At 49.6% G+C, this 143,065-nt stretch overlaps 4 protein-coding genes across 14 annotated transcripts; 1 reads left to right on the forward strand and 3 right to left on the reverse strand.

The window, feature by feature from the left end:
• Positions 1-10,253: 10,253 nt before the first annotated feature.
• AP5Z1 (adaptor related protein complex 5 subunit zeta 1) lies at positions 10,254-24,214 on the forward strand. 10 transcript variants are annotated; one of them, XM_064295984.1, is made up of 18 exons: positions 10,254-10,361; positions 11,559-11,693; positions 12,284-12,470; positions 14,135-14,279; positions 15,095-15,207; positions 15,602-15,770; positions 16,318-16,461; positions 16,804-16,841; positions 17,246-17,408; positions 18,108-18,286; positions 19,009-19,151; positions 19,494-19,637; positions 20,513-20,624; positions 20,735-20,851; positions 21,211-21,308; positions 22,078-22,210; positions 22,285-22,499; positions 22,728-24,214. In XM_064295984.1, exons 1-18 carry the CDS (start codon positions 10,321-10,323, stop codon positions 22,996-22,998), a joined length of 2,547 nt encoding a protein of 848 aa, XP_064152054.1. In that variant the 5' UTR covers positions 10,254-10,320; the 3' UTR covers positions 22,999-24,214. The 10 variants fall into 10 exon arrangements, with proteins under 10 accessions (XP_064152054.1, XP_064152055.1, XP_064152056.1 ...); XM_064295985.1 differs by having other exon boundaries at positions 19,497-19,637; XM_064295990.1 differs by lacking the exon at positions 10,254-10,361 and adding an exon at positions 10,387-10,559.
• Positions 24,215-24,272: 58 nt separating this feature from the next.
• RADIL (Rap associating with DIL domain) lies at positions 24,273-94,027 on the reverse strand. The gene is made up of 14 exons (XM_003416601.3): positions 93,430-94,027; positions 48,957-49,246; positions 47,458-48,084; positions 45,397-45,434; positions 34,700-34,860; positions 30,343-30,455; positions 29,870-30,107; positions 29,206-29,378; positions 28,651-28,801; positions 27,383-27,573; positions 26,103-26,427; positions 25,450-25,592; positions 24,977-25,116; positions 24,273-24,496 (listed from the first exon to the last, which is right to left on the reverse strand). Exons 1-14 carry the CDS (start codon positions 93,962-93,964, stop codon positions 24,391-24,393), a joined length of 3,231 nt encoding a protein of 1,076 aa, XP_003416649.1. The 5' UTR covers positions 93,965-94,027; the 3' UTR covers positions 24,273-24,390.
• PAPOLB (poly(A) polymerase beta) lies at positions 81,657-87,051 on the reverse strand. The gene is given in 2 exon segments (XM_023555942.2): positions 81,657-85,021; positions 85,023-87,051. Coding segments are annotated over 2 exon segments (1,920 nt in total). The 5' UTR covers positions 86,898-87,051; the 3' UTR covers positions 81,657-84,976.
• A 14,006-nt stretch (positions 94,028-108,033) lies between the features above and the next one.
• Positions 108,034-139,007, reverse strand: MMD2 (monocyte to macrophage differentiation associated 2). Of its 2 annotated transcripts, XM_023555944.2 has the most exons (7): positions 138,707-139,007; positions 128,567-128,648; positions 126,221-126,381; positions 124,191-124,265; positions 121,661-121,762; positions 120,190-120,259; positions 108,034-118,268 (listed from the first exon to the last, which is right to left on the reverse strand). In XM_023555944.2, exons 2-7 carry the CDS (start codon positions 128,642-128,644, stop codon positions 118,065-118,067), a joined length of 690 nt encoding a protein of 229 aa, XP_023411712.1. In that variant the 5' UTR covers positions 128,645-128,648; positions 138,707-139,007; the 3' UTR covers positions 108,034-118,064. The 2 variants fall into 2 exon arrangements, with proteins under 2 accessions (XP_023411712.1, XP_023411713.1); XM_023555945.2 differs by lacking the exon at positions 124,191-124,265.
• Between the last annotated feature and the right edge of the window lie 4,058 nt (positions 139,008-143,065).

The following is a 143,065-nucleotide window of genomic DNA, read 5'->3' on the forward strand; positions in this document are numbered from 1 at the left end:
GACGGGCTGGTGTCAGTGTGTGTGAGTGTGTCATTGAGGTCGAGGCCACCATTGAATGGGGGTGTGCTCTGCGCCTCCTATGCATCTGTGTTCTGTGTGAACGTCCGCCCTGCAGCGACATTTCCTGATCCGTGGCCTCACAGCCCAGGGCCTGGACGGTGCTTCTGGTTCCCCTGCTGTGCTTCTGTGCCTCCTGGTGCCCTCCTGATGCTGCCTGTGGCACCTGCAGGGGTGGCATGTGCTTCTAGGCTGGGTGACTGCCTGGGCGCGCCACCTGTGAGAGCTGGTACAGTCTGCAGGGGACACCTGGAGTGGCCACAGACAGCTCAAGGAGTTTTGGCCTCTGCCCAATCTGACCGTTTGCTTTCCTGACATTGGCAAGTTTGGTTTCTGTCCATTAGGAGTGCCAGCTCCATACACCAGCTATGGTTCAGGAGGAGAGAGTGACAGGACAGGGGTCACAGAGGCCAAGGGCCCGTGGGAGGCTGCCCTGCGCAGGGTCTGCAGTCTTAGCTTTGCTGGGCCCAAGAGGAGCAAAGGGTTAGGGGATGGGTCCTGTGGAGTCAGTTCAGACCTAGAGTGGGGCCAGGGGGTGAGGCCTCGGTGGTTCGTAAATAAGGAGCTTCTTGACAGGGGCTTGGTCACTGGCCAGGTTGCCTGCCCGGCTGGTTCCACAACCTGACCTGGAACCAAGAGCCAGAAGGCCCTGGAAGGGCCAGTGCCCAGAGGAGAGGCAGCCCCAGCCAAAGAGGCTGCCCAGCACCCCAGAGCTGAGCATGTGATGGCCTCCAGGAGCCCTGAGCAAAGGGGCCAGGAGAACCCCCACGTCAGGGGTGGCCATTCATTCCACAGTGTGTGCAGCGCTGGAGCATTGTTCTTCCTGGACTGCAGGGGTGGGTGACCCAGCTAGTGCCTTCCCTCTGCCCCCATGGTCCTGCTGGGGACTCACACTTGCTTTACTCTCAGGCACTGTGGCCCCTGGGGAGCTGACTCCAGAGCACACAGGTCAGCCACCCTCCTGATGGCCTGGTTGTGCCTAATGGGGGGCTTGCTGTTTGCATTTTCTTTCTTTTCGATATAACAGCAAAGCCAAATCTGACAGGTGAAGATGAATTCCTGAGTTACGTGTGACGCTTAGATGGACACACTGTTTCTGGATCCGGGGGAAAGCGACCAGGTGGTGCCTCGCTTCCTGTGGACAGATGGCTCTCACAGCCCCTGGGCCCCTGTCTGCACCTCAGTGGGCTGTGAGGCAGGCTCAAGGGCACGGGCCATGTCCCGTTCACTCTCATTTCTGCTGAAATGAAAAGGACAGCCCGGGAATATCTTGGGGCTGAGACGGGACTCTCCATGCGGGCTGTGATGTAACAACTCTGTACCTTTGTTGGGCAGCTCAGAAGGAGGAGGACGGTCTTCTGGCTTTGGTGTTTTCCTGGCACATGGTTAGCTTCTGTCTTTATAGACACAAAGAACAGACCTTGTTTAAAAAAGGACTGGTATCGAATATGAGAAAGCGTCAGAAAAGAAGAAAGGGCTCCCTGTAGCTTTTAGAAGTAAGTCCAGTGGGAGCAGTGAGGATTTGTTTCTCCTTTGAAGTTGCTGATTCTTTTTTGCACTTACCGTCTCCATCCACCCTGGATGCCCAGGGTTGTCCTCTGTGCTCCGGGCCCTCCTGAGGGGAGGCAGGAGAAAGAAGTTGGCCCCTGAGGAGGCTGTGCACTTCTGGGTGGCTGAGAGGGAGACAGTCCGTGTGCAGGGACACGGCTGGCTCTGGCTCATTCCAGTGCTGAATGGCGCACTGCTTGTTCTAGAATAAGCTACAAGATGGCTGTGAGACTCTCTGCAGACAGGAAGAGCCCCGGAGCATTGAGGGCAGCCTGGTCCATGGGGTGGGAGGAAGCTGCCGGAAGCCCAGACTGGGCCATCCTCCTGGTTTTGGCTCAGAGTGGAATGTGTTTGCCCAAAGCCTGGTTGTGAGCCCCTCCCAACCCGTGATACCTCTGCCCAGACGCAATATCATGGCTTAAGAATAACGTAATGTTCCCCTGGGAGCTGCTATGAAGACAGGACCAGGCTTCCGGGACCAGTTGGTGGGGGGAGGGGGCCCCCACGTCTTGGTTCTTTGAGGGAGCAGATAGGTGCAGTGGTGGCCCTCGACCACTGTCCGTGTCCCCGTACTTTATACTTGCCTTTAGTTCCTAGACCCTGGCTCCAGCCCTGACTTTCCATGTTAAGGTTTTTCAATGCTCAGGACACGGTTCTCTCGTCCAGCACTTATGTTCTCGCAGGGGTCTGCTGCAGGACGTTTTCTTGGAGGACCAGAAGCTGCTGCTGCAGTGGGGTGTGGGGGAGAAGTGAGGATGGTACTCTGGGAGGGGGGGACAGGGTGGGGGGGAGGTGAATGGGGGAGAGGGGCACACAGTGCGCAGGGGAGAGGTGGTGTGGACGGTGCGCAGGCCAGGGGATGGTGTGTGGGGTGAGGAGATGGTGGTGCTCCATGAGGCAGAGGTGGGGATGGCACTCTGGGGGGGGAGGGGGATGGTATGTGGGAGTGAGGTAGGGACAGGGGACAGTGTACAGGGGAGAAGTTGTAGGGACTGTGTGCGGGGCCGGGGGGAGGCACCGTCCCTCCTGCGGTGGTGGGGTGGCCATGCACCTGGAGGGTACCTGCTCTCCCTGGCCTTGTGAGGCCGGAGTCCTGCCTGCGAGTGGGTGTAGTCAGGTCTCGGTGGTCATGCCTGCTCCATCCTAAAGCCCCGGATGAGAGCAGCTTAGAAGGATGGGGTTCTGGGGTACAGCCCTGGGCATCACCTCTGAACAGGTAGAACGTGGGCACATTTCACTGACTGAAAAAAAAAAAACTCCCTGTTAACTTTCACCCTCAGCCATCTCTGCCGTGGGCTCTTCCTGGCCCAGTAAACCCCCTTCTCGGAAGGGCTGCGGCCCCCTGGACTGCTGTTGGTGGGACTTTCCTTGACATGCCTTCCAAGCCCCCGCCCCAGGGAGTGCGGAGGTGCCGGTCCAGTCGAGGTCCTGCTCGGTAGCACTTGCCCTTCCAAGCTGTTCTCTGTAGTCAGGGGAGCTTTGGGAACCCTCTCACGAGCTTCTGAGCCCGTTGACCGGACCCTGGGGTGGACCGTCTCCAGCACGAGGTCAGCTGGCCTGGGTGATATCAGAGCTGTGCCCACGGCCTCCTAAGCCCCAGCCTCTTGACTTTTGGTCTGACTGGTCCAGATTTTTCTTTTAACGCTAAACTTTTTAAAATTTAAAATCAGATATTTTAGGTTTGACGCCTTCCTCCTTCCCTCCCTTCCTTCCTCACTTCCTTTCAGGAAAGGCTTTGAATACCTAGTGTACCTTAATTTATGTGGCTTGATTGCAGTTTCAGGAGGAAGGGTGGGGAGGAACAAGAAGAGACTGTCCCCTTAGATTTCGCCACGTGCAGGCTCGCGAGCTAAACGTGTCGGAAGACCATGGGGCCACCACTGTGTCCCCAGCCTGAGGAGGGGCTAAAGCTGGTTCTGAGATTTCCTGCTTCTGATCTGAATGAGAATTCTCCTGTAAAAACAATTTGGGGGGGGGGTATTGTTAGGGGTGTGTGTGTGTATGCGCGTGCGTGTGCGCTTCTTTTTTGTGGCTGTCTAAAGTATTTCTCACAATCTGTTTAATAATCAGTGCTTTAAGAAGCTGCGGTATCCTATAAAGTGGAAATTTAGGCTCTCTCGCATGTCAGGTGGCATCACAACGTCGGTGGGTGACCGCTGTGTGCAGGAGAGTGTAGTTGGGGACTAGGAGGAGTTGACCAGGTGGCCAAGGGGAAGCCAGCACGGGTCACACAGTGGAGACTGGGCCAGCTGGTTTTCATTTCAAATGGGATACAGTATTTTTTTAATAAGGAGCCATACTTTTTTTAAAAGTTCAAGATCGAATGTGATTTCTAATTGTCAGACATTAACGTTTTAAAGCTATAACAAAGTTCAAAATTTCTACTTTTTTTTCCATTTATTTTAACTGTTCTGTTATTATCTATTAAATTGTTGTACTTGGACGGGGAACTTTTGTTTCTCCTCTTAGCATTTGTTTCTATAACCAGAAATAAAATTATATATTAAAGACACGACAGCCCCAGGCTCTGTGTAGTCCTTGGCGGGCTGCTGAGAGGGGTGGCTGGGACTTCCAGCCTGTCCTGCTACTGCCTGGGGTGAGCACGGGCCCACGAACAGGCAGCTACTGGGGGTCTCCCTTCTCTCATTGCTTCTCGGAAGAAGCAAACTGGCAAAGAGGGTGAGGTCCGTGGGTCCCTGCATTTCCTGGGACCCCCTGGCCCCTGGGGAGCGAGCATCAGTAGCCCAGCCCGAGTCTGCCCCTCGGAGGAGACAGTGGGGCCGTTGTCTGGCTGTGCGGCACTTGGAGCCTGGGAGAGGACAGCCACAGGTGCCCAGCACTGCCTCCGCCGAGCCTCTTGCCCACCAGCTGAGAATGATGCCTCCCCGTGTCTGTTTCAAGCAGGTGGGGCTCACACTGGGTGCTGGGGGCAGAGGGCACCCAGCCAAGGAACTTGGGCTGGATCTGGGGGTCGGCAGCCCAGGTTCCAGGGCCTGCTCTGCTGTTGAGCTGCACGACCTGAAACTGCAGCAGGGATCACCCACCACAGAGCACGTCCCGGGACGAGGGAGGAAGGACCTGCCAAGCCCCCTGCTCCGCGGGAAGACATCGGGCACGGGCTGCTGGCCACCCTGACCCGGGGCTCCATAGCATGTGTCACGGACATATCCGTCAGGTTCTGTGTTGTTGGCCACTTCGACCCGGGGCTCCATAGCATGTGTCACGGACATATCCGTCAGGTTCTGTGTTGTTGGTACCTGTGGTTCACAGTCTCATGTAAGTAAATCGCATAACATGCCTGTTGTCAGACGTACAGGGGTCTTCAGCTGCTCCTTCGGGTGACCCCATTCCTACATAAAATTCGAAGCCTTGGCATCACATTGGCAGAGTCATATTTTAAGCAGGGCTTCAAACCTATTCATTTCTAATGCTCATGCAGCTGGTTAGGGACCGATTCTGGGAACCGCTAGTAAAGTTGTGGTTCTTAAAATTTATCATACATAAGAGCCACCTGGGGATCTTGTTAAACTGTAGATTCCAATTCGGTTTATCCGGTGGAAATGCAAATTCTCAGCTGGGGTTCGAACTTGAATGAACGGGTTTGAAGCCCTAATTTTAAGATTCAAGCCAAATAGCAAGCAAGAATGAAAGTTTCCTCCAGGGAGCTACATGGGCTAATTAGCGTTTTTTTTTTTTTTTTTCCAATTTTTTTAAGATTTTGTAATTAAGACAACCATTTTTCTCTAGTAAGATGTTAAAATCGCATTTTACACAAATGTAGATTTTTTTGGGAAACAGGTCAGGTATTCCCCTTGGTAATTTTTTTTTTTTTTTAATATAACCTGGTGTGTGCGTGCGTGCACGCGTGTGTGGGTGCATGCATAGGGGTGGGGATGATTCCTAGGACGTACGTATGTGTCCCATCCATTAGCTCCCCTGTGAATCAGGAGAATAAAGAGAAATGGTTCCACCAAAAGACATATAAGAATGTACTTTGCAGCTTTATTCACAATTGCCAAAACTTGGAACCAACGCAGATATTCATCAATAGAGTGGATAACGTGTCGTAAGTTGATATCATCACGTAAGTACACGGTGATTTAAAAAAAAAAAAAAAAACTGGCTACAATACAGCAATGTGGATGACTCACCAGCCTTCAGAGTGAAAGAAAGATCAGAAGATGAACACTGTGTGGCTCCAGATACAGGACAGGTACAAAGAAGCAAAGCCGACCTCTGGTGAAGGTGACGGAGACGGAGTGAGGATGGTGGTGGCCAGGGTGGTGGCAGGGGGGAGCCTCCTGGGGAGCTGGGAATGTTCTTTGTCTTGATCTGGGCGGCACCGGATGGGTTTATCACAGGGATGTTCTGGAGTCAGCCTACAACAGCGGATTGTTAAATTTTCAGGAACTTTGTGAGCTGGCTGGTAACATGGCCATTATTAAAACGTAAATTATGTAAACTTAGTTAAATAAGTTACGTTAAAAATAAAGGTAACAAATACTCGAGATCCATCACCTAATTATTTGATGACTCTGGGTGCCGTCGGGGTCCTTCACAGCTGTGTGGGAGACAGGCTATACAGTGGGGTCCCACCGCGCTCCTCGGTTCTGCCGTCAGTGGATCAGCCATGGCGGGAGCTAAAGCATTCAGCGGAGCACCACTGATTCAGAAATGTAGAAGGTAATTCATTTAAGGTTTGTGCACTTTACTGTGTATGTTTTATTTTCATAAACATTTTTAAGTTACGAAACTAAATAATATTTGAAGTCCTATGCAGCTCTCAAATTTTGTGGGTTTAAGTGTAAAATAAGGAGCCTTGGTGGTGCAATGGTTAAGCTCTCGGCTGCTGAACAAAAAGGCTGGCAGTTTGAAGCTGCCTAGCGGCTCTGCCGGAGAAAGACCTGGCGATCTGCTCCCATAAAGGTCACAGCCTAGGAAGCCCTATGGGGCAGTTCTGCTTTGTTACATGGAGTCACTACGGGTCAGAATTGACTCAGTGGCACACAACAAATGTAAGATGGCGCAGGACCAGGCGACATTTTGTTCTGTTATACGTAAGGTTGCCAGGAGCTGGAGCCGACTCAACAGCAGCTAACAGCAGCAAGAACAAATGTAGTTACCGTTGAATTTGGTCTGTATGCCATGGCTCAGGTAAACCAGCACGCTCCCACCACAAATGTGTGTGTCCATGGTGAAGCTGCTGTCTGATGGCTTCACACCCGTGTTCCCATCCTCTGACTTTGGGCTGGGACTCTGCAGTCCGAATTTCTGCTCTGACAGCTCCTCCATCAGGCCCTGCCAGCAGGGTGGCCAAGGGGGATGGGAGGCAGGAGGACACGTCTATGCCTGGCAGCAGCAGCTGGTGGCAGTCACCATGTGTCTGGCACTGGCAGGGGCAGCCACGCTGTGGCCCTCAGAGGTCCAAGTTTCAGCTCCGGGGACCCCTCCTCTTAGCTTCTCCGTTTTAATTCTACCCTTATCTGCTTGTTCCCCACTACCAGAGTGGTCAGCACCTTGTGTCCTCGTTTTGCCTTTTTGATTCTCCAGGACCTAGCTACCAAGTCCAGACTCCTGGGCTCTGACTGGCGAGGCAGCGGCCCCCTGCCAGTGGTCCCTGTTCTCAGTTCCTCGGTGCTCACCTCCCCCAGAGGCACTGAGATTCAACTGCTGCTCTTGGGCTTCCGAAGCACTGTGTTCTTCTCCATCTCTGTCCATCTTTCTAGCTGTCCCTCCACAGGCAGCGAGCAGAGCAGCTGTCAGCATTCACAGGAAGGCAGACTGCAGGTTTCAAGTCCCTGTGCCGCTCACAGGCGTGAGACCTTGGGCACCCTAACCAGTCTTTTCATTTCATCCTTACAGTGGTGGTCGTAGAAGCATCTGCTGAGTCATCCCAAAGGTGAGAGGAGGTCGCTAGGTACAGTACTTTGCGCAGTGGCCAGCAGGCCTGCCCTCCCCACCCCCCATTCAGGCACCTTACCGCGTTTCCCTCTGAGGCCGCTCTCCACCAGCCTCCAAGGAACACCCACCATCCTTCTCCCCCTCAGCTGTCTCCTGCCTTAGCGTGTGTGCGTGTCTGTATGTGTGAGCAGATTGCTGTCATTCTGTGATAGCACAGACTCGGCCTCTCCCTCACACTATCCCCCAGGTAGTCCTAACACTGTGCATAGCAGAGAAGGGACGCCATCATTTCTTGTTCCTGAATGAATTACTCCCCAAACTTCCCGGTCCTCTCCCCTGACGCCAAGTGAGTGCACCACCCACAGCCTGAACCGGAAACCTGCTGGTCACCCTTGATTTCTCCCTCCCCTCCCCCCACCTGTCAATCATCAAGTCCTACAAATCCCACCCCATGAATGGTGACTGTTATGGATTGAACAGTGTCCCTCAAAAATACGTGCTGAAATCCTAACCCCTATGCCCAAACCGTGGTATTTTCAATCTCATCATATGCGTGTGAAAGCTGGACGATGAATAAGGAAGACCGAAGAATTGACGCCTTTGAATTGTGATGCTGGCGAAGAATACTGAATATACCATGGACTGCCAAAAGAACAAACAAATCTGTCTTGGAAGAAGTGCGGCCAGAGTGCTCCTTAGAGGCAAGGATGGTGAGACTGCGTCTTACATACTTTGGACGTGTTGTCAGGAGGGATCAGTCCCTGGAGAAGGACATCATGCTTGGCAGAGTACACGGTCAGCGGAAAAGAGGAAGACCCTCAAAGAGGTGGACTGACACAGCGGCTGCAACAATGAGCTCAAGCATAACAACAATTGTAAGGATGGCGCAGGACTGGGCAGTGTTTCATTCTGTTGTGCATAGGGTCGCTATGAGTCAGAACCGACTGGAGGGCACCTAACAACATGCCTGGGGTTATAACCTCATTTGGGAATGGGTTGTTTAGGAGCCCTGATGCTGCAGTAGTTAAGCATTCAGCTGCTAACCAGAAGGTCAGCAGTTTGAATCCATCAGCCACTCCTTGGAAACCCTATAGGGCAGTTCTACTCTGCCCTATAGGGCTGCTGAGAGTCGGTATAGACTTGGCAATGGGTTTGTCTTAGTTATGCTAACGAGGCCACAGCAGTGTAGGGTGTGTCCTAAGCCAATCACCTTTGAGATATAAACCCAGCTGACTGGACAAAGACGCAAGCAGAGCTGGGGAAGATAGATGCCACACCACATGGAGATCCGCCAAGGAACCAGGAAGCAGAAGCTGAAGAGACAAGGACCTACCCCCGGAGCCAACAGAGAAACCCTTCCCCTAGAGCTGGATTCCGAACTTCTAGCCTCCAAACCGACAAAGTAAATTTGTTTGTTAAAGCCACCCACTTGTGTTGTTTCTGTCATAGCAGCACTCAATAACTAAGAAAGTGAACAAATCTGCCTGGTTCTCTACTCTCAGGGCCTTTGCCTAGCTGGGCAATCTCCCTGTCTCCTGGACCACTGGCCGCACCAAGCCCCTGTGCTTAGGCAGCATGAGGCTGGGCCTGTCCAGGCCTCCCAGAGCAGCGGCCCCTGTGCCTTCCACCCTTGCTCTAACCCATTGCCATCAAGTCAATTCCGACTTATAGTGACCCTACAGGACAGAGTAGAACTGCCCCACAGATTCCAAAGAGCACCTGGTAGATTCGAACTGCCGACCTTTTGGTTAGCAGCCATACTGGAGCCAAGGAGGAGCCCAGCAGGAGTAGAGGGTGTTCAAACCCCTTGCCCTTCCCTTCCCAAAGCCTTCCCTCTCCTGCACTGTGGGCTGCACCGGCCTTCCTCGGCTGGAGTGGAACCGTCCTGAGCATCTCCGTCTCGCCATGCAGTCTGGAGGACAGAAGCACTGACCGCTAGGCCGAGCCCATCCTGGACACTTGGTAATCTTTGAGAATGAAGAGACGCTGAGCCTGTGGCTTCATCTCTAAAAGAGGTGCCGCTCTCCTATGGTTCGTGGGGACTGAATCTGAGACGTTTAAAAGAAGCAGGTTCTGCCCATGGTAGGTGCGCATGAATGGGACTTGCAAGCCTTGCTGAGCACGGGTGGACCTGCAAGTCGCCAAGTTCATGGGGCACGTTCCCGCAGTCCTAGCACAGGGAGGGACTGCGGGAGGGACTGCGCGTGGGTCTGCAGAGACGACATCGAACCCAGAAGAGGCAAGGGCCCTGAGCCGGGGACTGCCTTCTCCACCCGGAGCCAAAGACACCGAAGCCCCTGAGCGCCCGATTACAACCGGGGACTGCGGATCGGCAGAAGTTTACAAGTTCCCTGTCGCGAGGCGCGGGTTCTGGGGTCTCGGGGTGCTGGTGCCCAGTGTAAGGGCTCCCGAGCTCCCAGGTCCCGGGGCTCCGTGCTGCCGGGCCGCAGTGCCGGGGTCTTCTCGGGGTGCTGGGGTTCTGTGGCTCCGCTGCGCCGGGGCAGCGGGGTGAGGGCTCCGCAGCAGACCCGACCCCCAGCAAGAGCACCAGCCGAGCCTCCCGCCGGTCTGCGGCCAGAGGGGGCGGCCGGCCCCCGGCCCGAGATGTTCCACGCCAGGCCTCCCTCATTCATTGGTCGGCGGCGCGTCCGCCCCGCCCCGCCCCGCCCCGCCCCGCCCCGCGGAGCCGCCGCGCTCACGTGACGCGTCACGTGGCCCCACCCCGGAAGCCCGCGAGCGGCGGCCCGGTTCCGGGAGGTGCGGGCGGGCGGCGCGAGGTGGCTGGTCTCCGCCGGCCGCGGCGGCGTAGGCGGCATGTTCACGCCCGCGGCGGAGAGTCTGCTCCGCCAGGCCAGGTGCCCCGGCCCGGGGTTTCTCCCGCCCCTTTCCCTTGCAGCGCCTGGGGTGGGGCCTCAGAGACCGGCCCGCGGGCGCTGGGGCCTCAGAGACCGGCCCGCGGGCGCTGGGGCCTCAGAGACCGGCCCGCGGGCGCTGGGACCTGAGGGAGCCGGACTGGCACCGCTCTGCAGGCTTGGGGGGGACGGGGAAGCAAGGTGCGGGCCAGGCCTGAGGTGAGGCGGACCGGGGAGGGCCAAGGGGGGGCCCCGAAGAGGCGACACCTGCGCAGCGTTTTAAAGGATGAAGTGGGGCGGGATCCGCTTAACTCCTTGATCAAAGACTTACGTGGCGGCGAGAACCCCCTGTCTGGCAGGAAACAGGGTGGGCAGAGCTGTCAGTTGCTTCAGGGTCAAGAGCATAAAATCACAGAAAGGCTGGAGCGGTTTGTGGGAATGAAGGCAAGCTAAGATTAATAGGGGAGGTCAAGTCCGCTTATAGGTGCCTCGGAAGAAGGGCCCGGCGAACTGCTTTTGAAAGGTCATAGCGTTAAGAACCCAATGGAACACAGTTCTACTCTGACACACATGGGGTCACCATGAGCCGAAATCCACTGGTTGAGTTTGATAACCCACCGAGGGCTTTTTGACACCACGGGAGGTTTTGTAATTTATAGAGATCGCTGATACATTGGATGAGTTGAGAAATTACCCACCACCTCCTGGTCTTTGGCTGGCTCTGGACTCCCACTAACTACAAAGTGCCATATTTGCTCTTTAAAACCTAAGATTTAACCTTTTTCCCAGAAGTTAAAGGCACACTGAAGGAATCTCTTACAAAGCAACATATTTTAGACCAAATTTCCCTTATTTTTGAATGAGACTCTTAAAAACACTTTGCTTTAGCTCTGCTCATGGAATGACAAATCTGAACACATCCAGCTGTATCAGTGAGTTTGGAAGTGATGATGTCCCCCACTAGCCCTGTCTGCTGGGAGTGCCTGTTTAATCCCCAGGGGAAGGACACATTGGGATAGCCAGTCAGCAGGTGCATCGCACGAGGGTTGTGGGTGGAAGCGCTCTCCTACCCCAGCACCAGAGTTTATGTTAAGTACGGATTGTCCCCCGTCAGAGAGCCACTCGGCCATCACTTGGAGCAGCATTTTGGAGCCCTGAATGCACTCTAGGGTGCTGATGTCTGTCCTCTTTTTTGTTTAGGGAGATTCAGGACGAGGAGCTGAGCAGGTTCTGCTCCCGGGTGGTGAAGCTGCTGCAGAAGGATCCTGGGGCCGAGGCTGTCGATGCCCTCCGGAGGCTTTTTCTCATCGTCTCAGCCACAAAATATGGCAGGAAGTGAGTTGAGGGCCCTGTGGTGTTACAGGGCATACCAGGGCTGTGCTCCTGACACAGCAGCCATGGTCAGCACCCTGCAGCTCTGGGGGCTGCAGGTGTTCCTTTGGCATGAGTCTTGTTCAATGGCCATGGAGTTACCCCTGACTCATGACGACCCAGTGCACAATGGAACAAAATACTGCCCGATCCCCATGATTGGTTAGGGATTGGACCATTGTGACCCGTAGGGTTTTCACTGGCTGGTTTTCAGCAGTAGATCGCGGGCCTTTCTTCTTAGTTCCTCAATAGTATGAGGCTGCACTGAAACCTGGTCAGCATCATAGCAACATGAAAGTCTCTGCTGACGGATGGTGGCTGAGCACGAGGTGTATTGGCTGGGAATCAAACCGGGTCTTCTGCATGGAAGAGAATCCTACCACTGAACCACCACTGCCCCCTCCCAAACCAGGGCTGCTGGGTCCCCGAGAACATGGGATGCTCCACCATCCTGCCGGAGGGACCTAGTGGCTTCTCTGCAGTGTGTGGGTGCCGTGGGTGCCCGGTGCCCTCACGGGGGCGTGAGTGCACCCACCCATGCGCTCTCGTTCCAGGCTAGAGAAGCCCTGCGTGGACCTGTTGCAGGCCACCATCTGCTCACCCGCGTGCCCTGAGCAGCTCCAGCTCCTCTGTGCCGCCATCTTGCGGGAGATGGCCCCATCCGAGGGCCTCAACCTGTCCTGTGACCACATTCAGAAGAGCCGCACACTGAGCCTGGCGGCCTCTGTGCTTCTGGCCCAGGTAACCCCATTCCTCCCCCTCAGAGTGGCCCTCGGGGCCATGCGGTTGTCACCTTCTGCAGCTGGTGCCTTACCCAGGCTTACCTCCTCCCGCCCCTGCCGGTGGGGCCCTCCAGCCCCTGTGAGGACCCGTGTCATGAGCTTGCTCCTGACTGTGTGACAAGACAGTCAGGCGGTTCTGTTTCCTTCCTGCCCCAATCTGGAAGCAGCCCTTTTTTTCAAGATCCTCGTTTCTTGAGTGGGAAGCAGTATTTCAGAGCCATGATCTCAGCTCCAGTGCTACTTGTGGCTAAATGGTTTGCCATTGTTTTTCGGGCCTGTTCAGTGGTTCAAGCTTGTTGTTGTTGGGTGCCGTGAAGTCAGTTCTGACTCATAGTGACCCTGTGTGACAGAATAGAATGGCCCCGTAGTGTTTTCTAGGCTGTAATCTTTAAGCAGATCACCAGGTGTTCTCCTGTGGAGCCACTGGTGAGTTCAAACCACCAGCCTTTCAGTTAGCAGCCAAGCCCTTAACTGTTACACCACCAGGGCTCCTTCTGGACTAAGTTAGGAGCGTATACGTGTGTGTATGTGTACGTATAGGTACGTACATGTGTGTACGTATGTGTATGCGTGTGTGTGTATGCGTGTGTATAAGTATGTACGTACATATGTTAAGGTGTGGTACGTTCTGAATTTGTGCTGGTGCTTCAGGTTTGAGCTCAGGACCCTCAGGTGTCTCCCTGATCCGTTCCCTTGAATCCATACCTGTTTCCTGCACCGAGTCCTGGTCCGCCAGCATACCTACCCCAGTTGCCAGGCATCTGCTGGGATGAAGGTGACAGTGGCCAGGCCCCCTCGGGGGCCGAGCTCCTCTGTCAAGGCTCCTCAGTGCTGCTAGAGAGACCTTAAGTGAGTGGCTTTGTAGAGTCACCTACAGCGGTTTAGAAGGCTGACCTTCTGCCCTGCCAGGTGATTTCAGTTTACCTGCTCAGCTTTAAGAACAAACCACTATGTTGTTGTTAGTTACCTTCCAGTCAGTTCCACCTCATGGTGACCCCTTGTGTTAGAGAACTCCCCCATAGGGTTTTCTTGGTAGTAATCTTAACACAGCAGGTTGCCAGGCCTTTCTTCTGCAGTTCTGCTGGGTGGGTTCAGACCGCTAACATTTAGGTTAGCAGCTGAGCGCAAACCGTTTGCACCACCACTCAACTTGAAAGGACAAACCTGATACATAAAACCTCAATCCTGCGAGCTGGCTGGCACTGGCGGCACCCGTGTGATCGCTGACATTAGGTCGCGTGGGACTGCCTGGTGGGGAAGGCACATGTCTGGTGACAAGGAGGAGCTGTCCGCTCTTGTCCGAGCAGGCACCATGGAGCAGCAGTGCCTGGGAGGAGGAGGGAAGACTCTCGCAGTTTTCATTGTCAGGCCAATCGTGTTCCCACTGGGGCCCCTCCTGCCCCTGACCCCCAGGGGTGCGGATGGAGCTGCCTCCTTAACCATGCACCAGGGCTTTGCCCCATGGCACATGGTGGCCCTCACTGCCTGCCTTCTTGAGTGCGTGAGCCTCCTGCCCCATCGAGGGCCTTGAGAACTGGAGGTTCCTCGCAGGGCTATGAGCAGAGGCAGGTTCACCCAGCCCGTGGGCAGGGCGCATCACCGTGCCCCATGTCTGCATTAAAGGGCGACAGGCAAGACGAGGTCCGCAGCGTGGGGCAGCGAGCCCTGCACCTCCTGGAGGCTCGGCAGACCGAGGGACCCGGTCCGCGGGCCCTCCTCCCCGTGGTGTCGAAAGTGGTCAGCCTTGCACCGGGCACCCTGCCCGAAGGTATGTGGTCACCGCCCAGGAATCTGAGGGGACTCACCCCTGCTCTGCTCCCTTTACAGCTAACCCGCTCAGAGCGGAGAGGAACACCCAAGCGGGACAGGGAGGGGGCAGCGTGGGCCTGGCTGGTGGGGTCCCTGCTGGTGACATCCACCTCACAGGCAGCTCCTGCGTTGGTGTCACTGGGACAGCACGAGGCCCCTCAGGAGCAACTGCGTGCTTGTTTTAGTTGTCAGGTGGTGACATGTATACACCACAGAATTTCCTATCTGACCCATTTCTGAGTGCACAGTGCAGGGGCAACAAGGACGGTCACCACACTGCACCACCACCATCTGTTCCCACCCCCAGACACAGTGGGATTTCAGAAGGTTTGGCCACACGGCATTTGGCCTAGATGTCGCTCAGCGTTGCTTTAACTTGCCCACATCATCCGTCCCCTACGCCACCCTTTCCCCATTCCCCATGTCACACCCTCCCCCCAGTGTCACCACTCCTCCACGTCACGCCTCTCTCTGCATCACTCCTCCCCATCACCCTGTCCCCACATCACCCTTCCCCCATGTCACCCCTCCGTGTCACCCCTCCTCATGTCACCCCTTGATGTTACCTCTCCCGAGTCACCTTTCCCCAAATCATCCCCTCTGTCACCCTGCCCACATCACCCCCTCCCTGTCACTCCTCCCCGTCACCCCCTCCTTGTGTCACCCCTCCCCCACATCACTCCCTCCCTGTGTCACCCCTCCCCCACATCACCTGCTCCCTGTCACCCCATCCCCACATCACCCCCTCTGTGTCATCCCCTCCACCTCCCTCAGCCCAGGCCGACATGCTGCACAGGAGGCTGGTGGACTGGCTGCGCTACGCCAGCGTCCAGCAGGGGGTGGCACAGCCCTCCAGGGGCTTCTTCTCTGCTCCTCGAACAAGGCAGGTATGAGCTATTCCAGGGCACCAGGTAACTGAGGTCCCGAGCCTCCCTCTCTCCTCAGGGAACCCCATGCCCCCGTGGCACCTGACCCTTTAGAGTTGCACCGATTCCTTCTGTCCATCTGCTGGCCTTGGGCTCCAGGGGGCCCCTCCTTTCCAGTCTTCCTGGCTGCTTTGGGCCAAATGGGGTCACACTGCACCTCCTACAAGCCAGTGACACTCTGGGCCTGTGACTGCTGATGCCCCAGCCTGTGAACATGGGCAGTCTCAATTCTCCCAGTGCCGGGCAGGCATTGGGGCTGCGGAGCCCTGTGCAGGGCGTGTTGCTCCGACCCCCTCTGCACCCCGATCTGGCCCAGCCCCCTGCAGCCCCAACCCCATCTCCCCTTGCCCCTCAGCCCGGGCCTGTCACCGAGGTAGACGGAGCGGTGGCCACCGACTTCTTCACAGTGCTCTCCACGGGCCAGCACTTCACAGAGGACCAGCGGCTGAACGTGCACGCCTTCTCCATGCTGCGCACCTGGCTGCTGTTCAGTGGCCCTGCCAGCAGAGATGCTAGCGATGCAGGTACACTGCAGGCTGGAGACGGGTACCCCACAGGTGGGCCTGGGTATTCCTGGGGTCAGGCATGAGTTGGGCACAGGTCAGCGCAGGCACACCGTTGGTTGACATAAGTCCTCCATACCCACCAGCCAGGGCAGCAGAGGCATCCTTCATGGAGCTGGCCAAGAACCCTGGCCAGCGTACTGCCTCCTGCTGGAGTCCTGGCCAGCACCAGGCTCTTCTGGAGACACACTGGCCCCTCTGGCCGCAGGAAGTGACTGTCTTTTAAGCAGAAGTTGATAGACCTGTTTAAGAGCCTCACTGAGCCCCTTTACTGGCCAACTAGCAGCTCAGATGCTCTGGGATTGGTGGGGTCTGAGCTGCAGCCACAGTGGATCCTAGGGACAGTGACACACCAGCAAGTCGACACTTGGGCATGCAGAACCTGGGCCCCCGTGTGCCCACCCTTTCTCTGCCCTTTGTTAGAGAGCCAAGTGCCCCTGCCCAGCAGCAGGTGGCCACACCCCGCCCCCCATCCTCTGCATCCAGCTGAGGGGCTCTGTTTCCACAGATGACAGGTCAGAGCTGGAAGGCTCTACCCTGTCTGTGCTCTCGGCCACCAGCGCCACCGCCAGCCACCTGCTTCCCCCCCAGCAGCAGCTGCGGGCCGGGGCCTTCGAGTACTGCCAGCGCCTCCTGGAGCAGAGCACTCGGCGTGAGTGGGGGTTGGCGCTGGGGTGGCCCTGCCTGAGCCGGCACCCCTGTGGGGGTCCTCCTCCATGGGCCCACCTGGGGGACTGCTTGTCTCCTGTCTCTCCAGCTGCCCCGAGGGGGCGGGCTCCCTGGCAGCCACTTCTTCCTAGAGGGGCTGTGTCCATGGGTTGGTCTCAGGGAGGGTGGTGTCCCAGGGCCTTGGGGCCATTCTGTCCCCCCGGGAAGTGTTGTCCAGCAGGAGCTTGCTCTGTCACGAACCTGCCCTGTCCTTCCTGCCCCTGACCTGGAGTTTCAGGACACGGCTGCCGTCTTACCCACCTCCTCCCTCCCTCCCTTCCCCTAGGAGCCCTGCGGAAAGGGGACTCAGACCTGCAAAAGGCTGTGAGTGCCCCTGCCCACCCTGAGCAAGCCCCTCTTATCCCTGCCCCAGGCCTCGCTCTTCACCCTAAGCCCCACATCCCCACTCTGCACCCAGCTTCAAGTCCTGTGTCCCTGCCCTCTACCTGCCCCAAGCCTCATGTCCCCTCCCAGAGCCCCGTGCCCCTGCCCTAAGCCCTCTACACCCTGCCCTGAGCCCCCATGTCCCCACCCAGAGCCCTGTGTCCCTGCCCTAAGCCCTCTGCACCCTGCCCTGAGTCCCCATGCCCCTGCCCTGAGCCCTCTGTACCCTGTCCTAAGTCCCCATGTCCCTGCTGCAGCCCTGTGTCCCCACCCACCCCGAGCCCCTCTTATCCCTGCCCCTAGCCCCATGTCCCCACCCACCCCGAGCGTGATGTCTCCCCCAGTGCCTGGTGGAGGCCGTGCTGTTGCTGGACGTGTTGTGCAGGCAGGAGCCATCCTTCCTGTACCGTGCCCTGTCCTGCCTCAAGGCCCTGCTTGGGCGTCTGTGCGGGGACCCGGCCCAAGCCCGCACCTTGCTGCCCATAGCCCGCTTCCTGCTGAGCCACGGTGAGCCTGCCTCAGCACTGGGCACTGGAGTGTGGGCCCCAGGCTGGGCGAAGGGGACACAGCATGGGGCTGTTCAGGAAGTCACCTGCATTTAAGGGTTGGGTCTTCCGCTGTTGCTGTCCCTTATGTCTAGAATATTCTTTCTTGGATTCACGTGGGTGCTAGATGGTAGCGGTCTTTACATGGACTTAGTCAGCAAAACGGAAACCCTGGTGGCGTAGTGGTTAAGTGCTATAGCTGCTAACCAAAAGGTCAGCAGTTCGAATCCACCAGGTGCTCCTTGGAAACTCTGTGGGGCAGTTCTACTGTGTTCTATAGGGTCGCCAAGAGTCGGAATCAACTTGACGGCAGTGGGTTTGGTTTGATGGGTTACTCAGCGAATAAAACATCATCAGCTTTGATTATGTCAGGTTTCTTGGCTGTCAGCATGTCCCTGGCCCGTGATGCCCAAAGGCTAAGGAACCAGCGCCCTCCAGAGTGTGTGGCACATAACTCGTGCCACTCGGGGAGACTATTCTGTGGCAGACCCCTGGGAGGGGGCAGCTTTGACATGGCCTCCCCAGTGTTCCTTGCTGGGACCCCTCACAGGGCCTCCAGCACCATGAAGACCTGCAGAGGCGCCGTGGCTCCACTTGCCCCCAGAGTGGTGTCTTTACAGCGCTCACAGGGCCTCACGCCCTGACGGGTCTGTCCATACAGGAGAGGCGGCCGCGGTGGACTCGGAGGCTGTCTGCCAGCACCTGTTCACCAGCGTCCTGGCTGATCTCTTCCCCAACCCCATGCTGGCCTTCGAGTTTGCCCAGTTCTGCAGGGACAGCCTTCACCTCTTCAACCCAGACCAGGGCACCTTCAAGCTCAGCTTCCCGAACCTCTTCAAGGTGTGTGAAGCTGCCTGGGTGGGAGCCCCAGTGAGTCCTGGCTGTGCCTGGGGTAGAAGGCCAGGCAGGGGGAGCCGTGGAGCCAGCTTGTCACGTACAACCAGCACAGCCATTGAAGGCCTCGCTGGTTCCCGTGGGGGACGGATCTTCACCTGACAGTCCTCAGAGTCACACGAGCAGTAAGGCTTCCTCCGGCCAAAGCACTGCCCAGTGTGCCCGGCCTCAGAACCAGAGGCTTGCGACATGTCCTGTGACCAGCCCATCGCTGCGCTGCCTTCTTAAATCTAATATGGGAGACCGTCTTTTTAACAGGGGACAAACAATGATGACAAGTGGCAAGGGGTGGCTGCTGATACAATTGGCTTTGTTGTTGATGCAAAAGCAGAAAGAATGTTGGGAGAAAACAAACTTGAGGAAGTGCTTCTAGCTTCCTGGGTCACAGTGAGGGGTCCCTGGGTGGGGAACACACTGAGTCACTAACTGAAAGGTTGATAGTTCGAGTCCACCCAGAGGCAACTTGGAAGAAAGGCCTGGTGATCTAGTTCCAAAAAACCAGCCACTGAAAACCCTCTGGAGCACAGTTCTACTCTGACATACATGGGGTCATAGCACATTCTGGGTCAGTGATGATGGGACTGTGGTCAGCAGTTGCCCTCGCACCCACCCTGGGGCCTCTGGGCACAGACCTGACACCTCCTGCCTCTGGTGCTTTTGCCCCACAGCTCCTGGCCTGGCACAGCCCGGCCCTCACCTCAGAGTTCGTGGTGTTGCTCCCGGCGCTGGTTGACGCCAGCACCGCCGTGGAGATGCTCCACACCCTGCTGGACCTACCATGTCTGACTGCCGCTCTGGGTCTGCAGCTCAGGTGAGCCAGGGCTGCCCCCCACCGCCCCCATGGCTCCTGGCCCCCAGCATGGCAGGTCTCCTCAGCTTCTGGCACCCTGTCCCGGCCCCTCTTTTGATGGAGGTGGCAGCACTATGGCCATGTCGCCCACTGAAGGCGTGTGTTGTCGTACAGTAGGGCCTTCTGTAGCTTCCAGCCCCACACTCTCCTGGTGGGCTCAGGGTGCCCCCCCATATCCCACCGTGCAGCCGTCGGTCATCTTCACTGCTTCAGTCCCTCTTGCAGAGTGGGCAGTAGGGCGGGGACTGAACCCAAGCCTAGAGCATCCGTACCAACCTGTCTTCTAAACCACTTCTTCTCTAGCAGGTCATCGCCAACAGCATCAGAGCGACCGCTCTGGGATGTCTCCCTCCGGCCCACCAGCTGCCTGGAGGGCTTCCGGGACCCTGAGTTCCAGGGTCTCTTCCAGTACCTGCTGCGCAGCAAGGCGGGGGGCGCCACAAAGAGGTGCGGGGCAGTGGGCCAGGGGACGTGAGCCCTGGGTGTGTGTGTGTGTGCGCGCGCGCGCATCCCTGAGTGGCGGTGTGTGAGTGGGTGGCTGAGCATGTGTGTGTGAGCCTCTGTGTGTCTGTGGGTATGAGTCTTTGTGTCTGTGTGTGTGTGAGCCTGTGTCCCTGAGTGTGTGTCTGTGGGTGAGCCTCTGTGTGTGTCTCTTTGGGTGAGTGTATATCTCTGGGTGTGAGTCTGTGTATTTGCGTGAGTGTGAGTGTGTGTGTGCGGTTGTGCCTGCTAGGGGGCAGCAGGCTTGTGTCCCTCATGCATTCTGAGTCGGGGAGGCGGCTTTCGTCACCATCATCATCCTCAGCACCACGTGACTGTGTTTGTTTGCCGGGCCACCTGTGCTCTGCCCCTTCTGTCTCTTCCTAGCAGACCCGGGAGGGGCCGTAGACAGACAGGGTTGCTGGGACAGGCACATTCCTGGGGAAGGGCAGGGACACAGACCCTTGAGCCCAGACCCTCACAGTGAGCCCACCACCTGCATCCCCAGAGTGTGGGTGTGGAGTCCCTCCCAAGCCCTGGCCCTGCTGCCAACTTCACTGTCCCAGATGCATCCCGTGTCCCTGACCCCCCCTCAGTTGAGAGCAGGGCATGTGGTCACCCAGGAGCGGGGTCACCCAGGGAAGAGAGAGCAGGGTGTGAGCAGGCTCTTAGGACCAGAAGGTGCCAGGCGGATGCACACTGGGAACACGCAAAGGGGGTCTCAGGACACAGTTCTTGCCACGGCCCTGTCCCTCCCCTTCCTCCTGCAGCGCCAGTCTCAGGGTGAGGTGTGGGCGCCAGGCGGGTGGGCAGGTGCTCAGTGGCTGTGGTGCATCCCCCAGGCTGGCTCCACTTCACCACCTGCTGCAGCCCATGGCTAGCTGTGCCCGTGTGGTCCAGTGCGCTCAGGCCGTGCCTACCCTTCTTCAGGTGTTCTTTGCCGCAGTGACCCAGGTAAGCCCGCACCAGGCCCTGCGGCCCCTGCCACCGCCATGCACCAGCACACACCTGAGGTGGAGGGGCCAGCCAGGGGAGGGACATGGCTGTGCTTGACCCTCTGCCAGGCTCTAGCATCCTCCCTCTCGAGTAGGGAACACCTGCCACAATCCTGGCCCCCGCCTGCTCTGAGGATCAGACGAGATTCACCACAGAAGGGGCTACAGACCCCCAGCCCATGCCAGGTCCTCCTTTCCTGCCACCCCGCCCCTCCCTTGAGCAGGGTCATCCCCCTGGGCCTCCTGGTACCCATTGCCCACTCCATTTGTGGCCAAAGTGGTGGCCCTTATCTAAGCTGCACAGGAGTCACCTTGGAGTATGCATACCCCAGTGCTCGGGCTTGGGCAGGCAGCCGGGCTCCCACCACCTCAACCCTCACAGTAGGGCAGAAGTAGGGCCCCTTGGAAGAGCAAGTACCACGCCCATCTGCTGAGACCACCTTATCTCCCAGCCAGCCCCCAGCTTCTCCCTTCTTGCAGATGGATCTGCACAGCTGAGCGTGGTGGGCCAGGGGCTCTGACAGGCTCCCGCCCTCCGTCTGCAGGTGGCCAGCGGGGACCTAAGCGCCCAGTTAGCACTGGTGCTTCTGGAGAGGAGCAACTCCCTGTTCCAGGTGCCGCAGTACGAGGCCCAGGTGCACAGGTGGGTCCTGTCTGCGCTCGGCGCCCGTCCCATCCATATACGCCTCCCCCTACGCACGCGTGGACACCTCAACAGGCACCCCACCATACACAGGCTTCCAGCTTCCTCCACGGGTCTCTGCAGCCCGTCTCCCGGGTGGAACCCCCAGTGTCACCCCATAAAGTCTGCTTCCCCCTCCAGGCTGCCCTTGAGACTCCAGATTGTGCCACCCCCACCGTCATCCCCAGGCTGCCTCCTGGGTCACTGCAGGACCTTCTCCATTCCCATTCCAGAATGTTCTGCCATCCTCTTCTCTCTCAAGCCTACCCCCCTTCAGCGCTAAGCTCAGGCTCTTTCTCCACAGAACCTTCCAGGACGTCCTATACTAGAGGCCGTTTGTTTGTTGAAGGCCTGATACACTTAGCTTGTCTCTGCCATTCTTGAGCCCGGGACCAAGTATGGCTGGAGCCAGCCCCCACATCCCTTGAGGCTCCCAACGAGATGGCTGATCAGGGTCCAGACTGTCTTGTAGTTCCAGCTGGAGAGACACGTTTTCCATTTAGTATCTGACTGCCAGCAGAGTGACGAGCTCGCTGTGCTGTCTGGGTGTGCTGAGCCCACGCCGGCTCTCTGCTGGTTGACAAGCTCACTGTGGGCGCACTGAGCCCGTGCTGGCTCCCAGCAGGGTGACAAGCTTACTGTGCCGTCTGTGGGTGTGCTGAGCCCACGCCGGCTCTCGGCAGGGTGACAAGCTCGCTGTGGGCGTGCTGAGCCCGTGCCGACTCTGCAGGGTGATGAGCTCGCAGCTCCTGGCGCTGTGCAGGCTGCGCCCAGCCCTGGTGGTGGAGCTGGCCAGAGACCTGCTGGAGTTCGTGGGGACTGTGAGTGGCATCCGCAGCCGGGAGAGCATGTTCACAGCCGTGGTAAGATGCTGCCTGGTCCCTGTCCCAGCCCTTCCAGCTGAGCAGGACACGGCTGAGGCTCTGTCCCCATCTAGGTGTGGGCAATCGGCGAGTACCTGGCAGTGTCATATGACAGGCGCTGCACCGTGGAGCAGGTCAACAGGTTCTTTGAGGCCCTGGAGGCTCTTCTCTTTGAGGTCACCCAGTCCCGCCGCTCTGCCACCCTTCCCCCATATCCACCGCAAGTCGTCACCGTCCTCATGACCACACTGACCAAACTGGCATCTCGTAGCCAAGACTTGATCCCCAGGTACCTGGGAGGAAGCAGGGCAGGGGGAGGGAATGATGGCTTCAGAGGCTGTTGCTGTCTGAGGGGCCTGACATCAGCAGGTCCAGCAGGGGGGCTGTGGCTGGACACAGGCCTCGGGTGAGGGGCACCACCCAAGCCCACGTTGTCGAGCATAGAGACAACTAGCTGGGAGCTCTGGGGGGTGTCCTCTCCACATCGGGGCATCTCCTGACTGGCTGTGGCCCACAGGGTCTCTCTGCTCCTGTCCAAGCTGAGGGCCCTGCCCCAGGGTCCGGCCATGGGCTCTGTGCCCCGGGACGAGGACACAGATGCCATCCGCATGAGGGCCACAGAGCTGACCAACCTGCTCAAGATGCCCAGCGTGGCCCAGTTCGTGTTCACACCAGGCATGGAGGCCTCTACCCCACGTTTTCACCGTGATGCCAACACTGCCCTGCCCCTCGCCCTGCACACAGTCAGCCGGCTGGTGGACAGGGAGGCCGGCCTCCTGCCGGCGTGAGGGCCAGGCTGCAAATAGGAGCTTGGCGGGCCAGTCAGCAGTCAGGGGAAACTTGGGAGTAGGCTGGGCCCACAATGCTGGCCAAGACATGGTTACCTCCTCTGGAGGGGTCTCCTTCTAGACCTTTTTTCTGGGATTTGTGCTGAGCAGTGCAATCAGAAAGGTGAAACTACGCTGACAGGCCTCAGCCCTTGTACCGGACGGGATGGGCTCTTGGTGTGTCCTTGTTTCTGGGCAGGAGAGGACACATTGGATATAAAGCTCCCATAAGTGTGTGTCAGCAACTTGGCTGTCCCTTCCCCAGCCAGGGAGCCGGAGGGGCCAGGCCACAGCCCTGAACCCAGGGCAGCACTCTGGGTGGGAGGCATGGGCACAGGTGAGAGCCCACCAGGCAGACATGCTGACTGCTCACAGCATCCTAGTCCAGTCCACCTTTGTTTCTTGCCAATAACTTGGGACTGTAGGGGCGCTGGGCCACGCTTACCTGGAGGTTCAAGGCAAGGCCCTGCAGCTTCTGAGCAGCACGGGAGCAGGGACGGGGTGGCTCCCCCCACCCAGGACCTGTCACCTGCCACCAGAAGCCGTGTTTAGAGCAAATTCTGGTTCACTCTGGCGCTGTGTGAAGAGGGGGAGATTCCTGAGTAGGTAAGACATGGACTTGCCACCCTGCGTGGCCCCACCCACCGTTTCCCGCAGGTCAGGGAGCAAGCAGGAGGGTCTGGCTCCTAAACCAGCAGCCTGCATCCAGCTCTGCGTGGGGACAATGAGTAGCCGAGCTACCAAAGGGTCCCATGGCTCCATGGACCATGCGCTCTGGCTCCTAGGGCCCCAGCACAGCTGTCCCTGCTGTGGTCACCCTACCTCACACTTTGCTCCACCAACACCCTAAAGGAGGCTGAGGGTGTCCAGGCACTGCCAAGTGACCTGCTGCCTCTCGGGCTGGGGAATTCACTGCCTGCCCACTCCCTCCCTGGGAGGTTCTGAGGACCCAGTTGGGTATAGCAAGTGAACGGCGGAGGGGCAGAGTTAGAATCAAAGTAACTGCCTGTGAAAGTCAGCCTTGCGCCCCCCTGGGTGTCGCCCTGCAGCCCTCTCACAGGTGTGGTTGGCCACCGCCCACACCACCTGCAAGCACCACACTCTGAGAATAGGAAAGATAGTTTATTGAATCTGCACTCCATAAACTCTGTAAACATAAAGGCTCTAACAAACCTCACAGCTCAGTGGTGTCTGTCGTATAAATAAAACACGCTAAGGTGCACGTTTGCGACCGGAGGAAAAACGCAGCCCCTCCAAGGTGATTGCACCTACACAAGAACTTGACCTGATCAATTAGGAACCAGCGGCTTACGGACCAGCAGGGCAGACCGCTGGACAGGACCCGGTGCCACACTAGGAGGGGAGCGCGCGGAAGTGGACCTTCCTCGCCGTCTCCACGTCAGACTTGGCAACCAGAAACCGCATCTTCTTGCCCCCATGCCGGATCAGGTCCACGGCTCTGAAACACACAGGCGAGGAGGATGGCTGGGACGCGCCACTGAGGCACCTGAACCCTGTCTCTGCCCCCCTAGCCCCCGACGGAGCAGCTGCCACACATGGGTGCAGCTCAGCAGGCCCAGAGCTTGGGTGGGACAGGTGTCCATGTGTCCCTCCTACAGTTGTGTCAACGTGTCTGCCAGTCTCTAGTGAATGGGCTTAAATCCAGCAAACCAACACCCCATGCTGTGAAGGGGTTTGAGGGAACAAGGCAGAGCCGCTCTTGGCTGGCCCAGCACACCAAGAGCAGGGTGTCGGCAGAGGACACTGCAGGGAGCCAAGGGTGGGGGTGTGGGCACCGGCGTTGGACTCATCTGTACTCGGGCTGGCCTGCTCCAAGGTGTGTGGGGATGAAGATGTGTGGGGCAGTACCCAGCCTGAGGATTGTACCTGGACCCACCATAATCACCAGGTGTGGGGGTCAGGGAGCATTGGCAGGTACCTCAGGTAGCTGATGCCCACCAGGCTGGTGCCATCCACATCCAGGATGCGGTCCCCCAGGGAGAGCCGCCCGTCGCAGGCCGCGGGGCTGCCTGGGAGCAGAGTCTGGATGTAGAGACCGGGAGTGCCCAGAGGTGTATGCTGGGGACAGCAGAGGCCCTGGCTGCAGATGTCCGAAGGACACGCAGATCCCTGTGAGGACCCAGCCCCCTCAGCCCTCATTGATTCCCAATGTCTCTGCAAAGTGCTGGTGGTTCCTGAGACCCAACAGCAGACAGGGCCCAAGCCCATGAGAGCAGGGGCAGATAGAAGCAACTGCAGGAGGGTGTTTCCCAACAACTCCGGTCCTGCAGAGACGCTCCCAGGCCCTTTCTAGCACACCCCTCATTCTCTCCCCCCAGTCTTGCCCATGAACTCAGAGCTGTGAGCTCAGCTTCTGTGACCAGGGCCCCTCTTTGCCAGACGGGCACTCACCATGCCATCCACCAGGCCCATGCCCAACCCGGAGGGGCCCCTCTCCAGCTCCACAACCACCACTGAGGGGCAGAGGGAGGAACAAGGGGCATCAGGGCTGGAGCTGCAGCTGGAGGGCGCGTCCGCGGGAGCCTCGAGGTCTCCTGTGCAGCGAGAGTAAGGCAGTGGGGGCATGGAAGCCATGCGGGCCTTGGTGGGGACCAGCCTGTCCCCATGTCAGGGAGCAGGACACGGCAGCCACAGGGGAAGGCTAGGCAGTCGGGGTCTGCATAGGCTTGCCCAAGAGCCCCTCCTCTTCCCCCCATCCACGCTACCCTCACCCCCCAATCTGATCCAGTGCAGCCCTGCCCCAGTCCACCCAGCCACCTGACCCCCAGCACTCGAGGTTCCTGTACTTCCCCTGTGGGGAGAGACTTCTGGGAAGGCCACAGACTCTCACTGCCCCAGGCTCAGCTGCCACCCCTTTCTGTCTAGACCCTGAGCACCTGTAGTGGCCAGCACTGAAACCAAGGCTGGCTGGGGGCACGCATCTCTGCTGAATTGACTGGGGGTGGGGGACCCAAAAGCCACAGAGGTGTCTGAGGGCCTCCATGGGCCTGGGGCACACGACCACATTCAGGGTTGGGGTGCGGTGTGCCCGCAGGCAGCCTCACCTTCCAGGGCCACGTCTTGGGGTCCATGGAGGCCAGTCCTCTTCCCCTCCAGGGGTGCCTTCCCACAGGGCCCACCAGACTCAGGCCAGTCCTGGGTGGGGAGCTCGAGGCTGAGTGGGGTGCTGGGCGGCGTCAGCAGGCACGAGGCATCTGCAGGTGGTGGGCCCCCACGGCTGGGCTGCCTGCCCAGGGCACTCCGAGCCTCCCGGATACCCCTGCTCCTACCGCCACACAGTCTAGAGTCCAGGAGGGCCCCGGAGTCCCTGGAGGCTGGGGGACTGTGCTGACCCTCTGGAGGGCCTTCAGGGATGGTATGGTATGGGCCCTGGGGGAGAAAGAGCAACAGGCTGAAGCACAATGCCCAAGTGACAGGCACCTGCTGGATGGATGGACTAGCGGACAGACCCACAGAGAAGGCACCGTGGCCACCAGCCCACACGGCCAGAAGGGAGGAGCTGCTGGACAGTGACCAGGACACTGGGCAGTCGGGGCCCAGTGACCTCACCAGCAGCAAGGGGCTGAGGCCCAAAGACAAATAACTGGAGACCTGCGAGCCTCTGCACAGTGCCAAAGGGTGAGGGCCCCGCAGGCCCGCGGCCATCACAGGTCTCAAATCCATCTGCCAGCTCCCTGCAGCCGCCTGGCTATGCAAACTGCCCCTACTCTGCATCAGCAGACAGCTCAGCTCTGGGTCTCCGACGGGTAAGGACAGAAGACAGCTGTTCACCTTTGTAACAGGGAACCGCCCACCTCCTCTGGCAGCTGATTGGTCCAAGGAGCTAACGCCTGACCCACGCCACCCAATTAGAATTTTTCCTGGGACTTCAGCCATTTCTCCTTTCTAAATAATGAAGCTGCCATGGGTAGGCCCTTCCTCCTCTCTGGTCCACCTCTGAGCAGCAGGGGTGAAGGTCTGGCAGCTGGGGCACAGTTCTAGCCCCAGGACAGTGGGCTCAGAAGGAGGAGGGTAGGGCTGAGAAGCACAGACCAGAGGGAGACTGGCCTCGAGGTGCCTCCCCCGACTCTGCCCTGCCTTGCTCTCCTGGCTTGTTAAGGGGTCAGCACAGACACCCCTCTTGTTTTCACTTAATGCCCTTGTGAGCGGGGGGTCTGCCTTTTGCAGATACAAGGTCTCCAGACCTCTCTTGAGAAGTGCAGCCACGTCCACTCATATCAGTCCTGACCCACAGCTTGGATTCGAAGGACCCACTCCCCAGGGACCTCTCCCCAGAGCCGAGCGGGCCACCAAGGCTTCCTGCCCATTGCTCCCTCCCCCATACCTCCAGACACTCTGGGGGCAGGGGCCCACTGTTGGGGCCAGCTCTGCTCTGCAGGCCCCACAGGAAGTGGCGGACGTAGAGAAGGTGCTGGTAGATGCCGTCATCCAGCCGGTCCACCTCCAGGTCCACCTGGAAGCCGTCACTGGGCAGAACGATGGGTGGGGGGTTCTCGTACGACTCCAGGACATCCTCTGTCGGGGAGCAGGAGCTGTGCTGACCTGGGTGGGGGCTACCCTCCCTTGCCTGGGTCCCCGCACCCCACTCCTACACCAAGACCCTGGGGTGCTGTGGCAGGGAATGGGCAAGGTGAGCAGCCCAGCTTCAGGCTCTCTGACTCTCAAGGTGCCACAGGAGGATGGATCCAGGCCGGTGACCAGCCCATGCCAGGCTTGCACCACTTGAGCCCTGACAACCACCCAGGACATCACCTCCCCACCCTCTCAAACCCTGCCCCTCTGACAAGGATGCTCCTGTCCAAGATCTACACCTGACTGAGCTGGGGTGGGAGCTGCCCGTCTGCCCACAGCCCTGTGCCACCCGCCCCACAGAGCTTGTCACTGGGACTGTCACTGCCTGTCTGCGTTTGCTCTCTGCCCACTGAACATGAACCCTTCCAGGCTAGGGACAGTCGTCCTGACCACCGCTGCTGGCTCCAGCCTTGAGCTGGCCAGGTAGCAGCCCTGGGATGGATCTTCCAAGGTGTTGAGTGGAACACCCATTCATGGACAATCTGTGTGTGAGAAATCCACTGGGCCCTAGGAACCAGGGCGTGGGTTGAAGGTACTAGAAGTCCTATTAGTATCTGTATCTTCCTCTAGCCCTTATTTCTATTTCTTGTTTACGTGTTACAAGGCACATAATGCTAGTGAAGTAGAACACATGTCTAATTTATACACATGTATATGTATGTACACAGGCACATGTGTGTGCCGGCCCAGTGTGGAGACCCCATTCTCCTTGGCCCCTGGGAAGAGGCCGGGGAGGCGTGTCCCCAGGCTCTGTGAGAGGGAAGGAGACCTCTGACCTGAGCCTGGACTTTGGAACTTGGCCACAGGTGAGTATACCCTCAGGACACGGAGTCGTCCGGTCCCCACCGACAGGGAGGATGGGCTCCAGGAGGAGGACGGCCCAGTGGGCCAGGCCTACTGCTCTACAGCTCCTGGGGACATCCTACAGGAGGCGCTCCTTCACCCCCACTTCCAGGGGTGGGTGGAGGGCTGGCTTGGTGGCTCACTCCCCAAGCTCTACCCCGCCTGATGTAGGCTCACCAGACTTGCAGGCATCAGGGCCATCCGGGGCGCCCGGCTCCCAGGCGCTCGTGGGGCCCATAGCTGAGGCCAGCTGGTACTGGGTCAGCAGCCGGTGGAGCTGCGCAGGGCGCAGAGCGGGAAAGGTGGCCCTCAGTGTGGCCCAGGTCATCTGGGAGACAAGAAAGAGCATGGTCAGAGCTCCAGGTGGCCCCTTTAAGGACTCATGTGATTAGGGTGGGCCACCTCAACCATCCAGGATCATCTCCCCATCACAAGGTCCCCAACCTTAATCATATCCACAGGGTTCCCTGTGCCCCATGAGGTCCCATATTCACAGGTCCCTCTCTGGGGCCATTTTTCTGGCCACTGCAGGTAGGGGTCACCATGGAAGCCACTTTGCAAGTCATTCCAGGAACCGACGATTTCCTGGCCCTGAAGTCAGCTAACCCCACCCCAGCTCCAATGACCAGGCCCCTCCATCCCCATTCCCTGCCCCTTCTACCTGGATGACCACCCCCCCCACCGCCCTTCCTACCTGGATGACTCCCCCCATCACTCCCTGCTATCTCCTACCTGGACAAGCTGGGCGCTGGGCGTGGCCAGCAGGTTGAGTGTGCAGGAAAGCTTCCGGAAGAACTGTTCGCCCGCGGCCCCGAGGCCAGCACCCCTCACCCACTCCAGGAGCTGCTGCAGGCGTGCGAAGGCCTGCACGGCCTTGGGCCAGTGGAAGCAGCTCAACGAAGGACCTGGGGGACATGTCCACCGCCCTTCTCCAGGGAGCACAGGCCTCCCCTCCCCGGCCCAAGCATTCTGGGAGACATGTCCACCGGCCTTCTCCAGGGAGCATGGGGCTCCCTCCCCGGCCCAAGCATTCTGGGGACATGTCCACCTTCCTTCTCCTGGGAGCACGGGCCTCCCTTCCTCCACCCGAACATTCTCCCCGCTGCACCCCCGCGGCCCCGTGTCTGTACACAGTCCTCTTCTGTCCCTTGCTCAGCTGGGCACTCCCCAAGGCCAGGACTTGCTGGGCAGGAACAGGTAGGGTGGGGTCAAAGGTCAGGGATGCAGTGAGGGGACAAGGTGGGGTCAAGGGTCAGGGCCCAGCCGACTTGGGCTCACGGTAACCCTGCAACAACCAGGCACCTCTCCAAGCCTGTCCCTCTTTATCAAGTGGGGGTGGGCCGGCCCTGAGGCACCAATGTCCCCACACATACGCACACGCTCCAGCCACTCTCACCCTTATCCAGAAGTTGGTTGAAGAGCAGCGTGCTGGAGAAGAAGAGGAGGTAGGCAAGCATCTGGGCGGCGATCTCGGGGTGCACCTGGAACTGCCGCAGGAGATCCAGGGTGACCTGGTAGATGGACACGACACGGCGCAGCTCCTCGGGGAGACGCGGACCAGGGCTCCAGCTCCCCCGGCGCTCCACTGGGAATGGGGGGCACTCCAGGAGGGCCGGCAGGCATGTGTACAGGCACTGAGGACAGGGCCACAAACCAGCTTCTCGTCACTCCAGGGCCAGACAGGCAAGGGCACTGCCCCGCATCCCTGCCCCATGCACCCCTGCCCCCCTGCCGAGCCTGTCCCTGGACATGCACAGTGGGGACGCATGCAGCGGGGAGGCGCGAGCGGGGAAGGGCGCAGCCCGGACGCCTACAGTGGGGAGGTGCACAGCGGGGAGGCGCACAGTGGGGGTGTGCACAGCGGCGTACTTTGGAGATGTAGTACACGCACTGCTGGAAGGCATACAGAATCACCTCCTCCAGCACCGCCATAGCCTCCTCGCTGGCTGTCAGGGCACACGAAAGCAGGGACTCCTTGGAGCCTGCAGGAGACAGCAACACACAGTGACCCCTCGATGCCGAATGACCCCAGGGCATCAAGTGACCCCAGGGTGCCCAGTGACCACGACGGCCCCAGAACAGCCTCGTCACCTCGTAGGTGCTGCGCCCAACACACTCATTTGGGTTTGGAAAATGGGGTGAGCTAGTCCCGGAAGGCAGAGCAGAACAGAGCCCACCCCTGCGGCCACACCACACGCAGATCAGTTGGGGGCTCCAGACGCTGCATGACCTCAGGTTTCCACACAAGCCCGAGGACACCTGCGTGAGGAGCTCTCTGACCATTGTCACCACACACATTTCTATTAGAACCAACCGCCCAGTGAGCGTGGCCTCTATCCCAACCCCATAGTCACATCCAACCCTGTACGCTCTGCACAGGCACACCACATAGGGGCCTGAGGAGACCGTCAACCCCAATCACATTTCTCTAAGAACAACACCCAAACCAGCTACATGCCCCCCAGCACCCCAGGGGCCGCAGGGAAGATGCTGCAGCTGCTCACAAAGCAGGGAGGGCACCGTGCAGGGATGGCTCAGGGCAGAGGAGACAGCACAGGGCAGAGAAGGCGCCGGGCACCAAAGTCCAACAGCCCCACCCAGAGCTGGCTGCCAAGACCAGCAGGCCTGGGGGTGTGGGCCTCCCCTAGCTAGGCAGGGGCAGAAAGGAGGAACAAAGGGCATCACTGCTGTGGCAGGGCCGCAGGCCAGCAGTGGGGCAGCCGGGCTGATCCCCATCCTCAGGGAGTCACGTTTGACAGCAGGCTCCCAGTACCTGAGGCCCAACAGGTGGCGCCCTCCCCGGGGTTCTCGGTGATGGGGTCCCGCAGCACCGGGGATGGCAGCCTGTGTTTCTCCCTAGTTTGCCCAATAGGAGGAGCAGGAGGCAAGCCAGCATGGCATTCAGCTTCCCAGTGGACAGCAGTCATTGCACTGCGGGCTGTTGTTCTCTACTGAGAAGGCCTCGCCTTCTCTCCCCCTCACATCTGGCTGTGGCCTTACACTGATTTCCCTACCAGGCCTGAGGGAGGCGCCGGTCAGGGTGGGGCCTCCCGCAGCAGTGGACGGCCAGAGGTGTGACTCCAGGAAAAGAAGAGCAGGCAGGCAGCCAGACACGGTGCCGTCACCTTCACTCAGTGAAGGCCCACAGAGCCTGGTGCAAGGGCGCCCCAGTGTTCACTGCAGCAGGAAGCCAGGGCCTGTTGGGCCCCTCACCATCCCTGCCCTCCAGGGTCACAGGCCATGGCCCTCCAGCCCACCCCCAGGTCTCCCAGTGCCTGGGCTGAAGGACCAGTCTGGGTCTCAGTGGGAGTCAAGCTGCCACGTGTCCTCCGCAGTCTCACTGGGCATATGGGAGCAGTGTGCGGGCAGCCAAGGTAAGCCAGGGTCTCAAGGGCACTAGGCTCTCAACTGGCTGGCACTGCTCCCCAGCCAACTCCACCAATCCTTTCTTCCAGAACCCTCCAGGCCCACGGATTACTGCCCAGACAAGTGCAGACCAATGTTCTCAACCTAGAGGCCTGGGCCAGGAAACACCTCTAAGCCCTGGCGCCTCTCATAAAGCTGGGCCTGTCACAGGTGGTGGGTACAGCGACCTATAGGCTTCTACGCTGCAAGGTCTAAGAAATTGGACAAACCCCTGTGGGTGTGTGGTCAGAGCCCAGGTGGGGGGCAGGGAGCAGCAGGAACAGGAGGAGGGAAGGGAGGAGTCGACAGAAGGAACCATCGACAGAAGGAACCACCGTCAGAAGTATCTCTATCATCTCCCTTGCGACAACTTCACTTTAAAAGCCACGTGCAGACAGCATCTCCATCTGGCTGCGGGGCAAACTCTCCTGGGGGTTTCTGACTGTCCTTTATTTAGGAGGACATGGGCCTATGGCTGCTCCACGCCTCCAGCACTTGCTTCCAGGCTAGGGACTGAGGCCACCCCGTGGGCGCTGGGAGACCCTCCCCGACGAGCTCCAGCTCCCGGAGACACTCAGAGTCCACAATGGAGATAATGTCCTCGCAGGAGAGAGACAGCCTGCTGAGCCCCGTATTTGATGGTGCACGGTCTCCTGGGTGAAGCGGCGCTCAGGCCATGGCTCTGCATTTAGAGTCTGTCTCCCCACAGCGTTTCTTGCAGGAGGTCGGGGCCAGGAGGACGCTGTGCTCCCTCCGCTCTCCAGCCTACAGTGGGGGTGCTCCTCCTGTCGTGCCTCCTCGGAGCCTCCCAAGGCCTTTGGGGAGAACAGAAAGCCAGATGCCCTCCCACGTTCTGGGGCTGAACAACGTTCAGGCCACAGGCCAAATGTAACTCCCCCGAGACCAGAGGACCGCCGGGGAGGCCGCCACTCTGCATTGGCAGGCCCTCGTCACCCCCTCGTCACCCTGAAGCAAAGTTTCCACGGAGAACAGACTGTCCCAGGGCCGCGTGAACATGGCCGACGGCTGCCGGGCCTAGAGCCTGGACAGGCCTCTGGACACAGGTGTCTGAAGGGCGTGAAGATGACGGCTCCGGCAGAGCAGCGAGTCCCTCTGACCCGCAGTTGTGGGGGTGCCCTCCTCCCCTCAGGTGAGCTGCAGAGGCGGATTCTGGGTGCTGGCCGGCCCCACCCAGCTATGGAAGGGTCTCTCAGAGTCGAGCCCGCTGAGCCTCCATGATGCCAGGGTGGCTAGAGGACATAGGACGACCCGCCGAGGTGCCAAGGTTCCGGAGAAGAGCGCAGGTCCCCGAAGGCCCCAGGGAAGGGAAGGGAAGAGCCAACAGCAGACCCCTCAGACGCAGGCCACAGAGCGTGGATGGAGCGCCTGTCCTGAATGAAGCGCTGGCTCGCCCTCCCCTCCCCGCAGCGCCCACGGTGGAGGGTGACCGCCACTAGGACACGGAGGGTCTGCCCTGGGCCCAGTGCTGCCTCCTCCTGTCCACAAGTCCACATGGACACCCTAAGGCGTCCTGAGGAGAGGCCCGGAGGAGGAAGGCTGCAAGGTCCCGCTTACCCCCATCTTCCCTCAAGGAAAGAATGTTAGGAGCCCCCACAGGCTTGGCTCCACCCTGCGGGTGTGAGGACGTGGGCCCCCTGAGGACAAGAGCCTGTCCTGAGGGCCCTGTGTCTTGCACGCAGTGGCTTCGGCCTGCAGAGAGCAGATGCCTTGGCGCCTTTACTCCCTGCCCCAGGTGCCCTCTTGTCTCAGGAAATCCACCTGCCAGGCATCGGGATCCCAGCAAGGCCTGCACCCAGACCAAAGCTGAGGCACCACCTGGCCAGGACCTCGCACACCATTGCCATCTTGGGGTTCACCCAGGTGACACACAGGACACCAGAGGCTCTGCACAGTCTACAGATGGGGCCCAAGAGCGCCCCACAGATACTGCCTGTGCCTGTCCCAGGCCCCCTCCCTAGTCCCCACCAAGCCACCCCCAAGAACCCCTACAGCACCAGCACAGCATACTGGACGGCCAAAGGCTCCCCAGATGAGACAGGATGGCTTTGGCTGCAGTAGAGCAAAGGTGTGGGGTGAAACTAGGGTCGGTCCTGCCCAGCCCCCTAGGACCCACCTGTCACCTCCTGTCTCTTCGTGGTGTCTTGGCAGCTTCCACTTTGCTCCTGCCATCCCAGCAACCAGCCCTCAACCATGGAGACGCTGCCCACATCAGCCCCCATGCCACAGGGACCCCACCCCCCTCAGCCTCCACACCACAGGGACCCTGCCTGCCTCGGTCCCAGCCCATAGGCCAGCCACTACCTCTGTGAAGCCCTCCCAGACTGCCCCGTCAAGCTCTTTGTACTCTAAATCCTTAGATACACATTTTCTCAGTTGGTGATGGGGCCTGGGTCTCCCCTCCTGAGCAGGGTCTTCCCGTACAAGAGTGGTCTGAGTGACCTAGGCCCCTCCCAGGCATCCCTGTGAGCAGCAGGTCGGCCAACCCCACCACGCTGACCTTGGAGGCGGCTCCCAGACAAATAGCACACACAGGGCACAGACACAGTGCCACTCCTCTGAGGAGCCCCCACACAATGCACCCCGCTCTAGCAGCCAGTGCTGCCCTGGCTGACAGAGGGCCCCACCCGGCCTCCTGGGGCCAGCGCAGCGCTCAGGCAGCCAGCCTCACCTGTGGCGCCCAGGGCCGGCGGCGCTCAGGGGGGCCAGCCTCACCTGTGACGCCCAGGGCCGGCGGCGCTCAGGGGGGCCAGCCTCACCTGTGACGCCCAGGGCCGGCGGCACTCAGGGCGGCCAGCCTCACCTGCGACGTCCAGGGCCTCCTCCATGCTCTGCACGTAGAGCGGGCACTGCTGCTGCAGGAAGTACAGCAGCTCCACAGCGTTGGCCATCCAGAACAGGATGTGCTGCAAGTCTGGGACCAGGTCGGTGACGCTGAGGTTGGACAGGGAGGCCGGCTCCTGGCTGCAGGGGTGCGGAGACCAGGCGTTAGGGCTGTATACTGCACTCACCATGCCGCCTGCCCCCAGGCATCTGCCCCATGGGCACCACTGCCAACCTGCAGGGCCAGGCTGCCAAGTTTAAGTATACACATATTATCATATCTATAGATGGATGTGTTACAGATAGGAGCCCTGGTAGCACAGTGGCTAAGCGCTTGGCTGCTCACTGAAAGACTGGCAGGCAGTTCAAACCTGTCAGCAGCACCATGAAAAAAAGGCCTGTTGATCTGCGCCTGTAAAGATTACAGCCTGGAGAACCCAATGGGGCAGCTCTACTCCACCACGTGGGATGGCTAGGAATCAGAATCAGCTCGATGACACCCCAACAACAACAACGTTATGTATGTGGTGACCAGCCAAAGGCAGGCCACTACAAACCTGAGCAGGAAGGACCACGACCTGCCACAGCTACTGGAAAGAATGCTGGCAAATAAGCTATGTTCATATCTCCACTTTTAAAATTGGATAATAAAGGGGCTGTGGGTGTTAACACAGAGTGTGTGTGTAAGTGAGTGTGCAGGGGGGCATCCCCACAGTTGCTAGAGCAAGAAATGGGAGCTAGAGAGTGTTGTTTAAGAAACACAGGCTCCAGGGTGTTGTTAAGTTAAAAAGCTAGTTAACAGGAAATAAGCAGTACTATAACTAAGCTAAACGCCACTTTACTAGAGCAGGAAGTCAGAGGATAATGTCTGAGGTCAATAAACCCAGAGGTAATCATCAGAGGAAGGTCCTGGATGGAGCCAACAGTGAATGTGTTCAGCTGCTGACTGAAAGGCTGGAGGTTCGAGTCCACCCAGGGGTACCTTGGAAGAAAGGCCTGGCAATCTCCTTCCCAAAAAATCTGTCATTAAAAACTATGGAGCACAGGTCTACGCTGACACACATAGGGTCGCCATGAGTCTGGGTTGACTCAGTGGCAACTGCTTTGGTTAGCAGGCAGAGCACATGATGTGAAGATCGAGGGGGACTCACAGAAAAAGCCCAAAGGGACCCAGTTCATGAAGACCTCTTGGGGAGACTAGGGGGGCAGGGGGGAAGCAATGGAGGGTGGGCAAGGCCCTCATCAGAAACCCTTGAGCGCCACTGAGTTCCAGCCCTGGACACGAGTTTACTCAGTGATGAGCCAGAGGGTGCCACCACATGAGGCGCTGCCACAAGCCAGGTGCCGAGCTTGGTCCTCCCTGTCCAGCAGCTCTACCCCACACAGGCCCTGGGAGGGCCTATGGGTCCCCCATGTTGCACATGGCGGGGGCAGGCAAGCAGGGGTCTGTCCTACCAGCTCAGATAACTGCTCCTCTGGCCTTACCCACAGCAGCCCAAGGATGGGACAATTTGTGGAAATTACCCCCCACGTGACAGGGGCCCTCCCTTACTGGCCCCTGGAGAAGTCTAAGGGGCAGATGAGGGCAGGCTGTGCTGAAGGTCCCCATCTCAGGTCGCACGGTCAGGCAGCACACCAGTATGAGCCTGCCACGGGCTCAGTCTGATGGTGGCAATGTGGTTCCACCCCTCCACGCTCTCATCACAGTTCGGGGCCACCTCTGAGCATCCTGACACATGTGCCCAAGTGGTAAGCACAGAGATCCCTGTGCAAACAAACCCAACAACCCAGACCTCATCCCGGCCTGCCCTGAGGGAAGAGGCCAGAGAAGAATATTCAACAGTGCCTGTGACCTGGCCCAGAGGGTCATGCAAGCCTGTCAGGCCCCTGGGGACATCTGAGGGTCAGGACCTAGCCAGCCGGCCAGGCAACACCCCACTGCTGGCAGAAGGCACCATGTGACCTGGTTGCTGCCCACACAGGCTGAGGAATTTGACCGAGTTCCCAAGAAGACAAGCAGACTTCCTGGTGCTCAGAGACTCAGGAGTGCCTGTGGAGGAAGGTCACCGAGAGTGACCACCGTGTTCCCAGATGCTGGGGTCCACACTGCAGGCTGCCCCAGCGCCACGTTCCCAGGGGATATCACTGGGGTCCCATCAGGAGCTGAGCTTGTGAGGATGAGTCAGGGAGGACAACACTTGTCCTCATCAACAGGGAAGCCATACAGACTGTGGGAAGGCTGCAGGTGCGCTGTTCCACTGACGTCACTTCACTTTGTCTGCATACAACGCTGACCTCCCTCGGTCCTTCTTGGGGAGGGACACCTGGCCGGCTCTCCTGTCTCTCCTGCTCCCTCTGCTTGGTGTGTCTGCTGGCTGGTCTGCTCGCTTATCTCGCAGCACCGAAACTCCTGATCCTTTTCCTTCATTCTTGAAACTGGGTCGAGTTACGCGCACAGGCATACAGGCATAAACAGTCTTAGATCATTAAAAGTGGATTAATTTGGCTCTTCAGGGCTTAATTCCGTCTTCTTTTCAACATTCATTGCCCTTCTCAATTTCACCCAGAACTCAAAGGGGCAGACAGGCCTCTACCAAAAAACAAACCGCCAACTTGAGCTTCGGTGGCAAACCCAAGTGAGGCCAGAGGCGAGTGCAGCCCCCACCCGGCACTGTGCCCATACTGGGGGGAGGGCACCGCAAGGGCACAGGAGGCTGCCCAGCCCTGCAGGACTTGCAGCCAAGGGGACAGAAGGCCAGCAGAAAAGGATGGAGCTAGCCCATCTTCTGTAGCAGTCCTGGCAGAGCTGCGGGTGGAGTCCCCGTGAGAAAGGAGACCCCGAGTCAGCTGGGCAGCAGGCCCCAGCTGGGCAGAGAGTAGGCAGGGGAGGATGCCCAGTGCGTGTGGCCTGCAACATGGGCTGGGCCCTGCTTCCCCTGAGGTCTGACACTCTGGCAGAGGAAAAAGCCTGCCAAGGCTGGTGGCACTGGGTCAGCGGGAGCAGAGGTGACAGCACCTTCACACACAGCTGGTGGGGAGGCTGACCAACCACTGACCACAGCCACAGAGAGGGTGCAGACACGCCCACCAGAGCCCCCTTCGAGTGCACGGGTGCCCGATGCGCACACAGGCAGACACACAGGTGCTGCTGTGTCACAGATGAGGGCAAGGGGGGGTGAAAGACTGAGCAGCCTTCAGGGCCCACCAGGAGAGGAAGAGTGACCAAACAAAGAGCTCCCTACCACCACAGAGCTCAAGCCTCAGCGAGAGGTCTCGGCCGACCCACCTAAGACCTAGTCTACAAGCTCTTAAGTGAGGAAAGCCAATCAAAAACAGCACGTCCATCTAGGAGCAGGAAAGCATGTGGGAGAGGCATGGATTGTGGACACACACTGGGGCCAGTGGGACAGAAGGAACTCCAGAGCAAATGCCCTGCCCTGGGCAAGCATCCAGCCCTGTGCTGAGCTGCACCCCTACCTGTGGGGAGCACTTTTATTTGGTGGCAAAGCCTGGCCTGAGCTCTAGGTGTCCTCCCTGGTGTACGTAACCACACACCGTCCTGTAGAGAAGACTGCTACCTGGGCGGGGTGTCGCCCCTCCCAGCCCACAGGCGGTACTGTATAACACACAGTGGATAATCATGTCGATGTCAATGTAGAAGCAGACATACAGATGTCCATGTCGGTACGTACACACACCATTTGACTGTTCTAAGATCCCAAAGAGTCTGAATTGCAAACCACTTCTGGTCCCAAAGGTCTGGGATCAGGAACGTAGACCTGTATGTGCACCTACATAAACTGCTGATCACACATGGATGCTGTGAGGACTTAACAGGCTAACACAGGTGAGACTGTTGGACCCAGTCAGGAACTTGGTAAAGAGGAGCTTTCCTTCTTTCTGAGCCTGGAAGGGCCCAGAGCTGAGGAGAGAATTAGTGACTGAAACCAAAACCCCAAACCCACTGCCATCGAGTCCATTTCGACTCATAGCGACTCTATAGGACAGAGTAGAACTGCCCCATAGGGTTTCCAAGGCTGTAAATCTTTACAGAAGCAGACTGCCACATCTTTCTCCCACAGAGCGGCTGGTGGGTTCAAATTGCTGACCTTTTAGTTAGCAGCCAAATGCTTTAACCACTGTGCCGATAGAGCTCCTTGTGACTGTAAGACAGTAGAAATCTCTGAGAATGAGAGACAGAGATAAAGTCATGCAAGAGCAGTTAAGAGACATGGAGGATATAATGAGAAGGTTCGAATTATGGCTACTAGGAGTTCTAGGAGGACGGAAGAGCAGAATTCAAACAGGAAATGGCCATGTGTTTCCTTGATATAAATCTCCTATGTATATATATAGAAGCTCTGACGGCAATGGGTTTTTTGGGAGGCATAGAGTTCAGCTGCTAACTAAAAGTCAGCATTCTGAATCCGCCAGCTGGTCCTTGGAAACCCTATGAGGCAGTTCCACTCTGTCCCACAGGGTTGCTATAAGTCAGAATCAACTCGACGGCAAGGGTTTGGTTTTTAGGTCTGGTTTTTTATGTATATATATGCTTTACTAGTTTTGCTTCTCTAGAGAACCAGCCTAAGACAACTATGATTCAAGAGTGAGGGTAAAATCAAAACATTTTCTGACACGAGGTCCAAGAGGGTTAACTACCCACAGAGTCTCACAAGAACAACTCTTCAGAGATACATTCCAGAATAAAGGACACAGATTCTAAAAGGAACAAGGAGAACGCAAGGGACAAGGATAACGAAAAAAAAAAAAAAAATACGGGTAGCATAAGCACATGGGTGCATCAAAATAAACACAGCTTATTAGCATGAATAAAAACAAAGAATGATGTGGGAAATAAAGTGAATAAAAATAACATGAAACTAAAATACTACATAATAATAAGATGAAAGCTAGGCAGTCGGGATAGAGTCAAAACATCGTAAGATCTGGTGTTCTACAAAAAGACAAGAGATATTAATACTTTAAGAACAAGTATAACTTTGAAACCAATAGAGACAAAAGGTGAAATTAAAAAAAAAAATTCCAACTGAAGGGTGTTGTTAGCTGCCACTGAGTCAGCACCCACTCACGGTGACGCCAAGCACAATGGAACAAGCATTGCCTGGTCCTGTGCTACACCCATGATGATCCGCTGAAGGTAAGAAAAGTATAAAAAAGGAAAATAACAGGCACAGTAAGCAGAAAACACAAAAGAGTGGTAAAAATATGTCCAAATACATCTGTAATTGTAATAAATGTAAATGGATTAAACATGTCCATTAAAAGACAAAGATACATAGGTTCAATAAAAAATATCTTTCAAAAAAATTAAATAAAACAAAAGGACTCGGGGAGGTTGAAAGTAAAGGCATGAAAAAAAACTGCCAGGCAAACACTAAACAAAAGAAAAGTGATATAATATTATCATCAGGAGAAAAAAAAAAGATTTTAGGATAATAAAATTAGGATAAAGGACATCACTTTAAAAGGAACAGCTTAATACATAACCTTGAAGCAAACCACAAAGTATCAACACAAATAAAACAAAACTGATGAATTTTTAAAAAGAAACTTACAAATCCACAGTTGTAGCAGGAAATGTAACACGTTTTGCTCAGTATCAGCTTAAACTGACAAAAAAATAATTAGGATGTGGTAGAGCTAAATAAACAAACAAGTAAACAATAAACTTGATCTATATTGAAAAGCAAAACAAAACGCAAAAACCCAAACCCACTGCCATCAAGTCGATTCCGACTCACAGCGACCCTGCAGAGCCGAGGAGAACTGCTCCATAGGGTTTCCAAGGTTGTAAATTTTTACAAAAGTTGACTGCTATTATCTTTCTCCCTTGGAGCAGCTGGTGGGTTTGATCCACTGACCTTTTGGTTAGCAGCCAAGCACTTAACTAGCCTGCTACGAGGACTGATATACATTAAACTCTATGCAAAATATTGTTGTTGTTGTTGTTAGGTGCTAACAAGTCAGCTCCGACTCATAGCGACCCTATATACAACAGAACAAAACACTGCCCAGTCCTGCGCCATCCAAAGTTGTAGCTATGTTTGAGCCCATCATTGCACCCACTGTGTCAATCCATCTCGTTAAGGGTCTCCTCTTTTTCACTGACCCTCTACTTGACCAAGCATGATGTCCTTCTCCAGGGACTGGTCCATGCTGATAACATGTCCAAAGTATGTGAGATGAAGTCTTGCCATCCTCGCTTCTAGTAAACATTCTAGCTGTATTTCTTCCAAGATGGATTTGTTTGTTCTTCTGGCAGTCCATGGTATAGTCAGTATTCTTTGCCAACACCATAATTCAGAGGCATTAATTCTTCTTCAATCTTTCTTACTCATTGTCTAGATTTCGCATGCGTATGAGCTGACTGAAAATATCATGGTTTGGGAGAGGCATGTCTTAGCCCCCAAGTCTTATCTTTGCTTTTCAACACTTTAAAGAGGTCTCTTGCAGCCGATATGCCCAATGCAATACATCATTTGATTTCTTGATTGCTGCTTCCATGGGTCTTGATTGTGGATACAAGTAAAATGACAATTTCAATATTTTCTTCATTTATCATAATGCTATTTATTGGTCCATTTGTGAGGGCTTTTGTTTTCTTTATGTTGAGGTGTACTCCATACCGAAGGCTGCGGTCTTTGATCTTCATTAGTAAGTGCTTCAAGTCCTCTTCACTTTCAGCAAGCAAGGTTGTGTCATCTGCATGACGCAGGTTGTTAATGAGTCTTCCTCCAATCCTAATGCCACGTTCTTCTTCATATAGTCCAGCTTCTTGGATTATTTGCTCAGCATACAGACTGAATAACTATGGTGAAAGGATACAACCCCGATGCACACATTTCCTGATTTAAAGCCACGTCATATTCCCTTGTTCTGTTTGAATGACTGCCTCTTGGTGTAAGGACAGGTTCCTCACGAGCACAATTAAGTGTTCTGGAATTTCCATTCTTTGCAATGTTATCCATAATTTGTTATGATCCACATGGTCGAATGCCTTTGCATAGTCAATAGAACACAGGTAAACATCTTTCCGGTATTCTCTGGTTTCAGCCAAGATCCCTCTGACATCAGCAATGATATCCCTCATTCCACATCCTCTTCTAAATCCGGCTTGAATCTCTGGCAGTTCCCGGTTGATGTACTTCAGCATAATTTTATTTGAACGCGGTATTAATGGTATCGTTTGATAATTTCTGCATTCCGTTGGATCACCTTTCTATTTTTAATGCAAAATATAGATACTAAATATTCTCTTAAGTACACATGGAATGTTTACACAATTACCCACAAGCCACCAAAACTGAATTCTCACAAACCGTATTTCTAATCACAATGTTGTAGGGTGCCATTGAGCGGATTTCAACTCCCAGCAACCCCACATGACAGTTGATCCGCCCCATAGGATTTTCTAGGCTGTAATGTTTACCAGAGCAAATCAACAAGTCTTTTTCCCATGGAGCCAGTGGGTGGTTTCCAACTGCCAATCTGTCCGTTAGTGCCGAGCACTTAACCTTTGCGCCACCAGGGCTCCTTATTTCTAATCATGATTTCTAATCATAATGCAATAAAATCAAAAGTAACAAAATACAGCAGAAAAGCAAATGCATTTAGAAACTAAAAAAAAAACTTTAAAAATAACTCATGAATCAAAGAAGAAATTTACAATAGAAAGTATACATTAACACGGAAATAACTGAGTTTAATGGAAGAGAGAAATCAAAGGAGAAGTACCAGAAACAACGAAATTGGTTCTTCAAAGGAGCTAACAAAATAGGTAAATCCCTGGGAAGATAAAACAAAGAGGGAAAAAGACAGAAAAGATATAAACACGATAGGAATGTAAAAGATGATACAAAGATCCCTAAGTGGTGCAAACAGTTTGCGCTTGGCTGGTAACCCAAAGGTTGGTGGTTCAAAGCCATCCAGCAGCAGCATGGAAGAAAGGCCTGTGGATCTGCTTCCATAAAGATTGCTGTTGTTGTTGTCAGGCGCTGTCAAGTAGATGCCAACTCATGGCAACCCCATGTGTACAGAGTAGAACTGTTGTCACCTTTTGAAAGCAGATCACCAGGCCTGTCTTCTGCGATGCTTCTGGTTGGGTTTGAATCGCCAACCTTTTGGCTAGTAGTAGAGCACTTAATTGTTTGCAACTCCCGGGTACTCCTTCCATAAAGATTACAGTCAAGAAAACCCTACGAAGCAATTCTACTGTGTTACACATGGGGTCACCATGAGTCGGAATCTACTCCCTGGCATGAGACAACAGCAACTATATATCAGTTAAAATGTTAAAACACATAGAAATAAAAAAAAAGGATGCAGCTACAGCTATAGATATATTAGAGATTAAAAAAAAAGAGAATATAATGAACAACATTATGCCAATAATTTTGAGAACACACGCAATGAATAATTTTCTAGAAAAGTAAAAATTATCACAATTAACACAAGAAAACTGGAAAACAGAATGAACCTGTAATCCATAAAGAGATGGCACCAACAAACCAGGCTCACTCCCAGAGGGCACGAGCCCAGACAGCTTTACCAGCCACTTCTAACAAAGCTTCAAGGTCCAAAAAGGCCTTAGTTCGTATAAATTGATCCAGAGAACAGAAAACCACAGAAGGTGGCCTGATTCATTTCTGTGCAACTTTCTTACTGAAATCAAACCAGGACGACACAAAAAACGAAACTCACAGACCAAGATCGCCTATGAATGCGGATGGGAGAACCCTAAGCAAAGCATTAACAAACCCTATCTTGCAGTGTTAAAAGGTAAATAGTTATGCAGGGATTAATCCCCAGAATTCAGGAATGACTCAATATCAGAAATCCTACTAATATAAAAAAAAATATAGAACCCCACATTATAAACCAAAGGAGAAAAACCATTCAATGATTACAGACACAGAGAAAACTATTAATAAATCCCAACGGTCACTCCCAATTCAAAAAGAATCACATACACAAAACTGCGGAGCAAACCCAACAAAACGTTAACAGTACGTTCAACGGGATGTGGGTTCATGGGTGACTGATACAGTCTGTACTTTTCCGCGTTTTTGCAGTGACTCACTGGGGATGGAAAGAGGACTGCTTTTATGCCCTCAATCAAATATCTGGGAAACACAGGCTGAGCAAGCAGCTGCTAGGGGTCCTTCCTCTTCCCTGCTGGGAGGCAGGGTCTGTCTCATATCCGTGCATCAGAAGCTGTACTCAAGGCCCTGCAGCCAGCCCACAGCCACGCACTACCTGCACCTGAGCACGGAGGAGGACAGCAGCCAGGGTCTCGTACAATCCCAGCTCCAACCCCCACACCCGCCTCAACCCGGAGTGGAGCAGGAAAGAAAGGCAGCCAGAGTGAAGCCCCTGGCCCCACCTATGGGCCCTCTTCCCACCTAGCTAACACCCTGAACACCTAACTCCTAGAACACTGAGGCCACCACCGAGGTGTTCAGGCTGCGGCCATGTTCCCCCACATGTCAGGTGGTTTGCCGTTTAGACACCAGGACAGCCGCCTATGGCCTGGTCATCCAGCCCCTCAGGGACATCATTCAGGATCTTACTCTGACTTCCCACCGAGCCCCACAGAGGCAGAGCTGGGGAGTCAGTGCAGGAAGTGCCGTGAGGGGGGCTCTTCTCTGTGAACAGGGAGGTGATGTCGCCCCACTTCCTCTCCAGGACTATGGGGAGAAGACGGTGTGCACACGTGGCAATGGCATGTTTATTAAACGGATTATTTCATACATACAAAGAACAGACTATAGATGTGAGCAACACACAGTTATAGCAAACACCTCGGTGCCACGACGTGACCCAGGAAGCAGGACACGGCGCACACCGTGAGGCCCTGCACCCACCCAGGAGCGCGCCCTGCCCTCACTGGCAACATGGCGGCCAGCTTCAATGCTGGGCTGACCATCCCCTGCTTGCCTTTAAGCGTCACCGCATCTGTCTCCATCTTGAGCCCAGGCTTGGTTCTGAACTTTATACAAGAGCATATCTATAAAATCGTATACAGTGTGTCTCGGGGGGCTTTTGCTTAATGTCATTTTGAAAGCACGCAACCACTGCTCACTCATCCCACTGCTCAGGGCCCCCTGTATAGACTGCCTTTCTCCTGCACTTCCAGGGCTGGCTCTCACAAACATGTCTCCTGCCCACAGCAGGAAGATGTCCTCTGGATCACACTTAAGAGGGGACCGTGGGCCATAGAATAGGCCCAACTGCAATTTCATGACTCCAATAGTCAGGCAATTTTCCAAAGCCCCACCAGCAGGGCATAAGGGTCAAAACAGTGTCATCTATGAACACACACTTTGTGGAGTGGAAGTGTGCCGACCTCGCTCAAACCTGGAGCTGCGCTGCGCACTTTCCTACAGAATCAGGTTAGTTTTCATGCAGGAATTAGGAGAAAAAAAGGGGAGAGGGCTGAACAAGGGCTAGTCCACTGCTGGGTCTGACTGACGCTCTGGAGGAATTTCCCCAGCACCGCGCTTCCAAGTGGTGAGGAAAGCAGTGGGAACGGCTACTAGAGACTGAAGGGCAGTCTGGCCCAGGCACAGAGCTGAGACCGGGTGTCCAGGAGGCAGCCCTCTGGCTTAGCCGCTGGCGAGGGCATACCCTACTGGAGCGCTTGCCGAGCCTACTTACAGTTGCGCCTGCTTCTCTGCGAGTTCTCTGGTCTTCTCCTACAATTAAAAAGAGGGAAAAAGCAAGCATGAGAAAAACAGGACAACCAGGGATATGGTCAGTGGGGCCCCACCAAAAACACCAGCTACAAGAAACATGGCTCTGCTGCTCCTGGCCCTCTGAAAATGTTGTTTATTCCAGCCACGTTGGAAAGAACATGTTTCCGTCGGAGCTGGAGATCTTCCATTCCATCACTGAGTATGACCGGCACACTTCCTACAGCAGAATATTCCACAACCTTCTATCTACATGACAACTGGTCATTCGAAATAGCAAACGTAGGCCAAACAGTTCGCAAGTACTAGAAGGAAGGTCCTGCTCACATTCTCATTGTCAGGCCTAACAGCCATTCTGGGCTGTCAGCCCCAGTAATAATCAGTAGATAACTATGCTTGAGTATTCACACACATATTTCAACGCCCACAGGGATTCAGGTTTGGCCAGCATTCTCAGTGCTGTCACTTAATTAAAAAGCTGCTCTCCAGCAGCACACTGCTGCCTGGCTGAACAGAGCCTGCGCCGAGTCTGTAAACTGTTCTAAGATGCGCACACCTGCCTGCATGTCTATGAGAAATGCGAGGACAGGGGAGTGGAGACGACCAGGCGTTACAGCCCGGGCAACAAATGAAGCTTACAGGGAGCGTGGGGGGCACAGACCAGAGTGGAGGTGTACTATCACCAGGGCAGGGGCCCAGCGGGCATGGGGGCCCAGCAGGAACGGGGGCACAGCTGGCATGTGGAGCACAGAAGGCATGGGGTCACGGTGGGTGTGGGGAAACAACAGGCATGGGGGCACAGCATGCATGGGGGGCACAGTGGTTATGGGGGCACAGCAGGCATGGGGGCACAGTGGGCATGGGGGTGCACAGACCAGAGCTAAGGTATACTAACGCCAGCGCATGGAGGGAGCACAGCAGGGCCCACACTCCTGTCTTTACTAGGTCCTTCACCTCCTCTGTGGGAAGGAGCCCTGATAGCACAGTGGATAAGCACTTGGCTGCTAACCCAAAGGCTGGCAGTTCAAACCCACCAGCCACTCCACAGGAGAAAGATGTAGCTAGCAGTCTGCCTCCATAAAGATTACTGAAAAACCAAACTTGCCACTGAGTCAATTCGGACTCACAGTGGCCCTATATGACAGAGTAGAACTGCCCCAAAGGGTTTCCAAGTAGCGACTGGTGGATTCAAACTGCCAACCTTTTGGTTATAGCCCAGCTCTTAACCACTGCACCACCACGGCTCCTTCCTTGGAAACCCTGTGGGGCAGTTCTGCTCTGTCCTATAGGGTCGCTATAAGTCAGGATCGACTTGATGGCAATGGGTAACAGGCAGTCACCCCTGTGAGCCCCAGTTAGCATGTCTGTAACATGGGGAGGCCCACCCTGTCCTTCCCCTCACAGCGTATGTGGGGCGGATGGGCAGGGGGAAGGGCAGGCGGCTACACGCCCCGGTGCTGAGGCTGAGGAAGCCCCGTTCTCCAGGAACAGTTCCATGTGAAAGCCGACTGGGCCCGGCCCTGCCAACATACTAACAAGAGGCTCTGGAATGGGAGAGCACAGAGCTCAGCTCTGCTCCACAGAAAGCACCAGCAGCAGCCCAGGGGCAGGTTCCAGGGCTCCTGGGGGTCTGAGAGGATGGCTGCAGGGACGGCAGGGCCTGTGGACAGCACCCAAAGGCCACCCGAGCCTGGCAGTGCAGCGCCCCCGCATTTCAGCCCGAGAACCAGGGAAGAAGATCGGGGCCTCGCAGTGGACACCAGAACGCATGAAGTCACTGCTGACCCAGGGTGCAGTGCTGCAGGAGACACCTGGGCTCTTGATCTCCAGCCTCCCGTCTCCCAGGTGGGACGGAGCAGTACAGACGCTGAGGGCCTGGCTCCTGGCTCTGCCTCTCAGTTCCTCAACAACCTTAGAGGAGGCAGGAAGTTGGGGAGATGTTGCTTCCCTCACCAGGGTGGGTCACCAGTGTGGGCCCTGGCTTGTCACCCCTTGCAATGCTGGACATAGGGCCCCCATGACTGACCCAGACCATGTCGCGGATGGCCCCAGCCATCTTCAGCAGGAGCTGGCCAAAGGTGCCGGGCTCGAAGTGGGTGGCAGCATGCTGGATACAAAGGCACAGCAGGAAAGTGGGTGTCAGCTTGTGGTCATCACCCGAGGGCTCCACAAGCGTCAGGATCCGCTGCAGCAGCGCGTCTTCCTGCGAGGGTTCAAAGGCCAGGTGCAGCCGCCGCCGGACGGGCTCAGGGCTGGGCTGTGGGGGGCAGGCGGCACCGGTAGCCCCAAGTGCCGTCCCACACAGGCGGCAGCTCCGTGGTGCAGCCCCAAGGCGGGCCAGGGCCTGGGTGGGCAGCGGCTGGGCCTGCAGCGGGTCCTTGAACAGCAGCAAGTAGTAGAGGCCCAGGGAGAGCAGGTCGCCATGGCGCAGCTCCACAGGGCTGCTCCCCGCCTCGGCAAAGTTGACGGCCACAGGCGCACCTGCGATGGGCTCCAGCACCAGTGTGCCCCCAGCTGGGTGGCGCCAGCGCCGGCGGATGGTGCAGTGCAGAGGCAGGATGTCGGGAGCTGCCAGGCTGATGCTGGGTTTGCTGGCAGGTGTGCGCTGGCCCACCGTGTGCAGGTCCCGGTTCAGTACGTACACCAGGCTGTCCTGGAAGGAAACACGCAACTCAAGACCAGTGCCTTGGACCATGGACAGAGGGGGACAGGATAGAGGGTGGCCCATGTCTGGTCACTGACCCACGTGGCCAGGATAGTTGTCCCAGGCTTTTGATGCCTGGGCACTCCCACCTGAGAGCCCTCGGCCATCCAATCCCCGAGCCTGCCCCGCACAGGGTGCCCACCCCACCATTGCAGGGAGGTGGTTCCCAGAGGAGCCCTAGGGCACGCTTGAGACAAAGGACAAGCCCAGCTTTGGGATGCAAGAGGGCAGGGAAGAACCACTGGAACAGAAACCAGCTTCCCAGGCCCCAGGCCATGCGCCGCCAACTTCCCCCACTTATCCCAGCACTCGATGTATGTGTCCCAGCCTGGATAGAGATGGCTCTGGAAGGCAAGGAAAGGGGACACCTTGCCCTCCTACAGAGTCGAGGACCATCTTGACACAGTGCAGTTCCCCAGCCCATTCCTATGGCCTCATCTGATCGAGAAGGGTCAGCAGCTGGGTGACTAACCCAAGGCCCTGCACTCTGAGAGCACATCCCGCCTCTACCCCCGCAGCGCCCAGGGCCCTGGGCAGGTTCCACTCCTCCCCACTCGGCCCCCCAGAGTCCCAGGGAGGTTCCACTCCTCCCCACTCGCCCCCTGGGGCCCTGGGCAGGTTCCACTCTCCCACATCCACACCCCGTCTCAGCTCCCCAGGGTCCTGGGCGGAGCAGGTTCTACTCTTCCCCCCAGTCCTCCCTTCCCCCAGGGTCCAGGGAGGTCCTGTTCTCCTCCTCAGTACCCCCAACCTGGGTCCAGGTAGGCCCCGCTCCCTCCAACTCAGCCCCCCAGGGTCCAGGCATGGGAGACCTCACTCACGTGCTGCTGGCTGTAGCCCTGCAGAAGGAGCAGGTGAGGCGACTGGTAGAGTGAGTGGCGCATGGCACCCTCCTCAGCTGGGCCCCCCGCGTCCCAGGCTGGCTCCTCAGGGCCCGGGCCAGCTGGCAGGGTGGCGTAGTGTGGTCTGCCGGCGTCGGAAGGCGGGCCAGCTGCACTCAGGCTGGTCTCACTGACGCTGCGGCGCAGGTGGGGTGGTGAGGGCCGTTGGGTACCTGTGGCTGTGCCCTTGGCCCGGGTCCGCTGGAGCCTCCGTGCCTGGGCATTGATCCCTGGAAGAGGATAGAGCAGGGCACTGAGTGGAGACTATGCAGGCCCAATGGGCAGGTCCCACTACATTCTGGGCTTCAATCTCGGCAAACCAGCTTCTTCCTCCTCATCCTGCCACCAGCTCGCTGTCCCTCAAGGCGTCCCCAGGAGACCAAGGAACTCTGTTCATTGACCCTCTCCATTCCAGGACTGGGTGGTCCTTGGTATTCTGTGGCCCCCTTTAAAGTGTGTCCAGGGGCAGTCACTGAAGGGTTCAGAGAGGGCTCACGCTACCCCTCAGCCACTAGAACCGACGACACATGGCCTTGATCTGCCTTCAGGACATCAAGCCCAAGCACACCTTGCCCACCACAGCACTAACCGAGCCCGGCCTGCTCTGGGCCCCTGCATGGCGCTGCAGCAGTCTGAAACCCCCTGGAATCCACCTGTCCCATCCTCCCATCCTACCTGGGCATCAAGTGAAACCTCTTGGGGTGGGGGGAGGGGGGGCTGTGATTAGATGAGATCACAGGTGGGAAGCCCTGGCACCTGGGCTGTGACAGGCAGAACCTCTCACTGTCGTCCCCCATCCCCCACGGAGGAAGTGGGCACAGAAGGGGTCAGCCGCCCTCCTTCCCATGCTTCCTCTCTGACAACCCAGGTCAAAGCGCACAAGCAAACATGCGTAGGCGTACACACATGCACGCACACACACGCACACGTAATACACGTGCAAACACGCCCGAGAAATGCCATGCTGCCCATAAAAGACTTAGAATCTCACAAAAAAAGCAGTTTTTTAAACTAGGCCTGAGATGCTGAACGCGGTGCTAAACCTTCCTCCGCAGCCCCTGTTGCGTTTTCTCCGCCACAGCCTTTGCGGGGCTGGGACTCATCCCCAGCGGAGGCCCGGCCTCCTCCGGCCAGGCCATTCCCGGTACCACCGACCGAGGCCTGGCTGCCAGGAGCTGGGCGGGGCGTCCTTTCCCGGCTGGGGGTTGGAGACGGGGGACGGCGGGGGAGAGGGGGCGCCACAGAGCCCAGGCCTAGGACCGCAGAACCGGCCGCAGCCCGCGGGTGTGAGCGAGCGGAGAGGGCGGGGACAGGGGGGAGGGGGGAAAGGAGGGGGAGCCGGCAGGTGGAGGCCGGCGGGGGACCGGCAGGCGAGGGCAGGTGGGGAGGCGGGGAAAGGGGGGGGTAGGGGATGGGGAGCCCGCAGGTGGAGGCAGGCGGCGGACGGCGGGCGAGGGCAGGTGGGGAGGCGGGGAAAGGTGGGGGCGAGGGAAGCCTGCCGGGCCCCCGGCGGCCCTGGCTCCTCCTCTGCTCAGGACGCCAGCCCCACGGCGGCATCCGCACAACCACAGGTACTTCCCGCTGCCACTCACCGCGTGGGGCTGCACTGAAGGTGAAACACCAAAAACCAAACTCCAGTCCAGGTGTGTTCTAACCCGGGGCAGGGGTGCGGAGCCGGCGCAGCAACGTCACCTTCCAGAAGCAAGGCCCGGGGGCAGAGCGCAGGTCGCCTTCCTCTTAGGATCTTGGGCTGCCAAAGGTCCCTGAAGAGGCCTGGGCCCACTCCTGGGGGCTTCAGCGCCCCCTTCCGGGACAGCCCCATATAATGCTGCCCACTTGGAGCCGCGGGCTCCCCAGAGTCCAGCTGGATAGGTTCTAGGGTTGGCGACCGTCCCAACTGCAGGCAGGGCTGAGAGGGACCAGCCGCTGTCCCCACTACCACCACTGAGACTGCCGGCTCCATCCTACCTTGCCGGAGCACACGCCCTCCCCAGCTCCCCAGCAGGACCCTTGCATGTGTGTGTACACTTGGAGTGACACAGGACAGCCACGAAACTGCCACTCGCACTAGCAAATCACAAAAAACCACCCAGCTGGCCTGCTCCCAGAGCCAGAGCAGGCACCTTCCCCACCTAGATGGAGACAGCCAGAGAAAACCAAGAGCCATGTATACACATGGTGGTGAAAGGAGAAAGCAAGAATAATGTATATGGTATGATCCCAGTTGTTACGTTTTTTTTAAAGCAAGTAAAGCGCCACTGTTGCTCCTGGCTTGTATATGTGTGCATGCAAAGCTCTTTTTAAGGAGCCCTGGTTGCTAACCAAAAGATCAGCGGATCGAATCCACCAGCTGCTCCTCAGGAGAAAGAACTGGTGATCTGCTTCCCTAAAGATTACAGCTTGGAAACCCTATGGGGCAGCTCTACTCTGTCACATGGGGTCACCGTGAGTTGGCACAAAACACCAAATAACCAAAGTTCTTTTTTAAAAAGCTGTCACTTACGAGGTGGAGGGGAATAGCATGGGATGGTGGCCAAAACGGACTTCAACTTTATGCAATGTTTTACTTAGTTTATTGAGAAAACTCTAAGTAAAAGAGAGGAAATGTTTTCCCCTGTTAACTCTGGGAGGTAGGCACCCAAGTGTCAGTTACATTCTTCTTCATACTCTTCTTTATTTTTGAAATTTCTTCCTAAAACAAAAATCATAAACTTTCCAAAGGCCTCTCATTTGTCCATGACTTTGTAGCGCTGAGTGATGGTCTGGGAGGTGGCGGGGTGAGAACTTAGAGTGGCTGTGGTTTCCTCGGAACCCGAGCAGGTGGTGGGGAGTGGGGCCAGAGTCGTGGCTGAGGCACTAGAGATGGCCCCTGCCCCACACCTGGGCACAGGTGGGTCAGCAGGGCTGCCTCGAGGGCAGCAGAGCTCTGAGGGGCCCTGCGGTTTAGAGTTCTAGTAGAGGCAGCTACAGTCACTCCGTGCTGCCTCTGATTTTTCATCCTGGCCTCTTCCTCACCCATGCACGGAGGCTGTCCAAAACCAGGACCGGTGTGATGGTTAAGACTGTATGTCACAAAAAAAGAAACTTACAGGCCAATATTCCTCATGAACTTAAAGACACAAAAATCCTCAACAAAATTCTAGCCAATAGAATTCAACAACATATCAAAAAAATAATTCACCACAACCAAGTGGGATTCATACCAGGTATGCAGGCATGGTTCAACATGAGAAAAACAATTAATATAATCCATCATATAAATAAAACAAAGGAATCACATGCTTTTATCAATTGATGCAGAAAAGGCATTTCACAAAGTTCAACACCCATTCATGATAAAAAAAAAAAATCCCAGCAAAATAGGAATAGAAGGAAAATTCCTCAACATAATAAAGGGCATTTATACAAAGCCAACAGCCAATCTCATCCTAAATGGAGAGAGCCTGAAAGCATTCCCCTTGAGATAAGGAACCAGACAAGGATGCCCTTCATCACCACTCTTATTCAACATTGTTCTTGAGGTCCTAGCCACAGCAATTAGGCTAGAAAAAGAAATAAAGGGCAAAAAAGAAGTAAAAGTATCTCTGTTTGCAGATGACATGATCTTATACACAGAAAAACCTAAAGAATCCTTAAGAAAACTACCAAAACTAACAGAAGAGTTCAGCAGAGTTTCAGGATACAAAATAAACATACATAAATCAGCTGGATTCCTCTACACCAACAAAGACAGCGACGAAGAGGAAATCACCAAATCAATACCATTTACAATAGCCCCTAAGAAGATAAAGTACTTAGGAATAAATCCAACCAGAGACGTAAAAGACCTATACAAAGAAAACTACAAGACACTATTGCAAGAAACCAAAAGACCTTCCTAAGTGGAAAAACATACCTTGCTTATGGATAGAAGACTGAACATTGTAAAAATGTCTGTTCTGCCCAATGCTATCTATAGATACAATGCAATCCTGATCCAAATACCAGTGACATTTTTTAATTAGATGGAGAAACAAATCACCAACTTCATATGGAAGGGAAAGAGGCCCCAGATAAGCAAAGCATTACTGAAAAAGAAGAACAAAGTGGGAGGCCTCACACTACCTGACTTTAGAACATATTATACCACCATGGTGGTCAAAACCGCCCGGTACTGGTACAACAACAGATACCTAGACCGATGGAACGGAATTGACAATCCAGACATAAATGCATCCACATACGAGCAACTGGTATTTGACAAAGCCCCAAAGTCTGTTAAATAGGGGAGAAACAGTCTCTTTAACAAATAGTGCTGGCATAACTGGATATCCATCTGCAAAAAAATGAAACAAGGCGCATACCTCACACCATGCACAAAAACCAACTCAAAATGGATCAAAGACCTAAATGTAAAATCTAAAACGATAAAGTTCATGGAAGAAAAAATAGGAACAATGCTAATAGCCCTAATGCACGGCATAAACAGTATACAAAACATTGCTAGAGCTGCAAAGACAGCAAGAGAGAAATTAGATAACTGGGAGCTCCTAAAAGTCAAACACCTATGCTCATCCAAAGACTTCACCAAAAGAGTAAAAAGATTACCTACAGATTGGGAAAAAGTTTTTAGCTATGACATCTCCGATCGGCAGCTGATCTCTAAGATCTACACGTTACTGCAAAAACTCAACAACAAAAAGACAACTCAATTAAAAAATGGGCACGCAACACAAGGGAGGTCAGCACAATTGGACTAAACCAAAAGCAAAGAAGTTTCCTGAATAAACTGAATGCTTTGAAGGCCAGCGTAGCAGGGGCAGGGGTCTGGGGACCATGGTTTCAGGGGACATCTAAGTCAATTGGCATAATAAAATCTATTAAGAAAACATTCTGCGTCCCACTTTGAAGAGTGGCGTCTGGGGTCTTAAACACGAGCAAGCAGCCATCTAAGATGCATCAATTGGTCTCATCCCACCTGGATCAAAAGAGAATGAAGAACACCAAGGACACAAGGCGATTACGAGCCCAAGAGACAGAAAGGGCCACATGAACCAGCGACTACATCATCCTGAGACCAGAAGAAGTAGATGGTGCCCGGCTACAACTAATGACTGCCCTGACAGGGAACACAACAGAGAACCCCTGAGGGAGCAGGAGAGCAGTGGGATAAGCAGACCCCAAATTCTCGTAAGACCAGACTTAATGGTCTGACTGAGACTAGAAGGACCCCAGTGGTCATGGCCCCCAGACCTTCTGTTGGCCCAGGACAAGAACCATTCCTGAAGCCAACTCTTCAGACATGGATTGGACTGGACAAGGGGTTGGATAGGGATGCTGGTGAGGAGTGAGTTTCTTGGATCAGGTGGACACTTGAGACTATGTTGGCATCTCCTGCCTGGAGGGGAGATGAGAGGGTAGAGGGGTTTAGAAGCTGGTGAGCTGGACACAAAAAGAGAGAGTGGAGGGAGAGAGCGGGCGGTCTCATTAGGGGGAGAGTAATTGGGAGTGTGTAGCAAGGTGGATATGGGTTTTTGTGTGAGAGACTGACTTGATTTGTAAACTTTCACTTAAAGCACAATAAAAATTATTTTTAAAAAAAAGGGGCAAAGGATATGAACAGGCACTTCACTAAAGAAGACATTCAGGTAGCCAACAGATACATGAGGAAATGCTCACCATCATTAGCCACTAGAGAAATGCAAATCAAAACTACAATGAGATTCCATCTCACTCCAACAAGGCTGGCATTAATCCAAAAAACACAGAATAATAAATGCTGGAGAGGTTGTGGTGAGACTGGAACACTTACACACCACTGGTGGGAACGTAAAATGGTATAACCACTTTGGAAATCAATTTGGTGCTTCCTTAAAAAGCTAAAAATAGAACTACCATAAAATCCAGCAATTCCACTCCTTGGAATATATCCTAGAGAAGTAAGACCCTTTATACGAACAGATATATGTACACCCATGTTCACTGCAGCACTGCTGGCAATAGCAAAAAGATGGAAGGAACCGAGATGCCCATCAATGGATGAATGGATAAATAATATACTACACGTCGATAAAGAATAATGATGAATCTCTGAAACATTTCATAACATGGAGGAACTTGGAAGGCATTATGCTGAGTGAAATTAGCTGCAAAAGGACAAATATTGTATGAGACCACTATCGTAAGAACTCAAGAAATAGTTTAAACAGAGAAAAAAATATTCTTTGATGGTTATGAGAGGGGGGAGGGAGAGAGGGAGGGAGAGGGGAACACACTAATTAGATAGTAGACAAGAATGATTTTAGGTGAATGGAAAAACAACACACAATACACGAGAGGTCAGCACAACTAGACTAAACCAAAAGACATTTCCTAAATAAACTGAACACTTCCAAGGCCAGGGTAGCAGGGCCTGGGGTTTGGGACCATGGTTTCAGGGGACATCTAGGTCAATTGGCATAATAAAAACTATTAAGAAAACATTCTGCATCCCATTTTGGGGTCTTAAACGCTAGCAAGCAGCCATCTAAGATACAACAATTAGTCTCAACCCACCTGGAGCAAAGGAGAATGAAGAACACCAAAGACACAAGGCAAGTATGAGCCCAGGAGACAGAATGGGCCACATAAATCAAAGACTACATCAGCCTGAGACCAGAAGAACTAGCTACAACTGATGACTGCCATGACAGGGAGCACAAGAGAGAATCCCTGAAGAAGCAGGAGAGCAGTACGATGCGGGCCCCAAATTCTAGTAAAAAGACCAGACTTAATGGTCTGAGACCACAGGGACCCCAGAGGTCATGGTCCTAGACCTTCTGTTAGCCCAAGATAGGAACCATTCTTGAAGCCAACTCTTCAGACAGGACTTGGACTGGACTACTACAAGACAGAAAATGATACTGGTGAGGAATGGGCTTCTTGGATCAAGTAGACACATGAGACTATCTGGGCAGCTCCTGTCTGGAGGGGAGATGTGAAGGCTGAGGGGGACAGAAGCTGGCTGAATGGACACGGAAACATTAGGGGGGAGAGCAACTAGGAGTATATAGCAAGGTGTATATAAGGTTTTATATGAGAGACTGACTTGATTTGTAAGCTTTCACTTAAAGCACAATAAAATTAAAAAAAAATATATATATATATAAACTAAGAGTGTAATAATGTTATAGTAAAAAAAAAAAAAAAAGATTGTGTGTCAACTTGGCTGGGCAGTGTTTTGGCAGTCATATAACGTTGTGATCACTTCCCTGTTGAGATTCCATTCATGATCACCTCATGATGGGATCTGCTGTGAGTAGTCAATCGGTTGAGAGGGAGTTTCCTTGGGTGTTGCCTGCATCAAATATAAGCAGACACTCTGCAAAACTTGGGGGCTTTTTACTTGTGCTGGATCCTGCAGCTGGCTCCTGTTCATCTGACCTCCTGTTCTTGGGACATGAGCTAGCAGCTTACCTGCGGTCTTACCTGCCAATCTTGGGATTCATCAATCTTTGCAACCTGTGAGCAAGAGCCCTGCTCCTGACCTGCCAATCTTGGGCTCACCAGCCCCTGCAGCTACATGAATTAGGAGAAGCCTCTATCCTGACCCACAGACTTGGGACATTCCAGACTCTACAACCGCATAAGACATTTCCTTGATATAAATCCCCCTCTCTCTCTCTCTCCCTATATATATACACATATAAACATATTATATATATATATATATACACACACACACACACACACACACTTTACATGTTTTGCATCCCTAGAGAACCCAGCCTAAGATAGCGGGGCTGTCTTTACTCTGAACAGAAAGCTCTTGGGTGGGGAATGCTGCAGGTGGGACACGTGGGGGAGAGTCACTCCCACAGTTAAACCAAGAAATATTCAAAAGGGTCATGCAGTGGGGTCAGAGCCCAGGCATCCCTAAGGCTCTAGGCCCTGTGTCCCACTAGACCTGTTGCTTTACGAGGTGAAGAGGGGAAATGCTTGCAGGGGAAGGGGCTCACTTGTTCGGGGGTCTTAGAGAGATGCAGTCTTTGCCAGGAACGAGGTGATTCCAGGAGTGCCCACACACCAATCTGGAAAAGTTCATCAATGGCAAAATTTAGTGATAAAAAGGTCATAGAGAATCCACTGTTTCACAGCAAATTAATTCTAAGGATGTAAAACATTTCAAGGAGATAGGACAACTGGGAGAGGACCTAAAACACCACTTGCTGGCACTTTAAATTTTTCACACTGAATGAAGAGGCCCTGACCTTGTGATGTTGTGTCTTCAACCCAGGAAATGGGAAAGGAAGCCCCAGACTCACAGAGTAGAGCTGTGACCATTCTCAGAGGTGCGCCTAAAGAGAGGAACTCTGGGCTTCATGTTCCCTGGAAGCTACTTCCGGCTGGTCTCTGGCCTGCTCAGAACCCTGAGCCCACTGCTCCATGGGGGAGACTCATGGTCCCTTCTTTTCTCTGGATCAGGGGACACTCTGGGCGAAGCAGCCATCAGGACAGGACGAGGAGGAAGGGGATGACATCTGTGGGCCAAGATGGTTCTTTTATACACAGCTCTCCCCCACCCCCACAAGTATTTGGGTTCAAAATGTTCTACATCCTACTTTGGTAAGTAGCATCTGGGGTCTTAAAAGCTTGTGAACGGCCATCTAAGATATTCCACCGGTCCCAGCCCACCTGAAGCAAGGGAGAATGAAGAAAACCAAAGACACAAGGGAAAGGTTAGTCCAAAGGACTAATGGACCACAACTACCACAGCCTTCACCACACTGAGTCCAGCACAACTAGATGGTACCTCCACCAATTGCTCTGACAGGGATCACAACAGAGGGTCCCAAACAAAGCTGGAGAAAAATGTAAAACAAAATTCTAACTCACACACACAAAAAAAAGACTTACTGGTCTGACAGAGACTGGAAAAATCCTGAGAGTATGGCCCGCAGACACCCTTTTAACAGTACTGAAGTCACTCCTGAGGTTTACCCTTCAGCCAAAGATTAGACAGGCCCATAAAACAAAACGAGACTAAATGGGCACACCAGCCCAGGGGCAAGGACAAGAAGGCAAGAGGGGACAGGGAAGCTGGTAACAGGGAACCCAAGGTCGAGAAGGGGAGAGTGTTGATACGTCGTGGTGTTTGCAACCAATGTCACAAAACAGTATGTGTATTAATTGTTTAATGAAAAACTAATTTGCTCTGTAAACCTTCATCTAAAGAACAATTAAAAAAAAAAAAAAGAATTTGGGTTGAAACATACCCTCCACAGGCAGAGAGGAAAGGACTCTGTATATACAGGGATGGCAACACTGATTGTGAAAACAGCCAGAGCTCCCATCCAGGCTCTAGTCTGGCTTCAGAAAGTACTGGAAAGAAAAACAAGCTCTTCTCCTGAACACCATGAAGCTCCTCTATAAATTCAACCTGTACGCTTTACCTCCTCATCCTATTATCTCTTCTTTTCCTAAAATATGAAGGTTTGAAACAACAGATACAACTTGGACAGTTTCTGTTGCTTACACTCACTGCCAGGGTTAGACATGGTCTCAGAGATGAGGTGATTATGGACAGTTGGTGGGGCAACAAGATGTTCCTGCTTTGTTGTTGTTGTTGTTGTTAGGTGCCGTTGAGTTGGTCTGGACTCATAGCGACCCTGTGTACAACAGGACGAAACACTGCCCAGTCCTGCACCATCCTCACAATTGTTGTTATGCTTGAGCCCCTTGCTGCAGCCGCTGTGTCAGTCCATCTCATTGAGGGTCTTCCTCTTTTTCGCTGACCTTCTCCTGACCCTGCTTTAGGGAACATCATTAAAATTAGGGAAAATGAGAGTGAAGTTATCCCTCGTAGCAGTTAGGTATACGCTGCTACAATAAATTCGGCAGGAGCTGCTGCAAAATACAGAGGTTAGATGTACCTTAAACACATTTTCTTTTAACTGGTATACCTTTTTCTAGGTTAGAAAGAACATGGAGCTCTAAGTTAATCAGGCAATCCTAGAAATAAAATAGACTGAATATGTACAAAAGGGAACTACCTAAGGAGAATTTGGCGAGCACCTATCTACGACATGGCCAGCTCGTGGCTGCTGTGCCGATCGATCTTACCAAGGGTTTCCTTTGCCCTTGCTGGCCCTCTCCTTCACCAAAAATGATGTCCTCCTCCAGTGACTGACCCCCTCCCAGTGCCCTATGCAAACCAAGTGCGTCAGAAAATGTTCTGCTGTGATCCATAGGTTTTCACTGGTTGATCTTTACGAGTGGATCTCCAGGCCTTTCTTCTTAGTCTGTCTTACTCTGGGAGCTCTGCTGAAACCTGTCCACCATGGGTGACTCTGCTGGTATTTGAAATCACAGTGGCACAGCTTCCAGCATCATGGCAACATGTGGGACAGAATGGGTAAGTACTGGCATATTCACACAACACAATACAATCTAGCAAAGAAAAGGAATGAAATAAACTTTTGAGCAACGCTATGGACGAATCTCACCAACCTTATGTTGAATGATAGCAAGACACAAAAGAAAACAAATCCATTCACATAATGCTCAAAAACAGGCAAAACAAAACTTTTTACTTTTAAAACATATACAGGATGTGATAACACTACAGAGAAAATAATCACTGCAAAATCAAGGCAGTGCTTATTTCTAAGGGCAGGGTAGGGAGGGCTGAGCGCAGGGCAGACACAGGGTGTTGATAATGCCATTTCCTGACCCAAGCAGAAGAGCAAGCTGGATTCTACCTGCCCTAGAAGCAAAACCCAAGTCGGGTAGTACTCACTTTGTAATTATGTATTAAACGGCACTATTAGGATTTGTGCTCTTTTCTGCATGCAGTTTGTTTCACCATTACACACACACACACACACACACACACACACACACACGACGCACACGTGCGCTCACGCTCACTGGTCCTCAGCCTCCCTGGCCACTTTGTGTTATCTTTCTAGGGCAGAGAGAACATAGCTTGTATTTTCACTACCTCTACCGAGTAAACTGAGAACAATCTGTTAACGGCTCCTAAACCGCACACCGGGAGCTGGGAGGCCGAGGAAGAGGGCGGGGACTTGCTGAATGGTTACCTGTAGACACGGACAGGTGCTACCAAGATGAGGCAGTGGGTCTGGCAGCTGCCCACAGAGTGCCCGGGTCCCCGCAGTTTCCCCCAGTTGAGGGTGGACGCCGTACAAACATGCATGCACAGCCTGCCCCGCAGCAGCCCCTCGCAGCTTCAATGTCCAGCCCCCACCCATTTCTTTACAGCGGAGTCTCCTTATTTCCCACCACTGAGTTCTCTCTCTGCCTGTGCTGGACCAAATAGCCGACTGCCCACCTGGGACCTAGGGACTTTGGATTCTCCAACAAAACGCAAATTTCCTGAGCGCTCCAAGCCTTCTCTTCACTTACTCTGGAGGGCACCCCAGTATAACATTGTTCTGGGGCAACAGTGGGGGTACTACATCTGTGATATTTTATTTTTTAAGCTGGGCCATGGGCACACAGCAGTTCATTGCATTATTCTGCTATACTTTTGGTATGTGTGAAGTATGTCAACATAAAGAAGAAAGGAAGGAGAGAAAATCACAGAATGAGAAGTATAAATGGCTGATAAACGTTCTACAAACTGTGCAACCTCGCTTATGGTAAAGAAAATGCAAACTAAAACAATGAGGCACGATTTTCCCCCATCAAATTAATAAAGCCACTTAAATAATACAGTCAAATGTTAGTGAGGACAGGAGAGATGGACATTCTCATAAACTACTGGTGGAAATAAAAACTGGCTCTGATTGCCACCCCTGCCCCAACAATTTCTGCAAGCATTTATCAAGAAATTTCTAGTGGCTCCACGAGAGAAAGATCTAGCAGTTTCCTCCCGTTGAGATTATAGCCTAGAAAACCCTATGGGGCAGTTCTACTGTGTCACATGGGGTCGCTATGAGTCAAAATTGACTCAATGGCACCCAACAGCAACAACAGTATTAAGAGATTTCAAGATGTCTCCATCCTTTAGCACCACACCATCCTTCCACGAAGGAATTCCACTCTTAAGTGGCTTTCCCTACAGAAATAATCAGAAAGGAGTCAAACACTTCTGTACAAAGATGTTTGCATAAGCATTTATCTGTAAATAGAGAAAAATGGGACACATTCTAAAATTCCAATAGAAAAATGCATAGGTACTCATTCACTAGCATTAAAAACAATGTTCAAGATGAGGAAGTGAATATACTAAGTAAAAAAAAAAAAAGAGGGGAGCATACAACTATGTACCTAGCTTGATTTAAATACCATAAAAAAATGAATGATAAGACTAAGGTTGGAAGGAAAAGTACCAAGATGCCAAAAGCAGGTCTCTCTAGGAGGTGACATTACAGGTGATTTTACTCTCTTCTTTATACTTTCCCTTATTTTCCAAATTTTCACCAATGTCTTATTTTCAAAAGCAGGGAGAAATTATTTTTTTAAAGCACTGAAGAGTATTATTTCCATGGTATCTTGGTTATCTAGTACTGCTATAACAGAAATACCACAAGTGGATGGTTTTAACAAAGAAAAGTTTATTCTCTCACAGTCCAGTAGGCTAGAAGTCCAAACTCAGAGCCCCGGCTCCAGAAGGCTTTCTCTCTGTGTCAGCACTGGAGGAAGGTCCTTGTCATCAGTCTTCCCTTGGTCTGGGAGCATCTCAGCGCAGGAACCTCAGGTCCAAAGGACATGCTCTGCTCCTGGAACTGCTTTCTTGATGGTATGAGGTCCCCCGTGTCTCTCTGCTCACTTCTTTCTTTAAATCTCAAAAGAGACTGGCTTAAGACACTCTCTAATCTTATAGATCTCATCAATATAACTGCCACTAATCCAACTCATTTTTTTTTTTTAATCCAACTCATTACATCATAGTGATAGGATTTACAACACATAGAGAAATCACATCAGATGACAAAATGGTAGACAATCACACAATACTGGAAATCATGACCTGGCCAAGCTGACAGATATTTTGGGGGGGACACAATTCAATCCATGACACATGGTAAAACTTGGATCTTCTCATACTAATTAGAATCTTAAACAGGGAATAACAGCCCCTCTCTGAGAAGCAAGTAACAACCTAATTAAGATAATAGATAACTGAGTAGATAAAATGCTTAAGCCATTTGTTAGTCACAAATGGAAACAAGAGCCTCCTAAGACCATGCCAAAAAAGTGCAGTGGCATAAGCGAGAATTTCTTGAGCTGAAACAAAGGCCACAGCTGAGTACCCTGAAATGATGTTAAACCCTTCCCTTGAGATGAGAATGAGAAATGACAATGCCGACCATATACTGTGCTAATTCAGGCTCAGACACTGTGTTAAGCACTTCACAGATGTCAACCACCCTGTGGCAGGATCCGTGTTTAACTTCAACAGCACTCGATATTCTTTCTTTGGATCTAGTCAGAGAACCAGGTCTTCTGTCCCAGAGCTTAACAATCTTCTATTCTCATTAAGTATCTCAGCTCTCAGCAATGGGGGAAGGCTTCCCTTGACACCTAGGGAATTATTCGCTTCCTTCCCTTTGCTGCATCCTCATCCCACTGTTCTGAAATTATCTCCTTACTCCTTCTTACTCCTCAGTGAGTGCCTAAGGACGGGATCGTGTCTTCACGTTTGAAAGTCTACACCAACAGAACACAAATATCTCTGCATATATTTTATATGCCCATTGTCTTCAACCTTTGTTATGGATTTTATATATTAGTCCTTTAAACATCCATATTTATAACCTCGGTCCTCGGGCAGCATTTTGTTCTGTTGTACATACGGTCGCTCTAAGTCAGAACCAACTTGACAGCACCTAAGAAGAACAAATTTATAACCTCAGAATCTTTATCTAGTTGTGTGTGTGCATGTCTGCATATGTGTTCACCTCTCTACTCAACTTTTTTAAATTATTGTTTTAATTTTTAAGCTTTGCTTTCTAGGGGTTGCACTTAGATTAGCATAGCTTAGTGGTCAGTGAGTGATTTTTAGCAAATTAAATCCAGCAGCCTATAAAAAAGGAATATATATCAAGACCAAGTGAGATTTATCTTAAGAATGCAAGGTTGGGGTAACTTCTGAAAACCAATTAATGTAATACAGTAATAGAGTAAGGGACAAAAACCACATGAACATCTCAATAAACGCAGACGTTATTGTTGTTATCTGTCGTCGAGTTGGTTCCCACTCAGAGACTATACATACAACATAACAAAAAACTGCCCGGTCCTGCGCCAGTCTCACAATCATTGTTATGTTTGAGCACATTGTTGCAGCCACTATGTCAATCCATCTCATTGAGAGTCTTCCTCTTTTTTGCTGACCCTCTATCTTACCAAGCATGATGTCCTTCTCCAGGGATCGGTCTCTCCTAGTAACATGTCCAAAGTATGTGAGACAAAGTCTCACCATCCTCACTTCCAAGGAGCACTCTGGCTGTACTTCTTCCAAGACAGACTTGTTCATTCTTCTGAAGTCCATGGTATATTCAATATTCTTCGCCAACACTGTAATTCAAATGTGTCAATTCTTCTTCAGTCTTCTCATTCACTGTCCGACTTTCACATGCATATGTAGTGACTGAAAACATCATGGCTTGGGTCAGATGCACCTCAGTTCTCAAAGTGACATCTGTGGTTTTCAACACTTTAAAGTAAAGTCTTTTGCAGGAGATGTGCCCAATGCAATACGTCCTTTCATTTCTTTCTTTTTTTTTTCTTTTATGCGCCTGTCTAATCTTTGGATGAACGGTGAACCTCAGAAGTGACTTCACCACTGAGCTAAAAGGGTGTCCGGGGGCCATGCTCTTGGGATTTCTCCAGTCTGTCAGGCCAGAAAGTCTGGTTTTTGTGTGTGTGTGTGTGAGTTAGAATTTTGTTATACATTTTTCTCCAGCTCTGTACAGGACTCTGTATTGTGATCCCTGTCAAAGCAGTCAGTGGTGGTAGCTGGGCACCATCTAGCTGTGCTGGACTCAAGTCTGGTAGAGGCTGTGGTAGCTGTGGTACATTAGTCCTTTGGACTAATCTTTCCCTCGTGTCTTTGGTTTTCTTCATTTTCCCTTGCTCCCGATGGAGTGAGACCAGTGGAGTATTTTAGATAGCCACTCACAAGCTTTTAAGAACCCAGATGCTACTTACCAAAGTAGAATGTAGAACATTGTCTTTAAAAATAATGTTATGTCAATTGAGCTAGATGTTCCCCAAGACCATGATACCCATAGCCCTCAGCCGTTGTTTCATTTCTTGACTGCTACTTCCGTGAGCGTTGATTGTGGATCCAAGTAAAATGAAATCCTTGACAACTTCAGTATTTTCTCCATTTATCATGATGTTGGAAACCCTTGTGGTGTAGTGGTTAAGTACTACCACTGCTAACCAAAGGGTCAGCAGTTCGAATCTGCCAGGTGCTCCTTGGAAACTCTGTGGGGCAGTTCTACCCTGTCCTATAGGGTCACTATGAGTCGGAATCGACTCAACGGCACTGGGTTTGGTTTTCTGGTTTTATCATGATGTCGCTTATTGGTCTAATGCTGAGGGTTTTTGTTTTCTTTATGTTGAGGTGTAATCCGCCAGTAAATGCTTCAAGTCCTCTTAATTTTCAGCGAGTAAGGTTGTATCATCTGCATAACGCAAGTTGTTAATGAGTCTTCCTCCAATCCTGATGCCCCATTCTTCTTCATATAGTCCAGCTTCCCAGATTATTTGCTCTGCACACAGACTGAATAAGTATGGTAAATGGATACAATCGTGACACACACTTTTCCTGATTTTAAACCACACAGTCTCCCCTTGTTCTGTTCGAAAGACTGCCTCTTGATCTATGTACAGGTTCTGCATGAGCACAATTAAGTGTTCTGGAATTCTCATTCTTCGCAATGTTATCCATAATTTGTCATGACCCACACAATCGAATGCTTTTTCATAGTCAATAAAACACAGGTAAACATCTTTCTGGTATTCTCTGCTCTCAGCCAAGATCCATCTGACACCACCAATGATATCCCTCATTCCACATCCTTTTCTGAATCCAGCCTGAATTTCTGGCAGTTCCCTGTGTACTGCTGCAACTGTTTTTTAATTTTCTTCAGCAAAATTTTACTTGTGTGTGATATTAATAATATCGTTCAATAATTTCCGCATTCAGTTGGATCACTTTTCTTTGGAATGGACACAAAAACGGATCTCTTCCAGTTGGTTGGCCAAGTAAGCTGTCTTTCAAATTTCTTGGCATAGACGAGTAAGCACCTCCAGCGCTGCATTCCTTTGTTGAAACATTTCAATTGGTATTCCATCAATTCCTGAAGCCTTGTTTTTTGCCAATGCCTTCAGTGCAGCTTGGACTTCTTCCTTAAATACCATTGGTTCATGATCATATGTTACCTCCTGAAATGGCCGAATGTCAACTAATTCCTTTTGGTACAGTGACTCTGTGTATCCATTCCATCTTCTTTTGATGCTTCCTGTGTCATTCAATATTTTGCCCACAGAATGCTTCAAAATTGCAACTCGAGGCTTGAATCTTTTGTTCAGTTCTTTCAACTTAGGAAATGCCAAGCATTTTCTCCCTTTTGGTCTTCTAACTTCAGGTCTTTGCACGTTTCATTACAGTACTTTACTTTGTCTTCTCGAGCCACCCTTTGAAATCTTCTATTCAGCTCTTTTACTTATCATTTCTTCATTTTTGCTTTAGATTCTCTGCTTTTAAAAGCAAGTTTCAGAGTCTCTTCTGACATCCATTTTTGTCTTCTTTTTCTTTTCTGTCTTTTTACTGACCTTTTGTTTTCTTCATGTATGATATTCTTGATGTCATCCCACAATTCTGGTCTTCGGGCATTAGTGTTCAATGCACCAAATCTATTCTTAAAATGGTCTTCAAATTCAGGTGGGATATACTCAAGGGTCATATTTTTGCTTTCACGCACTTGTTTTAATTTTCTTCAGCTTCAGCTTGAGCTTGCATATGAGCAATTGATGGTCTGTTCCACAGTCGGCCCCGGGCCTTGTTCTGACTGATGACATTGAGCTTTTCCATCCATTCTTTCCACAGATATAATCTACTTGACTCCTGTGCTTTCCATTTGGTGAGGTCCATGTGTATAGTCACTGCTCTCATGTTGTTTAAAAAGGTATTTGCAACATACAAGTCATTGGTCTTGCAAAATTCTATCAAGCAATCTTCAGCGTTGCTTCTATGACCAAGGCTGTATTTTCCAACTACCGATCCTTCTTCTTTACATCCAGCTTTCACGTTCCAGTCACCAATACTTATCAATGCATCTCAGTTGCATGTTTGATCAAGTTAGGACTGCAGAAGATGGTAAAAATCTTCAATTTCCTCATCTTTGGTAATAGTGGTTGGTGCGAAAATTTGAATTAATAGTTGTATTAACTGGTCACCCTTGTAGATGCATGGATATTATCTTATCACTGACAGCATTTTACTTCAGGATAGAGCTTGAAAATTTTTTTTTTTTTTTGATGATGAATGTGACACCATTACTCTTCAATTTGTCATTTCTTGCACAATAAACTATATGATTATGTGATTCAAAATGACCAATGCCAGTCCATTTCAGCACACTTATGCCTAGAATATTGTTCTTTATGAGTTCCATTTCATTTTTGACAACTTCCAATTTTCCTAGATTCATACTTCATACATTTCACATTCTGGATATTAATGGATGTTTGCAGCTGTTCTTATTTTGAGTTGTGTCACATCAGCAAATGAAGGTTTCCAAAGCTTGGCTCCATCCACATCATTAAAGTTCACTCTACTTTGAGGAGGCAGCTCTTCCCCATACGTATTTCGAGTGCCTTCCAACCATAACTGAATGATGCACAAACACCAGAAGGTAAACTAGACAAATGGGATATTCTAACAAACACTTATGCTCATCAAAAGACTTCTTCGAAAGAGTAAAAAGAGAACTAACAGACTGGCAAAAAAAAATTGTGGCTACAACACATCTGACAAGAGTCTAATCTCTAAAGCCTATAGAATACCTCAAAACCTCAACAAGAAAAAGACAAATAATCCAATTTAAAAAATGGGCAAAGAACATGAATAAACACTTCTCCAAAGAAGACATTCAGGCATCTAACAGACACATGAGGAAATGCTCGAGATCACTAGCCATTAGAGAAATGCAAATCAAAACTACAATGAGATATCATCTCATCCCAACACTACTGGCACGAATCAAAAAAACAGAAAATAACAAATGTTGGAGAGGCTGCGAGGAGACTGGAACTCTTACGCACTGCTGGTAGTGCAACCACTATGGAAAACAATATGAGGCATCCTTAAAAAGCTAGAAATAGAAATATCATATAATCCAGCAATCCCACTCCTAGGAATATATCCCAGAGAGATAAGAGCCGTCACACGAATAGACATATGCATACCCATACGCATGCCCATTATTCACAGTAGCAAAAAGACAGAAACAACCTAAGCACCCATCAACACACAAATGGATAAACAAATTATGGTATATAAATACAATGGAATACTATTCAACAATAAAGAACAACAATGAATCCGTGAAACATCTCACAATGTGGATGAATCTGGACGGCATTATGCTGAATGAAATAAGTCAATCACAAAAGGCCAAATATTGTATGAAACCACTACTATAAAAACCCAAGAGAAGGTTTATACACAGAAAAAATGGTCACAAGGACGGGGAGGGGTGGGGAAGAGAAATCACTAACAAGACAGTAGACAACTATTAACTCTGGTGAAGGGAAAGACAACACACAATATTGGGGAAGTCAGCACGACTTGACCAAGGCAAAGACACAGATGCTTCCTAGACACATCTAAATACCTTGAGGGTCTGAGGTACTCGGGCTGAGGGCTGGGGACCATGGTCTCAGAGGACATCTAGGTCACCTGACATAACATAGTTCATAAAGAAAATGTTCTACATCCTACTTTGGTGAGTACCATCTGGGGTTTTAAAAGCTTGTGAGCAGCCATTTAAGACACATCTATTAGTTCCATCCCATCCAGGGCAAAGGAGAATGAAGAAAACCAAAGACACAAGGAAAATATTAGTCCAAAGGACTAATGGACCACATGAACCACAGCCTCCCCCAGCCTGAGCCCAGAAGAACTAGATGGTACCCGTCTACCATCACCGACTGCTCTGATAGGGATCACAACAGAGGGTCCCTGACAGACAGAAGAAAAATGTAGAACAAAATTCACAAAAAGAGACCAGACTCACTAGTCTGACAAAGACTGGAGGAACCCCTGAGACTATGGCCCCCAGACACCCTGGTAACTCAGGACTGAAGCCACTTCTGAAGTCTACCTTTTAGCCAAAGTTTAGACAGGCCTATAAATCAAACAATAACATACATGAGGATTGTGCTTCTTAGATCAAGTATACAAGACCAAACGAGCAATACCTGCCCAAAGGCAAAGATGAGAAGGCAGGAAGGGACAGAAAAACTGGACGAATGGACACAGGTAACCCAGGGTGGAAAGGGGGAGAGTGCTGACACATTGCCAGGATTGCAACCAATGTCACAAAACAATTTGTGTATAAATTTTTGAATGAGAAACTAATTTGCACTGTAAACTTTCATCTAAAGCACAATAAAATTTTTTTTAATTATTGAATTGTATGCTTAAAACAGGTCAATTTTACAGTATGTAAATTATACCTAAATAAAACCGTTTTTAAAAAAACACAGTAGATAAATTGTTTTAAAGTCATACCCCCCAGGGACAAGGCAAATGGGAGAGGAAATGACGGGGACTTTTTGGAATTTGGAAAGCATAAGGAAGAGCAGCATCTGGCTTAGCAGCGCTGAGAAAGTTCAAATTGGGAGAGCTGTAGAGCAATCTGATTTGCATGAAAGAAACTCAAAAAAAAAAAAAATCAAACCAGTTGCCATGGAGTTAATTGCCATGCATGACGACCCCACATGTGTCAGAGTAGAACTGTGCTCCATAGGGTTTCAATTACTATGACCTTTTGGAAGTAGATCTCCAGGCCATTCTTCCAAGGTGCCTTTGGATGGATTCAAACACCCAACCTTTCAGTAAGTAGCTGAGCACTTAGCCATCTGTGCCACCCAGGGACTCAGAAGCTCCAGAGGTATAAGAAATAGGTGGCACCAGGTATGCCTGGAAGTGGGAATGAAAAACTGAAAGCCTGTTTAAAACCTGTTCAAGAGGCCATGGTTGAACCACCAGGAGCTCTCCGCTTCTCCACTCAGTCAAGCTGTGAAGGCTGGAGAGGGTAAAACAAGGGGTTCTGGACTGGAGGACATCACACCAGGCTCAGGTAAGAGTGGAGTACATATGAAAACAAGGGTATTAAATAAAAGGTTACAAACTGTATGACGTAAACTTCCTAGCCCTCTTCTTCCATTCAGCTGTTTGCTGGCAGCCAAACAGGATGCTGGAAGAATCCTCTCTGTGAAATCCACAGAAAAACAACCTAAAGGTAGCGACATCAGTGGTCCACCATCAAAACAGCCCCACCATGCCACCTACAGAGAGGCCCGCCGTTGATAAGCCCAACTCACCTTTAGAACTTCTAATCAGCATTTTTGTCACCAAAGATCACCAGACATCTGGAGAAAGTCTCCAACACGAAGCCAAGGAAACAAAATTCACAAATAAAAAAAGCAGCTTAGAGGAAACAGACTAGTTGGGAAGATCAAAATTTCAAAGTGAAAAATACCACTGTCACGAATATTCTTTGAGAGATTAAAAAAAAAAAAAAGATATTGTATACATTAGACAAGAACAAGATGTTAAAAAGAAACATTCAGAAAAACAACAAGGGAAAAAAAAAAGCTCTTGGAAAATAAAATGACAATAGCACAAGTTATAAACTCAATCTAAGGGCTGGAAGATGAGGAAACTGCCTGGAAATTAGAGCAAAAAGACAAAGGAGAGAGACTGGGAAAGAAAAGATACAAAAATAATATGTCAGTCTGGGAGATCCTGAACCTGAATGATACAGTATCAAAAGAAATCATGGAGGGAATATAACCAATTTCTTAGAACCGAAGGACGTAAGTTTTTAACTAAAGGGCCTAACAAAAGCCTAACACAGAGGATGAAAACATATCCCACCAAGATAAATATTGTGAATTTTCAGAACATAACTAGGTGTTGGGAAGGGTAAAGAGATTTTATACATTTCTAGAGGGAGGAAAAAGGACAGATTAAGGACAAAGTATCGATAATTAGAATGTGTTCCAACTACTCACAGAGCCGTTGGAAATTGGAAGAAAATGAACCAATGCTTTCAAAATTCTAGGAAAGAAATTCATTTTTATTCCAGAACTCTATACTCAGCTAAACTTGTAATCAAGCATGAATGTAGAATAAAGATCTTTTTAGACTTATAACGTTTGAAACAATTTTACCTCTCACCTACGCTTTTGCAGAAAGCTACCTGAGATGTGCTACTGAAACGAGGGAGTAATTCTAGCACAAAGAAGAAGTTGAAACAAGAAAAAGGCGAAGAAGAACAGAACAGAGGGATCCTCTGAACAGTAGGCTTTGGGAACAGTTACCCAGGCTTAAGTGAGGCAGAAGGCTCTAAGAAGCTGAAATTGTTAAAATATCCAATATATCTGAACGTCTTGAAAAGAGTTAACTGACAGAGTTTCGGAATACTCATTTACTTAAAAGAACCAAGAAGCAGAGAGAACAAACAAAACCAACAGTGATTGAAAGTAGAACAAAAAAGGAAAGTGATGTTCATCGATATGAATCCTCAGTTGTGAAAAGTTGAACGCTGTCATAAAAATGTAAATATTGATTATTAATCTAACCAAAATTATGATAGGACTATATCGGGAGGAAGGTCCCTGGGTGGCACAAGTGGTTTGCTCTCAGCTACTAACCTAAAGATTGGTGGCTCAAACCCACCCAGGGGTGCCACAGAAGAAAGGCCTGGCAATCTACTTCCATAAAGATTACAGCCAAGAAAACCCTATGGAGCAGTTCTGCTCTCTCACACGGGGTTGCCCTGAGTCCGAGTCAACTTGGTGGCAACAGGTTTCTGGTTTTTATAATGGGAGAATGGGGGATGGGAACTGGAGATTTTGAAGGAGGCAGAGTGAAAAGAGTTAAACTGTCATCCTCCATGGTGAGCAGTCATTACATAATGCCTTAAATTTAAGAAATCAGGATGTAGTAGAATAAATTTGTTATTTAAAAATATGGAATTAAATACCAAAATGAAATAGTTTGCAGTTGGGAGTAGTTGCCTCTGAGGCAAGGAAAACTGGAGAGAAGAGAAGGCCGGTGCAGGGAACTGCTACGGTTTTCTGTTAGTTTTTGTTTTTAATTAGCAATGAGAATGTATTGCTTTAACCGTATACATATATAAATTTGGCAAAAATAAGTAAAAGTTTTTAAATGTAAATACTTTCCAATTCACCGAATGAATGAGTGAATGAACACGCACGCATGATGTAGATGTCATCAATTCCCAGATGCACTTTTTAACGTCTTTGAAACTGGGAAGCAGTCTACATTCATGTAGAATGTCAGCCAAGCAGCAGCTGTGATGTGAGACCCTAGGTGTTGTTCCTGTGAGCCAAAGTTCTATAACTGCAGCCTTTCTGTCAAGTAAGGACCATTTAAGGAATGAATATGCATTCTGGTTGTTATCTGTAAACCTGCAGAATGAGTGCCAAGGCTTGGAAGGAAATCCCAGGGACAATGTGAAGCACTCTTTTAAGGAATGCTGCATCAGAGGAGGAGCCAACATGGCGTTCTGGACAGAAGCACCATGCCATCCCTCTGCAGCAAAGACCCGAAAAAACTAAGTAAAACAGATACAAACATCAATCCCAGAACCTGAGTATTGAATGAAGGAACAAAGAACTCAATCAAGCACCGAATGGAAGAAGAAACTGACAGAGAACACGGAGAGCTATGGAGTGGAGGTCCCCTTGCAGCTAATGTGGCACGGATTCACCATCTTGGACTACAGCCACCAAGGAACACAGAAAGGGAGTATGCGAAGGCAACTTCGCTAAGCTCCCAACAGGAAACAAAGCACCCGGTAACCAGGGATATACACTTTCCCAATCACCACCCTTCTTCTTTGTACAAGGCCTCCACCACTTTCCAACAAGCCACAGTGTCGCTCAGCTGGAGAAACACCAGCTCACTGCCGCTGGATTTGCCATCTTGGACCTCAGCCACCAAAGACTGTGGACAGGAAGTACAAGAAGGCAACATCAAGGAGCTCCCAACAGGAGATAGAGGACCCAGTAACCAGGGATACACACTTTCCCACCCCCATCCTTCTTCCCTCTACCCAGCCTTCGCCGCTTTCCAACCAAGTGGCAATACTAATCTCAGATAGACTTTAAAACAAAATCACCCTAAAAGACAAGGAAGGACATCATATAAAGATTAAAGGGACAAGACATAACAATAATAAATATCTACACACCCAATAACATGGCTTCAAAATACATAAACAAACTCTAACAGCACGGAAAAGAGAAATTGACAGTAATAGTAGGAGACTGCAACACACCACTCTCAGTAAAGGACAGAACATCTAGAAAGAAACTCAACAAAAATACAGAAGATCTAAAGGCTACAATCAACCAGCTTGACTTCATAGACACACACAGAACGCTCCACCCAACAACAGCAAAGTACACATTCTTTTCCAATGCATATGGAACTTTCTCCAGAATAGACCACATCTTAGGCTACAAAGCAACCCTCAACAAAATCCAAAACCCTGAGCATCTTCCCTGATCACAATGCCATAAAACTAGAAATTAATAACAGGACAACCAAGGGAAAAATCAAATACATGAAACTGAATAATACCTTGTTTAAAAACCACTAGGTATAGAAGAAATCAAAGATGAACTCCAAAAATTCCAAGAATGAAAACACATCAAACCGAAACCTGTGGAACACAGCAAAGACAGTGCTCAGAGGTCAAATTACAGCAATAAATGCACACATCAAAAAAGAAGGGACAAAAATCAAAACATTAGCTATACAATGTGAATAGAAGGAAAATAGCAAGAGAAGCCCACAGCCATCAGAATAAAAGAAATAGTAAAGATCAGAGCAGAAATAAATGAAATAGAGAACAGAAAAACAATAGAAAGAATCAACAAAACCAAAAGTTGGTTCTTTGAAAGGATCAACAAAATCAACAACCCACTGGCCAAACTGACAAAAGAAAAACAGGAGAGGATGCAAATAACCCAAATAAGAAAATGAAATGGGGGATATTACAACAGACCCAAATGACATAAAAAGGATCAAAACAGAGTACTACAAAAAACTATACTTCAACAAATTTAAAAACCTAGAGGAAATGGACAAATTTCTAGAAACACACTAACCACCTAAACTAACACAAACTGAGGTCAAAAATCTGAGCAGAGAAGAGATTGAAAAGGTAATTTAAAAAACTCCGAACAACATCAACAAAAAAAGCCCTGGCCCAGGTGGCTTCTTTGGAGAATTCTACCAAACATTCAGAGAGCTTGCACCAGTACTACTAAAACTAGTTCAGAACATAGATAAGGAAGGGATACTTCTAAATTCATTCTCTTAAGCCAGCATAACCCTGATACCAAGCCAGGTAAAGACACCACAAAAAAAGAAAATTACAGACAAATATCTCCCATGAATATACATGCAAAAATTCTCAATAAAATTCTAGCCAATAGAATTCGGCATCATCGAAAAAAAAAAAATACACCACGACAAGTGGCATTCACACTAGCTATGCAAGGATGGTTAAATATTAAAAAAAAAATCAACATAATCCACCACATAAATAAAACAGAGAAAAAAATCACGATCACCTCAATCAATGCAGAAGAGGCATTCAATAGTGTCCAACACCCATTCCTCCTGAAAACTCTCAATAAAATAGGTATAGAAGGGAAATTCCTCAACATAACAAAGGGCATCTATACAAAACCAACAACCAACATCATCTGAATAGAAAGAGCCTGAGAAGAGGAACAAGACAAGGATGCCCTTTACCACCACTCCTATTTAACACTGTGCTTGAAGTCCTAGCTAGAGCAGTAAGGCAAGAAAAAGAAACAAAGGGCATCCAAATTGGTAAGAAAGAAGTAAAACTATCACTATTTGCGAATGATATGATACGATACATAAAGAACTCAGAGGACTCCACAAGAAAACTACTGGAACTAATAATAGATTCAGCAGAGGAGCAGGATACAAAATACACATACGAAAATCAGTTCAATTTCTATACAACAATAAAGAGAACTACAAAAAGAAAATCAGGAAACCAATACCATTTATAATAGCCCCCTCCCCCCCCAAAAAATAAAATACTCTGGAGTAAATCTAACCAGGGACATAAAAGACCTACACAAAGAAAACCACAAAACACTACAGCAAGATTCCAAAAGAGAACTACATAAATGGAAAAACATACCATGCTCATGGATAGGTGGACTCAACATTGTGAAAATGTCAATTCTACCCAAAGCAATCTACAAATACAATGCAATCCCGACCCAAATACCAACAGCATTCTTTAAAGAGATGGAAAAACTACTCACCAACTTTATACGGAAGGGGAAGAGGCCTCGAATAAGTTAAAGCACTACTGAAGAAGAAGAATAAAGTAGGAGGACCTGCATTACCTAACCTCAGAACCCACTGTACAGCTAAGGTCACTGAAAGAGCACAGTACTCATACAGTGACAGATACATGACCATTGGAGCAGAATCGAGAACTCAGATATAAATCCATCCATCTACAGTCACCTGATCTTTGACAAAGGTCCAAAGTCCATTAAATGGGGAAAAGGGAGTCTTTTTAACAAATGGTGCTGGCAAAACAGGATGTCCATCTGTAAAACAATAAAACAGGACTCATACCTCACACCATACCCAAAAGCTAACTCAAAATGAATCAAAGACCTTAATATAAAACCACAAGCTATAAAGATTATAAAAGAAAAAATAGGGTCAACGCTAAAGCCTTAATACACGGCATAAGTAGGACACAAACCATATTTAACAATACAAAAACACCAGAAGAGAAGTTAGATAACTGGGATCTTCTAACAATTAAACACTTATGCTCATCAAAAGACTTCACCAAAAGAGTGAAAACAGAATCTACGGACTGGGAAAAAATTTTTGGCTGTGACAAATCCAACAAAGGTCTAATCTCTAAAATCTACAGGAAAATCCAACACCTCTACAACCAAAAAGACAAATAATCCAATTAAAAAAATGGGCAAAGGATACAAACAGACACTTCACCAGAGAAAACATTCAGGCAGCTAAAAGACACGAGGAAATGCTCGCAATCACTTGCCATTAGAGAAATGCAAATCAAAACTACAATGAGATACCATCTCACCCCAACATTACTGGCACTAATCAAAAAAAAAAAAGAAAATAACAAATGTTGAAGAGGCTGTGGGGAGACTGGAAGGAACTCTTATGGACTACTGGTGGGAATGTAAAATTGTACAACCATTTTGGAAAATGATATGGCGCTTCCTTAAAAAGCTAGAAATAGAAATACCATACGATTGAGCTATCCCACTCCTAGGAATATACCCTACAGAAATAAGAGCCATCACACAAATAGACACATACACACCCATGTTCACTGCAACATTATCCACAGTAGCAAAAAGATGGAAACCACCTAAGTGCCCAACAAAAAATGAATGGATAAACAAACTGTGGTACATATATACAATGGAACACTATGCAATGATAAAGAACAATGATCAATCTGCAAAACACCTCACACAACATGGATGAATCTGGAGGGCCTCATGCTGAGTGAAGTAAGTCAATCACAAAAGGACAAATACTGTATGAGTCCACTATTATAAAAACTCATGAAAAGGTTTACACACAAAAAGAAACAATCTTTGATGGTTACCAGGGAGAGGAGGGGTGGGGAGGGAAAAACACTAACTAGACAATAGGTAAGCAGTAACTTTGGTGATGGATAAGACAGTACACAACACTGGGGATGCCACCACAACTTCACCAACACAAGGCCATAGAAGCTTCATAGGCACATCCAAACTCCCTGAGGTACCAAATTACTAGGCTGAGGGCTAGGGACCATGGTCTTGGGGGACATCCAGCTTAATGGGCATAACATAGTTTATAAAGAAAATGTTAATGTTCTACACTCTACTTTGGTGAGTAGCACCTGGGGTCTTAAAAGCTTGTGAGTAGCCATCTAAGATACTTCACTGGTCCCACCCTGTCTGCAGCAAGGGAGAATGAAGAAAACCAAAGACACAAGGGAAAGATTAGTCCAAAGGACTAAGGGGCCACAACTACCACAAGCCTCCACCAGACTGAGTCCAGCACAACTAGACAGTGCCCAGCTACCACCACCGACTGCTCTGACAGGGATCATAATAGAGAGTCCTGGACAGAGCTGGGGAAAAATGTAGAACAAAATTCTAAATCACAGAAAAAGAACAGACTTACTGGTCTGATAGAGACTGGAGAGTATGGCCCCCAGAGACCATTATAGCTCATTAATGAAGTCACTCATGAGGCTCACCCTTCAGCCAAATATTAGACAGGCCCATAAAATAAAATGAGATTAAATGGACACGGCAGCCCAGGGGCAAGGATGAGAAGGCAGGAGGGGACAGGAAAGCAGGTAATGAGGAACCCAAAACTGAGAAGGGGAGACTGTTGACATATCATGTGGTTGACAACCAATGTCACAAAACAATATGTGTATTAATTGTTTAATGAGAAACTAATTTGCTCTGTAAACCTTGATCTAAAGTACAATTTAAAAAAATGAAAGAAAAAAAAAAAAAGAAATGCTGCATCTGCAATACTTTTGAGAGCACAGAAGATGCCACTGTGTGGAAAATATGGACGCTGGCGGCTCAGAGCTGAAAAGTGCGATAACATGAAGAGTTAGACTCTGGATTTACTTTACTCATATTTTTCTTTATATATATGCACAAAACTAATACCAGCTAAAATCCATGTCTAAATGTATCTTTAAATTTATTAGAGGTCTTTCAGTAAGTACAAAAATAGAAATCTAAGGTAAAAAGAAAGCACCCTGTCATTAAAAACGTAGTGTTTTGTTGTTGTTGTTTCATATTAGTGGTAAGTAAATATTACTAACCTTATGATCAATGACATCTTTTATTTGGTAAAATACAGTTATACAGGAATGTGTATTGCAAAATAGTTCCTAAAACCAAACCCAATGCTGTCAAGTTGATTTCGACTCATAGCTACCCTGAAGGACAGAGCAGAGCTCCACCATAGGGTTTCCAAGGAGCACCTGGTAGTTTCAAACTGTCAACCTTTTGATTAGCAGCCATAGCTCTTAACTACTATGCCACCAAGGTTTCCTAGTGCTTTCAAAACATGCACTGCCTAATCCACACCATGGAATATTATATAACTATTAAAAAGTATGAATGAGAACTACAGTCAATGGCATAGAGAAACTTCTGAAGAGGGACTGGCAAGAAAAGCAAACTACCAAAAACTAAGTATGTGATTCCATTTTTTTAAAAATAAACTTTGACAAAAAAAAACCCCACAAATCTGTACATATGTCTGTGTATATGCTTAAGGAGTTCTGTGAGTATTATATAAACATAGGAAAAATACAGAAGGCCACTGTGGTAGGCAGAATTCTAAGAGGGCCACTATGATCTCTGCCCCATGGTACCACTCTCATGATTATGTCACATGAAAAAATAAACTTTGCAGATGTAATTAAGGTTATCAGTCAGTTGCCCTTAAGACAGGGAGATTATCCAGGTGAGCCTAACATAGTCACACAAGGTCCTCAGAAGCAGAAAATTTCCTCCAGCTGGTCACAGACAAGAAAGAGTGATTAGAAGTTTGAGAGGGTTTGATGTGAAGGAAGTTCTCCTTTGCTGAGTTGGGAGGGGACCACAGGACCACAGGACAAAGACCTGAGAGCAAGCTCTAGGAGCTGAGAGTCGTCCCTGGTCAGGAGTCAGCAAAAATGAAACAAAGCAAAAAAACCAAAAAATGGAAACTTCATTCGTACAACTCCAAGAAACTGAATTTTGCCATCAACCACCCAAGCACTTGAAAGGGCTGTAGCCCTGGTTGACATCTTGACTGTAGCCATGTGAGACCTGTGCAAAGAATCTACCAGACCCGTGGAAACTGTGAGATAACAAAAGGGTATTGTTTTAAGCTGCTAAATTTGTGGTAATTTGTTTCACTGTAGTATACACTAATACAGGCTTTACAACCTGGAAATGGGGTGCTGCTGTAACAAACACATAAACTGTGGAATTTGTTTTAGACTCGGACAGTGAGTAGTGGTAAAAAAAAAAAAAAAAAGGAGCATGGTAGAAAAAGACTAGACTGCCTTGAACAGAGTGTTAGTGTTAGTTAGAAATGTGAACGGTAAAGATGCTGCCGGTGAGGGCTCAGAAGGAAGTGAGGAGCGTTAAAAAGAAATTTTAAATCATCTTAGTGAAAGCCTAATTTGATATGAACAGACTGTTAGTACTAATCTAGATTTTAACCATGCTGCCAGTGAAGGCTCACAAGGAAGTAAGGAACATGTTGGAAACTGGACAAAGGAGGATCCTTATTAAGTGATGGTGGCAGAATGCGTATAGAAAACGTGTTCTGTAACTATGTAGAAAGCAGAACTTATAAGGAATTAAACTAAATATAAAACTAAAGAGATTTCCAAGAAAAATGATGAAGGTGCTTTCTGGTTTCTTCTTGCTGTTTACAGTAAGATGCAAGAGTAGAGAAATAAATTGAAGGGAGAACTGTTAAACAAAAACGAACAGGGCTGGATGACTGAAAATTCTCAGCCTCTCCAGATGACAAAAGATGCTGAAAGTCAGAGACGGCTGCTGAAAGTGTGGCCTGGAGGAAGGCTGAGTGTGTGACTGCCTTTGTGGAAATCTTGGGAAGATCAAAAGGTCAAGTCCTCAGCCACACAAAAGATTACAGTGTCTCCTAGATTTTCTTGATCAAATCAGAGGACCTCTAGAAAGGTTAAGAATACTGTTCTTCAGCCATCTTAGCAAAAGCCAAACATAGAAGGCATTATCTCTGAAAGATCTGTAATGTAGCTTTTATCTGGTGGAATGAACTTCTGTGAAGTCATGCAAGACCCACAAGGTTCTTGAGAAAATTACATCAGTAGAAACACTGCCAGCTTAGACGGAAAGACAGAGTACAAAGTGAAAGGAGGCTACTATGGGCAGCAGACTGATAAAACTACTCAACTGCAAACACATGATACCTTTCATGAGCGCGGAAGGATGACTCAGAGGGCGGAATCAAGAGCCCCAGAGAACAGAATCAAGAGCCCAGAGGGCAGAGCTGAGAGATTACTCCTAGACCTTGAAATCCTTGCTATGTGGTGGCAGAATGCATATAGAATGCTAGGTTTCAAAACTGCTTTGGACTAGTAACTCCTTTTTATCCTGCATTTTTTCCCCTTTTTGAACAGAATGCCTATAACTGCCACCCTATTCCTGTCTCACCACTGTATGCTGGGAGTGCTGGGAGCACACGCTTTTCTCTTTAGTTTCATAAGTCCAGAAAAGGAGAGAAATTGTGCCCCAAGAGTTGTATTTAATAGATTATTCACTGATGCCTCATCCACACGTGAGTAAGATGATGAGATTTTGAATTTGAGTGAAGACTGTAACAGGATGAGACTTTGGGAAACTGTGGGATGAGGTAAATGTATTTTGCATGTGGGGCAGATGTAGATTGTTGGAGCCCAGAAGACTGTGGTAGACAGAATTCCAGGACAACTCCCAATGACACTCTCTCGTATAAGCTCTTCTTCTTGAGTGTGGGTGGAACCTGTGAACATGATGAATGAGATATCACTCCCATGATTATGTCTTACTATATGGCAAAGAGATTTTTGTAAATGTAATTGTTTACTAAATGTAATTAAGTTACAAAATTAATAATTAATTTTGTAAATGTAATTAAGTTGAGGGTAATCAAAATGGAAATTATCCAAGTGGGCCTAACCTAATCCCATGAGCCCTTTAAAAGCAGACAGGAAGTCAAATGTTCAAAGCACAAGGGGATTTGACATACCATTGCTGGCTCAAGATGCAGGAAGTCCCGTGGAAAGGATATGAAAGCAACCTCTAGTTGCTGAGAACAGCCCCCAGTTGACAGCCAGCAAGGAACTGAATTCTCCCAACAACGAGTTCGGCATTCTGGACAAGGCTACGAGCCCAGAAACTGTGGCCACCCTGAGGGCTAAGGGGGGTCAGTAAGTTGAAGCACATCAGTGCCGCACGGCATGATGGCAGAGAAGCCCTGCTCTAGGGAACATACCAATGAGGGGAACTTGATCATACAGTATGGGCACGCCAACTTTACTTGTTGTTGTATGCTGTTGAGTCAATTCCGACTCATAGCAACCCTATAGGACAGAGTAGAACTGCTCCATAGGGTTTCCTAGGCTGTAATCTTTACAGGAGTAATCAACAGGTCTTTTCTCCCATGCAGTTAGCTGGTGGATCTGAACCACAGACCTTTCGGTAAGCAGCCAAGTGCTTAACCATTGCGCCACAAGGTTCCTTCCAACTTTACTAGATAACACCACACTATTTACCCAAGCGGTCAAAACAATTTGCAGTCTCAATGGTAGAGTTCTCACTGCTCCTTCTCACCAAACCTAAGTATTGTTGGACTTTTAAATTTTTGTAAAAAAAAAAAATCTCTCTCTCTCTGTGGTCTTAATTTGTATTTATCTTATGACTAATGAGATTGAGCATCTTTCTGTGTAATAAGGCCATTTCTAAATCCTCCTCTGTGAAATGTCTGCAATTTTTTTGGCTCATCTTTTATTGGGTCGCTTAGAAAAAAAATTTTTTTTAATACTTTTTAACAGATTTTTTTTTTCCAGTCTTAATATACTTTGGATAGTAATCCTCTGTCAATTTTATGTATTACAAATCTCTTCTCCCAGCTTGTGGGCCATTTTTCACTTTATGTTGTCATTTGACAAATACAATCTCTTAATTGTGTCAATCTCTTCCTTTATAAACTGTTTTGTGCCTAGTTGGGAAATTCTTCCCTATGCTATTTCTTATTAATTTCTAACAATTGTTGGGTGGAGGGTTCTATAATAACGCCCACTAGATCAGGGATGCCAAACCATGGCTAGGGAGGGAGAAATGTTTACATATTGTCTGTGGCTGCTTTCAACCTACAAAGGCAAAGCTGAGTCTCTGCAACACAGACAATGTGCCCTTGCAACACTGAAAATATTCACTACTTGGCCCTTTACAGAAAAAGTTTGCCAACCCCTGCACTTGGTTATGGTGTTCAAAAATTATTTCCCTGAAAGAGCCACATAAACCAGATACTCCATCAGCCTGAGATCAGAAGAACTAGATAGATGGTGCCTGGCTACCACCAATCACTGCCCTGACAGGGAAAACAACAGAGAATCCCTGATGGGGCAGGGGAACAGTGGGATGCAGACCTCAGATTCTCGTAAAAAGACCAGGCTTAATGGTCTGACTAAGACTAAAGGGACCCTGGAGGACATGGTTGCCTGACCCTTTGTTAGCCCAAGATTGGAACCATTCCCAAAGCCAACTCTCCAGGCAGAAACTGGACTGGACTGGACTGGACTGGACTGGACTGGACTGGACTGGACTGGACTACAAGATAGATAATGATACTGGTGAGGAGTGAGCCTCTTGGCTCAAGTAGACATATGAGACTATGTGGGCAGCTCCTGTCTGGAGGCAAGATGAGAAGGCAGGAGCTGGTGGAATGGACTGGGGGAATAAAGGTGAAGAGGAGGAGTGTGCTGTCTCATTATGTGGACAGCAGCTAGAAGTACACAGCAAGGTGTGTATAACTTTTTGTATGAGAGACCGACTCGATTTGTAAGCTTTCACTTACAGCACAATAAATAATTTTAAAAAATTCTGTTTCCCTATGTTTTGTCTCCTTGATACCAATTAAAGAGCTGTTTTAAAATCTCCTATAATAATGATCAATTTGGCATTTCTGTACATTTGTCCTTTGTTATTTTACATTGAAGCTAATTTATTGAGTGTAAACAAGCTTTGAATTGTCCTATTTTTCTGGTGCATTCTTTCTTCTGTCATGAATGCAGTAGCCCTTTTCATCCCTGGTCATTGTTTTAGCCTTGAAATCTGTTTAAATGATGTTACTATACTGGCTTTCTTTTCATTAGCATATCTTTTTCCATGCTTTTACTTTTCTGTCCTTTCATTTTGGGTGTGTCTCGTAAATAAAACAGCATACAGCTGAACATTGTTTTTCCATGGAGTTGGACAATCTGTCTTTTAATCAGGAAGTTTGGTTCATTTACTGTGGTGACGAATATATTTGGTTTCATTTCTACTGCCTTAGATTGTATTTTCTATCCTATTCTTTCTATGCACCCCCCCCCCTTCTTTCTTGCCTTCTTTTGGGTTAAGATTTATTAATTCCATTTTTTACTTTTATTGAAGTCATAGTCCTTTCAGTGTTTTCTTTTAACATTACAGCATGCATTCTCGACTTCAGAAAATCAAAAAGCACACCAGCGTCTCCACCCTCCTCCTGAACAATGTAAATTTTCTTTTTTTTTTTTACGGATGTGTAAACTCTATCGCCCACCCTCCTGATTTGTTCTTGTCCAGTATTTTAGTTCTGCTTTGTTTGTGCGGTGTTTATTTTTATTGTGTTTTTGATGGAGAAATACGCCACCTGTTTTCAAAATAGTACCTGAAAAACACAACTGAGTACAAATACTATAAAACAAAGCAAACTCCAGTCATGAGACACTACGTACATCAAAAGAAAGAAAGAAAGCCCAATACTTAGGTAATGAAAAATAGAATTAAAAAGTTCCGAGTTTCCAGCTTGGAAAAACAGGTTCAGTTACATGAAAAGTTTATAAACTAAATCCCCCCTCCCCTCCATGTGAAACCAAATGACAAAGCTAGATTTGTGCATGGCAATTTCAATCTGACACCACAGCTACTACTCAAAATGCACAGATACTTTGCATACTTCACCTGATCTTATCGAGGCAGAAGGGCAGAGGCACCGCACAGGGCAGAGATGAAGGGAATGGAAGTAGCATATACTAGACATCAGAAAGTAATGGTAGAAAGCAAGCCTCAATTACTGCGGAACCTAAAAGGAAAAAGGCGATTTTCCAACTTTGGGAAATTCATCTAGAAGGACAGGGGAAGAGTTTAAGTAACTGCAGTTTACTATGAAAGACACACGAGCGGCAGAAAGAAACGCAGTGGAGGACAGGGGGTTAGAACCAGGTTAGTTAGAAAACTGTGTGAAGACAGCTGGGTACACATTAAGGAAAATGAAGTTTTCAGTCATCTGCATTCACCTACATTTCCTAAAGATGGATGTTCTGCTGCCTACTTACGATCTTTCATTTTTAAAAAGCTAATTTCTAACCTTCTGATAGGCTAAAACAATGGCGTAGAAAGCTAACACGCGACAAGCGCTTGCCAGAAAATTTTTTTTGTATGATTCTACACATAAAATTGACTAATTACGGTAAGCCATGTAAAAATAAAAATTGGTTTAAAATTCTTAGATTACCTTTTTGCCTACATGTTTAAAATTGGAAATTAACTTTATTACAAGCAGTTCTGTGGAGGGTACAAAACTTCTATATGCAGAGATAAAAATGGCCACTCAAGATGCACAACATGTTTCATGGGCATCACTTTTAGTAAAGGTTTAGTAAAGTATTAGCCATGCAGTCAAAATGTACCGCTGTGTGCCACGTGGCCACACGATTGTTGGTTTCAAATCAGTTAGGAAAATACTAGCATTCTCGTTTTTCCTTTTTATGAAACAATACACAGGCATACCTTTTGCATACAGGCAAGGAGAGAAAGGGGAGGCAAAAAGCTTTTTTGTTTTAAGATGAATGATTTAAGATGAATGAAGGACAAGAGAACTTAGAGTTCTGTTAGCTCAAAGAAACATTCACTGTTTGATCACTGATTGTATACCTCAGAAACAATTCTATAAATGAAGCCAATGTATCATGTCTTAATCATGTCCCATTGAAACCAACCCCTAATTATTCTTTCCATGTCAAATAAATACGCTAGGAGCTGACATTTCAAGGTTAAGCCACCTCACTGGGACTGAACTAGGTGTTCTTTTACGCTTCCTCTGAAGTATAACACACCACTGCACAATGGTATCCAATTTGAAGGTTAATAGTGAAGAAAAGTCTTCAGGAAAAAAAAAATAAAGTTCATCAAGCCGAAAAATCCAAAACTAGTTCTACTTTCTAATAAAAAACGTACATAGAAGTGCATCATTGATATAAGGAATTCTTATACAAGCCTGTATTGCGAATTTTCCAAACAATCCATCAAAGATAAATCCAGTCCAGATGTCAGTCATGTGTACAAATATAGCTGGAGGGGTTTTCTCTCTTCTCTTGTAAGGGCAGTAGTCCTTTCAAATAGTTAAGGAAACTCCTGTCGACACGTTAATAATCGGACACATTAATAACAGTAATCATAGCTGCACATACTAACCTGGACTTCAGATCAAGACTAGCCCAAAAAGGAAGTTACCAAATGAACCTGAACCCATTTTGAGTCATGCCTAGTCTGACACCCTCCACCCTACTTTCTTAGCATTTGAAGACAACAGAATGAGTTGGCAGATGTTAGTTATGGACCTTGAGGTTGTTATCAGTTCTATTTCAGCTTTATTGAATTCTTGATAACAGAGACAGGATTAGCAGGGAGAGCAGGGATATCAGGAAGGTCTATACCGGATGCTTTCTGAGATGCCAACAGCCAAGCCACTGTCGGTACAGTTTCTAATTGGGCTGCACCTGTCCTTTTATTAAGCTGTTCTTCTGTTTTGGTTTTCTTGGTCTTTTCTTCTTTTCGAGGGGAGAAGGTTCTCTAGACTCCTATGATAGGATTAGGTATTTTTGTTGCTGCGTTTCCTGAAGGTCTCGGGGGATGGGTTATCAGACGTGTTGAAGAAACAACTCTGGCAACTGTGGCCCTTGGTGGCGGAGAGATGGCTGGTTGTGCAGTATTTTGAAGAATGCTTTCACTTAAAAAACTCCCCGAGCTTTCACTGGAATTGCCTTGTGGCATGGAAACCTCAGTAGCCTGAATGTTGGTCACAGATGCTGCCATTACAACTGGGCCAGGACTGCCCCTGCCCTGAGAGCTGCCTGTCAATGGACTGGTCTTCACACTGCTGGTAGATGAAGACACAGACAAGCTGTCATCACTGTCCACAGACAATTCAAGGCTGCTGTCATTCAGGGCTGTCAATTTGATGCCTTCTGCTGAACGTGTTTTCTTTTTCTGAAGCACATGATTAGGTAGGAGCTGATAAAGTTCCCTTCTCCTTAAGTGCACTGCATCAATTTTCATATCCATCTCAAACATCTTGCTGTTTATCGCTTGCCTATAAACTGTATCAGTGAAAGACTGAATATCATAGGTGAGATCAATACTGAGAGTTTCAGAATTTTCTGGTTTTTTCAACACTAACCCGATCACCCACATTGTACGAAATTCATCCTTGTCAGGATTTTCCTTGGGTGATGGAAATGACTGGGGGTTCACATGTGCCAGGGTAATGAATTCATTCTTCTCCAAGCTTCCAACCAGAATTCGGATTTTTGATTCCACCAAGCCCACCCATTCTAGATGTTGTTTTTCTGTTGGCGCACTTGCTAGAAGTACAATATAATGCTTGTACTTTTGAAAGAAGTTCGGAGCTTCAAAAAGCTTGGACCACTCTGCCTTACTCAGCAAAATTTCATGTGTGATAGCAAGCCCTTGTTTAAACTCCTCAATCATGACCATCCGTGTTGAAACAGACACGTTGTAAGTGGAGTTCTGCTGTGGATATGCTGGTGTAATTATAGGCATAAGATGGTACCTATCACTGGGGTTGACCCTTGGGTCCCATACAGGCAAATTAAGATTCCGTTCTTCAGGCTCTTTCAATAGCACTGGATTTGGCCATTCCCATTCAGAAAATACCAAGAAAAATTTACGGACAAGAGTTGATGCTACTGCATTTGGATAAAGCTGGCAAGTTCTTGCAACTAACATAGCCCAAGAAACACCTCCAAGGAAACCTAATATATTGGAATAGATATTGTGGCATTTGGCCCACAATTTGATAGCTCTCAGAGTTAACCTGAAGTTGTCAATGTTTGGTACTAAGTGTAAAATTTCATCGGTTACCCGGCAACCGTTAAGACTTCTTATGCATCTAATATCTAAATTTTTAAGCAGACTGTCATCTCTCAGGTCCAAATCTTCTGGAATAGTCTGCAGTGCTAATCTTGCGAACAAAATATCAATCTCTATCCCATCAAAACATAGTTTGATAACTGGTACAAATGCCTCTTCAACAGCCCTTAAATCTTTTACTTCTTCATGTAGTTTCAATTTATCATAGAATGAGGTGAAAAAGTCACTTCGGTCAACATGTCTTGGTGCAACACACAACGCATCAATATCGGCCCCTTTTGTATGGACTCCTAATCTGTATGATCCAAATGTGAAAATCTTTCCTCCAACACTTTCAATAACAGGCTGTGGAAGGTTCTTGCTCTCGCTGATTTCCCGTATCCACTCCTTTACCAGGTTATTTAATTTTTCCAAAATTAAAATCCTGCGCTGCAGTTCCTCTTCCTCTTCAAAAACCCCGAAGGGCTTCAGGGTTTCAATTAATTTCTGGGTAAGTATGCAGTCAGTCTCCTTGGGGGCTGCTAAACTGATCGGGGAAGAGAGGCCATAGTGCTTCTGGGGCGACGATGTCTGTGGTGGGCCCTGAGTGCTGACTGCAAACGGCATCATCACTGGCGCCGGACCCGCCGGGGCGCTGCCCCCGCCACCGCGCCCCCCGCGGTGGCCGCCCGGGTCATGATCCGCCGAGGCGGGACGGGCGGCCTGCTCTTGGCCAGTCTGACTGCTCCCGCACCGCTCCCGTCGCTTCAAGCGCGTAGCCTCCTTCCCCTTCGTCCCAACATGGCGCCCCGGCCCCGCCGCGGCCGCGTTCTAGAACGGGTCGCGCACGCCTGCGCACCGGCCGCCTGGGCGCACGGCCTCACGGGAGTCGTAGTTTTAAGGCTTCCGGAGGGCGGGCTATTTCCCCGCCACCCGCTCCCCTGGCACTGCCCTTGAAGGGTTCTCGGAATGGTGAGTAGGGAGGGGTCTGCCTTGATTTTGAACCTGCCAAGTTCGAGGTTACTCTTCCTGTTTTTACACATCCTGTTTTACATATTTACGCATATTTCTTTGCTCACCATTTCTCCTTAGGTTTCAGACCTACTTCCTTTCTGAGATCTTCAGAGACCCCTCTCCTAAAGTACATCCTTCAGAATATATTTTATAGCAAGCGTCTATTTGCAGAAAATATCTCCGGTTTTGTTTCCTTTTGCCCTCATTCCTGGATGATAGTTGGAATTGACTCAGTGGCAACTAACAACACAATTTTTGGTTGACATTTATTTTCTCTCCACGCTTTGAAGATACTATTCTGCTGTTTTCTGGTTTCTATTGTTCCAGTTGAGAAGTCTGCAGTCAGGCTAACTGTTGTTCATCTGCCCTTTCTTTTTGCCTTTAAAAAATCTTCAGCTGAACTTGAAGACCAAAAAAGCCACAGCCACAAAAAGAAGCTCTTTGTGTTACCCTCCTCAAGACACTGTGGCTTCCAAGGCATCACATGGAACCTCAGACTAGGGACCAAGAGGAACAGCTGGAACACATCCAGTCAGGCCTGATGGCCACAAGAGGGCACCTAGCCACTTGGCCCCAACTTTAGTGCGCCAGGTGCTGCCAGCACCCAAACTGAGCTCAGTGACACTGAGTCACATAGTGGGTCTAAGCAGGTTCCCCAGACAGGATCATTCGGCCCCCAGGAGACAGCTGGCAATGTCTGCAAACATCTGTGATTGTCACACTGAGCATCTAGTGGGTAGAGGCCAAGGATGTTGCTAAACACGCCACAGTGCACAGGACAGCCCCCACAGCAGAGAATCGTTTGGCTCAAAATGTCAGTAGGGCCGAGTTGAGAAACCCACTCTACATAAACTTTTCCACCACAAGTAAAGGAAGGAAGAAAGGAAAGAAAGGCCTCCCTAGGCTGTGCTGATTTAACACTCACTCCTCCTGCGAACACAAATAAACCCTTCTATCTCTCTCTTCCTCTAGTCTTTCCCAAGCTGCTGACATAAACCACATGGCCTTGTCTCCCCACCCCCCAAAATGAGCTTAAGTGATGACTGTCTTTATCTTAGTGACAGGCTCAGAGCTCTCTCAGCAGGGCAGGAGTCCTCAGCTCCAGCCTCAGGGGAAACATGGGAAAGCCAGCCCCCTACCCCAGCTGCCCTCTCCCAGGAGAGATGCAGGAGACTTGGATGCTCTGGGAATTGAGAGTAGGGGTGGGAAGGTGGACCGGCAGCTAGGAAACAGCAGTTTTTCTGGAAAACACTGATCCATGTTGCCTGAGCTCACTGCTCAGGGCACACAACAAAGGCCCCAGTGAGCAGAGGTGGGCGGGTTCCATTTAAATCCCGCGGGGAAACATCTGGCCGCTCTCTCCTGCCAGAGCCTGTGGGGCAGGTCGGCCACAGGAAGGACGCCCACTGTGTGCTGGGAGCATCAGGACTCACTGTAGAGAACTGCAGGGCTTAGACTGAGTGCTTGACTTGAAACCAGTCCAATCAGTTAGCCCAACTTAACGTAAAACCAGTGGGAATGATGGTGACAATTATTGCTGGCGTGTTGGATGACCTGGGCACCAGGAAAGCCAGAATTAATTTGCTGACTCTGCCCTGTCCACCCTGCCCCTACCACAATCCATTGCCAGCTCCTCCACTTTTCTAGAAGTGGTCAGACCCTTCTCCCACTGGGGGCACAAGGACAACCTCACTTTCTGTCCTCCTAGAAAAGAATGGAAGTGTTAAAATAATCAAAGCACAAAAAATTTAAAGGATATAGGGTTTATTCAAGTAGTTAACCTGTATGCACAAAGGGACACTTCACTGTTTCAGAAAAAAACAAGGAGGGCCCGATGTGGGGCAGTTACAGTGAGATTTTAAGGGGAAAAGAGAAAATCGAGTAGAAAATGAACCATTAGCTAGCCTTAACATTGAGTCCCTGGGTGGTGCAAACGGTTAAGCACTCGACTACTAGCTGAAAGGTTGGCGGTTCAAACCCACCCAGAGGCGCCTGGGAAAACAGGGCTAATCTGTTTCTGAAAGATCACAGCCTTGAAAACCCTATCAATCCCAGTTCTACTCTGCACACATGGGGTCGCCGTGAGTCCAGGTCAACTCAATGGCAACAGTCTTAATATGATCGACTGAAATCATGTCCCCCTGAGATCAGGTTTACTAGATGGGCTCTGCGACCTGGCCAGCCCCCATCATTTACGTAAATCTTCAGGTGTAGTCTGGAGGTTTTAAAATAATAAAAGCATCTTGAGTACTCAGCAAATTCTAAAGCTTTAGAATTATTTCTCAAAGAGCAAAGGTTAAATTATTTGCTAAATTTTGAACAAGCTCATGGTTAACAGATGTCTCTGTCACAAAGGGGACTCTGTGCGCCCTCACGGTCACTGTGTCTCCACGAAATGTCCATCTGTTCTTGGGTGCATCTCACACTGGGCAGTGACCTTTGGGACCTTTGTGAATGTGCCTACACATGCAGAGGAATCTTCCTCCCTGCTTTTCAGTTTCTCTTGTTTCAGAAGCAATAAAATAGCCCTGCAGCATTTCCACCTGCTGGGGTAGACTGGGGGTGGACCGTTCCACCTGCACACGCTCCACACCTCTCCAGTGGGAATGCACAGAAGCGAGCACTGCCCCAAGGCCACAGTGCGTGACCCACAGCACCCTGTGCTGGGCTGCTCAGTCAGGGGCTCACAGGCCTGCAGCAAGCAGCTCCTGTGAACACCCAGAGTCAGTTAACTGGGAGGTGAGGAATCCTCACTACTGTAGTGAGTGAGGCCCAGAAGTGAGCACACATGTGAAAAAGGCTGTAAAGAACGGCTTCCCTCCAGGGAGAGTCACAAGATCAAGGGCCTTCCCATCACTCCAGTTCGATGCCCACAGCTACAACCCTCTCCATAAGCACTCCCTCTGACTCGTCAGCCCACAACACGGAGAGAAGACTGGAGACTCCTTCAGTCTGCCTTCAGTGTCCCCACCAGAGGTGGGGAAGAGGGAGGAACACTGAGGTCTCAGAGACAGTTCTGGTGAGGCCGGACTTAATTCTCACTCAGCTCCCTTCCAGGTCTGTCGTTCTGAGGAGGCATGAGACAACCTTACAAGTGGGGTATTAAAGGAATGCGTATCATCAGAAAAACCAAATGCAGCCTCTCACCCAGTCTCTGGATTCCAAGTCAGACTGGGCCTCTGCCTGCTGGGTCTCAGTTCTGAGCAGACTCTGAGGGGCGTAAGGAGTATGTTTCCAGCATCTTCCTCAGCTAACCCAGCCTGTAAGCAGGGTCCAGCTCATCCATTTTGTGTCTCCAGGGCCTATCACAGCCCCAACTCAATGCTGAGGCCCAGAGAGCACTTTGTAAGGTGCACCGTGCACACGCTGGGGCCGCCTGTCTGCTCTCAATCACCCAGCAGCCCTCCACAAGCCTGTTTGTGCTGGTTTACCATCAGTGGAGGTCACTCTATGGCTGTGGGAGTACAGGAGGGCCCTAAACCATACCCAGAGGACAAGGCCAACACGGCAGGCCAGCTCCCTGGGGCTCAGGTGCCTGCCCTGGGCAGTAACACAGCCCTCTTCTGGCCAGGAAGTATATCAGTAGACTGGTCAGGTTAGTGGACTCTTCCTTTCAGAGGAAGAGTAGCGATGGAGCACTTCTCTTGCATCAGTTAACCTACAGGTACAGCTCTAAAAGGGGCCAGGGAACACAAAGCCAAGTCCAGCTTCCTGCCACGTGATATCTGCCCACTGTCCTACACCAGCCATCACCCACAGCAGGAACAGCACCTGCTTGCCAGGGCCCACCTCAACCAGGTACGGAGAGCTTCCCCTGACAACAGAGCACCCCAACCTCAGGACAGGTGAGGCGGCTTTATGTCCAGGCTGCAGACCATAGAGACAGCCCCCTCAGCCCCCTCGCCCCGACCGGGGGGGCCTTTGCCATCCATGCAGCAAAGAAAAACTGGGCAGAAGAAAGGCCACAGTCTTCGTCTTACATCAGAGAGGCTTTGTCTTCGTGAAGAAGACCGGCTTCATTCAACCACCTGATGCTTCCCTTAGTAGGTTTTCTCGGCCTCTCTGAGTTCTTGTAGAATGAGGTGCAGCAGGAACAAAAGTGCTTAGGATCATGGCCAGGCAGGGATAGGCAGAAGAAGCAAACCCCTGAGCTCAGGGGCATGTGGGGAAGGGCACAGTCCAGCCAGGTAGAGGCAGTTAGGGGTGCTTGTCTGAGGAGACTTCCAAAACAATAATAAAATCAACTACAAGTTGGTCTGCTTATCATCAGCTTGTGCCAGTGACTTTAAATAATGGCAATGACAAAAGACTCTTCCCTACCAGGGGACTGTTCCCACTGCCCACCTCACCCTGTCCTTGACATAACTGCCTGTGTGTGCGTGCGCAGGACAAACTAACAAACTACCATGTGCAAGAGAATGTTCGTAGTAATAACGGTGATGATAATGATAAATAGCTATAACTTACTGAGTACTTCCTATATGCCCAGCAGTGGGCTAAATGCTTCTCTCTCTTTCTCTCTCTCTCTCACACACGCACACGCGCGCACACACACACACACACACACAAAACTTCATTTAATCCTTACATGGCTCTGTGAGGGAGGCATTATTATCCCCATTCTCCAGATAAGAAAACTGAGACCAGAAGAGGTGACATAATTTGCCTACAGTAATACAGGGACCACTATGCTGCTTGACTCCCAGGCTGGCGCCCCCGGAGCTGTGCAACACCATGGTCCCAGTCACAGAGGTAGGCAGCTCTGGCCCATCAGGCCGGCCACTCTGCATACCACTTGTCTTCACTCACAGAAGGTACCAGGAGGGCACCGCACTAGACACGAAACTAGAGAAAAGGCACACCTACAGCACCTCACAGGTTCACACACACAGGTCAGGGAGGACGCAGGCCCCTGCAGCCCTGAAGCCTCATCAACTCAAGCAATCAGTCACATTAGGCCAGTGAACATCCCCGTTGCTTCTGGACAACACTGGCCAAGTTCGTTTTCTTGGGTAAAGCAACCATGTTTTGCAGAAAACTGAGAAGAAGTCAAATACGATCTGAAATACATTTAAGAATCTTTTGGAACTCAACAAAATGATTTGTCACGGTGCATACACAGTAAAATAATTCTTCCACCGATTCCATAATAACCCACACAAAATAGCGGGGCGGCCAACCACAGCATTCTCGAACTGGAGGGGCAGGAACTCAGACCTGCTACCTACAGCTGTGTCCTCAGATGGGACACTTACTTCTCCTAGGCTGGGCTTTCCTCCCTCATGCACACCCAAAAGCACCCAGTCTCCTCTGCAGACCATGGCAAAGCCACCCTGCACAGCCGTGTATGTTCCGGCCCCCGCAGGCTTCCTTCACTACCTTTTCACCTCACTGCCCGTAAACCCCCATGCTGTCTCAGCTAGGGAGGGAAGCTCTGTCAGGAGTCTGTCACCTTACATGAAACCTCGTGTGCCCACATTTCCACACATAACGAGAGGACTGCCAAAGAGCTGGACAATGACCTGATTGAGCAAAAGGATATAATGAAGTCCCTGAGTGATGCAAAACGTTAACACCCTTGGCTGCCAGTTGAAAGACTGTAAGTTAGAATCCCCAACCGGAAGCACCTGGTAAGAATATAGTAGTAGCCACCAAGACAGACCTGCAAGCATTCTGGAGCAGGGACGAGCTGCAGGTATGCACCTGCAATTTCCAAGACAGCAAGGGTGAAAACAGTGGATTTCAGATGATAGAACAAAGGCTCTGGTCCCCCTCCTCCAGAGCAAACACCTCTCCATACATTTCCCTTGCATGTACCTGTGCCCCCAATTAGCCCCACAGTGCCCCCCCACAGACCCTCACCTGCTGTGATGATGTCCACGACCCTGCAACCACACCACGCCCCCCGACCTGCTGTGATGGTGTGCACATCCTGCACCCACCCCATGCCCCTCACCTGCCATGACGGTGTCCACACTCTGCACCCACACCACGCCCCCACCACCTGCCGTGACAGTGTCTACATCCTGCACCCACACTGCGCCCTCCCACTACCTGCCGTGACGGTGTCCACATCCCTGCACCCACCCCATGCCCCTTACTTGCCGTGATGGTGTCCACATCCCTGCACCCACCCCGAACCCCTCACCTGCAGTGATGGTGTCCACATCCCTGGCAGCCAGCTCTTCCACGTCTGACCTCTTCCTGAGCTCAAACCTCCGGGACAGACCTTCTCGGGGTTTCCAGAGCTCCTGGATCAGGAGGGGCTTCTCATTGTCCCCAAAGACCCGGAAACACTCAGCCTGCCACCGCTGTCCGGTGCCGCCAGCCCGCCCCACCGTGTCACACAGCACATACTGGCTGGCACACTCAGGGCTCAAGGCATAGCGCTCCAGTGCCTCCTTCACCAGCTCCCGGGCACTGGAGGAGGCTGTGGCTAAGACGCTCTTGTAGTGGGTGCCCGTGCAGACACTGTCCCCAAACACCTTCAGGACGCCCGGGGCAGAGAGCTGGGTGGACAGCTCAGCAGGGTCATCGTTGGCGCCTGGGCTGGACAGGGGGGGTTCCAGGTCTCGGTACTTGTAGCTCAGTGTCCGTGAAAGCATGCTGGACAGCAGCTGGCTCTGCCGCTTCAGCTTGCTTTTGGTGGGCGGAGACATGATGAAGTGAGTCCCATAGAACATGGTGCGGACGTCTTCATGGGCAAGGCCGAGGGCTTCAGCCGAAGGGTGGGAGAGGCCACGTCCTAGGCTAGGAGGAAAAGGAAGCAGGGTGAGTATCAGTCGCCATAATGCATCACAAATCAAATGAGGCCCCAGTGGGTCCTGGTGGACTCCATCTGTCGTTTAGGGCCCAGGGCCCCAAAAGGACCCGCAGTATGCCACCCTGGGCCAAATCACAGCAGACCACACCACCCAGGTGGAGGATGTGATCCAAGCCTGCAAGGACGGCAGGAGATGGGCAGGTTTCAATGGGCAGAAATGCCCTACAAGGAAATTCATTACTAAGAAGCATCTGAAGTCATCGAAGGTAGGACTCACTCTGCTGTGGAGCTTGGGTTCCTACCAAGTGCTCAGCACAATGTGCTACATATAGTAGGCACCCAAACTTCCACAGGCTGGCTCCGTTTAAGGTGAAGAGAGCTCACCTCCCAGCATGGAAAGGGGGTATCGCACCCAAAGAAAAGTTATGAACTACTTGGAGTAATGTCCTCTCCCTCACTGCAGATGCAACTTCTCCGGGCCAGCCTCAACACCACGTTCTAGAACGTGGATGTTTATCACAAGCTTAAGTGGAGATCAGAAAACAGGCAACACCTCAGAGGGGCAGTCCATCCACTAAGCAATGAGCAACCAGACATAGGAGATACAAATCCCAAAATGCTACTCCTTGATGACCAAGACAAAGACATCCACCCTGGCTGGAAGGGGACGCTTGTCTGGGACGGCAGCACGAGAATGTCGGATGACCACAGTAGACACAAAGGGCCTCCCAGAGCCGGAAGCACGCCTGGAATGCGTGCACTCCACCCACCATCGGGCCTGACGCGGAGGCCTCTCCGGCCAAAGAGAGGCAAACTTGCTGGGGGAAATTAGAAAACAGCCCCGGGGAGCTCTGGTGTGACAGAGAATCACAACTTCCATGCACTTAGAGCTCCAATAAGCTCACAGTTCTAGAAACATCTTAATCTCCCTCACAAATCTGCGGGAATTGAGGGCACAGAAAAGGAAGATGGCTCCCCACCTTACAAAGCCTACAGCCTTTCAACAAACCTACGGAATACTGAGAAACTGCACACATCTCCTGAGGACAACATCGCAGACAAAAGCAGACAGAGAACAGTCTACTTTCTAGGAGATTCTGGAAACAGTGCCCAAGTCCCAGTGAAAACAGCACGGGGCACCTGCCACTGCGAGTGGTGTCAGCACTAAACTCAGTTGAAGCAAATTAATATTTCTCAGGCCTGACTCACTCATAGTTCCATGGGCAAAGGACAGGGACAAGTCACCTGGAGGTGACTGCCAGGGAAGGAGAGAGTAATGAGAGAACCCCCAGAAGAAGGGGAGCCACACCAACCTTTAGGGGACTAACAGGGAAACTGTCACAAAGCTGGCGCTGTGAGTGTTTTTCTTCCTAGCTCTCCACCTAGGCTCCAATCATCCAGGCCCCCACTCCCAAGGCTGAGATGCAGATCGCCACTCACTCCCACGAGAACCAGTCTCAGTGTACCAGCACCATACACGCTCAGAGGACCTTGAACTCATCAGGCATGTACCAGGGCCCACGGTTCTGAACACTACCGTCTGCCCTATGGGGGAAGGGTGTGGGGAGAGGTGAACACGCCTCCTGTTCCTATAACCCACTGCTACGGTTTACAAGTGCAAAGCCTTTCACAAGCTACCAGCTTTCTGAAGACTTGGACTTGCTTGAAAACAGTTTAGAGTCACGGATATTCCAGTACTGGCCCTAAGCAGAATGAACGTACGAGGTTTTCTCTGGAGTCAGTGAGTAAAAACTATACAGGAGTAAAGTCAAAGGCCTTGTTTCTCCTCTCCTAAGGAATGTGTAACAAGTGTCCCTGTCCAATGCTGAGAAGCCTGATCACTGGCTCTAGCTCCCTTCACAAACCTGTCATAGACCTGAAGTTACCTTACGAGAGCATCTCCACATGGTGCTCACATGACCAACACATGGCTCTGCCTAAGCTTGCCACCCCACAGCTTCACCACATGACAAACACGTGGCTTTGGCTCGGTGTGCCACCCCACAGCTTCTCCATATGGCATTGAGATGACAAACATGAGACTCTGCCTCGATGTGCCACGCCACAGCTTCACCATATGATGCTCACGTGACATACATGCAGCTTTGCCTCAGTGTGCCACCCCACAGCTTCACCACATGGTGCTCACATGACAAGCAGGTGGCTTTGCATCAGTGTACCACCCCAGAGCTCCACATCACCAATGCTAGGCTGGGCCCAGTGGTCAGTTAGCAAAGGAGCACTTGGTGTCAGAGGACAAAACCCCTGCAAGCAGCCTCTCAAGCCACTTACTGACCATCCCTGGAAGTCATGTGGTCCTGCTTCCAAAATTTCCAACACGTGCCTCTCACAACACTCCTTGCTTAGAAACCTCGTGGCCCCGAGACATGCTCAGAGGAGCTGGCCCTTCCTAAGCCCCCCCCTTTAGCTGGCCATGGTTTTCACACACCCGTAATGTGCACGTCTGTCAGAGCCAGGCTTTGGATCCAAACCCAAAGTGGTCAGCGATACAGCCTCCATCTTTAGAGAAAATGTCTGAGTGTAAATTTAAATATGCTGCTGAAAACCGAGGAAACTATCAGTGGGGAAAAGCCCCATCGCACAAGAACTTAAAAAAACCACACACACAAAGGTGAGGTGAACCAGTATCTTGTACCAAGAGGTGGATCCAGGTTTTGTACAGTTTGAAGCTTATACAACTCCAACTCACAGAGACCCATGTGTGTCAGAATAGAACTGTGCTCCATTGGGTTTTCCATGGCTAATTTTTTGAAAGTAAACTGCCAGGCCTTTCTTCTGAGGCATCTACAGGTGGACTTGCACTTCCAGCCTTTCGATTAGTAGCCAAGCACTTAACTATGCCACCTAGGACTTACACAATTCTGCTTTAACAGAAAGAAATAGAAAGCTACAAATACAAAACTGCTAGGTCCTCTTCCAAGGCCCTGGAAGAGGCTGTGCAAAGGCCCTGGAGCTTCCACTTCCTGGGTGCACTGGCCTCCTCTACCAGGCCCCTCCCACCCAGTAGTCTCCTGTGCTGGGTTCCACGACTAAAGCCAAGTGAGCAAAATCATAGAGAGGGGAGAACATGTAAAAAGGTAGAGTGGGATTCACTCCTTCCCAGGAACTCCTTCTTAAGCCCAAGGAGCCCCTGCCAACACAAACCCTTTTCTATTCTGGACTTTTCAGAAAGCTTTTTTCTCCTCGAGTTCATGTCTCACTGCAGCCATTTAGGAGGGTCACTACTGAGAGCAGCCACTTGTCCTCACCCTCCTTCCTTCATAATTACAGAATGCCTGGTGCATCCTTGGTCCCTGGGTGTGGCAAACGGTTTGCACTTGACTAACCTAAAGGTTGGCAGGTCAAACCCACCCAGGGGCACCATGAAAGAAAGACCCGGCAATCTGCTTCCATAAGGATTACAGACAAGAAAACACTATAGAGCACTTCTCTGTCATGTGGTGCAATCTATGTGTCAAAATATCATGGATCCACTTTTTAAAAGGGTAAGAGCAGGGCAGGAGAATCCTCCTGAGCGGCTGGGTAACCAGATCTGTTTTTTGGAAGCATGACCTGCCTTCTCCTTCTCTGCTCTCACACAAATACTTGGGGCCCAGAGAATCAGGGTGTGTGACACGGGCTGCTGCTGCTCTGAGTGAATGTTTTTCTCTTAAGAGTCCAATTTCTGATGCAAAACAAGCTCAAGTCACACCAGCGGGTGCAGGGAGAGAGGTCAGTGCAGGGTTGACAGAATGGGTGGAGGGACACAATAGTTCCAACACTGCAATGTGGAAGCCATTATAATTTCCACCGGTCAGGGACACGAAGCACCGGGACTCCCATGAGACAGCTCACAGAACAGTTATTCCTACCTTCTATGCATCTGATCTTTGCAGCTCCAGCCCAAGGGCTGCTTTTAAATACAAAAATAATTTGCTGTCCTTGTTGTTAGGCACCAGTCGAGTCGATACTGACTCGTGGTGACCACAGGTGACAGTGCAGAACTGCCCCATGGGCCTTCATAAGCTGTAATCTTTCTTTACCGGAGCAGATGGCCAGGTCTTTCTTCCGCAGAGCCACTGAGTGGGTAATCGCCTTTAATTCTGATAAGCCAGCCTCTTGAGAGAGGACTGCCCCCTCCCCTCATGGTATTAGAAGCTGGCTTCCCTCCCAAGGAGGTTCTGCTCCTCTGGAACGCACAAGAGGTGGCCTGTGATAGCTGGGGACACCTGTAAGCTCCGGCGACTTGGAACATTCTTCTCGGCAATTCAGATTAATCAAACACTTGACGGGTGACAGAGGTTTGGCAGGCAAGTCTGCAGCCCCCCTTCCCCCGCGCGCCCCGCCAGCAGCTTCTTCATGGGAAAGAAGCCACTTTCTTCCGAGGGGCTTAGATACGGGGAGGAGGGATCCCCGAAGCTCCAGGCGAGCATCCATCTCCTTGGATGCACCGTGTTTGGGGGGCTGAGGGCGGTACAGAAATAGCTGGGAAACAATGCTTTCTACTGGCAGAAGTGGGGAACAGAGAAACCAGAGCAGACTGTGGGCGGGGGGCGTACCACGAGTCTGGGGAAAAAGTGTGCAGACCCCGCCCGTGGCCCATGCGGCTAGACCGCCCCCTCCGACGGGACAGCCAGGGAAACTGAGGCCCGGGAAGTCACCTGGGGCTGGGGAGGGGAGGCCATGACCGACGACCAGGCTCCAAGGGTCGCAGGGAGCTGTAGCCGCAGCCCACCCTCGCGGCCATCGGGTGCCGCCGCCAGGGCCGCGCCCGCTGCCTCTCGCTCCTAGTCTGTCCCGCGGCCCCGGCTGGTTTCCATGGCAACCAAAAGCCCGGCTCTGCACCCCAATTCGCGGCCGCTAAAATGCCGCTGGAAGTGTCCCGAGCGCGCGCCTCGCGCCCCCGCCCGGCCGCCGCAACCCTCTGCAGCCCCCCTCCGCGACCCGGAGCCCGCCGGCCGCCAGGTACTCCCCACTGTTCGCGCCCCGAGGTGCCTGGCCCTCCTCGCGCCGCCCCGCTCTCACCTCCGGCCCCACCGCCGCCGCCCGGTTCCCGCGCGGCTCCTCAGCGCAGTTGGCCCGGACCTCGCGCGGCGCCTCCTGCCGGCGCCCGGCGGACTGGGCAGGGCCTGCGGGAGGGCGGAGCCTGCAGCAGTCGGGCCCTACGGGAGCGGGGCCTGCGGGGAGAAGCGGGCTATGCACAGCGCCTCCTGCCGGCGTCCAGTAGACGGGGCGGGGCCTGGAGGAGAGAAGAGGCGGACTGTGAGCTGGCACCTCCTGCCGATGCTCAGTTGATGGGTTGGGGTCTGTGGAACAGGCTAACAGGCCTAGAGGAGAGAAAAGGCGGGCTGTGCGCAGCGCCTCCTGCAGGCGTCCAACGGACAGGGCGGGGCCTGCAGGGTGGGGGGGGCCTGCAAGGAGAAGAGGCGGGCTGTGCGCTGCTCCGCCTACCGGCGTCCAACGGACGGGGCGGGGTGGGGGCGGGGCCTGTGGGGAGGCGGAGCTTTGAGGGGAGAAGAGGCGTGCTGTGCGCAGCGCCTCCTGCCGGCGCCCAATGGATGGGGCGGGGCTTAGAAGGGAGAAGAGAAGTGGCGTCCACTGGACAGGGCAGGGCCCGTGGGGCGGGGCCTGAGGAAAGACAAGATGGGGGCCGTGTGCAACACCCCCTGCTGGTGCCCAAGAAACGGGGCGAGGCCTGAGGAGTGGGGCGGGGCCTGCAAGGAGAAGAGGAGGCGGGCTTTGCTCTGCACCTTCTGCCGGTGCCCAATGAAAGGGGCGTGGTGAGGAGGGGGCAGGGCCTGTGGGAAGGGCGGGGCTTTGAGGGGAGAAGAGGCGGGCTGTGCACAGCACCTCCTGCTGGCGCCGGACAGATGGGGCGGGGCTTATGGGGCAAGGCCTACGGATAAGGGTGGGGCTTGGGAGAAGAGGTAGGCGGTGCAGAGCGCCTCCTGCTGGCGCCCAACCGACAGGGCGGGGACTGTGAGGAGGGTGGGGCCTGTGGTGATAAGAAGCCGGCTGTGCCCAGTGCCTCCTGCCAAAGGATGGGACGGGGTCTCAGGCGGGGGTGGGGGCAGGACCTGGAGGGGAGAAGAGGCGGCTGTGCGCTGGCGCCTCCTGCTGGAGCTCAACAGATGGGGCGGAGCCTGCAGAGGTGGGGACAATGCGGAGAGGCGGGGTCAGCACTATGCCCAGGTGCCACCTGCCCGGCTTGGCGCTTTGCAGAGACAGGCTATGCCTGCACCAACTTTCCAGCTGCCCAACGACAGGGCCAAGAAGGGGTGGAGCAGACTAAAGTGAGCGCTCAGGGGACGGGATCTTAGATGTCCACGCATACGACACCTTGAAAAGGAACATGGGTGGTGGGTTCCAGACTCTTCCACAATCTGCCCCGCGTCCAGCAGCCAGAGTTTAAAAGACAGATCAGATCATGACACTCTTCTGCTTAAAAGGTTGAAATGCTAGAAGTATTTCTCAAAGACACATCTTTTTGTGTGTGTGTGTGCTTTAGATGGTTTACAGAGCAAATTAGTTTCTCATTAAACAATACACATATTGTTTTGTGACATGAGTTGCCAACACCGTGACATGTCAACACTCTCCCCTTTTCGACCTTGGGCTCCTCATTTCCATTTATCCAGCTTTCCTATCCCCTCTTGCCTTTTTCTTCTTGTCCCTGGGCTTGTGCGTCCGTTCAGTCTTGTTTTGTTTTATGAGCCTGTCTAATCTTTGGCTGAACGATAAACCTCAGGAGTGATTTCAGTACTGAGTCAAAAGGGTATCCGGTGGCCATACTCTTGGGGTTTCTCCAGTCTCTGTTAGATCAGTAAGTCTCATCTTTTTTTGTGAGTTTGAATTTTGTTCTACATTTTTCTCCAGCTCTGTCTGGGACCCTCTGTTGTGACCCGTGTCGGAGCAGTCGGTAGTGGTAGACAGGCACCATCTAGTTGTGCTGGATTCAGTCTGTAGGAGGCTGTGGTAGTTGTGGTCCGTTAGTCCTTTGGACTAATCTTTCCCTTTTGTCTTTGGTTTTCTTCATTCTCCCTTGCTCCAGATGGGATGGGACCAGTGGAGTGTCTGAGATGGCCGCTCACAAGCTTTTAAGATCCCAAACGCTACTCACCAAAGTAGGACGTAGGGCATTTTCTTTATAAACTATGTTATACCAACTGAGCTAGACGTCCCCCAAGACTATGTTCCCCAGCCCTTAGCCCAGTAATTCAATCCCTCAGGGAGTCTGGATGTGTCTATGAAGCTTCTATGACTTTGCCTTGGTCAAGTTGTTCTGACTTACCCGATGTTGACAAAGACATTCTTTTGCACCACTCACAGTCTAGACTTGGAGATTCAAGTGGCCAGCTAGTAAGGTGTAGAATTCTGGCCTTGGGAGTGATTCTTTTTGCTAACAGCTGTTGAGGTATACAGTTTTATCGTAATGACACCATATTCATTATATGGGAAGGGGCAGGCAACAGACATTTATTGGGGCTCTGGCAGCGCAGTGGTTAAGCATTTGGCTGCTAACCAAAAGGTCAGCAGTTCGAACCCACCAGCTGCTCCTTGGGAACCCTATGGGGGCAGTTCTACTCTGTCCTGTAGGGTTGCCATGAGTCAGAATCGACTCCATGGCAATGGGTTGGTTTGGTTTACTATATGCCAGGCCTTATAGTAGGGGCTTTACCTAAGTCATCTCATTTAATGCTCATATCAACTCTCCAACTCTTCTGAGGCTGATGTTGTTAATTCCCACTTTTCAACAGGCTTCAAACCAGTTCGTTCTGGTTCAAATCCCTTCTGAGAATTTACATTTCCACACTAGATATACTGAATCAGAATTTACATTTTAACAAGATCCTGAGGTAATTTTTTTTTTCCAGGTAATTCTTACATATAACAAATTTTGAGAACTACTGCTCTTCTAATAGTTCTCAGAACTGGTCCCTAACCAGCAGCATTGGGAGCTTGGTTAGAAATGCAAATTCTCAGCAGGGGTTCCAACTGGAATGAACTGGTTCAAAGCTCTGCTTTTCAGAGACTCAGAGAGGTCAGACAGCTTAGAGGAAGAGCCAAGAATTGAGCCCAGACTGTGTGATTAAGTATCTTCATGAACCTTTACAGGCCTCCCCGCAGACACACCACCGTCCCCAGCCTCCTGTGGAGGGACCTCTGTGGACATGCTTGAATAGTTCAGTTCATGTTCAAATGAACAAGGACAACCTTGAAGAGGCAACTCTCAGGGCTGGAAGGAGAGCCCGGGTTTAGGCATGGGTTGTCCTCCTAAGGTATTCCTCACCATGACCCAGGCTTATCTCCTACCTCTCCCCACATCCCTCTTCTGCAGGGGTTGGCAAGCAACAGCCTGTAGGCCAAATCTGGGCTGCTCTCTACTTTTGTAAATAAAGTTTTATTGGAACATCACAGCTACACCCATTCGTTAACGTATTGTCTATGCCTACTTTCGTGCAACAGCAGAAAAAGCCTAAAATATTTAGTACCTGGCCCTTTACAGAAAAAGTCTGCTGACCCCTGCTCCTCAGGCTCTGATAATACCAACTCTACCTCTATTCCTTTTCTCAGGCTATTCCCTTTGCTTTGAAACACCTTTCCCAGGTATCTAATTTCTACTCGTTCTTTAAGACTCTGATCAGTGTTACCTCCAAGATGGCCTCTAGGGATTCTCACCTCCTGGTTTTCACAACCTGTGTAGTCTCCTCTCATACAGAATAGGGCTGACCTACGTACCAATAAGATACTGCAAAAATGAGACTTCTGAAGCTAGATAATAAAAGGCTTTGTGGCTTCTGCCCTTGCTCTCTCTTGCACCACTGGCTCTGAGGGAAACCAGCAGCCATCTTGTGAGGACATTCAAGCAGCCCTGTGGAGCAGTCCACGTGGTGAGGAACTGAGGCCCCCTGCCAACAGCCAGCACCAATTCACCATCCATGGGAGTGACCCATCTTGGACATGGATCCTCCAGTCCCAGAAGCCTTCAGATGACCAACATCCAGACTCAACCTCGTGAGGGACCCTGAGCCAGAACCACTCAGTGAAGCTGCTCCTGCATGCCTGATCCACGGAAACCATGTGAGTCTCCCTCTATTTTTTATTTCAGCTAGTAAGTGTTGGGGTAATTTGATATGCAGCAATAGATAACTAATACATCTTAGTCCAGCCTACATGCTCCTCTCTTATTCTTGCCTTTCTCTGAACCAAATCCACATTAACTCAAACTCTTTTCATTTATTTATTTACAAATTTATTTATTTTGTTGTTGTTAATAATAGACACAGCAAAAGATACACCAGTTCAACTTCTTTCTTTAATGGAGTCCCTGGGTGGCCCATAGAGTTAATGTACTTGCCTGCTAACTGAAAGGTTGGAGGTTTGAGTCCATTCAGAGGTGCCTCAGAAGAAAAGCAGGGTGATCTACTTCTGAAAAATCAACCGTTGAGAACCCCACGGAGCATAGTTCTACTCTGCCACGCATGGAGTCCCATGAGTCAGAGTCGACTTGACGGCAATCGGTCGTGTTCTTTAAACATAAACCAGATGTTTTCACTCCTCAGTCTGACATCCTCTAATGACATTCCTTTTGCATTTAGAATAAAGCGAGGCTTACAAAACCCTATTCAAACTGGCCCCTGCTGGTCACTCCAAATACGCTCTCCTATTACTCTCTCCCTCTGTGGCGGAGTTCCAGCCCCATCCAACTTAGGTTTCCAACACGCTAAGCTCATTCCCTCCTCCAGAATCGTTGCCCTTGCTGTTTCCTGTACTGAAAATGCTCTTCCTATCAAGCTTGCATTCTGGTCCCTTCACGTCACTGAAACTCAGCTCCGCTATTGTCTCCCGACCATTTTCTTGGCTGTCATTCCCCGGTCATTCTTTTTCTCATTACCGGTTTCATTTAATTCATAGCCCTTTATCCCTATTTAAATGTCTTTGTTTAGGGGTTTAACACACAGCAGAGCTTGTGTTCCATAAAAGCAGGGGCCTCATCTCTCTTCTGTACTGCCGTGCTCGGCACCTAGTAGGTGCTCAGGAAATACAGTGAAACCTGTGAGAGCCGGAACTTGACTGCCTTGTTTTTCCAGGTGTCCCAGGTTTTCCACCTTTGACAGGGTGCAGTCCTACTTCTTTTCTAGTGTGCTGTATTAGTGGAAAGTATATGAGTTTTCCTTCTCTGACAGGTTTCCAACTTACACGGGTTCCGGTTGTCTCATAGGTTTTACTGTATTTGTTAAATGAATAAACAAAGGGATGAATAGATTTCCACTCACTCCCACCTTAACTGGAAGCTTTTGCAGGGCAAGTACAGATTTTATTCATCTTTGTATCCCAGCACCTGGCACATGGACAGGCAATCAAAAAGTTTTTTGAGCTGTTTAGTTGAATACCTTTGAAAAGTCACCAGGACAAATATGGAGTGCTGAGCTGCTCTGCTTGGCCGCCAGAGGGCGAAAGAGTCCCGGGACTTAATCATGGAAAGGACAAGTTGAGCCCAAAGAAAAACCATCTGGTTAAGGTGAAAAGAGGAGTCCCTGTGTGGCACAGACAGTTAACCGCTCAACTGCTAACCAAAAGGTTGGAGGTTCAAATGCACCCGTAGGTGCCTTGGAAGAAAGGCCTGGTGATCTGTTTCCAAAGGTCACAGCCATGAAAACCCTATGGAGCTGTTCATGAATTAGAAGACTTAATACTGTTAAAACATCAATACTACCCAAAGCGATCTATAGATTCAACTCAATCCCAATCGAAATTCCAAAAGCCTTCTTTACAGAAATAGAAAAACCAATCCTCAACTTTATACGGGATGTCAAGAGGCCTCAAAGAGCTAAAGCAATGTTCAAAGAGAAGAACGAAGGAGGAGGACTCACATTTCCTGATTTTAAAACATACTATACAGCTACAGTAATCAAAACAGCCTGGTACCGGTATAACAACAGACACACAGACCAATGGTATAGAATTGATAGTCCAGAAATAAACTCACACATCTGTGGTCAACTGGTTTTTGACAAGGATGCTAAGTCCATTCAGTGGGGAAAGAAGAGTCTCTTCAATAAATGGTGCTGGGAAAATTTGATTTCCACATGTGGAAAAATGAAGTAGGATCCAAGCCTCACACCATACACAAAAAAAATTCAAAATGGATTAAGGACCTAATGGTGCAAATTCAAAGCATAAAATTCATAGAAGAAAAAACAGGGGCAACACTGTCAGGTTGTTATGTGTTGTAAATCCTAACCTCTATGCCTGTGGTTATAATCCCATTTGGGAATGGGTTGTCTTTATGTTAATGAGGCAGGATTAGTGTAGGTAGGCTGTATTTTTTATCAATCTCTTTTGAGATATAAAAGAGATTAAAGAAGCTAGCAGAGCAGAGAAGGGGGAAGACACATGCCAAGTCATATGAAGATCACCCAAGAACAGAAGCTCGGAGACAAGGGCCTTCCTCCAGAACTGATAGAGAGAGAAAGCCTTCTGCTAGAGTTGGCACCCTGAATCCTGACTTCTAGCCTGCTAAACTTGGAGAAAATAAATGTGTTTGTTAAAGCCACCCACTTGTGGCATTTTTGTTATGATAGCACTAGACACAGGCCTAGCTTCTTTTTTTTTTTAATTGTGTTAGGTGAAAGTTTGCGGTGCATATTAATTTCTCATTCAAAAATTTATACACAAGTTGTTTTGTGACTTTGGGGTTGTCTTTCCCTTCACTAAAGTTAACACTTGTCTACTGTCTAGTTAGTGATTTCTCCTCCCCATCCCTCCCACCCTAGTAACCATCTAAGATTGCTTTTTTCCATGTGTAAACCTTTTCCTGAGCTTTTTTAATAGTGGTCTCATACAATATTTTTCCTTTGTGATTGACTTATTTCACTCGGCATAATGCCCTCCAGATTCATCCATGTTGTGAAGCGTTTTGCAGACTCATCATTGTTCTTTATCGTTGCATAGTATTCCATGGTGTGTGTGTACCATAATTTATCCATTAATCTGTTGATAGACATTTAGGTTGTTTCTATCTTTTTGCTATTGTAAATAATGCTGCAGTGAACATGGGTGTGCATGTGTCTATTTGTGTGATGTTCTTATTTCTCTGGGATATATTCGTAGGAGTGGGATTGCTGGATCGTATGGTATTTCTACTTCTAGCTTTATGAACTCAGCACCACACCTATAAATATTGCTTTGGGTTTAGTTATTCCTTGTAAACTTGTCAGCCAAAAATTTGTCAGCAGTTGTTATTTTTTTCCCCACATTGTATACTGAGCAACTTTCATTCAATAATTTAGTGCTTCTTGGCAGTGGTAATGTGTGGGATGTTGGGGCTACAGAGATGAACAAGGCACCCTCAAGGAACTTACACTGTTGAATGAGTCAACAGATAATTATGATACCTGTATATGCAACAACTGTATATGAGTCAGCTAGTGCTGAACTAATGCTATGTAACAAACATACCCAACACTCAGAGGGTTGTGATGAGAAGAGTTTATTTCTCTTGCTTGTGGGTTTGCAGGTTGTCTGTGGCCATGTTGGGCTTGCAGTGAGTCGGTTGGCTTTTGCTCCAGGCTGCAGGCTGGGTTCATATCTGCTCCATGTGTCTCCTCATTCTGGGAAAGGTGTGTTCTTCTCATGAGAGATGGCCAAAGTGCAAAACACTAAGCCAAAGCACACTAGCACGTTTAAAGCATCTGCTGATGTCACATCCAAGTTTTTGGCCAAGGCAAATCACGTGATTAAGCCCAACATCAGTGGGACAGGGTGGTATATGCTTCCCATGGGGGTGAGCATCCATGTCAAGGAGGCGGTGAAAAAAAAAAAAGACCATTGCCATCAAGTCGGTTCCAACTCACGGCAACCCCATGTGTTACAGAGTAGAACTGAGCTCCATAGGGTTTTCTTGGCTGTAATCTGTACAGACAGTGCCTGAATGATGCAAACAGTTAAGCACTCGACTACTAACCGAAAGGTTGGTGATTTGAGCCCGCCCAGAGTTGCCTCAGAAGACAGACCTGGTGATCTGCTTCCGAAAGGTCACAGCCTTGAAAACCCCGTGGAGCAGTTCTACTCTGCCCATATGGGGTTGCCATCGAGTTGGAATTGACTCGACGGCAACTAAAACAATAATCCTTATGGCGGCAGATAGCCAGGCCTTTCTTCCGCAGTGTTGCCAGGTGGGTTCAAACCGCTAAGCTTTAGGTTAGTAGTTGAGCACATGAACTCAGTGCACCACCCAGGAACCTCAAGAATGGGGAGGAAGGAAGAAATGTGAACAAATAATACAGTCAACCACATAGAGCTAATAATTCTTTAGAACTAAAGTTTCTGCCAGAGAACTAAACATTTTACCACCACTCTGTATGGTTAACATTATTGTGTCTGTCCATTTTAGAGATGTTGGAATTAGAGCAATGAAGTTACTTGCTTAAGTACTAGGAAGTGGCAAAGCCAGAATTCCAGCTCCAGACAAGGGACGGATCACAGGAAGCCATTGTATCAGTTGAGGTAATGCTAGTGACACACAGATAAATCCCACAGTATCCATAGCTTAGTAGTGTAAGAGTTGATTCTCCACTCTTGTGATGAATTTCGAAATTCATGTTCTTGATTAGTGGGAGGGGCATGAGGCAAGGGGAACTCCAGGCTCCTTCCATCTCGTGACTCTTCCTTTCTCTGTTGTTGTATGCTGTCGAGTTGATTCCAACTCATAGCCCTGGTGGCACAATGGTTAAGCACTCGGCCGGTAACCGAAAGGTTGGTGGTTTGAACCCACCAGCAACTCTGTGGGAGAAAAGACTGGTGATCTACTCTCATAAAGATTTCAGCCTAGGAAACCCTATGGGGCAGTTCTGCTCTGTCACATGGAATGGCTATGAGTCAGAATTGACTCAACAGCACACAACGACAATCCCTTCTCTAGGAACTCAAAATCCTCTACATTCAGCTAGTGGGTGGAGAAAGATAGAGGGAGAGGTGGGGAGGCTTTAACAGGTCACATAACATGGCTGGACTACACCCACCTGTAAGAAGGTATGGAAAATGGAGTATTGCAAGGTGCCAGGGGGAACAGGAAATAAATTTGGTGAGCAGGTAGCCAGGCTCTACTATAGTCTTGTATGCCACGTTTTGGTGGAGAGCAATTGGAGCGACTGTCTGTTCAAAATTCCCCAGTAGCCAGGTCTGTGCTACTTCCCTCTGCTACTTTCCATCTCTAGCCATGTATTCCAAACAGGACCTGCCGCCTCTTTAAAAACATTGATCTAGGCCAATCCCCTCAGCCACAGTGATTGGCTCAGAAATAGTCATGGGACTCAGGCCAGGCCAATCAGAATATGTCCCTGGAATTTTTCAACTTGGAGAAAGGGAGGAAGAAGTCAGGGATCAGCAAACATATGCTCCCCAGCTGTGGTGGCCATATCCCCTGCTAAGTGGAGAAGCTGGTCTGAGAGAATGAAGCTGACACTCAGAGAAAAATGAAGCCAGGAAACAGCAAGCAAGACCTGGCAGCGTTCAAGTTCCTGGTTCCCCTTGCCTCATGCCCCTCTCTTTCCCTGCCCTTCTGGGCTTCATAAGCCCATTAACCCACTTTGCTTCTTAAGCTGCTGGATTTCCATCACTTGCAATCAAAGTGACCTGACTGTAATACACAGAGGGGTTTAGACTTTACCTGGAGGGTAACAGGGAGGTCTGCAAGGGTTTTAAGCAGAAGAATGACATAATTGGATTTGGGCTTCAGAGAGATTAAACCAAATAACCCAAACCCATTGCCATCATACCGATTCCAACTCACAGGGACCCTATAGGACAGAGTAAAACTACACCATAGGGCTTCCAAGGAGCAGCTAGTGGATTCAAACTGCTGACCTTTTGGTTAGCGGCCAGACTCTTAACGACTGTACCACCAGGGCTCCTCAGAAAGATTGGAGAGAGCCAACCCTGAAGATGGGGGCAAGGAGGACAGGAGGCCATTTCAGGGGACCTGGAAAACGATAACAGCAGTCTGGACTAAGGTGTAGTGGTGATGGAGAGAAATGGACGAATGGGGAGTGATGTTAAAGAAGCAGAGCTACTGGGAAGGAGGTGATGAAAAGGGAGGAATCAGAGATGGTGCCCAGAGCTCTGACTTTGCAAGTGAGCAGATGGAGGGGCCGTAGAGCAGAAGTAAATTTAGGATAGAAAAAGATCCTATTTTGATAGTATTCTATTTGTTTATGGATATTCTGATATAGATATCCAGTAGGAAGATGGCTCTATGGATTTGTAGCTCAGCCAAGATCTTTAAGTGAACAATGTTTACCTGGGAGTCATAAACGTAGGGATCATTAGTTTGTCGAACAGTAGTGGCTTGCGTGTTGCTATGATGCTGGAAGCTATGCCGCCAGTATCTCAAAATCTAGCAGGGTCACCCATGGTGGACAGGTTTCAGCAGAGCTTCCAGACAAAGACATTCTAGGAAGAAAAGCCTGGTGATCTACTTCTGAAAATTGGCCAATGAAAGCCTTATGGATCACCACAGAATAATGTTCTGTATAGTGCAGGAAGATGAGCCGCCTAGGTTGGAAGACAACAACGGACCCAAGCTTGCTGGCGCTTATGAAGATAGTGTGAGACTGAGGAGCATTTCACTCTGTTGTATGTGGGGATATCATGTTTGGCAACAACAGAAGGGAGGGGACCCCTCAGTGAGATGGATTGACACGATAGCCACAACGATGGGCTTAAACGTACCAACAAGCACGAACATGGCACAGGACCGGGCAAACATGATATCCCTTTCTAGCAATTGGTCTTTCCTGATGATGCGTCCAAAGTAAGCGAAGTGAAGCCTCCCCATCCTTACTTCTAAGGAACATCCTGGTTGTAATTTTTCTAAGACTAATTTGTTCATTCTTTTGGCAGTCCATGGTATATTCAACATTCTTCACCAGCCACCAGAGTCCAAATGCACCAATTCTTCTGTCTTCTTTTTTCATTATCCAACTTTCGCACGTATATAAGGCAACTGAAAAGATCATCACAACAGACAACTAATACAGGGTCTTACATTTTCTTTATCCTTTTCTAAATATTCTACGTTTTCCAATTAGCAGCGCCTCCTTTTGTAAAAACCACTGACAAATGTTATTTTTAAAAAGACAGTCAGGTCAGAGTGAGGCATCTTGAATTTTTATTCATTTGAGTCCTTTTTGCTCCACTGAAAAGAATAATATTTACTGGAAAGATGATTCTTCTTGATACAAACGTTTATCAAATACTGTGTTAATACAAAACGCTGATTTCACAAAGACAGAAAGTGTCCAGTACCAGCAGGACGTTTTTAAAAAGTCGTGCCACTAATGCCATTCTCAAACATTGCAGACAACAGAGGTCTAAAAAAGTTAGTATCAAAGACAATCCGAGCGCTCCTGTTTACCCCAAAGAAAGGCCTTCTAGAGCAGCAGACCCTGGGCCGGCACAAAAGTGGAAAGATCCCTCAGTGCAGACCGGGACGGGTGGGCAATTCACTCAGCAGCAAGCCAGAGCCTAGAACTTGACATTGCTTACAGAGGGAGAAGAGCCTTTCCAAAACTGGGATCTTCTCCTTCCCCGAATGGACTTAATCTCTCCCGCCTACCTTCCCAGCCCTGCCCGAACTAATGCCACACACATTCTGGCATGTTTCCCATGTGAGGTCTTCTGGACTACCCAGCCCCCAAACATGGGGCCATTTCCAGGACAAAAGACCATACAATTTGGTCCTGTATTCCTCTCTGTGGGGTCAGGGTTCTGGGTAACCAGGTTCTCAGAAGCTCCTAATTGCTTTGTCCTTACCTGCCCCCATCTGGCTGTGGGGCACCCAGGTTCCCCAAATGTGGCACCATGCTGACCTCTGCCAATCGTGGCAGACAGGCACAAGGCATCTATTACCAATGACTATGGCTTTCAGGGGTGTACCACCAAGAGCGGAGTTTCCAGAACTGAGGGGTCAGACCCACTTTTGGGTCCTAAAGTCAATTTAGTGGGTTACAGTCAGCAACTTTAAAAAAAAATTAGATGGATAGGCTAGGATGGGGCAGGATAGGAAAGGAAAGGCCTGGCAATCTACTTTCGAAAGATAACCATTGAAAACCCAATGGAGTGCAGTTCTACTCTGATACACATGGGGTCACTATGAGTCAGAAACAACTCTACAGCAACTTTTTTCAAAGGTATTTAAATGCTCCTTTATATTCTAGAAGGAGTCCCTGGGTGGTACAAACCGTTAACACACTAGGCTGCTAACTGTGAAGTTGGAGGTTCAAGTCCACCCAGAGATGCCTCAGAAGAAAGGCCTGGCTAACTACTTCCGAAAGATCACAGCCATTGAAAACCCTATGGAGCACAGTTCTACTCTGACAGCAACTGGTTTTTATCTCGTGGGGGCTGGAGGGAAAAGCCATCTGCACAAATAGAAACACTATAGGGGACAGGCCCACGGCCTTCTCCCTGCCCGGTGGAGTCCCCAACAACAAAGCACACCCCACAGCTCAGGGCTCAAGTATAATGCATCTTGTCCATCAGAGAGTCCACCTTTGTCTGTGCCCTGAGGTGGCTCACTGAGGGCAGAAGCAGAGACCACCAGCATTTCCATCCTCACACCTCTCAAGGCTCAGGCAACACTGATAGAATGCAGTAATTCAGCAGCCAGGAGATGGGGCTAAGACCAGGGGCAGTAAGGCCCTGGGAGGACTTTGCAGAGATGGCCTTTAGCTGCTGCCCCAGTTTTCAGCTCCTGGGGCACAAAACAGCCTGGTGCTATGGGAGAAGGAAGGATATAACACTAGAAGACCATAAGTTACATTCCAGACCTCATCCTGCACCAGCCGCATGACCTTGGACAAGTCACTTACCTCTCTGAGCAGCCTCAGTTTCCCCAGGTAATATGAAAACAATAAATTCACCTTGCCAGGTTACAGGGGAGAAACAAGTACATGTGAGCGTACACATCTTAGCCATTAGACTGATGAAGAGGGGAGTGGATTACAGGAATGTATGGCACAAGTGGTTTGTGATCAACTGCTGATCTAAAGGCTGCTAATCAAACTCACCCAGCAGCTCCGTGGAAGAAAGGCCTGGCAATCTGCTCCCATAAAGATTACAGCAAAGAAAACCCTAGGGAGCAGTTCCACTCCGTACCACACGAGGTCACCATGAGTTGGAACTGACTCAATAGCAGCAGGTTTGGTTTATGGCTTTTATATATGTGGGGTGTAGGCAATGGCAAAAAAAAAAAAAGAAACCCATTGCCATCAAGTCAATTCCAACTCATAGTGACCCTATAAGACAGAGTAGAATTGCCCCATAGAGTTTCCAAGGAGCAGCTGGTGAATTCAGACTGCCAACCTTTTGGTTAGCAGCCAAGCTCTTAACCCGTACGCTGCCAGGCTCCACTGGTAAACTAGCTCTCCAAAAATAATGAGTTCTGATTTGTAGCATTTGCCAATTTCCATGATGTAAATACTCCCACTGTGGTCAATTTCATGCTACCAATGGTTTAACAACTTGTAAAATTCCTGAATACCGGATAGTTGGTCTCCAGGACACCGTGAACATCTAGAGAACGATATCCTCACTTCCTTCCTTCTCATCTCCCACCAGCAGCAGAGCAGCATTCGATGGGATGAGGTCCCCTCATCACATAAGGCTCTTGGCCCTGTCTCCAACAGTATCCCCTCCACAAACCACACCTCCAGCTTGTACCTACCAACCAGACTACCTGCAGAACAGGCCCCCAGCTCCCCTGCCCCTTCCACATCTCATGCCTCATGCTGGAGTTGACTGTTCTAAACCTCTCAGATTAGCTAGGCCTTGGGCAGCGGCCGGGTAGTAGGTCCTCAGATACCCAGACTCCCCGAGAAGAGAACAGTGGTAATTGTAGGAGTGATCAGTATAGTGGCCGCAGGCAGAATGGCAGCCTCAGCTGGGTGGCACAGACAGCATGAGGCAAATTTCAACCAACTTCTTAACATTGTCTAAAGAAAATACACGAAGTACTGGGGAAACTTATGTTGAAAGATCTTCATCGCAGACATATGTGTCTATCTCCTAAATTAAAAGAATAGTTTAATAAATTGTGGCACATCCACTCAATGTAGACTTTTAAAATAATATTTACAAAGGGTTTGAAATAATATGGAAAATACTCCAAAAGTTTTTTTTTTTTAAGTAGGATATAAAACTGTATACAGTAAGAGAAAAAAACAAAGTAAAAAACTATATATCGTATTTTTTCACAAATAATGCATGCACGTAAATAATGTGCCCAAACATAATGCATGTAGCACACCTAGGAAAATAGTGTGTGAGGGAACTGCATGGTTGGAAAAACGTATTTGCATAAAAATACGGTATACTGATGGGGGGAAACACAAAGAAAACTACTGAAAGGTTAACAGTGGTTGTCTGGGATGGGGATTCAGGGTAATATTAATACTACGGCATTATTTGTCGTTTTCCCCTTTCGTTCTGCATGCATGGTGGAATTTTCCAGAAGTTCCATGATATGCGATATTGCAAAAGTCTGAAATCAGGAGCACAAAGGAGGCTCCAGGTATTGATTAAAAAGACTCTCAAAAATGCAAAAACAATGCCATTCCTCTCCCTAAATCTTTTTTGACTGGAAAAAATATTATTTTTAATAGAAAAAAATGTTATCGATGTTAACATGTATGGGTTTGTTATCTTTAAATGAGTAAATAAATATTTTAAATAGTCTCAGTTTTAATTTCTACTATGATGAATATTAGTAGATAAGGTCCACATAAATAAAAGCTCTTTGGTGTTCTCAATAATTTTTCAGACTGTAGAGGGGTACAGAGACCAAAAAGACCACTGCTCTACCAGTGCTACCCAATAGAACTTTCTGCAACAATGGACGTGGTCTGTATCTGGTGCTGTCCGAAATGGTAGCCACTAGCCACATGTGGCTACTGAGCACTTAAATGTGGGTAGTGAAAATGAGGAACTCAATTTTTACTTATATATTATTGACCTAAATTTCAGTAGCCACATGCACCTTGTTTTTGTGGTTAGTTGCTGACCCCTGGCGACCCCAGGCGAGCAGAGCTCAGAGGGTTTTCAAGGTTGTCACCTTTTGGAAACAGATCGCTAGGCCTTTCTTCTGAGGTGCCTGTGAGTGGGTTTGAACCACCAACTGTCCAGCTAGTAGTCAAGCACTTAAGCATTTGTGCCACCCAGAGGCTCCCACATGTGACTAATGGCTACCATATTGGACGGCAAGCCTTTTAAAGGCGACCCCTGATGTTTCTCTGCCCAGTTGGGATTCTTTAGTGTTGTTTTCCCTACATTGTGTCTATCAGGTATCTACGTATGGAGGAAGGTTTCGGCATCGCTCCTGGGAGGAGCTGTGTCCACAAGCCTCTCCTCTCCCAAAAGACCTCTCCCCAAGCTGGTGAGGGGTCTCCCATGCCAACTGAAGCCAGCCCAGCCCACCAGCTCAGGCTTTGTACTCATTCCTGGTGTCCACAGTGGGGAGAGCATGGGCTGAACTCCACTTACCATTGGCTGATTAGAGACCATTGGTTTGCTTTACAGCTGTTGTGGGTTGAATTATATCCCCCAAAGAGGTTTGTATGTTCAAGTCCTATCTCCTGATACCTGTGAATGTGACCTTGGTTGGAAATAGAGCCTTGGCAGATATAATCAAGTTAAGATGAGGTTTCTAGATTCAGGTGGATCCTAAATCCAATGACTGGTGTCCTTCTATAATGAGGGAAATTTGGACACAGGCACACAGAGAGAAGAATGTCATGTGAAGACACAGACAGACACAGAGGAAAGACAGCATATGAAGTCAGAGGCAGAGACGAGTGATACTACCACGTGCCAAGGAATATGGGTCCACCAGAAGCTGGAAGAGGCAAGGAAAGACCCTCCCATACAGTCTTTGGAGGGAGTATGGCCCTGTCGACCCAACACCTTGACTTCAGACTTCCGGCCCCCAGAGACAATACGTTTCTGTTGTTTTAAGCCACCAAGTTTGTGGTAGTTTGTTACGGCAACCCAGCTGGTCAGCCAACAGCTCAGAGAGGAGAAGTGATTTGCCCAAAGTCAGGCAGCAAGCAGGAAGCAGAGAAGAAGGACCAGATCTTCTGGTCCCTACTCCCACCCTGGGCCTTCTCCATGCCACCCCAAAGCCTCCTGCCTCTGCACCACCCAAGCCTGGACATACGGAAACAGGGATTAAGGAGCCACGTGCACAGACCGCTGCATGCTCCTGTCTGCCCCGTGCACGTGGAGAATGAGGGCCAAGACCAGGAGGATGCCAGGTAGGCTGTAGCAATAGCTGCGCTACCTGTGGTGCCAGGCTTGGGGAGGGGGCAGCACTGGGGCAGGAACATTGGGCCACAGCCTGACACACGGAGCAGGGGCAGCAATCCCCTGCAAAAACAAGAGAGAGGTGTCGGTAGAAAGAGCACTGGACTAGGAGTCAGGCTGACCTGGATTCCAGCTCCAGCCCTGACCAGCTCTATGCCCCACGCATGTCACTCAACTGCTCTCATCCTCTACCTGCTGGTCTATAAATGGAACTTGCGAGTTTGCTTCCAGCTCCAAAGCTCTGCCAGACATGGGGCCTTACGCTCAGATTCACGATCTCCAGCTTGGTAGCAGCAGTTACCAGTTGGTGTCGAGTCTCAACTCCAACTCATGGCGACCCGAAGTGTGTCAGAGTAGAATCATGCTCCACAGAGTTCTCAGTGGCTGATTTTTTGGAAGTAGATTGCCAGGCCTTTCTTCCAAGGCACCTCTGGGTAGACTCAAATCACTAACTTTGCAGTTAGCAGCCATGTGCATGAAGTGATTGTACCACTGATTGCACTCTTGGTGCCTCAAACCTCAGGTAAGGCAACCAGAGAAACCAAGGAGACTGGGATGTGTGGACTCCTGCTGGCCAGCTGTGCACAGCTGGAACCATTCAGAGTGACTGAAGTCTCAAAAGGTGGGGACGTACTAAGGAATAATAGACTATCTCGAGGGGGGATCTAAGAAGATCGAATACCCAGGAGAAGTAGGCCACAGGGAGGTGCAGATATCAGACTTAGTTGCTCAGCAGAGACTACAGGGTCACTAAAGAAGTCCCATGTCAGGGCCCTACATGCCCAGGATCCCAAAGGCCTGGTAATAGTGCCTTCGTCCCTCTCAGCACCTCAAAGGCAGGGTTTTTACTGCAGCTTGGCATGGTACCGTGCTTTGGGAGGTCTCAAACAACAGCCCCAGGAGCCAACGTGACCCCTCCCCTGTTGCTGGTCAGCTGTTGACCCTGCCTCAGGCCCAGCTAGATATCAAGTCACAGTCCGCCTGTCCCAATTCAGACCAAGCACCCCCCAGCCTCTGTTCTTCCCTTATAGAGCTTCCCCTTCCCCTCAGACCTCCAATCCTGACCCCTACTGATGGGACATACTTGGTGACCTCCATGGGGCAGGCTTACCAAGGCAGGCCACCTCCGGGGGTTGGGAGCGCCTGTGTACACACACAACCCTATGCCCAACGCATCTCCCAGCTCAGAGCCCATCTGTCTAAAGAATGTGTCAAGATGATGTAATACTGGCTTGGACACACGGGGCTCCAGATGCTGGAATACCCCGGAATGTGCTAGAACTAAGCATAAGGCATCTCTTTGCCCACCCTACTTTGGGTGGGAGTCATAGAACAAGGTCCAGCTGACTCAAGACAGACTCTCCATCCAGAGATTCTGAGATCCTAAGTTGGGGCCCAGAGCCAGGCCTGCCGCTCTCCTCCCCATTAAGTGCCCACATGGCATTTTACAGAGGCTGAGCCCACCCCAGGGGAGCGGGCTGGGAGGACAGGCCCCTCCCCACTGAAGCCTTACTGCTGGGCTCCTGAGGGCTTCCAGGTGGGGGGTCCGGATACTCTGCTCAGATCCATATCAAATGCAGCTGAGGTCTCCCCTCTTCCCACCAGAGGGGCCCTGGCTGTTAAAGCAAATGCCCTCTGAGAACTGCTGACTGGCCCCAAGAGAGAACCGGAATGTTGGCATCACCACCCTTAAATAGGGAACAAGCGAGCACATTCCCAGGGACCTTCTTGTCCCCTCTCAGGAATGCTGTCATGATTTCTCTGGATTTTTGGGGATGAGAAGAAATGGCCGAGTAGCAGCTTTCCCATCCCAACTGCTCACTTCTCCCCTGTACTGAGGACCAGCTACAGTGAGTGGAACCACAGGATTTGCTAGGAGTGGGCACCTTGGCCTCCTTCTCCAAACTGCCCCACTCCAAGGGCTTCCCCAAAAGGGAAAAGGGAGAGGGAAGAGAAGGTGTTAGTACAGGATATGAGTGTGGTCTCCCACATGCAGACACTTAACTGGTCTGGTCATGGTCCCATTTCTAAGTCCACTAGGGCAGGAAAGGCAACAATGTTCCACCATGAGGACCAAATTGACTAGTAGTGGCTGCCCGGATCCCTCTGCTGAAAAGAAGTCTGCAACCACAGAAGTGATGCTGCATTTGATTGGTTAAGTCTGCCATGGTCATGGATATTTCCCAACCCTGATCTTGCAGGTGGGTGGCTTTCCTTAAACAAGGTCCCCTGGCCAGGACCTTGGTAGCAGAGAAGGGGACCCTGACCAGCCAGGTATAAACAATCCACCAGACTCGTCACCAGATTTCTCAGGACCTCAAGAACCAAATATTGGCCCATCAGTCCTCAATTTGCCAAGAAAATGCCTGCTCCCCTTTCTGAAGACGTTGATGTCAGTTGTATTAAAAAACAGTTGTCTAAAATAGAAACAAATTACAGGATTAATTTCTCTTCAATAAAAGTGACTATCTTCTTTCTCACCTGAGACCAGAGGGATGGTCTGGCTGGCTATCACCAGATGTAACCTCGGACCCATCAACAGCTCTACCTGTGGGAGGGCAGACAGGCATGGGCACTGTGGTCTGGACTAAAGTTCTCAGAAACACTTCCCATGATGTTTTGCTCTAAGAGCCGAAATGCACCGTGGAGTCTGAATCCCTTCATTTGGACACCTTGGCCTGCAGGGTGCTGGGCAGATAGAGGTATCTCCAGATGGCGTAATAATGGGTACCAGCACCGAATGCCACAAACAGATGCCAGATGGCGTGGGCAAAGGGGATCCTTCCATCACTCTTGAAGAATACCATGCCCAAGCAGTAGAAGACCCCTCCAGTCATCAGCTCCCAGATTCCGTCAGTGTTGGGCTGTCGGCAAGAACAAGGGTGAAGCACATATCAGAGGAACAGCCCAGCCATCCCCACACCACCCAAACTAACCTACACGTAATGTAGATGGTGAACCATCTCAGATTTCCAGATGGCGAGTCCCAACATTGGAATATTGGCTATTCTCCCCAAATTCCTTCTCATTGTAAAGCATTTCTATCAAAACCTCAAAGAGTATCTTTGTAGCTTTGTATCTTTTCTAAAAAGTAAGACATATCCACAGCCAAAAAAAAAATTAGAGAGTAAGTAAGGAAAAAAGTTGTAATCCCATCATGCAGAGATGACCACCATTAGCATTTGAGTGGTTTTTGGTGAAAAGAACTTCAGTAAAAAGAGTGGGAACTAAGTATTAAGAAGTCTGCCAAGACTCCTCCAGCTCCCTCCATCCACTTCCTAAAGGTAACTGACATTGAGTATTTTTCGGTATCCTTCCAGAAATTTCCCATACACTTACAATACACAATACACCCTTCATATATATGGATATATGCATGGGGCTAATCACTTTTAGATAAATGGGCTCATACTATTCCTACTATTCTGCAGTCTGATTTTCCATGGAATAAAGTCTTTTGGAAATCCTACATTTCCACATACAGATCCACCTTAGTCTATTGGACAGCTACATAGTATCTCATTGTACATATGCTCAATAATTTATTCACGCAGTCCCCAAGAGTATTGTCATTGAATATTAATGATATAATAATAACATTAATAATGTTAGTTGCTGTTGAGTTGACTCCAACTCATAGCTACCTTATCTATTATAGAACGAAATGTTGACTGGTCCTGCGCCATCTTCATGATCATTGGTATGTCTGAGTCCGAAAGTACATCAAGTTTGGTAAAGTAGAGGGCCAATGAAAACTAGGGAAACCTTCAATGAGATGGGTTGACAGAATAGCCATAACAATGGACTCAACAGTACTAATACTTATTATTTACCAGCACTTATTATATGCCAGGCACTGTATCAAGTGCCTTACATAAGTTAGCTAGTGTCATCTTATCAACAACCTTATAAGGCAGGTATTACTCTAGGTGACTGTCATGGAAAAACATCCACAGCCTTGTGCTAACTGATAAAAGCGTGTTGCAGAATGGTATGGTAGTACAACCTCATTTTTGTGAAAGGAAAATAAACAAGCCAACATATGTCTACATATTCACATGCATTCACATATAAGTAAAAAACCGACAAAATCCACAACGAACTATTCACGGTGGTTCCAGCTGGCGCATGGTATTGGGGAGGAGGCTGAAGAGTGGTTTCCACCCTTTTACACATTTCCATGCTGGACTTATATTTTGCAATGAGCATGTTTTTAAATATACATTTACTATATATAACCAAACGGTCAATAATTACCTTAAAACAAAGATGAGAATGTAAGGGGGCAGGGAAGCTAGATTAATGGAAACAACAGGAAAAGAAATAATGAGACTGTTCACACACTGTGAAGAATGTAGCCTATGTCACTGAACAACTTGTGTAGAAACTGTTGAATGGGAACCTAAACTGTTGTGTAAACCTTCACCAAAGATAAAACAAAATATTATTTTTAAAAATATATACATGCATTTACTATATATATATATAAATATATATATATATATTTAAATATACATAATGCATACTTTGATGTAGATCACAATTTAATAGACCCAGGGACCCCACTCAAGGTTGGCAGAGAGTAATGGTGGAGAACCCAAGTCGTCTAACTTGAGAGCCCTTGGTATTAACCTACATGTTCCTCTGCCTCTTTTGGCAAGTCACGTTGCCCCTCGGGGCCTCAGTTTCCCCACCTGCCAAGGAGAGGGTTAGACTTGACAATCTTGAGAGTCAGGGCCCCTCCAGCCAGAAAGTGAGGCCCCACACTGGGTGGGTGGAACTTACCATTGAAAGGATGACTAGGGCAGGGAAAAAGCCCATGACGATGTAACAGAGCAGCTCCAGGAGTTTGTACCTGGCAGGAAGACACGCCATCTTGGCCTCAGAGCGTGCCTCCCCAAGAGGAAGCAGCATTCAGCTCCCTGTTTATGAGAAGTGAGAAGAAAGGACCCTTCCCTCTGTCTGGCACTCCATGGCTCAGATTTTACCCAGCTACACCCCAGCAGGAGACCCTGGTGCCATAGTGGTTAAGTGCTACAGCTGCTAACCAACGGTTCACCAGTTCGAATCCGCTAGGCGTTCCTTGGAAACTCTATGGGGAGTTCTACTCTGTCCTATAGGGTCGCCATGAGTCGGAATCGACTCGCTGGCACTGGGTTTGGTTTGGTTTTTGGTACACCCTAGTAAGTGCGGACGGAGTGCTATGAGTCTCTTTTCCTCTCTAAGACTTGGTTTCCACATCTGTGAAATGGCACACTTGAGCTAGAACAGGGATTGCAAACACTATGTATAGCATGCATACCAACACTTCCCATTCTAAGCCCATGGCAGACACTACTATGCCATCACAGCATCTTGGCCCACAGGGCCCAAGCAGATACTCTCAATCAATCTGAATTGGTGCACCAACTGAAGCCTATTTGCCAGCCCTGGTCTAAATGATCTGTAAAGGCCCTGTGGACACTGAGATTCCAGGAGTTGTTTACTCTCTTTTGCTTCTTTCTCCCTATTTCTTTCCCCTCTTTATTATTCCCAGTCCTGTCGTTAAGCAGGAGAGGGGTGGAGGGAGTGTGACTCTCAAAGCCACTCTCCATTATCTGCTAACACAGTGTGACGGTTAATCTATGTGTCAACTGGGTGGTTTGCCCAAACAACAGTCTAGTTGTTGTTCCATAATGTAATGTAGTATAATGTAATGATCCTCCATGATGTAATGTAATGCAGTTTCCCTAATGTCATCTAATAATAATATGACCCATCAATCAGTTAAAGAGTTTCCCTAGGTTGTGTTCTGTCTCCAGGGTATAAACAGATATGTTGTCAGAATTCTCTCTTCACTCTACACATTTTTCATCACTTGACCTACGGATCTTGGGACTCAAGCATGCAAGAGTCTCCAGCCTGTCACCTGACCTATGGATTTTGGACTTGCCAGCCCCTCACAATCACATGAGCCAATTCCTTGAAGAAGATCTTTCTATCTATAGCTGTATCACTTGTCCGTTTCTCTGGAGAACCATGAGACACACGGCTTAGAGAAGAATGGTGGCCTGCCTGGCACACAGGTGACACAGGTCTAGGAACCTACAGTGTCTTTTAGAAAGCTCTTCAGATTGACTCTGTGGGCTGTGGGACCAGGTGTCTGTCCACAGGCTTGAACATGAGACAGCCAGGCAGAGCCATCACCCTGGGGTCTCACTCCATGAACTCTCTCCAGAGGCACCACACCCACCTGGGGCCCTCAGCCCAGGCTTACCGTTCATGGAAGAAGAAGACATAGATGGTGCCCACAGAGGCCATAATCCAGACCAGCCAGCGCATGTGGGAGGCCCACGGGCCCAGCTCCCGAAGGTTCAGCCTGAGAGAAAGAGCAAGGACCTAGCCTGAAAGAGGTCTACAGGAACCTAGCCCTCAATGGTTGGCCTGTCCCAGGAAAACTGACCCCAGAGAAGCCCTGTCGCCTGTGGGTCCACCAGTGGGCCATGGGCTTTCGTGGGAAGACATGTGGAGAGGCAGAAAGAGCACTAGGCAAATTGAAACAATAAGCAATTATTAAGGGAAAACTAGCAAAACTGATCATGAGTATGTGTAAAGGGAAAGGGCATCTCCAACAAGGGGGAGTAAGAGTTGGTAAATCCTGTTTTGAGGGCAGTTTGGCAGAATTTTATCGAGTGTTGAAGTACATACACCCTATGTTATGGATCAAATTGTGTTCTCCAAAATATATGTTAGGATCCTAACCTCTGTACCTATAAGTATGACCCGTTTTGGAAATAGGGGTTTGGTTTTGTTATGTTCATTAGGTCATACCAGAGTAGGGTAGGTCCTAAACCTAACCCCCTAAATTATAAAAAGAGCAAATTAGGCACAGAGATACACGTGGGGAGACAAATGCCAAGGAACACCATTGATTGTTGGTGGTGCCCAGAAACCAGAAAAGAGACCCATAGAAGGGCAAGACCCCGATTTCGACTTTTAGCCTCTAGGACTGTGCAAAATAAATTCCTGTTCTTTGAAGCCACTGACTTATGGTATTTTATGTTATGGTAGCGTCAGGTAACTAAGACACCCTGTAACCCAGTGTCGAGTCCATGCCAACTCATAGCAACCCTATGGGACAGAGTAGAGCTGCCCCACAGGGTTTCCAAGGCTGTACTCTTTACACAGGCAGATTGCTACATCTTTCTCCTGCAGAGCGGCTGGTGGGCTGGAACCACTGACCTTTCAGTTAGAAGCCGAGTGCTATCAGGGCTCCTCTACTGGTCTGTACAGTCTCTCATTACTTGTGGATTCCATATTTGTGAATCCACCTACTCGCTGAAATTTATTTGTAACCTCAAAATCAATATTAGCAGTGCTTTTGTGGTCATTCTTGGACACGTGCAGAGGCAAAAAATTCGAGTCACTGACATGCACGCTCCCAGCTGGGGTCAGACAAGGCAACATTCTGCCTTCTTGTTTCAACTCTCACACAAGGGTCCTTTTCGCCATCTATTTCATAACACATGGGTGTATTTTTGTGCTTTGGGTGGTCTCAAACCTCCAACCTTTGGGATAGCAGCCAAGACATCTTTTCAGGCCAGACTCCCAAACGCCCCAGGGGTTGTATGGAGATGCCTCAGGGTGCCCTTGAGGGGGCAATTTTGCTGTCTAAAATGGCCCCCTGCCCCCAACACAGTGCTGAAGTGCTGTCTAGCATCCCTACGCACAAGAAGGCCGTGATACGCCTTATGGAGGAGACACGTGCAAGAGTTAAGCATGATGCCGGCCGTGAGTTCAATGTTAATGAACCAACCAACAATACACATATTAAATGTCTTTAAACAGAAACACACATAAAACAAGGTAATATTGATCAGTTGACAAAAATGTTGTGACCGGAAGGTTACAGGACCCTAACCCCGTACACTTCCTGGGAGCAAATCTTCGGTATTTGCCAGCTCGGTGTTCACAGCAGCTTCACAGAACGTGTCGTGGTTTTGTCGTTGGCTGCCATCCTGGCGGCTCCGACTCGTGGTGACTTTGTGTGTAACAGAATGAAAGTCGCCGGTCCCGTGCCGTCTTCGTGACTGTCGGTATGTTTGAGTCTACCGTTGTAGTTATTGTGTCGGTCCATCTCACCGAGGTCTCCACACGTGTGTGTTAGGTGGCATTGAGTCAGTTCCAACTCATAGCAAGACTATGTTCAACGGAATGAAATGCTGCCCAATCGTGAGCCAACCTCACGATCATTGCTAGGTTGAGCCCACTGTGGCGCCCACTGGGTCAGTCCATCTCACTGAGGGTCTTCCTCCTTTTCGCTGACCCTTTACTTTACCAAGCATGATGCCCTTTTCCAGGGACTGGTCCCTCCTGATAACATGGGTTTCCATAACTACCATGAATGACAAGAATCAACTGTATATGCAAATATACATGTAATATATATAAATATTTTATGTATGTATATCATCGTATCTACGCATATGATTTCTTTCTGCATTTATATATATGTGTGTAGATAACAAAAAGCAAACAAATCCAGGCCGTCAAGTTGATTCCGACTTGTGGGGACCCCATGTGTCACAGAGTAGAACTGCCCCATAGGGTTTTCTTGGCTGTAATTTTTATGGAGGCAGATTGCCAGGCCTTGCTTTCATGGCACCACTGGGTGGGCTTGAACTGCCAATCTTTAGGTTAGTAGTAGAGTGCAAACTGATTGCACCATCCTGGAAAAATAAAATGCATTAAAATAAAAGAATCAGGGCAGGCCCCCTCCCACCCTGGGCGCAGGCAGCAGAACTCACCAGGGTGCATAGGAGGCCGCTATGAAGAAGTAGATGACCATCCGGTCGAACATGTGCAGACAGTGCTCCACCATCCTAGGGCAGAGAGTCCAGTGGTTATGGCCCTGGGCAGCAAGGAAGGGCCTGGGAGCCCAGAGCCGGGCCCTGGACAATCACAGGCCAGAGGGGGCAGAACAGGGCTCAGAGTCCACGCCTCCATCCAGGATGGCCCTCAGGCCTCAGTGTCCCCATCTGTAAGTGACTAAAACCAAAACCCACACCCACTGCTGTCGAGTCGACTCTGACTCACGGACCCTCATGTGAGCACAGTAGGAACTACACTCTATCGGATTTTCAGTGGCTGTTTTTCAGAAGTAGATCACCGTGCCTTTCTTCTGAGGCTCCTCTGGGTGGACTGGAACTTTCCACCTTTCGGTTAATAGCCAAGAGCGTTAACTGTCTGCATCACTCGGAGACCTTTGTAAGTGATCGTTGCTGGTTGCTGAGGAGTCGATTCTGACCCATGGAGACCCCGTGTGTTAGAAAGCAGAACTGCACCCCACAGGGTCTTCTTGGCTGAAGTCTTCCTGGCAGTAGGTCACCAGGCCTTTCTTCTGAGGCTCCTCTGGGTGGTCTCAAACCTCCAACCTTTGGGATAGCAGCCAAGACATCTTTTCAGGCCAGACTCCCAAACACCCCAGGGGTTGTATGGAGATGCCTCAGGGTGCCCTTGAAAGTAAAGATCTGATAAAAGCGGGGGAAAGGAAGTCAGATCTTTACTTTTTGCTTTATATACTGGGCTATTCACACAATTTCAAAAGAACTAAAGATTCTGTGGCTAAAAGTGCAAAACTGCTGAACGATGTGCCTCCTGAAGACCCTCCTGGTTCTGACATTTGATGTCACAACAACTTAGTGGTTCAGGATCCAGGCTATGGAGAAGGCCTGGGTTCGAATCCCAGCTCTACCACTGAGTGGCTATTATGGGCTGAATTATGTCCCCCAAAAAGATATGCTGAAGTCCTAATCCCCAGTACCTGTGAATGTGAACATGTTTGGAAATAGGTTCTTTGTAGATGTAATTAGTTAATGATGACATCATACTGGAGTAGGGTGGTCCTCAATCCAATGTGACTGGTGCTCTTACAAAAGGATAGAAGAAACACAGACACGGAGCTCTTAACCACTGCACCACAAGGGCTCCTTTGTTACAGCAGCCACAGGAAGAAGCTAATACCGTGGGGCTCAAGAAGGCCCTGGTGGGTGGTAAAAGAAAGGGGGTGGGAAGGGAATAGAATTCAGCAGAGTCAGGGGCTTCTGAAGGCAGGGGAGGGAGCACCGAACAGGGTGACAAGTGCTGCTGCTCAGGCCAGCAGTGTCCTCTCAACGAGAAGCCTTGGACATTACCAGCTACAGGACCTTCAGCAAGGCCTATCATCACTCTGAGCATCAGTTTCACCCCTATAACACAGGGATTCTAACTCCCACACTGCAGAATTATTGAAAAGATTAGAGAAGAAGCTCTGTAAGGTGTCTGGAACCTAGTGGGCACCCAGACGGGAGCCATTATGATAGTCACCCCTCTTAACAACCAGGGGAGCTAGGTTTTTGATCTTGTGGTTCACTCCTAAAACAACCAAACCTGTTGCCATTGAGTAGATTCCGACTCATGGTGACCCCATATGTAACAGAGTAGAACTGTACCACATAGGGTTTTCTTGGATGTCATCTATAAAGCAGATCTCCAGGCCTTTCTTCCACAGTACGGCTGGGTGGGTTCACACAACCAACCTTGCAAGTAGTCAACCACAAACCATTTATGCCACTCAGGGACCTTGGTTCACTTCTAGAGGTACAGGGCTCTGCCCAGGTGGGACTCACCCCAGCCAACCCCAAGCAGGGGATTGGTCCTCTCCCAAAGGCAGTACCAGGTCATCCCACCGTTGGCCCCTCTGCGTCCAGCTGAGCCTGTCCTCATCCCTTGGCCCACTGTGGTCCCCAGTCCCTTCCGCCAAGCAAGCTCCCCTTCCCACGGGCTGTGCGGGAGGTACCTGAGGTGGCTCTTCTTCCAAGAGATGGTGTGGAACACAGTGGACACCACAAAGAGGCCACAGAGGCCGAAGCCATAGATCCACGCAGAAATGGTTTCCCAGTCGTCATCCGACAGGAAGTAGAGGTTGGAGCTGCCGAGGATGCTGGGAATGATCCAGAACTGAAACAGGAACAGAGATAGGAGTTGCAGGGCCCCAGCCATGTGTGTGCGCACGAGTGTGTGTGTGTGTATGCGTGTGCGTGACAGCAGGCCGCAGACTCTCTGAGCATCCTCCAGCCCACCTTCCTATAGTCCAGCGCTCTCCAACAGAACTTTCTGCAATGATGGAAGGTTCTAGATCTGTGCTGTCCAACATGGTAGCCACATGGATACTGAGCACTTGAAAAGTGGCTAGTGACATGGAGAAATTGAATTTTTTAAATTTTTATTTCATGAACTGATTGAATGCAAAAGTAGGTAAGAGATCCCAACTGTTATCCATTAAGCCAAACCTTAAAGAAATTGGTAAAAACGTTAAAAAATATATATATATATTTATTCCACTTTGTTGTTCTTAGCTGCCATCGAGTCGGCCCCTGAGTCAGGGCAACCCCATGCACAACAGAGCAGAACGCTCCTCCGTCCTGCGCCATCTCCATAATAAGTTGCCGATTGGACCATGCGACCCACAGGGTTTTCAATAGCTGATTTTCAGAAGTAGACCCCCAGGCCTTTCTTCCTAGTCTGTCTTAGTTGGAAGGTCTGCTGAAACTGGCTCAGCATCATACCGACACAACACACAAGCCTACAGTGACAGACAGGTGGTAGCTGTGCATGAGACGCACTGGCCAGGAATCAAACCTGGGTCTCCCCATGGAAGGCAAGGATTCTACCGCCACTGTCCCCATGGGCACACACGAAAAAACCCATTGTCACTGAGTCAATTCTGACTCTTAGTGACCCCATGTGTTACAGAGTAGAGCTGCTTCATAGGATTTTCCTGGCTGTGATCTTTACAGAGGCAGATTGCCAGACCTCTCTTTCGTGGTGCCAGTGGGTAGGTTCGAACCACCAGCCTTTAGGCTAGCAGTCGATTGCAAACCATCTGTACTACCCAGGGCTCACTAAATGCTAATCAGTGCCAGCTCTTCCTTCTTATTTGCTGCCTATCACTGAAGGCCTGGGCTCACATCAGGGAAGCACATATTAACCCTGGGGGCCTAAGAGAAGGAGGCAAGGCTGGGAATTGATTTCATCCAACTCCACCAACACTGTCTGAGCCCAACCTGGGTGTGCCAGGTGCTTCCTGACACCCCCAGGAGCCCACCGCCTGCAAGGAGTCTATGTAAGCACCCCTCTGCCGTGCTAGAGGTGTGGCCCATACCAAAAACCTATTGCCCTCAAGTCAATTCCAACTCATAGTGACCCTATAGGACAGAACAGAACCGCCCCCGTAGGGTTTCCAAAGCTGTAAATCTTTCTCCTGCAGAGCAGCTGGTGAGTTTGAACCACCAACATTTCGGTTAGCAGCCGAGTGCTTAACCACTGTGCTGCCTAGTGCTCATAGAGATCTTGCAGACACCAGGAAATGCTTGCTCATTGAGGAAGAGGATGGACTGGCGTGCCTCCAGCTAGACACAACTTGAGCTGATGAGAGCTATGTACCTGGGGACACTGGGTTAAGAGCTCACCAACATCATGGTAGATGGGAAGGCTCATGGAGGGACATGTAAGCAAGGGTACTGCAAACAGTTAATGCAGTCGACTGATAACCGAAAATTTGGAGGTTTGAGTCCACCCAGAAGTGCGCTGGAAGAAAGGCTCGGCAATCTACTTCCAAAAAATCTGCCCCTGAGAACCCTATGGAGCACAGTTCTACTCGGACACATGGGGTTGCATGAGTTAGAATCGACCCCACGGCAACTGGGTTTTTTTAATGTAAGGTGAAGAGGGTTTCAGAGAAGAGGCCGGGGTGGAAATGGCAGGTATTCCAGGCAGAGGGAACAGCAAATATGAAGGCATGGAGCCTGCCTTCTATTTAGGAACCAGGGAGTGGCTCTGAGTGGCCAGAGCCTGAGGGCCAGAGGGCGGCAGTGGGAGGTGGGGCAGGCTTACAGGCTCAGGCCTGGCCAAGAGCTTGCCTAAGTGTCTGGAGGTAGTGTGAGATACTAGGGAGCCACTGAAGGTTCTTAGCAAAACAGAGACATGCTCAGTGCCACACTCCCATTTACCAAAATGGTCTTCCGTGGAGATTCCACTCTCTCTCCTGAGGGTCACTTAGCAGAGGCTGCCTTCCCTGCCCACAACTGGAAGTGTCCCCCACCTCCACCCTCAGCACCCAACCTCTCCCCGAGAGCCGACTCACAGCATGGGTGGCACAGTTGGCAGCATGTTCGTACTCCGTGGGCTGGTACCTCTTGTGGGCCGGGACTCTGTGGTTCATGAACCTGCAACAAGAGCAGAATTCCAGGAAGCTCGGCTGGGGAAGCCCAGGACAGCTCCTGCCACAGAACTCCCAGGAGGCTGACGACCCACTCTGTCTTCTAGGGTTGCTATGAGTGGAACCTACTCAAAAGCAAAGGGTTTGGTTTTTGGTTTTGGTTTGATGACTCACAGTTTGCCCCCTACTGCTGGTGAGAGAGAATTGCTCTCATTTTTTTCTGATAATTGATTTTGGTTTTGTTTTTTAATTGTGGTGAAATATACACACCAAAGCATTTGCCGATACAATTTCTACATTTACAATGCAATGGCATGGATTACATGCTCCATGCTGTGTCTCCATTATCACTCCCCTTTTCCATAGTATTCCAACACCATTAACATAAACTCAATGCCCCCTCCCCAGCAAATGATAATTATTTTTTTTGTACCATCCAAGATTTTGAGCCTTACCCCGTGTGGTGTTTGTTGTGAAACTTTGTTAAATATTAGGATGGAGGCTTCTCTTCATTTCCTGTTTTTCTTTAAGTATAACTCCCATATAATTCTCCAAGTGTAAGCACGATGAATCTTTACATATGCACACACCCATGAAGCCACCACCCAGACCAAGACAGAGCTTGTTTCAGCTCATTCCCCCAGAAAGTTCTCTTATGCCCCTCCAGTCAGTACCTGTCCCCCAAGTAATCCACTATCTGGCACTGTCATTGGAGGATAATTTTGCCTGTTCTTGAACTATCTTATAGCATGCATTCTCATGTGGCTCGCTTCTTTGGCTCAATATGGTTTCTGTGAGGTTCCTCCACATTGTTGGATATAGCAGTTGATGTTTTTGCTGCAGTATACTATCCCATTGGATGGATATAGCACAATTTGTTTATCCAACCTACTGTTGGTGGACATTGGGGTTGTTTCTAGCTTGGGGCTATTGTGGAGAACACTGCTATGAATATTCACATGCATATCTTTCGGTGACCATACACACTCATTTCTGCTGGGCACAGACTCACAGGGAAATGGAGAGGTGACTTTCTTTTTTAAAAATGCAAATTCCTCTGAAAGGAGGAACACAAACAGATACTTGTGCACCGATATTCATGGCAGCACTATTCACAACTGCCAAAAGGTAGAAACAACCCAAGTGGCCATGAGCAGATGAATGGATACACAAAACGTGGTATATCCACACAATGGAATATCATTCCACCGTCAAGAGAAATGAAGTTCTGACACATGTCATGACGTGGGTGAACCTTGAAAATATTATGCTGAGCGAAACAAGTCAGATACAAAAGGACAAATGTTACAGTGACCCCACTGACATGAAAGATCTAGAATGAGCAAATGTGCAGAGGCAGAAGGTGGATTAGTGGTTACTGTGGGCCAGGGATGGGGGAATTGGGAGTTAGTGCTTAACGGGTACAGAGTCTCTGTTTGGGATGATGAAAAGATTTTGATCGTTGCGCAACACTGTGATTAGTGTCATGGGATGGTACACTTGAACAAAGTGAGAATTGCAAATTTTAGGTTGTGTATATTTGAGTACTACCACTTGTCATAGAGTCAATTCTCACTCACAGCGACCCCACGCGTGTCAGGGGAGAACTGTGCTCCATAGGGTTTCCAATGGCTGATTTCTTGGAAGTAGATCACCAGCCCTTTCTTCTGAGGCCCCTCTAGGTGGACTCCAACTGCCAACTTTTCGGTTAGCAGCCGAGCACATTAATCCTTTTGCACTACCCAGGGACGTGTATATTTTACCACAATTAAAAAAAAAAAAATCCTGAAAGTGCAATTTCTGGGCCCAAAAGTACACACAGTGTTAATGCTGATAGATGGTCCCCAACAGCCCCTCCGAGGCAGTTGTGCCAATTTATGCTTCCACAAACTGGGCTGGGGCACCGAGAGCCATCGGTGAGGGTGCAGTTAAAGTCTTTCTCCCAGGTTCGGAATAAAATCGCCTGCCAAGGGAGGCACGTCCTCCACCTGTGACCAGGTGGCCCTGGAAGTCCTTTCTTTTCCGGGTCCATTAACAAACACAGGAGAATCCTCTTTCTCCACACAGACTCCGGGGTGATGTCACGGTTGCCATGGGGACCCCAGACAGCCAGTTATTTATTTCTACACTCCACAAAACTTTCCTTGTCTCTTACCCACGCTGTAGCTATTGAACGCAGGAAAGAGAGAGAAAGAGAGGCAGGCAGAGAGAAAGGCTGAGAGACAAGGGCAGGGGGGCCAGGAGCAACCAGCTCAAGAAAGAGAATTCCCACAACCCCAAGGAACCAAGAACTTTCCCTTTAACCCCCTATGGCCTGAGCCTCAAGTCAGGCACTTTAAGAGGACAATGAATTCATTTTTTAAATTTATTTTTTAATTTGCATATAGTAGGGACTCATTGCTTAGGAGACACTAAGCTTCTGTTCAGAGTGATGAAAAAAATTGGAAACGGACAATGGCGATGGTTGAACAACAGGATAAACATAATTAATGCCATGGAATTGTACATGCAAAGAATGATGACACAGCAAATATTTTGTTACATATATTTGTCGTTGTTGCTGTCGGGTAACACTGAGTGGATTCTGACTCATAGTGACCTCGTGTGACAAAGTAGAACGGCCCCATAGGGTTCCTTAGGCTGTAATCTTCACGGGAGCAGATCACCAGGTCTTTTCTCCCATGGAGCGGCTGGGTGGGTACAAATCGCCAGTCTTGTGGTTAGCAGCCGAGCGCTTAACCACTGTGCTACCAGGGCTTCTGACGTACATATTTACCACAATTTTTTTTTAAAAAAGTGTAAAATATTTGCAGATAATAAGTGGTGGAAGCATGACTATGCATTTGTCAAAACCCATAGGACTGTAGAACACAAAGAGTGAACCCTCATGTAAACCAGGGACTATGGTTAATAACAATGTTTCAGCGTTGATTCATCAGTTGTAACCAACCAAACGTATCCCAAGAATGCAAGAAGTTACCGGGAGGAGCCCTGCAGCAGGGCAGCGGGTGTACGGGAACTCTCTGTACTTTCTGCACAATTTTTCTGCAAACCTAAAACTGCTCTAAAAAAAGAGTCTATTAAAAAGCAAAAATAGAAACTAAGCCAAATTTGCATACAGTAATTTTTTTTTCTTTGCTGTATGGTTTTGTGAGTTTGGGCAAATGCACTTTTGGGTAACTACCACCACAGTCAAAGCAAAGAACAGTTCTATCGACCTGCCCCAAATTCCCTCATCCCCCTCCGTTTTTTTTAAAGAATTTCTGTGGTTTTGGAGAGATTTTACATTGCAAGTTAGGTTTCCATTGAACAGTTTTTTTACAAATCGTTCTGGGACATTTGTTACAGCTTTGGCAACGTGTCAGTACTCTCACTTCCATTCTGGTTGCTCTGTTCCCATTAGTCTAGCTTCCTTGCACCCCCTTGCCTTCTCATCTTTGGTCTAGGGTGAATGTCGACCATTAGGTCTCAGTTAGACGATTGTTCAGAAGAGCACAGTACTCATGGGTGATATTTATTTTATGAGCCACTCTGTCTTTTGACTGATAGGTGACCCTTGGGAGTGATTTGAGTTCCAAATTTAAAGGATATCCCAGGGTGATAGTCTTGGCAGTTCTTCCAGTCTTTACCAGTCCAATAAGTCCGGACTTTTTTAGGAATTTTGTTCTACATTTTTTTCCCATTCTATCCAGGGCCATCTATTGTGTCCCTGGTTGCAATGGTCAATAGCGGTAGCCAGGCACCATCTGGTTCTTCTGGTCTCAGGTATGTGAGGCCATGGTTTGTGTAGACTATTAGTGCTGTAGGCTAGTTTCTTCTTTGAGTCTTTGATTTCCTTCTTTCTCTTTTGCTCCAGATGCATAGAGACCAATAGTTGATTCTTAGATAGCCACTCAAAAGCTTTTAAGACCCCAGATGCTATTCAACAAACTAGAATGTAAAACATTATCCTTATGAGCTATGTTACGCCAATTGACCAATTTCCCCTGCTCCCACTGCCAAAACTACAGCCTTAATTAAGCCCTCAAATCCAATAACCCAACCCCATGAGGCATTTGGATATGTCTAGGAAGTATCCATAACTGTGGTCCCTATGTATCTTATTTAAGGATATACATGTAGCACACACAAACATGTATAACATTTGCCTACAGAAACACTCTTCAGACGTGTGCATCCGTATATTCATAACTGCTTACCTATACGTATAAAAAAAAAAAAAAGCATACATATCTACCCATGTTACCACACACATTTTTTGGTTGTTATAACTATTGCAAAATTGTACACCCCATATTCTTGAATACTTTTTAGTGCCACCTTTTTCCTTGGTCAAGTTGTGCCAACTTCACCTTTATTCAGTATTGCTTTACCCATCACCAAAACTAACAAGTGTCTACTATCTAGAAAGTGATTCCTTTTCCCTCCCTTCCCTGGTAATCAAGAATGTTGCATTCTGTATGTATGCCTATTCTTGTCTTTTGAAATCATACAGTATTTGTCCTTGCATGATTGACTTATTTCACTCAGCCTAATGACCTCCAGATTCGTCCACATTTTAGTATATTTTGAGAACTCATCGTTATTCTTTATGGCTGCATAGTACTCTATTGTGTGTATGCACCACAGTTTATTTATCCATTCATCTGTTGACAGGCCCTAATCCCCTTTTATACCCAGTACCTCTCCCCATCCCCAGGTGTGACAACCACTGTTCTGTTCTCTAGCCCTCTGGTTTGCCTTTTCCAGAGTGTCGTGGAAATGGAATCATGCACCACGTAGCCTTTTGAGTCTGGCTTTTTTCACTTAACATAATGCATTGGAGATTCATATGTGTTAATGCTTGGATCGATAGCTCATTCTTTTTTATTGCTACATAGTATTCTACGGTATTTACGTACCAGCATTTACTTATCCATTCCCCAGGTGAGGGACAATGTATTCCTTAAAAAAAATTTTTTTAATTTTATTGTGGTGAAATATATACAACAAAAAGTTTGCCATTTTAGCTATTTTTCAATATTTAACTCAGCGACATTCATTACGTTCGCCATGTTGTACATGTTGTATACCACATTATACCACTTTCCATTTCCAAAAGTCTTCCACGGCCCCAGACAGAAACTCAGTAACCCTTCAGCAATAATTCCTGTTCCCTCTTCCTCCCAGCTCCTGGTAACCACCAACTTTCTAATTAAATTTTAACTACTAATTTTTTGAGTTAACCATAACTTTTGTCTCTATGCTTTGGTCTATTCTAGATATTTCATTTAAAAGTGGGCTCATTCAATACCTGTGCTTTTATGTCTGGCTTATGTCACTCAGCACCCTGTCTTCAAGGTTCATTCATGTCATGAGACATGAATTTATTTTTTACAGATAAAATGCACAGAGAAAATTTAGGATGTTTTAGAACAGAGGTAGATAGGCAGTCTTCAAGAGGGGAAGAAATTTCTCTTTAAAGAGCTGAAATTTCTAGCAGGTCATCACTGGTTAAACTAAAGGAGGGAAATGGGCTTTTCTCCCTCCTCTCTGGAGAACAGAATCCATTCTGAGGCCAACCCTGGGTGCTCAGATGACCAGACAGCTACTGCATTTGATGGAGGTGGGGGAGCTCAACTCAATGCAGAGGGCTCCCACTCAGAGCCAGGATTCTGGAGCCAGGATTCTGGGCGCAGGCATTGGCGAGGAAACAGGACCCATAATTTCAAATTCTCCTCCGGAACTGAGGTAAGCATGGGCTTTGCCGCCAGGCACAGCTGGTGAAAACTCCCTGTGCGGTCACTTAGCAGCTGTGTGATCTGGGGGAAATTACTTAACCTCTCTGGACTTAGGTGTCCTTGTATATGTGTTACCTTGTTGTTGTTGTTGTTGTTAGGTACCATCGAGTCGATTTCGGCTCAAAGTGACCCTATAGGACAGAGCAGAACTGCCCCATAAGGTTTCCAAGGAGTGGCTGGTAGATTCCAACTGCCGAGCTCTTGGTTAGCGGCCAAACTCTGAACCACCGCGCCACCAGGGCTCCAAAAGAATAATATGGAGCTGAACAAAAAGCAGTAACAGGGATTAACCTAAATGTCTAACACTAGATTGTTAAAAGGAGCCCTGGTGATGCAATGGTTAAGTGCTCAGCTGCTAACCAAAAAGTTGGTGGTTCGAGCCCACCCAGTGGCTCCTTGGGAGAAAGAGCCTGGTGACCTGCTCCCATAAAAAGTATAGCTTCAGAAACCCAATTGGGCCGTTCTACTGTGTCACATGGGGTTGCTATGCATTTGAATCAACTCAACAGCACACAAGAGATCAGTTAAATAAACCATGGTATATCCATCATCCTAACAGAAACTTTTTTTTTTTTTTTAACAGAAACTCAGTACCCATTAAGCAGTAACTCCTCACTCTCCCCTCTCCTGGTCCCAGGTAACCTCTAATCTATTTTTTGTCTCTGCTGTTGCCTATTCTAGATATTTCATGTACGTGGGATCATACAGTATTTGTCCTTTTATGTCTGACTTATTTCACTCAGCATAATGTTTTCAAGGTCCATCCATGTGGTAACATGAATCAGAACTTCATTTCGCTTTATGGCTGAGTAACATTCCATTGTGTGGACAGACCACACTGTGTTTATCCATTCATCACTGATGGGCGCTTGGGCTGTCTCTGCCTTTTGGCGACTGTGAACAGTGCTGCTATGACCACCGGTGTGTATGTGTCTGTTCAAGTCCCAGCTTTCAAGTCTTTTGGGTGTATATACCTAACAGTGGGATTGCTGGGTCAGAAGGTAATTCTGTTTTTAACGTTTTGAGATTTCAGCTCAGGGCAGGTCCTTGCTCTGCCCCTGGGACCTCCCCGCAGTCCAGGGCTAAGCACCCCCAGCTCACTCTCCTTCCTCTCCCACCTCTGGGCAGGTGTCAGGCCCGGCTTCGGAGCTCAGTCTCCTTTCCTGTCCTTCAGTCTGTACTCAGCAGCTGGGCCTGCAGTCCCTAGAGAAAGATGCAGCCTCCTGGGGTTAATGAGCCCAGGCCCCCCCATCCCCGCCTGGGGTGGTGCTTGTCACCACGACCCTGGGTGCCTGAAACAGAGGACCAAAGAGATCTGCCCAGGCTCCCAGACAAAGGGGGCCTGTCTGTCTGTCCCCCAGCAGCAAAGGACAATCCTGAGCCCAGCTGGCCTCCAGCCACGCTAAGCTTCTCTCCAGCCCCTCTAGCTTTGCCTGGCTGCTTCTTTGTGCCCATTCATGAATCCAGGGCTCCTTCTGAACAGCCGACAGCATCTTGGCTCAGACTTTGGGAACCCAAGTGGGAGGAGAGAACAGTCCTTGGAATAGGGCCACCTCTGAATGGCTGTAGGACCAAAATCCCAGGGGAGAGGCTGGGAACAGGAAGAGGAAGCTCCACAAGGGATAGGAGGAAAGAGCCAATGCTAGACAATGTGGTGTGGGGTGAATTGTTCCCCCCAAAAGATATGCTGAAGTCCTAGCCCCCAGTACCTGTGAAGGTGAACTTGTTTGGAAACAAGGTTTTGCAAAAGATCAGCAGTTCAAATTCAGCAGCAGCTCCTTAGAAACCGTATGGGGCAGTTCTACTCTGTCCTATAGGGTGCTTCATGAGTAGGAGTCCACTCAATGAAAATGAAGGTTTTTTTAGATGTTATCAGTTAATGTAACATGAGGCCACACTGGTAGGGCGGGTCCTAATCCCATCTGAGTGGACCCTATAAAAGCAGGGAAGAGACACTCAGAGGGAATAGGGCCACATGATGACAGAAGGAGAGGGTAGAGAGATGCTGCCACAAGCCACCAGAATCTGGAAGGTTCACAGAGCAACCCTCTACTTTATGGCGTGAGACACATTGTTATGGATTAAATGGTACGCCCCAAAAAAAGTATGTTGAAGTCCTAACCCCCATAGCTGTGAACATGACCTTGTTTGGAAATAGAAAATAGGTTATCAGTTTGAAGATGTTATCAGTTAGCATGAGGTTACACAGGAGCAGTGTGGGTTCTCACCCAAAATGAGTGGTGTTTTCATAAAAGAGGAGAAGAGACACAGGGCAGAGTCACACACGGGGGAGGACACCATATGAAGGTACATCTACAAGCAACAAAGGAACACCAAGGGTCACCAGCAGCCACCAGAAGCCAGTGGAACAGGTTCCCCCTCAGAGCCTCAGAAGGAATCAGCATGGCCGACACTCTAATTTCAGACTCTTAGCCCACAGAATTGTGAAACAATAAATTTCTGCTCTTATAAGCCACCCAGTTTGTGGCACTTTCTTACAGCAGCCCTGGGACACTGGGACACAGGGTGATGGCACAATCGGTAGGCAAGCGCACAGACCTTGGAGCCAGTACAGGGCCTTGGTGTTGCACACAGGATCTCATGTGAACAGCGACCCCTGCGATGTGCAACTGGCAATCCTAACCAACAGACCTGGGTTCAAACCCCAGCTCTGCCCCGAGGGTCTCTGGGAAACTTCCACACCTCTGGGATGATGGGGATCCAAAGCAAGGACCACCCTTTGTCCTCCCCGCTCCAGGAGATAACGGATGAGACCAGGCAACTGCTGAGTGTTGTGAGTGAAGGTTAGGAGGAGGGTTTACCCCAACAAAGAGGGAGCCTATCTGCCAATTTATCCTCCTCCCCAGCACCAGTGGACAGACCCACAGATCCGGCCAGGCAGGAACATCAGATCTCTCACCAGAGACCTCCTTCCACCTAACCTGGACTTCTCAACCCCCAACCATCTCCCAGCTATTCCCATGATGTCATCGGCAGCCAATCAGAGCCTCAAATGAGTAGGTCAGAGCCAGTATTACTTCTTAAAAAAAAAAAAAAAAAAACCAAACCCACTGCTCTCGAGTTGATTCCAACTCACAGTGACTCTACAGGACAGAGTAGAACTGCCCCATAGGATTTCCAAGGAGTGGCTGGTAGATTCGAACTGCCAACCTTTTGGTTAGCAGCTGAGCTCTTAAGCACTGTGCCACCAGGGCTCCAATGTTAGCTCTAGAGTTGATCAATCTTCAAGCAAAAGTAAACAAAAGAGACTTTAAAAGATGGGCCTGTAGGGCCTGATTTGTGAGGGTGGAGAGAGGGCATTCATAATTCCCACACTTTTTCACTTCTCTGACTCCATGATACCCTGTGATACCCTTAGAATCCAGGTCCTCCCCACCTCAGGAAGTCCTGCTCTAATCAACTCACACCCTCCCACTTCACAAAGGGAAACACTGAAGCCCAGTGGCTTTACCCATCTACCCCCACCAATGCCCAGCATAACGGAGCCCAAGAAAAGAACAAAGAGAGGGTGGAGGCCAACACGTCGGTATCGTGGCCTGTGAGAGCTCTGGATTTGGAATCAGGAGGCCAGACGCTAGCCTTGAGATTCCAGCCCTGGCTGTGTAACCCAGGGAACATCACCTAACTTCTCTGAGCTTGAAGTTCTCCTGGAAAATTCCTGTTCTACAAACCTCACAAGCTACTGTGGGAATAAAGAGGAGAAGTGGGCAGCTTGAGTGTAAAACGCTGCTGTTGCTCCCATTGGTTGGTGCTCATCAAGAGCAAGGCACTTGACAAGCATTACCTTATTTCTTCCTCAATGCCCTTCTTTTGTCATTGTTAGTGGCCATAGAGTCACCCCTGATTCATGGTGGCCCCACACACAACAGAACAAAACACTCCCCAGTCCTGCACTATCCCTATGATCAGTTACAGATCAGACTATTGTGATCAACTGGGTTTTTACTTGTCTAATTTCAGAAGCAGATTGCCAGACCTTTCTTCCTAGTCTGTCAGTCTAGACTCTCTGCTGAAATCTGTTCAGCATCACAGCAACACACAAACCTCCTCAGACAGACGGATGGTGACTATACATGAGGTGCATTGGCCAGGACTGAACCCAGGTCTCCTTCATGCCTTCATGAAAGGTGAGAATTCTACCATCACTGCCCCCAGCACTCTTCTTTGACAGCCAGTGATCACATCCCCACTTTGCAAATGGTGGGCTCAAAGTCTACCACATCCTCTGGTTCTCCAACCTTCCCCGAGAGCTCCAGGGACTCACCACACACCAGGCAGCCAGGCTACTGCCTCCTCTGTCCTTTCTTCCAGGAAAGCACCGGGCCCCTCAAGGCAATGCCCATTCTGGCGCCCCAACACCTGGCTCTCAACAAGGTTTCTGAAGGAATCAACGAACCACCAGTCAACTGTAGGTGCTCAGTCCGTGGACAAATCTTGCATGCCCACCACATGCCACAGCCACGCTGGGCCTTCAGAGGATATAGAGGGTCCGAGCAGACACCACCCCAACCTCTCCCCAGCAGCTACTGTCTGGGAGACGCAGGCAAACACATAAGGCCTGCAGTACTGACACCTGCTCATCTGCGAGGGCTCAAGCTGATGTACCAGAAAGGGCTGGGCTTGGGACCAACCCAGAGGTGGGATGTTCCTGTATGAACTGTAACAGCACATTTCTGCACCGCTACTCAAGTGGGGTTTCGAGACAAGTCTCAGTTCCTGTTTCTCACCGGCAGACCTGTGAACGCAGTTTCCCAGTCAAGAGGAGAGCAACCAGCTGGGACTGCTGGTGCTGAACAGATAGCTCCCGGGGATATGCTGCAGAGCAAGCTGCCCGGATACCATGCTGTGTGAGCCCATCATTTATTTGGCACTCACTGTATACCAGTTGGAAACCCTGGTGGCATAGTGGTTAAGAGCTATGGCTGCTAACCAAAAGGCTGGCAGTTCGAATCCACCAGACACTCCTTGCAAACTCTTGTGAGGCAGTTCTACTCTGTCCTATGGGGTCACTATAAGTCAGAATTGACTCCATGGCAACGGGCTTGGTTTTTGGTTTGGTATACCAGTTGGAGTGGTATAAATAGTTAATGCGCTGGGCTGCTAACTGAAAGGTCAGAGGTTTGAGTCCACCCAGCAGTACCTCAGAAGAAAGGCCTGGCAACCTACTTCTGAAAAAACCAGCCATTGAAAACTCTATGGAGAAGGACAACACGCAATACAGGGAAAGTCAGCACAATTGGGCCAAAGCAAAAGCTAAGAAGTTTCCTGGACACATCCAAACACTTTGAGAGACACAGTAGCTGGGTCTGGGGCCTGGGGACCATAGTTTGGGGGGGACATCTAGGTTGACTGGCATAACGAAGTTTATTAAGAAAATATTCTGCATCCCACTTTGGTGCGTGGCAGCTGAGGTCTTAAAAGCTTGCAAGTGACCATCTAAGACGCATCAATTGGTCCTATTCCACTTGGAGCAAAGGAGAATGAAGAAAACCAAAGACACAAGGAAAATATTAGCCCAAAAGACTAAAGGACCACATGAACCAAAGACTCTACCAGCCTGAGACCAGAGGAACTAGATGGTGCCCAGCTACCACCAATGACCCCCTGACAGTGAACACAACAGAGAGTCCCTGACAGAGTGGGAGAAAAGAGTGGATCAGAACTCAAATTCAAGTAAAAAGACCAGACTTCATGGTCTGACAGAGACTGGAGGAAACCCCAAAACTATGGCCCCCAGACATACTGTTAACTCAGAACTGAAACCATTCCTGAAGCCTACTCTTAAATAAAGATCAGACAGGACTATAAAACAAAAAATAATACACATAAGGAGTGTGTGTCTTAGTTCAGTCAGATACACAAGACCAAATGGATGGCTCCTGTCCAGAGGCAGGATGAGAAGGGAGGAAGGGACAGGAACTGGTTGGATGGACACAAAAAACCTGGGGTGGAAAGGGAGAGTGTGCTGTCACATTATGGGGGTTGCAACTAATGTCACAAAACAGTATATGTATAAATTTTTGTATGAGAAACTAACTTGAGCTGTAAACTTTGACCTAAAGCACCAAAAAAAAAAAAAAAGAAAGAAAAAGAAAACCCTATGGAGCACAATTCTACTCTGACATGGATGGGGTCATCAAGCATTGGAATCCCCTCAACGCCAATTGGCTTGGTTTTTTAGTATGCCAGTTCACATGTGTTTCTGCCTATCATCCCCCAAACAATCCTATGAAGTAGGACTGTTATCCCCATCTTGCCCATTCCCACCTTCACACCCTCGCCTGGCTCTTGTCATCGCTTGAAGTTCTAGCACATATTTACCTGTGTCTTGTCTGTCTCCCACCCTAGCATGAGAGCTAGTGAATCTGTTCACACTGTATCCCCAGCACCCAGGATGGTGCCTGACAAATAAGAGGTGTTTGATAAATGTTTCTTGAATTAAGGAATAAATGGCTTATACACTGCTGGTGGGAATGTAAAATTGTACCGCCACTTTGGAAATCAATTTGGCACTTCCTTTTTTATGAAGCTAGAAATAGAACTACCAGATGACCCAGCACTCCCACTCCTTGGGGACAGATATATGCACACCCATGTTCATTGCAGCACTGTTTACAATAGCAAAAAGATGGAAGCAACCAAGGTGCCCATCAACGGATGGATGGATAAATAAATTACGGTATAATCGCACAGTGGAATACTACGCAACAATTAAGAACAACGATGAATCTGTGAAACATTTCATAACATGGAGGAATCTGGAAGGCATTATGCTAAGCAAATTTAGTCAGCTGCAAAAGGACAAAGATTGTATGAGACCACTATTATTAAAACTCTAGATAAAGTTTAAATACAGAAAAAAATATTTGACGATTACAAGGGTGGTGAGGGAGGGAGAGGGATATTCACTAAGCAGATAGTAGACAAGAATTTTTTTAGGTGAAGGGAAGGGCAACACATAACACAGGGATAGTAAGTACAACTGGACTAAACCAAAAGCAAAGAAGTTTCCTGAATGCAACCAAAAGCTTCGGAGGCCAGAGCAGCAGGCACGGAGGTCTGGGGTCCATGGTTTTGGGGACATTTAGGTCAACTGGCATAACAAAATGTATTAAAACGTTCTGCGTTCCACTTTGGTGAGAGGCATCTGCGGTCTTAAACGCTAGCAAGCGGCCATCTAAGATGCGTAAATTGGTCTCAACCCACCTGTAGCAAAGGCGAATGAAGAACACCAGAGACACAAGGTAAATACGAGCCCAAGAGACAGAAAGGGCCACATAAATCAGAGACTCCATCAGCCTGAGACCAGAAGAACTAGATGGTGCCCGGCTACCACCAATCACTGCCCTGACAGGAAACAACAGAGAATCCCTGATGGAGCAGGAGAACAGTGGGATGCAGATCTTAAATTCTCGTAAAAAGACCAGGCTTAATGGTCTGACTGAGACTAGAGGGACCCTGACAGTCATGGTCCCCGGACCCTTTGATAGCCCAAGATTGGAACCATTCCTGAAACCAACTCTACATACAGGGATTGGTCTGGACTATAAGACAATGATGCTGGTGAGAAGTGAACTTCGTGGTTCAAGTAAATGCATGAGACTACATGGGCAACTCCTGTCTGGAGGCAGGATGAGAAGGAAGAGGGGGACAGGAGCTAGCCGAATGGACACGGGGACTACAGGGTGCAGAGGTGGAATGTGCTGTCTCATTAAGGGAAGAGCAGCTGGGAGTACATGGCAGGGTGTATATGGCTTTATGTATGAAAGACGGACTTGATTTGTAAGCTTTCATCTAAAGCACAAAAAATAAATTAAAAATTTTAATTTAAAACTGAGGGGTAGTGATGTTTTCTTGGTTGTCTTCACTGTGATGAAACACAGCACCTGGCATAAACTCAACCTCTCTTCCCTCTCCCTCTTAGATCATCCCCCAACTAAAGAGGTCAATGGAAGCACTAATTATTAAAGACCAGAGCCTGAGAATCTCCAGGGCCTGATCCCTCCAAGCCCCCTCTTGCCCTCTAGCACTCCTGCCATCTTGTTGGCAAGACTCGCACATGAGAGAGCCACAGTGAGATCCAGATAGCCCCATTCTGTGCCCTTGGCTATACCCAACTGCTTCCTTCAGCTGGACTCCTTTGGAAGAGGGGGACTTTCACTGCTCAAAGGTTCCCCCTGAGGCAGAAGAAGGATCTGAAAATGAGACACACCCACTTTAGTCTGATGGTCACTGTGTCTTCCTTCAGTTCCCTTAAAAGCAGAGCCTGAGACTAGGTATGTGACTGTCTCAGGCTGGGTTCTCCAGAGAAGCAAAATTAGCGAAGCATGTACACACACACACACATACATGTATATGTATATGTATATATAAAACCCCTTGCCATTGAGTTGATTCCAATTCATAGTGACCCTATAGGGCAGAGTAGAATTGCCCCACAGGGTTTCCAAGGAGCAGCTGGTGGATTTGAACTGCTGACCTTTTGGTCAGCAGCCAAACATTTAACCAGGCAGGTCAGACAGCAGGCTGCTGGCTCAAATCCCAAGAACCAGAGGTCAGATGATGATGAGCTGGATGCAGGATCCAGAGTGAGCAAAAGCCAGCGAGCTTTACCAGAAAGTCC

Source organism: Loxodonta africana, chromosome 12 (genome assembly GCF_030014295.1).
Source record: "Loxodonta africana isolate mLoxAfr1 chromosome 12, mLoxAfr1.hap2, whole genome shotgun sequence".
Lineage (NCBI taxonomy): Eukaryota > Metazoa > Chordata > Mammalia > Proboscidea > Elephantidae > Loxodonta > Loxodonta africana.

Coding starts and splice junctions, on each gene's coding strand:
- AP5Z1 (XM_064295984.1), top strand. CDS start 10,321: ATGTTCACGCCCGCGGCGGAGAGTCTGCTCCGCCAGGCCAG. Junction 15,771..16,317: donor CAGAGATGCTAGCGATGCAG/GTACACTGCAGG, acceptor CTGTTTCCACAG/ATGACAGGTCAGAGCTGGAA. Junction 19,638..20,512: donor GCGGGGGGCGCCACAAAGAG/GTGCGGGGCAGT, acceptor TGCATCCCCCAG/GCTGGCTCCACTTCACCACC.
- RADIL (XM_003416601.3), bottom strand. CDS start 93,964: ATGTTCTATGGGACTCACTTCATCATGTCTCCGCCCACCAAAAGCAAG. Junction 27,574..28,650: donor CCCTGATGCCTGCAAGTCTG/GTGAGCCTACAT, acceptor GCTCCCCGACAG/AGGATGTCCTGGAGTCGTAC. Junction 26,428..27,382: donor TGCCCCCAGAGTGTCTGGAG/GTATGGGGGAGG, acceptor TTTCTCCCCCAG/GGCCCATACCATACCATCCC.
- MMD2 (XM_023555944.2), bottom strand. CDS start 128,644: ATGAACCACAGAGTCCCGGCCCACAAGAGGTACCAGCCCACGGAGTAC. Junction 120,260..121,660: donor GTCTTCTTCTTCCATGAACG/GTAAGCCTGGGC, acceptor TCTTCCTGCCAG/GTACAAACTCCTGGAGCTGC. Junction 118,269..120,189: donor CCCTAGTCATCCTTTCAATG/GTAAGTTCCACC, acceptor TCTTGCCGACAG/CCCAACACTGACGGAATCTG.